Source organism: Pongo abelii, chromosome 16 (genome assembly GCF_028885655.2).
Source record: "Pongo abelii isolate AG06213 chromosome 16, NHGRI_mPonAbe1-v2.0_pri, whole genome shotgun sequence".
NCBI classification, from domain to species: Eukaryota; Metazoa; Chordata; class Mammalia; order Primates; family Hominidae; genus Pongo; species Pongo abelii.
Genome location: NC_072001.2, coordinates 85,732,548 through 85,876,302, shown reverse-complemented (window position 1 = coordinate 85,876,302; position 143,755 = coordinate 85,732,548). Strand labels below are relative to the sequence as shown.

Below are 143,755 nucleotides of genomic sequence, written 5' to 3'. Positions count from 1 at the left end.
TGTGGGTAACCCGACCTTTCTCTCTGGCTGCCCTTAACATTTTTTCCTTCATTTCAAGTTTGGTGAATCTGACAATTGTGTGTCTTGGAGTTGCTCTTTTCGAGGAGTATCTTTGTGGCATCCTCTGTGTTTCCTGAATTTGAATGTTAGCCTGCCTTGCTAGATTGGGGAAGTTCTCCTGGATAATATCCTGCAGAGTGTTTTCCAACTTGGTTCCATTCTCCCTGTCACTTTCAGGTACACCAATCAGATGTAGATTTGATCTTTTCACATAGTCCCATATTTCTTGGAGGCTTTGTTCATTTCTTTTTATTCTTTTTTCTCTAAACTTCTCTTCTCGCTTCATTTCATTCATTTCATCTTCAATCACTGATACCCTTTCTTCCAGTTGATTGAATTGGCTACTGAGGCTTGTGCATTCATCATGTAGTTCTCATGCCATGGTTTTCAGCTCCATCAGGTCCTTTAAGGACTTCTCTGCATTGGTTATTCTAGTTATCCATTCGTCTAATTTTTTTTCAAAGTTTTTAACTTCTTTGCCATTGGTTCGAACTTCCTCCTTTAGCTTGGAGTAGTTTGATCTTCTGAAGCCTTCCTCTCTCAACTCGTCAAAGTCATTCTCCACCCAGCTTTGTTCCATTGCTGGTGAGGAGCTACATTCCTTTGGAGGAGAAGAGGCACTCTGATTTTTGGAGTTTCTGGTTTTTCTGCTCTGTTTTTTCCCCATCTTTGTGGTTTTATCTACCTTTGGTCTTTGATGATGGTGATGTACAGATGGGTTTTTGGTGTGGATGTCCTTTCTGTTTGTTGGTTTTCCTTCTAACAGTCAGGACCCTCAGCTGCAGGTCTGTTGGAGCTGGAGCTCCACTCCAGACCCTGTTTGCCTGGGTGTCAGCAGCGGTGGCTGCATAACAGCGGATATTGGTGAACTGCAAATGCTGCTGCCTGATTGTTCCTCTGGAAGTTTTGTCTCAGAGGAGTACCCGGCCGTGTGAGGTGTCAGTCTGCCCCTACTGGGGGGTGCCTCCCAGTTAGGCCAATCTGAGAACAATAAAACAATTTGAAACAAAAATGTCCCCAGATCTCTTAAAAGGAAGCTGGGGCAGCTTTCTGTAGTGCACTTCCCAAAAATGGGCTGATTTACCTCAAGAGGCAGGGATTCTAGCCTACATGGGATACATACAGGAGAAAAAAATCAGAAAAAGAAAAGAGATTTAAATATAAAAAAAGGAAAATAACAATTCTCCCTCATTATAAAGGAAATCATTCTTTTTGTAATAATTTGGATGACAAATATTAAGAAAAATCTTTAATTTGCCACTCAAAACATTCTGGTTTGTTGCTTTTTATATGTTTTTCTGCACATAAACCTTTTAAAAAGTAGAATTGTAATATGTAGTCTTTTGTCACTTACTATATTTTGGGCATATTTCTGTGGCAGTAAATATATCCTGGCATCATCATTTTTAATAGCTGGATGTATATTAAGTTAATCACTGCCACCCCAGAGGTGAATTTTCTTATACATACATTTTAATAGGCTCGAGCAAACATTTTTGGACTGAATTCATTGAAGTAGAATTTCTGGAGGAAAATAATTTTTAGGGTTTTTAATAGAAATTTTCAAATGATTCTCCGGGAAAAGTGACTCCGGTTATACTCCCACCAATAAGGACAGAGCTCCAGGTTCCCCTTTCCATTTGTCATCTTTCCTGCCTTTATACAGAAAATCTCATTGTTTTCATCACATTGCTTTGATTTCTTGTGCTTTTGAATCTTTGTATATGCCGTTGGCCATTTTATTCTTGTGAGAAGTGCCAGTTTCTCCATTGCTCATTTTCAGTTGAAAATCATTTGTTTTTTTTCTCAGTAATTTTAAAGATTTCTTTATAGGCTGAGGATACAAACCTTTTATCTGTCATTGAGGTTACAAAGCTTTCTCCCAGTAAGTAATTTGTCATTTCATTTTTTCTTCCTTTTCTTTTCTTTTTCGTTTCCTCTCTTTCTTTCTTTCTTTTTCTTTTTTCTTTTTCTTTTCCTAGTTTTTTCTTTCTTCTTCCTTCCTTCCTTGCTTTCCTTTTCTTTCTTGCTTTCCATTCTTACTTTTTCTTTTCCCTCCCTCCCTCTCTCTTTCTCTTTCTTTCTTGTTTCTTTCCTCTTTGTTTCTCTTTTTCTTTCTTTCCCTTTCTTTCTCTTTCTTTGTTCCCTCCCTCCCTCCTTCCTTCCTATTTTATCTTTCTTTCACTAGCCAACTGCAAAGTCACATTTCACTTAATTTTTATCCTGCCAAATTTGAAAGCCTCTTAGTGATTTTAGTGTAAAACAGGAGCAGGAGAAAATGTAATTATCTAAGTCTCGCTCTGTCACCCAGGCTGGTGTGAAGTGCCGTAATCATAGCTACTGCAGCCTTGAACTCCTGGACTCAAGCAATTTTCCCACCTCAGCCTACCAAGTAGCTAGGACTACAGCTGTGTGCCACCACACCCAGCTAATTTTTAAAAATTTTTGTGGAGATGTGAACTGGCTGTGCTGCCCAGGCTAGTCTTGAACTCCTGACTTCAAGTAATCCCCCCACCTTGGCTTGCCAAAGTGCTGGGATTACAGGCGTGAGCTCCTGCTCCTGGCCGAGAGTTTAGTTTTGTTTGCTAGTGGTGTTCTTGGTATCTTTTCATATTTGAGGCTTTGGGCTAGTGCTGAAGTATTACACTCACCATCCGAGGTCTACAGGACTTTTGGTTTAATATTGAACAGATGGAACTGTTTAGTTCTGCATCTTTGCAGGTATACAGAATGTGCCTACCAGGAATCTGCTTTATATCCATTTTAAGCAAGAAATAATACAGTAAAACTTTGCCTGGCTAGAGGCTTTGAAAGAATGGCATATTCTGGTTTAATTCTATTAACTTGGAAGTATGAAGGTTAAAATTCAAAACTTAAATTTCCTGTTGAATGCAATTTGAAAATAGAGCCAACGATTCCACTTTTCTTCTCTAGTAAGGTTGGACATTCTGATCTACTTGATGTTTTATTATAGAACTGCTAGTGTGCCTGAGTCTTACATTGTGAAGATACTTTTTTAAAACTTGAGATGTAAGAGGATGTAAATGGTTTTGTAGGAGATCAGGCTGGATGAGAATGGACACTTGTAAACATACTTTTTAGACTAAATCTCTCATTGCCGCTTGTTTTCTTATGGAACTCATAAAACACATTGGATGGAGAGTGCGAGGAGGAAGGAGATTTATGTCCTTTAATTGCATGTCATTGTTTCATAACAAGGCAGAACATACGGTAACCCTGGCTTTGGACCTACAGAAGGAAATACATTTTACTACTTGCTCTATGCCAGAGGTTCTTGAACACCTGGAGGGATTACTGCAGCACACATTGCTGAACCCTACTTCAGAGTTTCTGATTCACCAGGTCCAGGGTGGGGCCTGAGAATTTGCACTTATAAAAAGGTCTCAGGTGCTGCTGGTGCTGCTAGTCCATAGACTACATTTTGAGAACCACTCTTGTCTATTAAGTGTAAATTGTAGAACTCTAGAAAAAAGCTTAGTTTGGTATGGGATAAGAAGCACAGAGGTTATGGAGAAGATCATGGAAGATTCAACCCTTGATCCCAGCCTAGTGTGGATTTCAGGTAACAAGCAATACACAGTGACATAACACAATTCTTGGTTTTCATGATTGCAAGTCATAGCCAGGTATCAAGTGAGAAATTCAGTTTCATTTGCAAGGCTTAGAGAGGCCAGGTGATTCTAGAAAAATGGGCCTTGTATTTGTTTTAAACCAGTAAAGAGCTTTAAGTGCTTATTAAATTGAAAGCTTTGTGTTCTACTTTTTTGTATTTTATTTTATTTTATTTTATTTTATTTCTTTTGAGATGGAATCTTGCTCTGTCACCCAGGCTGGAGTGCAGTGGCGTGAGCTCGGCTCACTGCAACCTCCGTCTCCTGGGTTCAAGTGATTCTTCTGCCTCAGCCTCTCAAATAGCTGGGATTACAGGCACCCACCACCACACCTGGCTAGTTTTTGTATTTTTAGTAGAGACAGGGTTTCTTCATGTTGGCCAGGCTGGTCTCGAACTCCTGACCTCAGGCGATCCACCCACCTCGGCCTCCCAAAGTGATGGCATTACAGGCGTGAGCCACCGTGCCCGGCCCAAAAGCTTTGTGTTTTTAAAGATATTCGACATGTTTCTTGTTTTAAAAAAAATCTTAACAATAATGTAGGAGGATAAGACAAACATTTTTCCAAAAAAGAGAAATCATTGTGATTATTTTGTCTTCTTGGAATGTTGGATAATATAGTCGGCTTCATTGATCATCAAGCATGCTATGGATTTTCCATTTTTATAGGATCTGTATCTCAAAAGGTAAAACACACCAGGTCATGACCCCCAACCCAGCCACAGATCCCCTCTGATGACAAGACCGGTGCCAGAGTCCATACCACTCCTGAGGCATACCAGACTGGGCCCCCCAACACCAGTGCCTCTGGGCTCCCCCCACCAAAGTCTTGTCAGTCAGCCCCACCGCTTCAGCAAGCAGCTCAGTCCCTGCCCTTGCCAATCACCCCAGGGTGACTTTGGGCGGGTGACTCCTGGGGCTCCTTGCTCCATACTCGGCCCTCACCTTCTGCCGCCCCAAGCCCAACCTCCCTGGGCTCTTTGGGCTTGTGTCTTCCAGGACCTGGGTCCCCCAGCCCCAGGCCCCGCCCTCACCAGTCATCCCTGGGTGACTTTGGGCTGGTGACTCCTGGGGCTCCCTACTGCAGACTCTGCCCTCCCCTCCTGCTGCCACAAGCTCAACCTCCCTGGGCTTCTTGGGCTGGTGTCTCTGAGGACCTGGGTCAAAACCCTGTATTTCCTTCCCCCATCATGGAGCCGCGACTCGGGCATCACGCTGATGTGGTCCCCTCCCCTGGGAGGAGTGGAATGTAGTGATGTCACAGTGCCCCTAGGAACTGTCATTACTGCTGCAAGACCGGCCTTTGATCTTACACCCCAGTCCCCTAAGTTTGCTCACCCCATTTCTGGTTCCTCTGGTTGCAGCACAAATTTCCAGCTGGAAGGGGAGTGGGGACTATGGGGACTATGATATCTGTGGGTGGCAATGGGAGAATGGGTTTAGTTTGGTTTTCTCCCAGGCTTCTACTTTGCAGAGAGACTTTGACATTTTTTTCTGAGTTCTCCACAGTTCTGGGACCAGACTGCCCTTCAGTCAGTGGTCTCTGAGGTGAGATTTGCCCATCTTCTGTGGAATAGATCTTGGGAAACTGAACTTGACAGCTTGAATCTTCCTCATATCATCTCAACCTGGGGTACTTTGAGTGCCACAGGATAAACGTGGGACATCTTTCTGAAGCATCATTTTCCCTTGATTCTCTTAAGAAAAAACATTAATTTTTTTAAATTTTTATTATTATACTTCAAGTTTTAGGATACATGTGCACAATGTTCAGGTTAGTTACATATGTATACGTGTGCCATGCTGGTGTGCTGCACTCATTAACTCGTCATTTAACATTAGGTATATCTCCTAAAGCTATCCCTCCCCCCTCCCCCCACCCCACAACAGTCCCCAGAGTGTGATGTTCCTCTTCCTGTGTCCATGTGTTCTCATTGTTCAATTCCCACCTATGAGTGAGAACATGCAGTGTTTGGTTTTTTGTTCTTGCCATAGTTTACTGAGAATGATGATTTCCAATTTCATCCATGTCCCTACAAAGGACATGAACTCATTATTTTTTTATGGCTGCATAGTATTCCATGGTGTATAATGTGCCACATTTTCTTAATCCAGTCTATCATTGTTGGACATTTGGGTTGGTTCCAAGTCTTTGCTTTTGTGAATAGTGCCACAATAAACATACATGTGCATGTGTCTTTATAGCAGCATGATTTATAGTCCTTTGGGTATATACCCAGTCATGGGATTGCTGGCTCAAATGGTATTTCTAGTTCTAGATCCCTGAGGAATCGCCACACTGACTTCCACAAGGGTTGAACTAGTTTACAGTCCCACCAACAGTGTAAAAGTGTTCCTATTTCTCCACATCCTCTCCAGCACCTGTTGTTTCCTGACTTTTTAATGGTTGTCATTCTAACTGGTGTGAGATGGTATCTCATTGTGGTTTTGATTTGCATTTCTCTGATAGCCAGTGATGGTGAGCATTTTTTCATGTGTTTGGCTGCATAAATGTCTTCTTTTGAGAAGTCTCTGTTCATGTCCTTTGCCCACTTTTTGATGGGGTTCTTTGTTTTTTTCTTGTAAATTTGTTTGAGTTCATTGTAGATTCTGGATATTAGCCCTTTGTCAGATGAGTAGGTTGTGAAAATTTTCTCCCATTGTGTAGGCTGCCTGTTCACTCTAATGGTAGTTTCTTTTGCTGTGCAGAAGCTCTTTAGTTTAATTAGATCCCATTTGTCAATTTTGGCTTTTGTTGCCATTGCTTTTGCCTCATTTCAAAGAGAAGTCTGGTATACGCTTGGAAACCTGTGTCTAGCATCCCTAAGAACATTAATGTTTATTAAACTCTCAATAGACATTAATGTTCTTAGGGATGATAGACACATAAGTTTCCAAGCGTATACCAGATTTCTCTCTGAAATGAGGCTTGGGTTGTCCTCTTTCTGATAAATTTCCAGATTTAACAGAAAAGCTGCCTTCTGCCATGAGGACACATTGATATGAAAGTGTGAGAGGTATGGGTGCACTTCTCTACACTAACAGACGTGCAAGGATGTATGACTCTAAACCACACGGCCTACAGTTCCTGCCTACTTAATGTTTACTTTTCTACCTCTGCCCCTGGTTCTGGTCCCTGGCAGCTGCTGATTCATGGCAAAACCCCAGAGCTTGGAGTCAGAGGACTGAGTTTAAGTTCTAGTATTGCCTTTTTCTTTTTTTTTTTTTCTACCCATGATATCAATCCCTCTCAGTCACTAAATGATTGTGACAACACCTTGTACAGTTGTTGGTGGCATTAAATCAGATGGTGTATAAGAGTATTTTGTCAAAACTGTAAAGGAGGATGTGGCTATAGGGGCTGATCGTTCTCGTATTACTGCTCTTCTTTCCCACAGTTAAAAGAATATTGGCACAGGAAGAGCCCTGGCATTCCAGCAGGAGCTAACAGGAAAGAGAAAATCAATGGCAGTAGCCCTGACACAGCCACTTCTGGTGGTTACCACTCACCTGGGGATGTGAGTCTTGGCTGGCCAGGCTCCTGGGGACAGGGGGCCCAAGGGGCAGTACAGGGTAATTGCTAAGATTGTGGATGGACTGTTGGGTACTGGTTAAGAATTCTGGGTTTGAATCTTGCCTCTCTGTCTGCTAAAGATTGATTAGGGATTGATTAGTTTATGATTTAGGGCAAGTTGCTTGAGGTCTTTGGGTCTCTCTTTTCACATCTGTGTAATAGAGGTGGTATTTTTTGACTTCCATTTGTGAAGTTTAAATGAGATTTCTTATTGTTGCTTTTATGTGAATCCTTAGTACATGGCCTGCTGTAAACACCCAGGACACCCAGGAAATGGTCATTGTTTGATTTTCCTCATCCCCAGTCTCAAGGGGAAGCCAGACCAATGAGAAGAGCCACTTGCCATCAGGCTGTCTCTTTAGGAGTCACTGAAAGGGCCCCATGGTGGGATGGTGGGGAGAGAAGTTGGCACAAAGGAGTTATGGGACAAACCATCCAAGACAGATAGAAAAGAAACTTTTGCCAGTTGATGGGGAAGAAAGGAAGTCAGAGGGCTTAGACAGTGAGGGGGGACAGAACATCTCCATGTGCACTCTCATCTCTGGCAGTGAGCAGCAAGTGTCTACGGGGAGGGCCCTGCATCATCTGCTACCCTGAAGGATCTGGAGGTAAGAGGCCCTGGGCCAAGGTGCAGTGACCCTGCAGGCCAGCCCTCCAACCTCCTCCCACAGCAGGGGCTTGTTGCCCCTCTGCCAGCTGAGACAGCCCACACCCCCCCACCAGCCCTAATGATTGTTCTCTCTACCCCTCCCCACAATCTCCCTCCAACTCCTCCTTTCTGCGTGCACCTCAGAGCCAGTACCAAGAACTAGCAGTAACCCTGGACCCTAGCTCCGCAATAATCAACTCAGTGAAAACATCAATTCACTGGTAAGAGTCCAGTGGGGTCCCCTGATTCCAGCCTGTCAATCCTGGACTCGTTTCCCCTTGGGGCCCTGAAGAAAGGGGCTAGGGGCCCCTGATGCCAAGGGCAAATGGGGAGCTGGGGCACACAGGTCTCACCTGGAGGGACCCCAGAGCACAGAACATGCAGCATGGCTCTTCTGCACTCTTTGCTGACTTTTTTCTCCAGACATTCCTGCTCTAGTTGTTGCCACACATGCCCTGGGGTTGTTGCTTCTCAGGGAAACACTAGCCTGACTGGTTGTCAGGGGCCCATATTTCTGCCCTGCCTCAGTCCCTAATTTGCTTTTTGAATCTGGACAAGCCATCTCTCCTCCTTAGGCTGGTGTTTCTGGAGGAGGTAGAGAGTATCAAAGGTCACTGTTAGCTCTGACAGTCTGAGATTTAAAGGCCCCTAGAGTGGAAACCTCAGGGCCAAGGGCTCCTGTCTGTCCTTTGCTGTCTTATATCTCTACCATGAAGAACTGTACCTGGCCTGTACGTGCTCATTAAATGTTTGTTGGATGAATGCACATTTCTAAATCACAAGCTGGCGGAAGGGGGGTGGGCCTTTCTCAAACTCTGTCTTTAGAGGTTCAACAGCCCCTCTCTCCAGGGCCCTTTCCCCACTGTGCTTTGGGCAGGCTCACACATTGAAGGAGGAGAAGCATGAGATACATCGGGTACAGAAGCTTGGGAGGAGCTTGTTCAAACTCAAAAACCAGAAGGGTAAGATGGGGCTGGCATGACCTGGGAGCAGGACTGGCATCAGAGGGCTGTGGGGGTGACTTAGAATGTCCCAGGGAGGTGGGTGGATGGAAGGGCTTTGAGGCAGAGGGAAAGAGGTCTGTGCCAGGAGATGGCAAATCTTGTCATCTCCATGAGTCTCAGTGTCCCCATCAGTAAAGAGGGAGGAGTGCCCATTGTCAGCCACCCACAGTGCTCTCTATGTGAAAGTGACTTGGAAGATTGGCTACCATCTGGGTGTGAGGAATCATTAGCAGTGAGGCCAAGTTAGGGAAGCCTGAGAGGAGGAGCTGTGCAGCAAAGGGAGGATTTTTTTTTTTTTTTTTTTTTTTGAGAATCCAGAGGCCCTTATTGTCTGCTTCCTTTCTCAGCTGAACCTCTGGCCCCAGAGCCCCCAGCAGGGCCCTCTGAGGTGGAGCAGCTACAAGATGAGACCAACCACCTAAGGAAGGAGCTGGAGAGTGTGGTAAAACAGCTGCAGGCCGAGGTGGAAAACAATCAGATGTTGAGTCTCCTGAACAGGAGACAGGAAGAGAGGCTACATGAACAGGAGAGGCTGCCAGAGCAGGAAAGGCTGCTGGAACAGGAGAGGTGGCAGGAGGAACAGGAGAGGCTGCTGGACGAAGTGGAGGAGCTGCTGGAACAGGAGAGGCTTCGGGAGCAGGATGAGAGGCTGTGGCATCAGGAGACTCTGTGGAAGCTGGAGAGGCTGCCGGAGCTGGAGAGGATGCTGGAGCTGAGGTGGGAAGCCCTCTACGAGCAGCAGGCCAAGCCACACAGTGGCTTTGAGGAGCTGGTGCGTTGCCCCACCTGGGGAGGCTGTCCTCTTCCCTAGCCCTCAAGGCCTTTGTTTCCCCACCTGTAAAACGGGGCTTTGTAGCCTTCACATGAAATGGTACTTCTAAAGGCACCTGTGAGCCAGAGCCCTGCTCTGATGGCTGTGGGAGAGAGGGGATGATTTTTCTAACCTGCCTCCACCCTTCCCAGTTCCATGGGAGGCAGACACCAAGTTCTGGGGTCTCCAGTCTTAGTGGGTGGCCACTGATTGCTTCTCTCTGTCCAGAACAATGAGAACAAGAGCGCACTGCAGTTGGAGCAACAAGTAAAGGAGCTGAAGAAGCTGGATGAGCTGAAAGAGACGGTAACCTCTGACCCATCCAAGGGCTGGGAGGCAGTCACCAGCCTCTGGGGAGGGGAGGTGCCAGGACAGAGGCAGCTGCAGCCTGGGGGCAGGTGACCCCACCACCCTCCAGGGCAGTCCTATGACTGCTTCCTGCCCTCTGACTTTTAGAGGTGGGTAGCCCTGGGCTCCTCCCAGGTCTGGACATCATCCCAGCTAGAGGCATGGAGCCCCCCAATCACAGAGGAACAGACAGTGGTATAAGAGGCTCCTTATGTCGGGTGTGGTGGCTCACGCCTGTAATCCCAGCACTTTGGGAGGCTGAAGCAGGAGAATCACTTGAGGTCAGGAGTTTGGGACCAGCATGGCCAACATGGCGAAACCTCATCTCTACTAAAATTAAAAAAAAAAAAAAAAGCCGGGTCTGGTGGTGCATGCCTGTAGTTCCAGCTACTCAGGAGGCTGAGACACGAGAATCACTTGAGCCCGGGAGGTGAAGGTTGCAGTGAGCTAAGATTGCACCACTGCACTCCAGCCTGGGACACAGAGTGACAGTCTCAAAACAAAACAGAAAAAAAAGACTCCTTAGATTCAAACTGGATTCCAGCCTCGGTTCCACTGGTCACCATTCAACTACTGTTCATCTCTAAGTCTCTGTTTCTTTAACTTCAAAAGGAAGTTAGCCTTTTCGTTGCAGAGGTGCTGAGGATTAAATGAGATGATAGGTGGAAACATTAGGCCTGTAGCACACTTAGCAGATGGTGGTTGGCTCCCCCTGCTTTTCCACCAGTCTGTGGCCTACAGTTTAAATGCTGGGAAAAAGGACGTGAGATTTGAGGCTGGGGAAGGAGGCATGGGATTCTAGGCAAAGGAGGCAGTCTCGTAGGCCTGTAGCAAGGGGCCAGGGGCCTGGGCAGGCCACAGAGCCCCACAGTGCCCTAGCTACCCTATTAATGGGCCAGGAATCTGGAAGCCAGCCACCACATACCCTCATGCCCAGGGTCTTCCAGCAGGTGGAGCTGAAGAGCCAAGAGGCTCCGAGTCTGCCGCAGCAGCAAGACCAGTTCCTGTATCACCTGCAGCAGTACATGGTCGCTTAGTAGCAGGTGGCTGCTTATCAGCAGCTGGCCTCTGAGAAGGAGGCGCTGCACAGGCAGTTACTGCTGCAGACCTGGCTTGGACCAGCTGCAGCAGGAGGAAGCTCGGGGCAAAGCGGTGGCTAAGATGGCCTGCCAAAAGTTGCAGGAGACTCAGGGGAGGGAGTTGTTGAGGACAGGGCCCCAAGAGGGACAACCTGGCAACCTCTGTACCTTCTCACCCTCTTTCCTGGCCCCTTAGGAGAACCTGGAAGCTACCAGCCAGGAGAACCTGGAAGCTACCAGCCAGCAGAAACAGCAGCTAAAGCCCAGTTGAGCCTCATGGCTCTCCCTGGGGAAGGTATGGGAGACCACTCAGAGGAAGAGGAGAGAGCCCCAGGAGGAAAGGGGGACTGTTAGCAGTGTAGGATTGAGGAGTTGGAAGAGACCTTTAAGACAGTTGGTTATTATGCCATCTGGGTGTCCGCACTAAGTTTGGTATCAGTATGGTGACCTCCTGGGAACAGGGGGCCATTGGGTTGCCTAAGGATGGGAGAACTGGCCCAGGTCAGAAAGGGAGCAGGTCAGAATTCCTGCACCAATCGGTAGTGGGAGTGTGCCTGGGCAATATAGCAAGATCTTGGTTCTTAAAAATAAAGAACAGCTCATTCCCCTCTGGGGAGGGGCTGGCTCAAGGTCACATAGTGAGTGTGGGGGCAGAGGTGGGCCCACTGTACCTCCCTTGTTGGGTTGTCTGAGGACCCCTCTGGCCACCCCCCACATGAGATGGAGGAGAACATCTGGACAGTGAGGAGGAGGCGCCTTGGCCCATGCCGAACATCCCAGGGGACCTGGAGAGCCGGGAGGCCATGGTGAGCCTGACTTTCCCTGCGCCTACTTTGCCACCTTCCTCTGTGGTCCCTCCGAAACCCCCTTATGTTCTTGGTTTCCCGCCTTCTGACTTCTGTGGACTCTCACTCCTTCCGGGAGCCAGTGGTCAGACACCATTTCACCTGTGACCAACAGGTGCACTCTGTGAGGCCCCAAAGGAAGGGGCTGTGCTCCACCTCCCTGCCCCGGTTGTTCTGTATATGCCTTTACAAGAATACTCACCTCTTGCCTTCAGGTGGCATTTTTCAACTCTGCTGGAGCCAGTGCCCTGGAGGAGCAAAGGGTGTGCTGCCAGCGCCTGGCTCACCCAGTAGCCTCGTCCCAGAAAAAGCCAGAGGCAGCGGCCCCAGCCCCAGAGACTGGGGGTGAATCTGTGTGTGGGGAGACCCACCGGGCCCTGCAGGGGGGCCATGGAGAAGCTGCAGGTGAGTAGTCCTGGCATGGGCCAACAAGGGTGGGGGCAGGACAATGACTCCTGACATGTGACCCCATTATTTTGGCACCACAGCAACTTTATGGAAGGAGAAGGTGGACCTGAAGGAGGGGGTGGAGAAACCAGAGCTTCCATTCATCCACCTCTCAGGACAGACAGACACCATGAGTGAGCGAGAGGCCAGGGCATGGCTGGGGGAGCTGCAGGGCCATCCGAGGGGCGCCAGCATCTGAGCCGTGTCCTCCTGCAGGAAAGTACATCAGCCAGGGGGCAGTGCCAAAGACGCAGCACTGGGAGAGGAGGACATCGTCAGGCTGGCCCAGGACCAGGAGGAGATGAAGGTAGGGTGTGCAACATCTCTGCAAGGCGCCGGCACCGGCATGGCAGCTAACACCCCTTCCCCCAGGTGAACCTGCTGGAGCTGCAGGGGCAGGTGTTGCAGCTTGTGGGCGACCACAACGAGGGGCATGGCAAATTCTGACCATTGCCCAGAACCCTGCTGATGAGCCTGCTCTAGGAGCCCCAGTAGCCCAGGAGCTTGGGTGTGCGGACAAGCAGGGTGGTGAGTAGAGCCCTCAGCCGGGGTGGGCAGGCAGGAGCAGGGGAGGCTCACACTGTGCTCAGATTCCCACCCCCCTCCCTCTCTCTGAAGATCTTTGTGAGGTGAGCCTCACTGATAGCGTGGAGGCTGCACCAGGAGAGGACAGGGAGGGTTCTCCCCATGACAACCCCACTGCGCAGCAGATCCAGCAGGTGTTTCCTGTAACGCAGGACTCCCCAGGAGCACCCAGGCTTGGGCAGCAACCCCCACATGCCATTCTTTCTGGGCTGCCAAGAACAGGGAGATAAACATCACCATCATCTAAGAGCCGGGGAGGGGAAGGCTTAGGTGTGGGCGTGGCAAGGTTCCTGGTAAAGGGGCTGGAAGGGAAAGGGGAGGAAGATGGAGGGAGAAGCTGTAGTGCTTGGGGGCTGCAGCAGCCCTCCCCACCCCACACACGCTGGCCACTCTCACGGCACCCAGGCAATCCACCCACAGTTCAGACTAACGCTCGACCCCCTCAGGCTTCCCTCTTCTCTGGTCACCCTGTCTTCCAACCCACTGGCCCAGGGCCTCCTCTTGCGTGGGGAGCCCCACCCAACAGCCACCAAGCCTGACAGAAGGAACACTGCTTGAACCAAAATGGTGAAGCTATAAGGGATAGATGACTGGAGTGAGCACCAGAGGCCTCTCTGGGCCGTCAGAAAGCCCAGGGTCCACTGAAGGGACCCTGGGGAAGGCAGGGAGGGCAGGTAGCCGGATGCCACTTGCCACAGACTTCTAAGTCTAAGAGGGGAGCCTCAACTGGTTGGCGGGGGGCTGCAGGTTGCATAGGTGAGGCTGGGCCCTTCCTGCTGGGAAAAGCACAAGAGGGAGACTCCGTGGCAGGAAAGGGAAGTGAGCGCTCTCGGCGGAGCTCAGCTGGGCCAGCATGCACTGTGGTCCCCTTGGCTGAATAGCACAGGCGACCCCTAGGAACAACAGGCCAAGGTGCATGAGCCTGCTGGCCAGCAGTAGTGCTTCAGCAGGGGCCAGGGACCCTGCCTTCAGTCACACGCTAGCAGCTATGATGGTACCTGGGAGGGAGGGAAGGGGGCCGTGTGTCCTTGCATGGCCTATGAAGTGTGTTGTGGGATGACCGTGTGTATGGGACTCTCAGGCTTTTATCCTAGGACACCACTGGATGGCTGACAGATAGAGGACGTGGGACCCTGACTATCACCCCTAATCTGCAGTGGATTTGGCTCTTGGCAATCCCAGGCTGGGAGCTGGATACCCTGCCCTGGCAGTATGACTCAGACTGCACGACAGGTACGGCATGTCCAGGATGATGTTCCTAGGCCTCTGGCTGCCTGAGTGCAGCCCCACACACAACCCCCTCCAAGCTCCCATCCCCTACACCATAAACCATGAACTCTGTGCCCTCTCTGACGGCTCCACATCTGCCAGCTTGGGCATGGAGCCTGTTCTAAGAGCCCCCAGGCTCAGCCATGGAGACCTGGAGCAGTGGCACTGAGTCCTGTGGCTGGCAGGGAGGGAAGCGAGACAGCCAGCAGCACAAGGACAGAAAGAGGAAAGAGCAAGTCTGCAGCTCCAGAAGGGAGGGGCAGGCCTGGGGGTGGGGGACACACGCACATGCCAGAGTGTGCACACACATGCTGTGAGGCCCCACGGCCCACATGCACACTCTAACACATGCCCACAAACAACACGTATACGCAGCCTTCCCTGCCACCTCCCGGTGCCCAGCACCCTCACTGGCCAGCACGTGCCGCATGGATCTGGGGCGTGCAGCCACTCGGCACACTGAAGCACATGCGTGGGCAGAGTCACAACACAGATGCTCACCCGCACACAGAGGCTTTTGCACCAGCTCCCTGCACACTCGTGCCTGGCGTGCTCAGAGGACCACCCATGCTGCTCATGGAGACAGGGCTTGCTCACTAATGTCCAGCCCTCATTTCTCCACCTAAGAGCCTTCCGTGGCTCCCTACTGCCTACAGCATTGAATCCCAACAAGTCATGCTCTTTGGACTTTGAAGGTTCTCCACCCCGTGTCCCACCTTCCCCACAGAGCTCTTCCTCATTCTGTCTCTGTTCCCTGCTTTGGCCAGTGGCTGTCCTCGATGTGACCCACACTACACCTCTGCCCACACTGCAGCTCTTTACCCAGTTACCCTCCAATTCCCGGCCACGTAAGCCTATCTCAGTCATGCCCCGGACTGCATTGAAGCCAGGCTGCCTTGAAGAAGCTCTCCCAGACTGCCCTTTTCCCCAAGGCAGGGTCATGATTTGCCAAAGGTTTCGTGTGTGTTTGGAGTCGGAGCAGGCATCAAACTTTACATCCCATATGTCACACCTCACCATAGACCTGGGTGCCAAATAGCCTGAAGAGTCTGAACTCACGTTGGCAGTTAGCGAAGTGCTCCTACGGCCACATCTGCCGTTAACATAGCATCCCTATGGCCACTGTGTCCCTTGATCCTCACAGCCATCCTAGGAGAAAGGCAGAACGTCATCATTTGATAGAAGGGATGCTGAGGCTCTGGGAGGGAAAGGGACTTGCCTAAAGCCCCAGGGTGAAGCAGCATCTCTGGACTCCTAGTCCAGTGATCTTGCCCAATACTATGCTGCTTGCCTTTACCCATCTAACTTGGTCATCAGCACATCATAGGGCAAGCCCCAATCCCTGCTTCATTTTTGTATATGGGCGCTGGACCTACAGCTCCACTGTCCAGCCATTTGGAAGCAAAACCAGATGCTATTGTTCTTCCTTAGAGAACGTGGCCAGTGGAAACAGGGCACACTGGAAATCAGAGTGAATGTTCCTGAAAGAGGGTCACGGTTCAACAAGGCCAAGCCAAAGGATGCAGTAGAACCATTTTCCTTAGAAATCTTTGGGAGTGAAGTAGTCTTCAGCCACTCCCATCCCTGCCCTTGCAGCTACCACTACCCCATTAGTTTAGACAGGGTCGGGGGTAGAGGGGGAGGGGTCCGGGTGTGGAGAAAAAATCAGCTTGCCTGTGGCCCCCAGGCTCCTTCCCCAGCTGCTTCTGTCCTAGCTCAGGCCTGGGTGCCATTCTTAAACTCTCACAGTCGTGTGCTCGTCCACGCACACATCACACACCTTGCTGGTCACGCAGTCACAGCCTGGCCTCTGCTCCTGTGGTCCAGTGGCCAGACACCCCCTGGGATGGCTCAAAGGAGTCAGGACTTGAAGTGGGGACATCAGGGTAGCTGAAGGAAATCCACACACCCAGACTCTCAGACCTGAGGTAGGCTCCCCAGGGGCTGGGATAGGAGTTGGACGGAATGGAGGATGGAGGACAGCAAGAAGAAGAAAGGAAGAGAAATGCAACGTGTGGGCAGCCGCCAAGAGTGAAAATAGAGGGAAGTGCCATAAAAGTGCTGGACAGAAGGGGGCAGGTGGGACGAGCCCCACAGCCCCCTCCTCAAAAAGACCACCTCCAGGAGTCAGTGCTCCCTGGGTGGCAGGCTCCGCCAGCCCTTGGCCACACGTGGCTCTGGCACCCATGGTCCCAGTGCCTCGGATGGAGGCAGCCACGTCTGATGCTCTGGAATCCAGTCCCATTTCCTTCCCAGCCACGCCCATCTGGCGTCCTCTTTGGCCGCATTCAGCCCCTACTCACCTGGAGACCCCAGGTGGGGCATGAGAGCACCTGGGGGGGTAGGGGCCGAAGGGATCAGGGGAAGCCTCTGGCCTGGAGGGTACGGGGCACGCTTCCCCAAGGGGGAACCTGGCAGGAGGAAGCCCAAGAGCTGGGCCCCGCCACCCAGGCCGGGCTAGGGACATGGCGGGGTCTGGGCATCCTGGGGCTGGACTTGGGCGACCTGCAAGGCACAGGGAGGGGAGAGATGGGTGGCTCTGCCCCCCTGCGGCCCCTCCCCAGCCCAGTGCCAGCCACACCCATGCACAGAAGCTCCTCCCTGCCGTGCCCTGAGGCAGTTGCAGGAGCTAAAGCCCCACCCACAGTGGTGAGAACATCCCAGCTCCACCCCACCCCACAGCCAGTGCTCCTTGGCAAGCTCCACCCCTCACTCCAGGTGGGAGCCACCCTGGTGAGGGGGCACGCCACTGCCCCCTGGGCACTCCTCTGTGCAGCCCAGGCAGGGGGAACTTTGGGGCTGTGGGGGCCGTCCCTGGTACCTGTGTTCGTCAGGGATGCTCTGCACCTGCAGCCAGGTGTCATCCATGGGTGGGGGCATGGGCATGCTGACGGTAGTCCTGTTGATGTCACCGATGACGCTGAGCGCCTCCTTTAGCGTGTGGTGCATGCGCAGCATCTCGTCGCGTTGCTGTGCCTGCTCTGCCAACTCCTCCATCAGTGTGTTCTGGTCCCCGCACGAGTACAGATTGGCCAGCGGCTCCAAGATGATGAACTCCATGGTCTGAGAGTGTATGAACAGGAAAGAAGGTTGGGACCTGATGCCTGTGCCGCCCTGGCTGCCTTGCTGGGACTGTGCGCTGGACTTGGAGCCCCTTGGAGTATGGCTTTTCACACGGGCTTCTATACTGCTTTGACTGGAAGATCCACCTCCCCACTGCCTTTTCTCACTCAGATGGGGACACCGAGATTGAGAGGAAAAGACACCTGTCCAATGTCACAGATCTGGGAGGGGACTTAGGACCTATCACGCCAAGAGGACACCTATCTACTCAGTTTTTTTTTTTGGCAGGGTGGGGGGCGGTGATAGGGTCTCGCTCTGTCACCAGGCTGGAGTACAGTGATCACTGCTCACTGCAGCCTCAACCTCCTGGGCTCAAAGTGACCCTCCAACATCAGCCTCTCGAGTAGCTAGAACTACAGGCACGTGCCACCACCAAGCCCAGCTATTTGTAAAATTTTTGTGTGGAGACAAGGTCTCACTATGTTGCCCAGGCTGGTCTCAAGTGATCCTCCCGCCTCGGCCTCCAGGAGTGGGAGCTGGAGCTGATGCCTGGATACAGGAGCTCTGTGGGTGGGAGTGAGACACAACACAGGGTCTTGAGCTCTGGGGAGCAAGCAGCGTCCTCTGGTGAAAGAAATCCTGGACTTGCCAGCAGAAGTTTTGCCTCTTACTGGCCATGTGCTCTGAATACAGTTACCTGCCCTCCAGGAGCTTCAGTTTCCTTATCTGAAAAATAAGGACACCTGACCCCTTCCCTGCCCAGTTCAGTGTTGTGGGAAAGGGCTGCTGTCAAGACAATACCCAGTCCTGCCCTCCTCCCTGAGTGGGCCAGGTAGCACATGTAGCCTCTTCCCAGCTTTCCTGGGTGGCACTGCCAGCCTGGCCCCCTGGTGCCCATTCAATCTAGTCCTTCATATTGCTGGGGCACGGGGAAGCTCTGAGTAACGTGGGACTATAGAGTGCAAGAGGGTTGCTGATGGTCTGGTCCCGTGCCCTCCTCATTCCTGGGCATTCTTGACAAAGGCTCCCAACAACTGAGGGTACGTAGCAGCTGTAGACACCAGCCTGATGAATATCTCATTGGGGGGAGGGCGCCATAGCAGGAGTGGAGCGCCAGGGAAATACAGAACCCAGGCCTGGGAGGTGCTGATGTGAGAGGCCCAAGAAACCTCAGCTTTGCACTTGTTGAATACCATCTGCACCTCTCAGGAGCGAGAGTGCCAGGCTCAGGAGGTCCTTGCCCAAGCAAGGGAGCTTGAAAAGGGGGCTAGGGGTGTGCTCTGCTATTTTCAAGGGCTGGCAGGGGGACCCCTCTGGAGGTACTTGGGGCAGGGCTGCATGCCGTGGCTCCTGAATGACAGAGTCAGCTCTGTGCCCCACAAGACCACTCCCTATCCAGAACTCACTGTGATCATGTGCTGGGTCCAGATGCTCACGCAGCCTCCTGGGGGGAGCATCAGGTGTGCTGCCTGCCCGGGACGGCCCACTAGAGTCTGCCCCGCTCTGCCCTGCTGTAGAACAACTCCCGTTCTGCCTTTGGAGAGGTGTTCATTTAAACGATAACACTGGGCTGGCCCCCATGGCACAATTACCACGGAGAGTCTGCCGCTACCCAGGGCTGAGAGCTCTAGTTCTTCTCTGAAGCCACCAGGATGGATGAACAGTGGCTTCACCCACTTGGCCGACTCAGCTGCCTTTCTTCAGCTCATCTGCTCCTAGGATCCACTCTGCCTCTGGCTGGCACCTGATCTGAGGCCCAGGCTCACATCTCCACCCACAGGCCCCAGCAGCTGCTTCACCTCCGACTCCATCCCCCACCAAGCACTGCCCCTCACCAGCTACTGGGGTGCCACTAGTGCTCCTACATGGTGCTCCCTCTCCAGACCCTCGGGTCCAGCTGTAGCTTCCTTCTGGAAGCCATACCCCAAGACCCCAGCCCTGCTCTAGGGCCCTGTATCCCCGACTTCCTGCATCCTTCTCCCTCCTTCTGGGAACATGAACTTGCCCTGCCAGCCTGATGACTCCTGGAGGGCAGGACACCAGGGCCCTGGACCATGGCAGGCCCGGGAGTGTCTGCTGCCAGCGATGCTGGAGCTGGTGCCCATGTCCACGTGATGTCCATGGCACAGTGGCCACCTGAGGCTGGGCGCATCTGAGTGGGGCCCTTACCTCTCCCTGAGTGAAGTTCGCCAGGTCCTCCCCTGTGAACTGCCTCCAAACTCACATTCCTGTTCTGTGCCTTTGCCCGGAATGTTCCTTTTGCCTGGAATACCACTCCCCATTCTCTGCTCCCGATGGCCTGTGCTCTTCAGAGCCCAAACACTGCCTCCTCCCGCGAGGCCTTCCTGATGCCAGATCTGCTGGCTCACCGTGGGCCCCAAGCTCCAGACATGCGGACCAGAAGAGTCTCCGAAATGAGCAGTGTGGGAGAGTAAGGCTGAGAGCGGGCAAGGACTGGCCTGAGGTCACAGGACATGTCAGTGAGATCTCTGGAAGGCCCGGGGCTGCTCTGTGGGGTTCCTGGGTGAGCAGAAGCTCTTGACAGACCCTCCTAGTCCTGGTCTGGGCTCTGAGAAGACAGCGGGGTACACAGGGGTCTGAGGGGCAGCGGCCTGTCTCCACGGCCAGCAATCCCAAAAGTTCAGGACCCGTGATGCCCTCCCAGCGAACTGACTGCAATGCAGATTCTCGGGCTCCACTTCAGAGATTCTGTAGGGGTGGGTGGGGTCCAGGAATCTGCATGCTCAGCCATGCCATGGACACGAGTGGACACCACCTCTAGAGGCACACACAACTCCCAGGAGGATGGATGTACAGCAAACTCCCCAGAAACTCTTGGGAGCACATCTGAGGCACGTGCACACATGCAACCTGGGACCACCAAAGGCACAGCCCAAGTCACGTGTTCCCGGCAGGGAAGCTGGGAGGAAGGCCCTCTACCTGGTCCACACCCCCACTCACCACCCCCAGCTCCTCACCTCCAGCTGGTCCCTTCTGATCTCAGCTGCCTCTCCCTGGAAGATGTAGATCTTCTTGTGCCAGGCCAGCTTCAGTGGGGCTAGTGGGCCCTCTAGGGCAATGGTCACTTGTAGGGTGGCATCTGTGTGCACTGGCCCCACATCCATTGAGAAGGCCAGGGTGTTGCGGGAGCTGAGGCTGCCATTGTGGCCATAGAGAATGGCCCCAACCAGCAGGTCCTGCTGGGGGAAGGCTGTGGCTGGTTGAGTGGCCTGGAGCAACTGTCCCCAGCGAGGGCTGTCTGTGACGTGGTAGTGGACCTCATCCCCACTGCGGATGTCGAGGTTGGTGCCCAGGTGGAGCTCGGCCATGTTGATGGTACCCTGGCCTCCTTGAGGGACCATGAGGCCAGAGCCATTGGCCACACAGAGGTAAGGCTCCAAGGCCTGCACCTCCAGCATCGTGATGGCCTGGTGCTGCCTGTCAGACACCTGCAGCAGGATCCAGCCGTGGTCAGCCCGAGTGCGTGAACAGGACTCGCCTCTTCCTGAGGCCCCTCCTGGATGAAGCGGTAGATGGGCTGCATGGGCTCATCCGTGGCCATGATACTGCCAAAGAGGAGGTCCTTGTGGGTCAGCACCAGCTGGGCCTCAGCAAAGCCCAAATCAGCATTGCTGAAGGCCATGTTGTCTGTAGTCAGCAGCCGCCACCTACCCCAGGCCACATGGAAGATGCAGCTGATGGTCTGCATAGGGGCGTGGTCATTCATAGGCTGGATGGCCAGTCAGAAGACACCCCGTACCTCCTCCCAGGCCACATCACCACTGCTCTGGTCCTGGCAGCAGCAGCAAATGGGATATCATCTTCCGTGATCTCGGAGTCATCATGCTGCTAGACCAGTTGGCCACACAAGAGGTCTCCATTGGTGAAGGATGTCACCATAGTGGTCTTGTCCTGTGTCCCACGCCAAGTCAACCTCCCATGGCGGGGCTGCTCCATGACCTCATAGAGGTACCTGGCACTGTTGAGACTCTTGACGAAGAGCTGGTGAGCAGAGAGGACACACCCACCACCCTCAGGCACCACGAGGACATTGGTGAGGACAGGCATGTCTGGGTCACCGCCAGTATGGATGGAGAAGGTACAGAGTGGGGAGAAATATGGTGGAGCTGTGACATGGAAACAGAAGGTGTCCTCCACTGCCACTGAGGCATGTGCCATGGCCCCATAGGTCACCTCTCCAGCCTGTATGTCATCCTGGGTGAAGCCCTGACCATCTGACAGCTTCGTGCCCTGTAGTTGAAAGTTGCCTTTCCTGGGAGCCTGAACCACCTCACAGTGGAAGGTTGGGGGGCTTGGGCCTGCCTCCTCCAGGGTGGCCTCGAGGTGGGCTGTGGTGAGGGCCTCCTGCTGGGTGTTCTGAGTGTGCAGTGGCTCCACCCGCAGCATCCACACGGTGGCTCTCTGGATGGTCACTAGGAAGGACAGATTGCTCAGGATTTCCCAGCTCACCTGCACCCGCAGATCCAGGTTCTCCACAGTGTCCTCGGCATAGTGCTGTGGGTCAGTGCTCAGGTACCTCACGCGGCCCTGCTCCACATCCTGCTGGTGGAACGCCTGTGTGGCCCACCACTCAGCACCCCCCACACCACCAGCCCCCCACTTCTGCAGCTCCCCGAACTGCAGGCCTCCGGTGACACGGAACAGCACGCTCACATCCTGCCCTACGGCGCTGGTCTCCACCGACAGGTTGGTAGGCAAGATGGGCATGGCAGAGCCCTGGGCCAGATGCAGCCCTGTGCTGCGGTGGATCTGTATGGCTGGCTGGACGGCCACCACCTTCAGCATGGCCAGGGGGCTGGCCTGCAGTCCATTGCTGACCCGGAACGTCAAGTCCTGTGCGGGGCCACCGCAGTGGACATAGACTAGGCTGCCATCCTCCAACTCCCAACAGGAGAACTCGGTCACCAGCTCCCCAGGCTGGTCTCGGTGCTCCACACGGAGGCCAGAGGGGGTGCAAGGAGCTGGAAGGTGAGGCCCTCACAGGCAGAGTCCGGGTCATAGGCCTGGAAAACCTCAGGCCCCAGAGTCTTCTGTGTGTGTTCCAGGATCACCATAAGGCTGCCATGTGGGAAGATGATGCGGGGTGAGTCATTGACAAGGTTGACCTGGATGGGCAGGAGGTCAGTTTGGCCCCTCCGCAGGCATGAGGGCGTGGGCACCCAAGCTGTCACTGACACCTCCAGCAGCAGCTGGTCAGAGGTGTCCTCAGGGCCATTGTGGATGAAGCGGGCCTTGCAGTTCACCACGTCCAGGAGGGTGAACATTTTTCATGCCTGGGCACCCAGGATGTCCAGCTCGAGCTCACCGTAGTGTGCCCCTCAGGTCATGCTGAACAGCACCTGGGATTTACGCAGTTCAGCCTCCATCAGTGCCAGCATGGGCTGCACATGCCACCACTCAAGCCAGGCTGTGCCACCCTTGGTCACCATCACTGGGCTGATAGTCAGCAGCTGGGTGAAATTGGCAAAGACAGGAGGCAGCCCTGGTTCAGGCACGCATGGCTCAGCTAGCTCCACGGACAGCCAAGCCTCGGGGGCCAGGGTGGAGAAAGCTTCATAATGGCCATAGGCATTGTCCTCATACTCCTCCACCTCCTCCAGTCTGCAGCCAGCCACCATGTTGTGTGTCAGCAAGGCTTCCCGCAGCCCCCACCTCTGGCCATTGACACTGAGGTCTTCCATGCAGCCAGCCCAGCAGGGAGGCATTGGCGGCCCCTGGTGTCAGGCCTGAGCGGTGTTCCCGGAGGTAACAAGAGGCATCTGCAACCAGCTCCCCAAGAAGGAGACTGTCACGTGGCTCCAGGTAGCTGAGGACTCCTCGGTTCAAAGTACGTGTGGGGTGCTGGTCCATGGAGATTTCTAGCTGGTGAGTGTTGATGTGGATGCTGACCTTGTGGGGCTGCGCGTCGGCCACAGGCACACTGTTGAGGAGCAGTACAGTACCCTGGCCCTTCTCGACCATGGACCACGTGGCCCTCAAATATGTCCACACAGGTGAAGTCCCCACACCAGCCCACTACCTGGAAGGCCAAGGGTGCCTGCCAGCTCTGTGTGGTGAGTGTAAACTCCAGGGTTCCTTCGTCCTGAGTGCCCCAGGCAGGGAAGGCAGCCAGAGAGTGGGGCTCAGAGAAGCCCAGGGCCACATCATCACTTGTGGAAAACTCTTCAGCACAGCCCTCATGCATATTGGGGGTCAGAGGCCGGAGGAGGCTGCGGCCATTGAGAGTGGCTACATGGAGGCAACCCCTCAGGGGATGGCTGGTTCCCCTCAGGTAGAGCAGGCCAAGGCTCCCAGTGCTCCCAACAAAGAGCCCATAGGGGACCTCTAGGGGGGCTCCCAGGACTACAGAGGAGGCATTCAGAAACCCATCGACTGACAATGTGGGCCAGTCCTCTGAGACAGTCAGAACTGTAGTGTGGGGGACGGAATCACTCAGCAGCATTTCTGCTGGGGTCTGCAGCCTCAGCTCCTCCTGGCCCAGGACAAGCCTGATCTGAGGAGAGACAGGGAATGGGAGATGGGGAGCAGCACTTTGAATCCATCATTTCCCTTATAAAAGCACAGTGGGTTCCCCACAGTTGGGGCCCCAGAGCAGAAAACCTAGGACAAGGGCCTCTGGTGCCACTCCTCTTGCCTTCCTGCCATCTCTTTATTTATCCTCCAAACACTCACCAAAGGAAACACTCCGGGCCAGGCCTGGATGGGCTCTGGGGACCCTGATGTGAATCAGATGTGGTCCTTGCCCACAAGGAACTGACATATAGCAAGATGCTCTTCTAGAAACCCAACCTGTATTTTTAAATTCTCCTCCTCTTTCCTTGAGTGAGAAGCACCAGAAATATTGTCTTGGAATCTAGATTTCACCCCTGGAATAATGGGTAACTGAGAATCCCTTGATCAGTCCCCCTAAGTTTGGCAAAGTTTCTTAAGGTCACTGAAGGAAGCCAGGCTAACTGTTCAGGGATAGGGAGCCCAGGCAGATGCTCTGTGTTCTGAAAAAAAAAAAGCTGCCTGACCTGTGGTGGAGGAAGATCTCAAGGAGAGATGAAGGACATAGTTCTGTCACCATGACACTGACACCAGAAATGGCTCTGGTATGGTGCTCCCAGATGCTAGAATAGGTGATGGCAGAGTATGGGAACTGCAGGACCAGAACACTAAGAACCACGATCTTGGAGTCCTGGTATGGTGCATCTCTGTAGGGGTGTGGCATCACTGTACCTGCAGAGCTCAACAGCCATCAGCGCCAGACTGCACCACATAGGTGTTCAACAGTGACACTCGTGGCAGTGAGCAGCAATGACAGCAGCAGACTGACCAAGCCCTAGTCCTCTTCCCACTGGGGTGTGGAAGGAGATGGCTGCCCCAAATTTGTTAATTTTTTTTTTCTTTCTAAAATAGAGATGGGGTCTCATTGTGTGGCTCAGGCCAGTCTTGAACTCCTAGGCTCAAGTGATCTTCCCACCTTGGTCTCCCAAAGTGGTGGGATTATAGGCATGAGCCACTGCACCCAGCCTGCCCCAAATTTGGACCAAGACCCTGGGTTCTTAAACTCTTCATGGTATGGGGGAAGACTCAAGAAGGAGCCACAAGACTCCTTGATAATAAAGCTTGTGGTGTCTTGAAGGATGAAATGGAAAAATGAAGCTGAGGCAGTACTGGTGCTGTTACTGTAGTGGACAGACAGTGGTGCTGCAGAGAAATTGGTGCAGTGCCACCAAGATGCACAGGCCCCCAGGAGGGGGCCTTGCCCAGGAGGAGGGGATGCCCACACTGAAACTTCAAGGAGAGGCTAGAGTTAGGCAGGTGCAGGGAATGGGTGGGGCACACACTTGGCAGAAGGAGTGTGGTGACCAAAGGCCTGGCAGCAAGTGACCATAAGATGGCCAGGAACTGAAAGCAGTTCAGTGCAGTCAGAGCACAAAGGGCCAGCGAGGGCTTGTGGTGGGAAACGTGGTTGGAGGGAGCCGGTGGGCAGAGCCAGTTCATGAAGGATTTACCATTTCTGAGCTGCTGCTGCCCATCCCACAGTGGAGAACTTGAGACCCCAAGAAAAAAGTGACTTACACAAAGTCACACAGCCAGCTGGGGTTCACTCAAAGCTAGACAAGGAATCTCACCCCAATCCCAGGGGAACGTCACTTACCTGCAGGTGTCCAGAGCTGCAGCAGGAGGTGGTCAGCTGGGCCTACTGCCAGGAGAAGGAGGGCTTCGGGCTGGGACGTGGAGAACTGCAGCTGTAGGTCTATGTCAGTCAGAGCCATGGCCACAGGCACCTCCAGGTGGTTATCACCGAAGAAGGAAGCTGTGTGAGAGAGGGAGCTGTGGTCAAGGCGCAGATTCTTGCCTGGAGGAGGTGAGGTGCTGCAGAGAGGGATGGGTGGGTTGCAGAAAGGGGTCCGTGCTGGTGTACCCTCATGGTTCTGCTATATGGTGCTGCCTCTGAGCACTGCCCAGATCGCAGCATTTCCTTGGTCCTGGCACCAGAAGGCACAACCTCACCTTGTGTCCAGCCCAGACCTTGACTTTGCAGGAGGTCAGACCCAGAAATTCCCAGCAACTCAGGTCTCCTCCTTGGAGGTTCCTGGAGCCAGAGGTCTCTTCCAGCTCTGACTCACCTCCCCTGGGCCCCAGAGGAGTCTCCCTCCCAGGTCTGGCTCCCTGACCTGGCCCAAAGGGAAACATCACTGGCCTGATCACCTGGCTTGGTGGTCACAGCCCCGAGGAATGGAGTTTCTGGAGAATCACCCCCAGGCCAGATTGATCCCTGCTCAGATTCCTTCTCCTAAGTGCCCTTGTGCTTGGGCTCCTGTGCAGCACCTGCCGTGCCATGCCTCGCCTCCATGCATTGGCTGGGGCCACAGCTGGGATCTGGGGGTGGTGTCAGTGTGGCCCACCTATCCCCACTTCTCCCTTAGGCCATTCTTCCAGCTGCCATTGAGGGTGGGGGCGGGAGCTTATTGGCCTGAGTTTGCCAAGGAGCAAAGGCTCTGAGGCCAGATGGGGACCATATGCAGTGTCAAACCAAAGTGGGCCCACAATTCCTCCATTACCTCTGCTGTTGCTTCCTGCTGGAGAGCTATTCACAGTCCCCGCTGAGCAGTCAGATCCGGCCCCATTGTTTCCACCGTGGCCAAGGAACCAGGGATGAGAACAGCTGAGCTCCCAACTTCCCCAGGCCACCACTCAGTCTGAGGCTGAAGACAGGGCCTAGGAGGGGCTGAGGGTCTGCTGGGCAGGCCAAAGAGGGCCTCCCCAGGCAGAAGGCCATGTCTGGGCTTGCCTGGGGTTAGTGGTTCTTAGGCAAGGCCCATTCTGTCCCACACTGGGACTCCTCCTCTTTTGAGTTGCTGCTTCCTCCAGGCAGTTTCCCCAAATTAGCCTCCCTGACTTCCAACCCGCTGCCATAATTTCTGGTCCATGCCTTTTGTGGTGACAAGAGCCAAATATAACTTCGAATTGCCTGCAGATGTCCAGGGCTGGGGGGCAGACAAACATAGGTTAAAAACCGTGATTCATCCCTGTTGGGTTTCACTCAAACCCCAAGAACAAGCACAGGCTGATGGCCTTGATGGGGTGATCCAGCACCAGCCTCACATGCACTGGTCCCTGGCCAGCCTGAGCCAGCTGCCATCTGCTTGAGGAAGTAGCTTCAGCCATTGGAGGAGTTGGAGGTTTGTACACCCTAAGGGCAGCCAGCCCCCCCTGGAGGGATATCCAGGAAAGATCCCGTAAGAGCCCCTCGGGTTGATTTAAATCCCCTCTAGTTATCCCCTTCTCCTGCCAGCACTGCTGGCAACACCAGCACCCTGTCTGGGAAGCTAAGGGAATCAAGTAAGCCCCACAGACCATCTGATCTGCGCGGGGGTGGCCCAGCAGGCTCAGCAGGCACAGCACAGCTTGGTGCCAGCAAGAGACAGACCAGGGAACTGCAGGTGGCGGCCTACTGGGGTGCCTTATCTGCAAAGACATTGATTCCCAAGAGCAAACAGCACACTAAAGTGAGGGAGGCCGTGGCACAAGGGGTGGGGGCGCGTGGCCTGCAGGACGGAGCCACCACTGTCACCCGCTGGAACAGCTCACGGCAGCGGCCAGGAGCCAACTGTTGAGAGGCAGGTGATACTGCCCGCAGTGGGAACATTTATACCAGGAAAAGAGGCAAATACTGAAAATCAGGGTTCCCTCTCCCCAAGAAAGCCCACTGCTAAACATTTACCTACCCAGCACCCACGGGGAAGGGGGCACATCTCCCTGTGCCTAATCACCTGTGTTAGTCAGGGTTCCCTAGAGGGACAGAACTAATAGGAGATACAGACAGATATAGATAGATATAGATATAGATATATAAAGGGGAGTTTATCAAGTATTAACTTACACAATCACAAGGTTCCACAATAGGCTGTCTGCAAGTTTGAGGAGCAAGGAGAGCCAATCCGAGTCTCAAAACTGAAGAACTTGGAGTCCGATGCTAGAGAGCAGGAAGCGTCCAGCATGGGAGAAAGATGTAGGCTGGGAGGCTAGGCCAGTCTCGCCTTTTCACGTTTTTCTGCCTGCTTTATATTTGCTAGCAACTGATTAGAAAGATGGTGCCCACCAGTATTAAAGGTGGGTCTGCCTTCCCCAGCCCACTGACTCAAATGTTAATCTCCTTTTACAATGCCCTCACAGACACACCCAGGAGATCAATACTTTGCAGCCTTCAACCGTATCAAGTTGACACTCGGTATTAATCATCACACCACCCTTGCACTAAAGGTATACATACACCCGCTAGGGCATGGTCAACATCAGGGATCCGGGCCAGACAGGAACTGAAGTAGATGGTTGGCCCTGACCACTGAACCACCTGCCTGTGGCCCCCTCCCAGCAGAAGAGAGTAGAGGCTGTTTGGCCAGAGTGGAATGGTGGCAGGAAGCAGAGGTACTTTCTGGAGCGCTGGGGTCTGAATTGGTCCATTGAGGCTGGGCCCTCCTGCTTCCTGTAGGGCTGAGTGGGAGAAGCTCACAGAGGCTGCCTTGTGCTGCTGGAGTGCATAGCCAGGGAGGTCCCCACCCCAACAGAGGCCTCTGAGGCCTTGCTGGCCAGGGCTTTGGAAACTCTGACAGCGCTGCTTCCCCCACCTCCTGATCTCCTTTTTCTGCCCCTCTTACACTCTCTGAGGGGCTGCAGTTGCAAGAACCCAGAATCTCTGTCTTGGAGGTAGTGGGGGGTGGGCAGTTGAAGAGGGGATTTGAGTGGAGAGGGTCTGCACAATAAAGATGTAATAAGCTAGGAGTCAATCCAGAGGACTTCCTGGAGGAGGTGATGGTGGTGTAGAGTCACAGAGAGGGAGGAATAGGCAGTCTCAGAGGACAGCAGCAAGGCCAAGTGAGAGGCTGGCAGAGGTATACAGGTCCCCGTTGGGTGGGGTGACGAGGGTTTCTGCTCTCTCACCCCCCAGAGCCTCTGGCTTATCACAGGATAAGAGCCAGCTAAGCTCCAGGGGCTTTCCAGGAAAAGTTCCCTTGGAAAGGGTGTGACCTTTTCACTGGTCCTGACAGCACCCTAGAAATGGCTTGGCCTTTTCCCTCCCCTGAGCTCCACAGAGAACACAGCCAGCAGAGGACACATTCCCCATCATCCAGAAATGGGTTTGATTCTCAGCTGAGGGACAGCAGGACTGGTGGAGACTGTCAGACCACACAGCTGCCTACACAGCACCCCCATGCTTGGTTGGTGGTGGGAGGGATGGCGGGGGCTGGCTGTCCACAGGCCAGGCATGACAGGAGGCTCACTGAAAGTGGCACACTTTGGAGGGGCAATGTCAGGGGAGAGCTTCCTCTTGTTGGGCCACAAGACTCCACAAGGACAGCATGGTGACTGATTCCCAGTGCTAGAGGTGAGGCAATCAGCCATGTGTAGGTGTATGTGTATGTATGTGTGTGTGTGTGTGTGTGTGTGTCTATATACACACACATATGTATATATATATATGAGAGTGTGTGTATGTGTGTGTATATATAATTTATTTATTTAGATGGAGTCTTGCTCTGTTGCCCAGGCTGGAGTGCAGTGGCACAATCTCGACTCACTGAAACCTCTGCTTCCTGGGTTCAAGCAATTCTCCTGCCTCAGCCTGCCGAGTAGCTGGGACTATAGTCACCTGCCACCACGCCGGGCTAATTTTTGTATTTTTAGTAGAGATGAGGTTTCACCATATTGGCCAGGCTGGTCTCAAACTCCTGACCTTGTGATCTGCCTGCCTCGGCCTCCCAAAGTGCTGGGATTACAGGTGTGAGCCACAGCACCCAGCTATTTATAGATATTTATAGAATATGACCTCAACTATTTAAACATATCTGTAAGGGTATAAGTACTTTGATAACAAAGAAGCAATACATACTGATAGAAACTAGCTATCATGTCAACAGTGGTTATATTAGGTAGAGAAATTATGTGAGATTTTTATTTTTTTATATTTTACTAATCTCAATAATGGTTGCTTATAAGTTTTATAATCAAGCAAAAAGGTTTCTAAAGTTTTTCAAAATGGAAAGTTATGCTTCTTTATATACTAAAGACAAAAACAAAACTTCCTATTTGAATACCTTTGACTTTTACTGCAGACTTAGAGACCCTTGAAAGGAAAGGCAATCCCCTCCCACTAGTTCTGGTGTCATTCTCCCCGTCTCTCCCTTCACTTCCACCTTGGCTAGTGGTCTCCACCCAAAACGCTTGCTTGGCTTAATCGTTAGAATTCAGGGAAAAAGAGACCCTGAATTCCTAATCTAAACTAAGGTTATACATGTGGGAAATAATAAAGAGAATACAGGTAGTAAGTAAGATTTGGAGGACTTAAAATACCCAGACTTTAATTCCTCTAAGATTATAGTTATTAATCATGCTTTTATATAATATTATCACTTAACATTTAATTTCTAAATATAATGTTCATGAGGAAAAGAGAAAATAGCTTGGCTTCTTTCCTCACCGAAATGTTGTCCTTAGTATCTTCTAGACGTTCCAGAACTGATGTCAGATTTGGCTCATCAGAGTCCACAGACCATATCGGTGAAGATGAATAGGATTCCTGTTTAACCCAGAGACAGCTATGTTAAATGTTTACATACAGACTAACCCAAATATGCAATTAAACCACACCACTAAATGGCAAGATGACCATGGATTTAAACAAAATGTATGGGGGAAAAGGCAACACGTTTAAACCCATGTGAGGAGCTGGACTTCTGAGACAGCCATTCTCCTTGCATAGCACTGTCTGCTGCTACAGCTCATAGAAGTCAACAATTTTCTTCAACACTGGTAGGCAGCCTCTAAATGGCCCTGATCACCCTCACCTCCTGCCATTCACACCCTTGTAAAATTCCACCCCTGGACCTAGTGACTCACTTCTAACAAAGAGAATATAGCAAAAGTAACATCACTTCTGAGGTGAGGCTACAAGGAGACTACGATGCCTGCCTTGGTCACCCTTCTCCTGCTCTTTGCATTGCTCCCTCTGATGGAAGCCAGTTGCCATGTGATGAGGTGCCCTATGGAGAGGCCCACATGGCAAGGTATTGTAAAAGGCCTCTGACCAATAGCCATCTAGAAACGGAGGCCCAGTCCAACAGCCTCTGAGATGAATCCTGCCAATGTGAGCTTGGAGACAGATTCTCTCCCTATCCTGCCTTGGGATGATCACAGCCGCCACCAACACCTTCACTGCCTGGTCAGAGGCCAAGCCAGTGAACCCAAGGTAAACTGGACAGAATCCTGACCCACAGAAACTGTGAGATAATGTGTGTTGTTTTAAGCTGCTAAATTTGTTACAGGGCAATAGATAACTAACTCAAACACCATAAAATTCTAATATTTTATTCTATCACACAAACCAAGTAATACCAAGTAAATGCCATTACTATACATATATATTTTTGGAACACAATTACATGTGATTTTTTAAAAAAACTAATGAACTATGCATTATGTGCTTTCACCCACTAACAGACATTCCCCCTGTTACTTTGTACTGTTCTCTATTATAAATTGGGGAAAAAACATTATTATCATATATTAGCTTCAGAATAACTAGGTTCAAGTCACAGAAAACAATTTTGCACAAACAACTTTAGGCAAAACTGCTTTGAAAACTGTAATCTGAATTAAAGCTGAAGCCACAGAAACCAAATATTTACTGAAGGTTCCTTTTTAAGAAAAACAAGATGGGCCGGGCACGGTGGCTTACGCCTGTAATCTCAGCACTTTGAGAGGCCGAGGTGGGTGGATCACGAGGTCAGGAGATTGAGACCGTCCTGGCTAACACGGAGAAACCCCATCTCTACTAAAAAAATACAAAAAAATTAGCTGGGCGCGCTGGCGGGCGCCTGTAGTCCCAGCTACTCAGGAGGCTGAGGCAGGAGAATGATGTGAAGCCGGGAGGCAGAGCTTGCAGTGAGCTGAGATCGTGCCACTGCACTCCAGCCCAGCGACAGAGCAAGACTCCATCTGAAAAAAAAAAAAAAAAAAAAAAAGAAAAACAAGATAGCTGGACATGGTGGCTCATGCCTATAATCCTGACACTTTGGGAGGCCAAGGCAGGTGGACCACGAGGTCAGGAGATGGAGACCGTCCTGGCCAACATGGTGAAACTCTGTATCTACTAAAATTAAAAAACATAATAGCTGTGTGTGGTGGCACAGGCCTGTAGTCCCAGCTACTCGGGAGGCTGAGGCAGGGGAATCACTTGAACCCGGGAGGCAGAGGTTTCAGTGAGCTGAGATGCGCCACTGCACTCCAGCCTGGCGATAGAGCAAGACTCCATCTCAAAAAACAAAAAAAAGAAAAACAAGTTGTATTGAAGGAGGACATCATTAACAGTATATCTCTTCAGTAATGGTTTATTTTACTATTCTCATTCTTCTCATTCCTCTTCTTACTGTGTTGGAAATCTCTTTACAGGCTAAAAGAAACTCTTCAGAATTACTCCTCTTCTTTTTTTTTCTTTTTTTGGTTTTTTTTGAGACCGAGTTTCGCTCTTGTTGCCCAGGCTGGAGTGCAGTGGCACGATCTCAGCTCACCACAACCTCCACCTCCCGGGTTCAAGCAATTCTCCTGCCTCAGCCTTCCTGCGTAGCTGGGATTACAGGCATGTGCCATCATGCCTGGCTAATTTTGTATTTTTAGTAGAGACAGGGTTTCTCCATGTTGGTCAGGCTGGTCTCGAACCCCTAATCTCAGATGATCCGCCCACCTCGGCCTCCCAAAGTGTTGGGATTACAGGTGTGAGCCACCGCGCCCAGCCAATACTATTCTTAAAGAACACCACTTACTGAGTATTGCATTTTCTTCTATAAATTCTTCAGCATACACTGAGAATACACCATATGGACTATTTTTACGCTTTTAATTTTGGGTTTTTTTTCTTTTGGCTAAGGAAATTGCAATTAGATTTAGGACTTCATTCTGTTAGGTTAGTATTTGTCTAGTAAACTTCAGCATAAGCAAAATAAAATACGTGTTGTTGCTCTGGACTGAAACCCCTCAAAACCATATTTTAAAAATTACAAAAAAAAAATAACTGAAATTAAGCTTTTAAAAACCTTGTAGATGAAAAGATATGATATATAGTAGGTCTAAGTGCCTATTTCAATGGTTCCCAAAGTGCGGCCCTCAGACCCCCAAGTCCAAACTATTTTGACAGGAATACTAACATGGTGACATTTGCTGTTAAGTGTGCAAATACAATGGTGGGTAAAAATGCTGGTACTTTAGCACAAATAAAGGCAGTAACACCAAACTAGTAGTAGTCATGGTATTCTTCACTATGCACAGGAAAGGTTTAAAAAGGAAGGGCGGGTGGGGCATGGTGGCCTACACCTGTAAATCCAGTGCTTTGGGAGGCTGAGGTAGACGGGTCACCTGAGGTCAGGAGTTTGAGACCAGCTTGGCCAACATGGTGAAACCCCATCTCTACTAAAAATACAAAAATCAGCTCAGTGTGGTGGTGCATACCTGTAGTTCCAGATACTTAGGAGGCTGAGGCAGGAGAATCACTTGAACCTGGGAGGCAGAGGTTGCCTTGAGCTGAAATTGCACCTATGTAACTCCAGACTGGGCAACAGAGCAAAACTCCGTCTCCAAAAATAAAAATACAAAGGAAGGGCAACAAAAGGTCAGTTTCATTTAAGAATGTCTATGATAAGGTTGGGAATTTTGGCTCATGTCTATAATTCCAGCACTTTGGAAGGCCCAGGCAGGGGGATCACTTGGGCCTGGGAGTTCAAGACCTGCCTGGGCAACCTGGTGAAACCTCATCTCTACAAAAAATACAAAAATTAGCTGAACACAATGGCTGCATGCCTGTAGTCCCAGCTTCTTGGAAGACTGAGGCAGGAGGATTGACTGAACCCAGAAAGTTGAGGCTGCAGTGAGCTGTGATCACGCTACTGCACTCCAGCCTGGGTGACAGAACAAGGCCCTGTCTCAAAAATTAAAAAAAAAAGAACGTCTATGATGAAGCAGTGAATATTTTACTGCATCTAAATCCTTGAATATATCTTTTTAATATTTCAAGTGATGAAATGGGAAGTATACATGAGCATTCCTACAGGCTGCCTGAGAAAAAACCCTTGAGTGACTAAGTCATGAAGTGAATTAACCACTTTAATGGAATACCATTTTTACTTGAAAGGCTGACTGACAAAAAATGTTATTTTAACTTGCATATCTAAAATGAGATTCTGTCATTTCAAGGAAAACAACAGACAGGCCATAATAAAATTCAATAATAAAATTACTAATAAAATTCAAAATTTTGAACAAAAAATTAGAATTTTAGAAAACTTATATCCACCATCGCTTTCCAAAAGTATTCTGATGAGATTGATGGTGGTATTGATGAATGTATTTTGATACGGTACAATCAAATGTATCAACATGTAGAAGATCTTAGTGAACCACTATTTTATAAATGACCAATGCATGATGTTGTAATATCATGCAAGGGTGGAAGATCCAAAGTTCAAGAAAAACCAAGATTTGATGGAGTATCAAAAAAGAAGCCTAGGCAACATGGCAAAACACCGTCTCTACAAAAAATACAAAAAGTCAGCCAAGTGTGATGGTACACACCTGTAGTCCCAACTACTCCGGAGGCTGAGGTGGGAGGATCACCCGAGTCCCCAGAGACTGAGGCTGCAGTGAGCTGTGATCACACCACTGCCTTCCAGCCTGGGCAACAGGGCAAGGCCCCATCTCAAAAATATATATATATCCACAATGATCTAAAATGGTTATCTGTATGAGATTGGCCTTTGTTCACACTTTTTCAAGAAAATATCACACAATAAATTGAATGCAGAAGCAAACTGACATATCAACTTGCTAATGACATATCAAATGACATATCAAACATCATGCAAATGACATATCAAACATCATGCAGATGACATATCAAACATCAAAGAAATTTGCAAAAGATGTAAGATTGTACTACTTTGGGTTTAGAAATTTTCTTTTCATAAAAGCATTTATAACAATATGTGGTGAGCTTTTAAAGAATATTTTACATATTTCTGATTTAATTTCTAGTGATAAATACCAATAGATATACCCTACATAAACCAAAGCTCCTTGGGCCCTCAATATATTTTTAAGAGTGTAAAGGAATCCTGACCCCAAAACTTGGAGAACTGCTGCCTTCCCCTCCACTTTCTTCCTTCCCTAGAATTTCTTCCTTGGAAGAAACATCCCTTTGCCATTCTATTTTAACTTACATAGTTCCATTGAGGCCAGTTTTGCTACCTCCCTCCCATCTTTCCATGTCTCTCTCAACACAAAACCTGACCAAAGGACTCTACCGGCCCACCCCATTTCCAGTGATCAGCTGTCAGGTGGACTAAGCCAAGCAAATCTGGGTTTTCCCTGAGACTGGACCTCTCTTTCTGGGAGAGATGGAATCACAGGGACAAGGCTGGCCACCTTGGGGTAGTAAGAATTCATCCTGCCTAAACAGGGAGAATTCAGACAAGTTTCTAGAAAGCCGAACTACTTTCTAGATAGTCAGAGATAATTATATTTTTTGCCATGACTGTAAGAATGCCCATTTCACTGCACACTTTCTAACATTTTTACCAATCTGATAAATAAAAGCTGATACTAAGATGAAAAAAAGGCTGGGCACAGTGGCTCACACCTGTATTCCCAACACTTTGGGAGGCTGAAGTGGGCAAATCACCTGAGGTCAGGAGTTCAAGACCAGCCTGGCCAACATGGTGAAACTCCGTCTCTACTAAAAATACAAAAATTAGCCAGGCATGGTGGCATGCGCCTGTAATCTCAGCTACTCGGGAGGCTGAGGCAGGAGAATTGCTTGAACCCAGGAGGTGGAGGTTGCAGTGAGATCACGCCACTGCACTCCAGCCTGGGCGACAAGAACAAGACTTCATCTCAAAAAAAAAAAAAGAAAAAAAAAGAAAAAAAAGTTCCCATCCAATATAATTTCTTCCATCTCTAGAAACAAATTCAGCAATGAGAACTGAAAGTCACCACGTGGAAGGTTTCAAGGATTTAGGTCTACCTATTGATGTCTAAAGCATTAGTAAAGTTAGAAAAAAATACGCACACACACATGCACGCACACACACACACCCCTATGTATTCAGTACCAGAAAACATGACTGACTACATGGTACAGTCATCCAACAGAAAGCACACAATAACTGAAGGCAATGTAGAGGAGTAAGTTATAACATGGGTCTACAATACTGTGGAGTGAAAAAGCAGATTACAGACAAGTATCTGATTTTTAAGGGAGAGGAAACCTATGCAAGCACAGGAGAAAAGAGATGAGCAGATGACTGGAAAGATACAAATTTCTCACAGCGACACCTTCTCAGTGGTAGAATTACATAGGTAATGTGTTCTAGTTTTGCCTGAAAGTTTTCTAAATTTCTTAAAATAAGGTTTTGTTTTCCATATTATAAAATATCCATCACCCCAGGAAATTTAACCTTCAGCACAAACTCTATAACATGTTCAAAGTTTGTTCAGTTTAATATTTAAGAGACAATCTATTTTGAAAGACATTTAAAATGACCAATATTTAAACCTATGCATTAATATTTTTCAATCACATGCTTTACATTTTGTAATTTTGATAAGTTTAAGCTTTAGATCCATCTTGAAAAGATAAATTTTCTGTTTGTCTTTAAAATATTACCTACAATATGCCTGTTTTTAAACAGTTAATGGTGCTCAAAAATTGCAATATAAATTCAGGCAGTGTTCCTTACATAGAATGTGTAAGTGCTTCTAATACTGCTCTTTTTCACCAGTTATGAAAACACAGAACAATTACCTAAGCAGCTAATTATTCAGGTCCTTTGTTTCTCCTCCATTCTGTTAGTTTCATACTAATTTCTAGGCCTGTGAGGATGAAGATGTCTGTGACAGATACCACCAAGGTTACTATAGGCGGACAAATTTCCAACAAGTTTATCACCACTACCATCCCCACCATAAAACTGTCTCAATCAAGGGCAACACAATTCAAGGTTAGCCAAGACAACCTCTTTACCTGTCACTGCTTAAGAAAAGGATTTTTTGGTCTTGTTTAGAAAGAACTTTCTGTATCTATTTTTCTCCTTAAATCCACTGAGACCAATGTGTGCCTCTATCTGAAGCACCAGCAAGCAAAACTGCCTGCCAGTATGTTCAGTTTTTGTATCTTTCCAAATGTAGGGCACAGCTATCTTTTGATATCATAATTTTTTGAAAACTGATGCACAAATTTCTTCTTGAAAGTTCAGCCGGGCGCGGTAGCTCACGCCTGTAAGCCCAGCACTTTGGGAGGCTGAGGCAGGCAGATCACGAGGTCAGGAATTCAAGACCAGCCTGGCCAACATGGTGAAACCTGTCTCTACTAAAGCTACAAAAATTAGCCAGGTGCGGTGGCAGGTGCCTGTAATCCCAGCTACTCAGGAGGCTGAGGCAGAAGAATTGCTTGAACCTGGGCAGCAGAGGTTCCAGTGAGCCAAGATTGCACCACTGTACTCCAGCCTGGGTGATAGAGTGAGACTCCATCTCAAAAAAAAAAAAAAAAAAAGAATTTCAGGTATGCAGCAGTTGTAATTCTTCTGAAGGCTGCTTATGGGACACATTACTTTCATACTTTGCTGTTCAATAAATGTGGGGTGGAGAATAAAGTGAATTGACAGAATTACCATATAAAATAAAATTTGAAGTCCTCTGACAACAAAAGAAACTTAAAATACACACACATACACACACACACACAGTTTTCCCTGCTAATCATTTTACAACAACTAAGTAGCTAACCCAGAGCCCACAAAAGCAGAGTAAAAATTCTAACACTTGGTAAAATAAAAATGCACATATATCCCTGTCATCTAAAAAAAAATGCTTAAGTATTCAAAGACAGCAATTATAGCTACTGAGAACATCATTGTAAGCAAACTGAGGCAGAGAAAACAAAGGTGTTACGACGATTTGAACCACCTAAGCTGCAGAAACCCACTGGATGGTTTCCCAGGTTCCGAGTTGGCATTATCTTTCAGAACGATCTTCTAGAAGAGACCACATAACACTGTTACAAAGGATCTGGAGAAAGGGACCCCGGCTTCATCACTCTGGCTCTCCAGTCATGCTTTACATTTTCACTTCTTATACTCTCTTTCGTAGGAAGTCAATTTACAGACTTCCATCAAGCCCTTAGAGACCTTTTTGTACTATCCATAACAAGTTCTTGATGTTATGTCTGCACTTTTGACAAATTCTTAGCAGTTAACTTACAAGGCCTTGTAACTTACAAGGCAGATTTTTGTTCAAGCACAATATAGCTAGAATAGGGTCATACATTCAATAAAACAAATATTTACCAAGCATTTATTGAGTGGAAGATAAAAAGCACAAAGCATAATTATAAAACATTCTCCCCTGCCACCATAAAAATTTTTTTAAAGCCTTACAAAATACAGCATAACATAACCAAAGCAAAAATAATGAGGACTAAAGAGGGGAGGAAGGGGAAATATCAGCATGAACTAAATATGACCCAGAAGAGCCTTGATGGTCAGACACGTAAAGATAAATTGGGTAGGGTTGGGGGTGGCTGTCAGGGGCACATTCTACAGGGGAAAAACAGCTGATACAGAAGCCTGAAAAGAAAGCGGGCAGAGCACCTGGACAGGACTCTTACCTGCTGCATCCAGGGTACAATGCGCCTTTCCAGAACACAGCAGCGGCCCGGGGGGAGGGATCATTCAAACAGCACCAGAGGCTGCATTCCAACTTTTCCTCCATCAACGAGTCCGTTTTCATTGTTAGTTTCTCCTTAAAAACGATTGGCTGAACATGTGGGAACAAGGAAAACCTGACTGAAGAATGAGGCGTTTAAGCTTAAGGGCCTTGGATCAGGGCGCGGTGGCTCAGGCCTGTAATCCCAGAACTTTGGGAGGCAGAGATGGGTCATTTGAGATCAGGAGTTTGAGACCAGCCTGGCCAACATGATGAAACCCCATCTCTACTAAACAACACAAAAGTTAGCCAGGCGTGGTGGCGGGCGCCTGTAATCCCAGCTCGGGAGGCTGAGGCAGGAGAATCGCTTGAACCCATGGACTGTCAAGAGACGGAGGCTGCAGTAAGCCGAGATCGCCCCACTGCACTCCAGCCTGGGCAACACAGTGAGACTCCATCTCAACAAGCACCTGCCACCATGCCCGGCTAATTTTTGTATTTTTAGTAGAGACAGGGTTTTACCATGTTGGCCAGGCTGGTCTAGAACTCCTGACCTCAGGAGATCCGCTGCCTCAGTCTCCCAAACTGCTGGGATTACAGGAATGAGCACTGCGCCCGGCCAAAAACCCGAAAATCTAAAGACCTTTCCCCTTCCCCGCCTGGGCTCAAACAACAGCCGGAGCCGCCCTGCCACGCCTCGTCGCGGTCCCGGGGAGCAGGCTGGCTGACTGAGTGCGACCATGGGCCCCGAAAGGGCTGCGGGCGACACGGGCTCCCACCTCGGGGCGCGGCGACTGGGGCGAGAGGTGCCCGCAGCCCCCAAGCCAGCCCCGCGCAAAAAGCCAGAGAGACGCGCCCTCCCCCTCCTCCCACCCAAGCCTCACGCAGCGGGGCGGGCCAGTCGCGGGAGAAGGGGGCGCGCTTGCCCCGCCAGGGGAACCGGGGCCTCTCCCGGGCAGGCTCCACTTTGTCCCGGGACTCTGGGGGCCTCCTCTCTGCCCTCGCCCTGCCCCGTGAGGCTGCCACTGGGCGCCTCACCGTGATGTTGCAGTGGAGCCTGAGCTGCGGCGGCGGCTCCTGGTTCTTGTGGAAGACAGAGGCCAGCAACTTCAGCTTGGCCTTGAACCCCGACACGGACATTTTACTCTCACCTCTGGCGGGAGGGACGCGGAAGGTGAGCAGGTCGGGAGCCGCTGTCATGGCCGCGACCACCCGCGAGACCTCTCGGCGGCGCTTTCCCAGCTCCGCCTCTCCCCGCTGCCTCGACTCCAGTCGGAGTAGGGCTGGAAAATGGCAAGGGGCACCGAGGCCTCTGCGGGGAGCTGTGTGGCGGCCTGGGCGGCTGCTCCCCTTGTAACAGACTCCACCGACAGGAGGCGCTGCTCCTGTCAAGCCGCAGCTTAAAAGGGCAACAGCACAGCCGTCCCCGCTACCGCCTGGGAAAGGGCTGTCCCTACCCCGCTCCCGTCCCTCTCGCCCCTCACACCCCTCACCCCTCACCCCTCACCCCCGCGCGCCCGGTGCGCACCCGTTTAGGCGAGTGCACGAGTCCAGAGCATGCGCGCGCTTCCGGCTGCCCCTTCCTCGCCTTGACCCAGCAACTGTTGGACCCATCTGGTCCGTTCTTCACACTCGCGGACTGGAGGCTCCGGGCAGCACAACCACCAACTCCTGTGTGTGTTGGGGTGGGGGTGGGGGGCAGAAAACCACCAACTCGTGTGTGTGTGTGTGTCTGTCTGTCTGTCTGTCTGTCTCCCAAGGGAACAGCACTGCTGAGTTCAGGCTATTAGCCCATGGACTGTCAGCAAAATACAGCCACAAGAAGGCTATGTGCTGTTTTGTCTTTTGCAGTGACATCATGTTGCTCATGTTTTATGTTTTCAGAGTTCATTAGTTTCTGTCTGTTCTCAGTTAATATCCAGCTCAATAGATTGTGTAAGTAGAATACCCCCAAACTGAAAGTCACCTACATAAAATATAGCGAAAAATATGTCACCCACTTAAACTATAGTTGAAAATATGTACTCATTAGTTTTGTGTAGCCAACACTGGATAATGGGTAAGGGCACAGGATCCCAGGGCTAGACTGCCTGGGTTCAAGTTCCGATTTCCTGCTGACTGTGAAATACTTGACAGCATTAAGCCTCAGTTTATTTATTTTTCTTTTTTTTTAAACTTAATCCCAAATGTGATAGTAAGTCTCAGATTCTTGATCTGAAAAACAGAAATTATTCAATGAGAGTCTATGTGAAAACTTTAAAGTTTTCAAAGCCACTATCTGGCTCAGGAAAGTCCTCAGCTTTAGGGGTTAAAGTTTTAAAAGCCACTTTAAAGTTTTTAAAGCCACTGCCTGGCTCAGGAAAGCCCTCAGCTTTAGCCATTATTAGCTATGATTATTATTGTGCTGGCTACACATGCATTAATGAGGCAGGAAAATGCTCAAGGATAACAGCCAAGTATCCAGATTATCTCATCAGACCCAGACAGATGCATATGCGTGCATGATCATGTTTTAGCTCAGAGCCATTTGTCTAAAAGGCTCTTGAACTCAGAGGCCCAGGAGTATCAACTTTGCTTTGCAGTGGAGCCATCACTTTTGTTAATCAATGAAATTGACATAACGCTCTTCTTCTTCTTTTTTTTTTTTTCCTTTTTAGCACCAACCATGTCCTAGAGCTAAGTGTGTCAAGAAGAGCATGCTTCAAGTGGCTAGAGTGAGCAATTCAACTTGTGGAGGAATGAGAAATGATAGTGTTGAGACAAGCAACATAAAACCCCAGGGTAAGGTAGGAATCACTGAAAGTCAGGCAAAGGAACTGGCATCCAGTAATGAGTCACACTTTGCCAGCCTCTGGCCCTACAGATGGCTCCTTGGAGAGGAAAAAATTAAGCCAGGCCTGAGGGCACAGATCCTAAGGGGATGCTGGCAGCTCTAGGCTGTCTATGAGAGTCCAGAGATGCTGCTTCACCCTGGGGCTTTAGGCAAGTCCCTTTCCCTCCCAGAACCTCAGCATCCCTTCTATCAAATGATGATGTTCTGCCTTTCTCCTAGGATGGCTGTGGGGATCAAGGGAGACAGTGGCCATAGGGATGCTATGTTAACCGCAGGTGAGGCGGTAGGAGCATTTTGCTAACTGCCAACGTGAGTTCAGACTCTTCAGGCTATTTGGCACCCAGGTCTATGGTGAGGTGTGACATATGGGATGTAAAGTTTGATGCCTGCTCCGACTCCAGTCTTGCTAACACACACGAAACCTTTGGCAAATCATGACCCTGCCTTGGGGAAAAGGGCAGTCTGGGAGAGCTTCTTCAAGGCAGCCTGGCTTCAATGCAGTCCGGGGCATGACTGAGATAGGCTTACGTGGCGGGGAATTGGAGGGTAACTGGGTAAAGAGCTGCAGTGTGGGCAGAGGTGCAGTGTGGGTCACATCGAGGACAGCCACTGGCCAAAGCAGGGAACAGAGACAGAATGAGGAAGAGCTCTGTGGGGAAGGTGGGACACGGGGTGGAGAACCTTCAAAGTCCAAAGAGCATGACTTGTTGGGATTCAATGCTGTAGGCAGTAGGGAGCCACGGAAGGCTCTTAGGTGGAGAAATGAGGGCTGGACATCAGTGAGCAAACCCTGTCTCCATGAGCAGCATGGGTGGTCCTCTGAGCACGCCAGGCACGAGTGTGCAGGGAGCTGGTGCAAAAGCCTCTGTGTGCGGGTGAGCATCTGTGTTGTGACTCTGCCCACGCATGTGCTTCAGTGTGCCGAGTGGCTGCACGCCCCAGATCCATGCGGCACGTGCTGGCAGGTGAGGGTGCTGGGCACCGGGAGGTGGCAGGGAAGGCTGCGTATACGTGTTGTTTGTGGGCATGTGTTAGAGTGTGCATGCGGGCCGGGGGGCCTCACAGCATGTGTGTGCACACTCTGGCATGTGCGTGTGTCCCCCACCCCCAGGCCTGCCCCTCCCTTCTGGAGCTGCAGACTTGCTCTTTCCTCTTTCTGTCCTTGTGCTGCTGGCTGTCTCGCTTCCCTCCCTGCCAGCCACAGGACTCAGTGCCACTGCTCCAGGTCTCCATGGCTGAGCCTGGGGGCTCTTAGAACAGGCTCCATGCCCAAGCTGGCAGATGTGGAGCCGTCAGAGAGGGCACAGAGTTCATGGTTTATGGTGTAGGGGCTGGGAGCTTGGAGGGGCTTGTGTGTGGGGCTGCACTCTGAGGCAGCTAGAGGCCTAGGAACATCATCCTGGACATGCCGTACCTGTCGTGCAGTCTGAGTCATACTGCCAGGGCAGGGTATCCAGCTCCCAGCCTGGGATTGCCAAGAGCCAAATCCACTGCAGATTAGGGGTGATAGTCAGGGTCCCACGTCCTCTATCTGTCAGCCATCCAGTGGTGTTCTAGGATAAAAGCCTGAGAGTCCCATACACACGGTCATCCCACAACACACTTCATAGGCCATGCACGGACACACAGCCCCCTTCCTTCCCTCCCAGGTACCATCATAGCTGCTAGCGTGTGACTGAAGGCAGGGTCCCTGGCCCCTGCTGAAGCACTACTGCTGGCCAGCAGGCTCACGCACCTTGGCCTGTTGTTCCTAGGGGTCGCCTGTGCTATTCAGCCAAGGGGACCACAGTGCATGCTGGCCCAGCTGAGCTCCGCCTAGAGAGCTCACTTCCCTTTCCTGCCACGGAGTCTCCCCCTTGTCCTTTTCCCAGCAGGAAGGGTACAGCCTCACCTATGCAACCTGCAGCCCCCCGCCAACCAGTTGAGGCTCCCCTCTTAGACTTAAAAGTCTATGGCCAGTGGCATCCAGCTACCTGCCCTCCCTGCCTTCCCCAGGGTCCCTTCAGAGGACCCTGGGATTTCGGACCACCCAGAGGGGCCTCTGGCACTCACTCGTCATCTATCCCTTATAGCTCCACCATTTTGGTTCAGGCAGTGTTCCTTCTCTACCAGGTCTGGTGGCTGTTGGATGGGCCTCTCCAAGCAAGAGGTGGCCCTGGGCCAGTGGGTTGGAAGACAGGGTGACCAGTGAAGAGGGAAGCCCGAGGGGGCTGGCATTGGTCTGAACTGTGGGTGGATGGGTGGATTGCCTGGGTGCCATGAGAGAGGCCAGCGTGTGTGGGGTGGGGAGGGCCGCCGCAGCCCCCAGGCACTACCTATGAAGCTCTCTGGCTTCTCCCTCCGACTTCCTCCCCTTTCCCTTCCAGCCCCTCTTTTCCAAGAATCTTGCCATGCTCACAACTATGCCCTCCCCTCCCCGACCCTCCCACAGCTGCTGCAGCGCACCCATCCTCTGCACTTGCCTCACCAGCTCTGGCTTTTCTCTAACCCGTTTTCTCTCTGCTTTCTCTCCAACTGCCAGCTGATCCGGTCAGGCAAGTCCATCCCGTCCTGAGAGCCCCAGGCCTCCCTTCGACCTCTAAACAGATCCCTCCTCTTCTCAGAGACCTCCCTTTCCAAGCCTGCCTGAGCGGGTGTCCTGACTTGACAGTGGCTCCCCCAGCCCCAAAGCCAGCCCCCTTCATCTGTGACTTAAGTCTGTTGTAGCGGTGAGCTGACACGTCCAGGTGTGACAGTTGCTGAAAACTTGTGCCCCCTCCGTGGTATGCCCTTGCCCTGTTCTATAAATAGCTATAAATTCCCATATATATACACATATACACACACACACACACACACACACATATACATATATACACGTGGCCGACTGCCTCGCCTCTAGAACTGGGAATCAGTCCCCATGCTGTGCTTGTGGAGTCTTGTAGCCCAGCAAGAGGAAGCTGTCTCCGGACATCGCCCCTCCAAAGTGCACCACCTCCAGTGAGCTTCCGCGACATGCCTGGCCTGTGGACAGCCAGCCCCCGCCATCCCTCCCGCCCTTCTGGCCAAGCATGGCAGTGCTGTGCAGGCGGCCATGTGGCCTGACAGTCTCTACCAGTCCTGCTGTCCCTCAGCTGAGAAACCCATTTCTGGATGACAGAGAATGTGTCCTCTGCTGGCTGTGTTCTCTATGGAGCTCAGGGGAGGGAAAAGGCCAAGCCATTTTTAGGGTGTGCTGGCAACGGTGAAAAGGTCACACCCTTTTCAAGGGACACTTTTCCTGGGAAGTCCCTGGAGCTTAGCTGGCTCATATCCTATGAAGCCAGCTCTGGCCACTAGGGGACAGGGCCATGAACTCAGCCTCGAGGGAGCCTGCGGGGCAGCTGGCACTCTGGAGGGACAGACAGGCCACCCAGTGCAGACAGGAGAGGGAGGCGGGACAGAACGGAAGACACCTGGGGTGGATGGAAGTCAGTGCCCTTGGGCGCTGGTATCTGTCTTCCCGGCCACCGCTACATCAGGCTTCTCAACTTGTTGGCTGTCAGGGCCAGACTGTACTCCGTAGGCACCATGACAGTCCCCATGAAATCCACCAGGTGTCACCAGGCAGCATACAGGTAACAGGCCTGGAAGATCCCCCACAGCCCAGCTAGACATGCTGAGACACTCTGGGGCTCCTCGTTCAGCGGGACAAACTGCAGGGCCCAGTGAGGGAAACGGGAACATACCAGGCCGAGCAGTATGGCTAAATCCATTTATTCCAAAAGCAAAAGCAAAAAAGAAAAAAAACAAACAAAAACAAAAACAGGAGTCCCATCACCAGGGAGCCATGACCCCATCCCCGCCTCCTTCCTCGCTCCTATGCTAGCAATAAATAAGTTTCCCAGCCGCAAATAATTATAAGAACCTCTTCCTCATATGCCAGCTGCAACCTAGGCCAGATACGATACAGAATGTTACACAGATACAGTATGTACACGGGGGAAGTGGGGCCACCCCCAGCAGTCTGTGCCCTTGCCTGGTCTACAGTTAACTCCACTGTCTCGCCTCAGCTGCCTCTCTGAGTAAGAAGATGGGAGCCCCCCTGGGGGAAAAGTTGCTTTGGTGAGAGTAAGGAGGCCGTCAGACCTCCTCCAAACAAACCAACTCCACCAACCTCTGGCTCTGAAATAACAAACATCATCATCCAGAAATGTAAGGACTCGGCCTTGCTCAAGGTGGTAGAGGGTCTGTTTGTCTCCCTCCATTAGACAGGGGTCTTGTCTTGCTACCCTAATGGTAAAGGGGTGACTGGGAAGGGGTTGTAGGGACATGGTGGGGGTGAAGAATCCAGACCCACTTCTCCAGGCTTATGCTGACAGGGGCCTGCTTTTATTTATTTTTATTTTTATCCCCTGATGTTTTTTTAAATCCCGTAACTTCTTTTTCAGAACTTTTTAAAAAAACTTTTCATAAAACTTTTTCTTTTTACTTGTTTTCCACAATTTTTTTCCCACAACTTTTCCACAGTATTTTTTATCCCGTAACTTTTTCGTCCCACAACTTTTTTTAATTCCTGTCACTTTTTTAGTTTGTGTTCTTTTAATAAACACACATAGTTACAATTCTGTAAGAATAAAAACCGATTCCCTCATGCCAAGCATGCCCAGCATTTGCACAGTCTCAATACCTTTAATACTATAGTTTTGAAGACACACAAAATTTTTAGGCAAAACAGCACCTTGAAACAATTTAATAATTTATTACATTACAGTAGCATCACAGAAGCAGTCAATAATGCCACTTTAGACAAAAATCAATATTTCCATTATACATTCTGTGTATAAGAATTCATAAATCAGTAAAAGTTATTCTAAGAAAACTTGGCAAATAAAACTTTGGACTGGAATTGGCATTTCTTTGTCTACTTTTCCTTCCCCTAGATTCTTTGTTTTAAACTACAGTATTCATATTTTAAAATGTTTTAAATTATTTTAAGTCACTAATATAGCAGTTACATTTTTGAATAGTTATTTGAAAGTGACTGTAAGATAAAGTTTTAGAGAATCTATTATGGATAGGGTTGACTTACATTTTCACATTTTCTAAAAATCAGCTTTGGTTTTAGAACTGTTTTTCATTTCGGGAAAACCTATCAGGTTTAATCAATTACTTTAAAACTAATTATCACATATTGCAGTCTTTAAATAGGTGTTTTGATTCTTTACTCCCTAGAGAAATTCAAATTTATTTAGTTGAAGTCATATTTTAAAATTCTATGTTTCTGCTGAACTCTAACCTTCTAATGTTGCCTTCTAAGCAAACTGAAAGCTGCCTTATGTTAAATGAGGAAGAGAACACATACTTGGCTGAATGAGGTATTGCAAAAGACTGCATGCACTTTGAAGAAAGACTTAAGTTATTGTCATAGGATTTCCATTCTCTTTAGCTTTTTCTTAAACATATGACAAAACACCTACACAAAGAGTGGTATTTGAATTAATATAGTACATTTATTTTTCAGATTGACATGCAGCTGAAATATGCCAGTATGTGATTTAATCCACAGGTACCTGATGAACACATTATTGTCAGATTGATTACAGATGCTAAACGCTATCTGAAGGTCATTCCTAGTCATTTATATGTGTCAGAGTAAAAGTGAAGCGACTTGAACTATAAAAATACCTTTGAAATAATTTATCAATGTATTAGATAAACTCAGTTTCAGAATGATAAAGAAAAACTGTTAGACCAAAAAATGTGGCTAATTAACAGTGGTACGATTTCTAGCCTGAGGGCTTAAAATGGACTTAAAGTAACTGTCTTTACACTGAACTCAAAGAATGCAAAAGCGACAAGTTCAGAAAAGGCAAGAACAGGACCTTTAGTCCATTTTAAGCCATAAATATTACACAAAATATGCCTCTAACTGATACTGAGAGGTATTAAAACATATTTCACTCTTCGTAAAGAACTTTGTGAGGAAATATAACTCTGCGATTGTATAGACACTTTCCTCATGACACATTCACAAACAGTAGATTGCGCTGCAGTTTGTAAACATTTTGAGTTGAATAAACTTCTCCTTGATTTTCAAATGTAGTATAATACTGTCTACTAAAACTCCTTTTTGTTTCAACTAAGTACTCTCACATATATTAGTTTATAATAATGTTTGTTATTATTTTTGAAGTCTTTTCCATTCAAGGAAAAGAAGTAAATTCCTATGTCAGATGCTTGAAGACTAGGTATTAGCCAGAGAGGTCTAGATGGTAAAATCCATCTTCTAGCCTCAAATAAGCTCCATGAACATAGAGGAATGCCGGGTGTGACACAGCTTTCCTTCACTCGAATTCATTCTTGACTAGAGCCTGTATGCCTGTTCCAGGGACATTTAAACTCTTAAAGGATTTCTTCTGATCTTTACTAAATACATTAAGAAGAATGCCAACCAGTGCCCTTTTGTGTGCTGGGACATGTAGTCATGTGATTAAAACAGGGAACATGAACTCTGACTTTAAAATGTATTGTAGATATAAATGCTCTAGCTAGAAAAGGTTTCCCACATCCACAGTCATGATGGGAGCCTTTCATTCCTCAGAAATAATCCCTTTTTAGGTCATCAAACAAGAGTACAACTGCCACAGCTCATGAGGCAATATCTTCATGCACCCAGAGCACATACAAATCCTAAGGGAACTACCATAGTACAGTGCTCATTCTTGGCACCGGAACAAATGAAACATATTCTATCCTGCACACACCTGCCAGAACAGGCCACTTTCCTCTTCTGGGGGATTTAAAAAGCTCCCCAAAATGTTATTACTCCCATCCCCAATACACAGAAAAAGGGGGAAAGGCTGTTTCCAGTGCTCCCCCTTTAAACAACTGTAAATGTCAGTACTCACAGTGGCATATTACAAATTAATAGACTGCGCACTTGAGGGCAAACCACATATTGAGCTAATGAAGAGCTCACTGTGATTAGGATTCGATCAAACATAACAGCAGAACATAAGCAAATTTTATCTCAATTCCGTAATGAATATACATGCTGCACTAACATTAAAAAAGCATGGCAGCCTATCCCAAACCAGCAAGAACAGTTGTGTGCATATAGTCGGTCTTTGTGTCTTTGAACTCCCATGATATAAGGGCAAACTCGATATGCATGCTAACGTCCTATAATTATCAAATTGAAAAAAAATTCTAAAGGATGCCAGAGTGAACATGAGGGAAAGACTCACTCTCCTTTAACTTTTTACAAATAAATTTAAACTATAAATTAGAAACACAAATACATTTAAACTATAAATTAGAAACACAAACAAATTTAAACTATAAATTACAAACACAAATAAATTTAAACTATAAATTAGAAACACAAATAAACATAAGTGGCTCTAACATTCAAATGAAGTAAATGAATTGTGTGGGAGATTAACCCCTTAACTTTTTTTTTTTTTTTTAAATTTCTTGACCAGCTCTTAGATGATGGTGATGTTTATCTCCCTGTTCTCGGCAGCCCGAAAAGAATGTCATGCAGCCTCTCCTGCTCCTCGTGCCGCCTCTCCTGTACCAACAGCTTCTCCACCCAAGCCTGGGTGCTCCTGGGGAGTCCTGCGTTAGAGGAAGCAGCTGCTGGATCTGCTGCGCAGTGGGGTTGTCATGGGAAGAACCCTCCCTGTCCTCTCCTGGTGCAGCCTCCATGCTATCAGTGAGGCTCACCTCACAAAGATCTTCAGAGAGAGGGAGGGGAGGTGTGAATCTGAGCACAGTGCGAGCCTCCCCTGCTCCTGTCTGTCCATCCCGGCTGAGGGCTCTACTCACCACCCTGCTTGTCCGCACACCCAAGCTCCTGTGGGATCGGGGCTCCTAGAGCCCTACACAGGTACTGGTCTGGCTGCTGCTGCAGACTCGGAGCCTCTTGGCTCTTCAGCTCCACCTGCTGAAAGACCCTGGGCATGAGGGCATGTGGTGGCTGGCTTCCAGATTCCTGGCCCATTAATAGGGTAGCTAGGGCACTGTGGGGCTCTGTGGCCTGCCCAGGTCCCTGGCCCCTCGCTCCAGCCCTAAGAGACTCTGCCTCCCTTGCCTAGAATCCCATGCCTCCTTCCCCAGCCTCAAATCTCACATCCTTTTTCCCAGCATTTAAACTGTAGGCCACAGACTGGTGGAAAAGCAGGGGGAGCCAACCACCATCTGCTAAGTGTGCTACATGCCTAATGTTTCCACGTATCATCTAATTTAATCCTCAGCACCTCTGCAAGGAAAAGGCTAACTTCCTTTTGAAGTTAAAGAAACAGAGACTTAGAGATGAACAGTAGTTGAATGGTGACCAGTGGAACCGAGGCTGGAATCCAGTTTGAATCTAAGGAGTCTTTTTTTTCTGTTTTGTTTTGTTTTGAGACAGTGTCACTCTGTGTCCCAGGCTGGAGTGCAGTGGTGCAATCTCAGCTCACTGCAACCTTCACCTCCCGGGCTCAAGTGATTCTCGTGTCTCAGCCTCCTGAGTAGCTGGGACTACAGGCATGCACCACCAGACCCGGCTTATTATTTTTTTTTAATTTTAGTAGATATGAGGTTTTGCCATGTTGGCCACGCTGGTCTCAAACTCCTGACCTCAAGAGATCCTCCTGCTTCAGCCTCCCAAAGTGCTGGGATTACAGGCGTGAGCCACCACACCCGACATAAGGAACCTCTTATACCACTGTCTCTTCCTCTTGTGATTGGGGGGCCTCCATGCCTCTAGCTGGGATGATGATGTCCAGACCTGGGAGGAGCCCAGGGCTACCCACCTCTGAAAGTCAGAGGGCAGGAAGCAAGAGACAGTCATAGGACTGCCCTGGAGGGTGCTGGGGTCACCTGTCCCCAGGCTGCAGCTGCCTCTGGCCTGGCACCTCCCCTCCCCAGAGGCTGGTGTCTGCCTCCCAGATCTTCTTGGATGGGTCGGAGGTTACCGTCTCTTTCAGCTCATCCAGCTTCTTCAGCTCCTTTACTTGTTGCTCCAACTGCAGTGTGCTCTTGTTCTCGTTGTTCTGGACAGAGAGAAGCAATCAGTGACCACCTACTAAAATGGAGACCCCAGAACTTGGTATCTGCCTACCACGGCACCGGAAAGAGTGGAGGCAGGTTAGAAAAATCATCCCCTCTTTCCCACAGCCATCAGAGCAGGGCTCTGGCTCACAGGTGCCTTTAGAAGTACCATTTCATATGAAAGCTACAATGCCCCATTTTACAGGTGGGGAAACAAAGGCCTTGAGGACTAGGGAAGAGGACAGCCTCCCCAGGTGGGGCAACGCACCAACTCCTCAAAGCCACTGCGTGGCTCGGCCTGCTGCTCATAGAGGGCTTCCCACCCCAGCTCCAGCATCCTCTCCAGCTCCCGCAGTCTCCTGCTGCCACAGCCTCTCATCCTGCTCCCGAAGCCTCTCCTGTTCCAGCAGCTCCTCCACCTCGTCCAGCAGCCTCTCCCTCTCCAGTAGCCTCTCCTGCTCCTCCTGCCGCCTCTCCTGTTCTAACAGCTTCTCCACCTCTTCCAGCAGCCTCTCCTGCCCTGGCAGCTTCTCCTGCTCACATAGCCTCTCCTCCTGTTCACGTAGCCTCTCCTCCTGTCTCCTGTTCAGGAGACTCAACATCTGATTTTTTTCCACCTCAGCCTGGAGCTGTCTTCCCACACTCTCCAGCTCCTTCCTTAGGTGGTTGGTCTCATCTTGTAGCTGCTTCACCTCAGAGGGCCCTGCTGGGGGCTCTGGGGCCAGGGGTTCAGCTGAGAAAAGAAGCAGACAATAAGGGCCTCTGGATTCTCAAAAAAAAAAAAAAAAAAAAAAAAAGTCCTCCCTTTGGTGCACAGCTCCTTCTCTCAGGCTTCCCACACTTGGCCTCACTGCTAATGATTCCTTGCACCCGGATGGTAGCCAATCTTCCAAGTCACTTTCACATAGAGAGCACTGTGGGTGGCTGACAATGGGCACTCCTCCCTCTTTACTGATGGGGACACTGAGGCTCATGGAGATGACAAGACTTGCCATCTCCTGGCACAGACCTCTTTCCCTCTGCCTCAAAGCCCTTCCATCCACCCACCTCCCTGGGGCATTCTAAGTCACCCCCACAGCCCTCTGATGCCAGTCCTGCTCCCAGGTCATGCCAGCCCCATCTTACCTTTCTGGTTTTTGAGTTTGAACAAGCTCCTCCCAAGCTTCTGTACCTGATGTATCTCATGCTTCATCTCCTCCTTCAATGTGCGAAGCTGTCCAAAGCACACGGGGTAAAGGGCCCTGGAGAGAGGGGCTGGTGAAACTCTAGAGACAGAGTTTGAGCAAGGCCCACCCCCCTTCTGCCAGCTTGTGATTTAGAAAAGTGCATTCATTCAACAAACATTTACTGAGCATGTACAGGCCAGGTACAGTTCTTCATAGCAGAGATATAAGACAGCAAAGGACAGACAGGAGCCCTTGGCCCTGAGGTTTCCATTCTAGGGGCCTTTAAATCTCAGACTGTCAGAGCTAACAGTGACCTTTGATATTCTCTACCTCCTGCAGAAACACGAGCCTAAGGAGGAGAGATGACTTGTCCAGACTCAAAAAGCAAATTAGGGACTGAGGCAGGGCAGAAATACGGGCCCCTGACAACCAGTCAGGCTAGTGCTTCCCTGAGAGGCCACAACCTCAGGGCATGTGTGGCAAGGACTAGAGCAGGGGTGTCTGGAGAAGAGAGTCAGGAAAGAGGGCAGTGCAGAAGAGCCATGCTGCATGTTCTGTGTTCTGGGGTCCCTCCAGGTGAGACCTGGGTGCCCCAGCTCCCCATTCGCCCTTGGCATCAGGGGCCCCTAGCCCTTTTCTTCAGGGCCCCAAGGGGAAACTGGAGTCCAGGATTGACGGGCTGGAATCAGGGGACCCCACTGGACTCTTACCAGTGAACTGATGTTTTCACTGAGTTGACTGATTATTGCGGAGCTTGAATCCAGGGCTACTGCTAGTTCTTGGTACTGGCTCTGAGATGCATGTAGAGAAGAGGAGTTGGAGGAAGATTGTGGGGAGGAGTAGAGAGAACAATCATTAGGGCTGGTGGGGGGGTGTGGGCTGTCTCAGCTGGCAGAGGGGCAACAAGCCCCTGCTGTGGGAGGAGGCTGGAGGGCTGGCCTGCAGGGTCACTGCACCTCGGCCCAGGGCCTCTTACCTCCAGATCCTTCAGGGTAGCAGATGATGCAGGGCCCTCCCCGTAGATACCTGTTGCTCACTGCCAGAGATGAGAGTGCACATGGAGATGTTCTGTCCCCCCTCACTGTCTAAGCCCTCTGACTTCCTTTCTTCCCCATCAACTGGCAAAAGCTTCTTTTCTGCCTATCTTGGACCCTTTGTCCCATAACTCCTTTGTGCCAACTTCTCTCATGGTTCTTATCTCCCCACCATCCCACCTGGGGCCCTTTCAGTGACTCTAAAGGGACAGCCTGATGGCAAGTGGCTCTTCTCATTGGCCTGGGTTCCCCTTGAGACTGGGGATGAGGAAAATCAAACAGCAATGACCATTTCCTGGGTGTCCTGGGTGTTTGCAGCAGGCCATGTACTAAGGATTCACATAAAAGCAACAATAACAAATCTCGTTTAAACTTCACAAATGGAAGTCAAAAAATACCACCTCTATTATACAGATGTGAAAGAGAGGCCCAAAGACCTCAAGCAACTTGCCCTAAATCATATCCTAATCAATCCTCCTAATCAATCCTTAGCAGACGGAGAGGCAAAATTCAAACCCAGAATTCTTAACCAGTACCCAACAGTCCATCCACAATCTTAACAATTACCCTCTACTGCCCCTTGGGCCCCCTGTCCCCAGGAGCCTGGCCCACCAAGACTCACATCCCCAGGTGAGTGGTAACCACCAGAAGTGGCTGTGTCAGGGCTACTGCCATTGATTTTCTTTTTCCTGTTAGCTCCTGCTGGAATGCCAGGGCTCTTCCTGTGCCAATATTCTTTTAACTGTGGGAAAGAAGAGCAGTAACACTCATGAGAACGGTCAGCCCCTATAGCCACATCCCCCTTTACAGTTTTGACAAAATACTCTTATACACCATCTGGTTTAATGCCACCAACAACTGTACAAGGTGTTGTCATAATCGTTTAGTGATTGAGAGGGATTGATATCATGTATAGAAAAAAAGAAAAAGGCAATACTGGAAGTTAAACTCAGTCCTCTGACTCCAAGCTCTGGAGTTTTGCCATGAATCAGCAGCTGCCAGGGACCAGAACCAGGGGCAGAGGAAGAAAAGTAAACATTAAGCAGGCAGGGACTGTAGGCCGTGTGGTTTAGAGTCACACATCCTCACACGTCTGTTAGTGTGAAGAAGTGCACCAGTACCTCTCACACTTTCATATCAATGTGTCCTCATGGCAGAAGGCAGCTTTTCTGTTAAATCTGGGAATTTATCAGAAAGAGGACAACCCAAGCCTCATTTCAGAGAGAAGTCTGGTATACGCTTGGAAACCTATGTGTCTGTCATCTCTAAGTACATTAATGTTTTTTCTCAAGAGAATCAAGGGAAAATGATGCTTCAGAAAGATGTCCCACATTTATCCTGTGGCACTCAAAGTACCCCAGGTTGAGATGATATGAGGAAGATTCAAGCTGTCAAGTTCAGTTTCCCAAGATCTATTCCACAGAAGATAAGCAAATCTCACTTCAGAGACAACTGACTGAAGGGCAGTCTGGTCCCAGAAGTGTGGAGAACTCAGAAAATATGTTAAAGTCTCTCTGGAAAGTAGAAGCCTGGGAGAAAACCAAACTAAACTCATTCTCCCATTGCCACCCACAGATAGTCAACGTTTTGAGCTCACAGGGGAAGTGTAGGCTTTCCCCACTGTCAATTAGACATTGTTAAGGGAGTAAGGCAGCCTGAAACCTCTTGCTCCTAGGTCCCATAGTCCCCACTCCCCTTCCAGCCGGAAATTTGTGCTGCAACCAGAGGAACCAGAAATGGGGTGAGAAAAGGGACTGGGTTGTAAGATCAAAGGCCGGTCTTGCAGCAGTAATGACAGTTCCTAGTGGGGCTGTGACATCACTACATTCCACTCCTCCCCAGGGTGCGGGACCACATCAGCGTGATGCCCGAGTCACCGCTCCACGATGGGGGAGGGGAAACACAGGGTTTTGACCCAGGTCCTCGGAGATGCCAGTCCAAGAAGCCCAGGGAGGTTGAGCTTAGGGCAGCAGGAGGGGAGGGCAGAGTCTGCAGTAGGGAGCCCCAAGAGTCACTAGCCCAAAGTCACCCAGGGATGACTGGCGAGGGCGGGGCCTGGGGCTGGGGGACCCAGGTCCTGGGAGACACAAGCCCAAAGAGCCCAGGGAGGTTGGGCTTGGGGCGGCAGGAGGTGAGGGCTGAGTATGGAGCAGGGAGCCCCAGGAGTCACCCGCCCAAAGTCACCCTGGGGTGATTGGCAAGGGCAGGGACTGGGCTGCTTGCTGAAGGGGTGGGGCTGACTGACTAGACTTTGGTCGGGGGAGCCCAGAGGCGCTGGTGTTGGGGGCCCCAGTCTGGTATGCCTCAGGAGTGGTATGGACTCTGACACCTGTCTTGTCATCAGAAGGGATCTGTGGCTGGGTTGGGGGCCATGACCTGGTGCGTTTTACCTTTTTCTCGGCTGCGACCAATTTCCCCTGTTGTGTTTTTTCTGACATTGCGGGGTGGGGAGGGAGGCGGGCTTGGGGCCACCATCAGCGAAATCCCAGTGAGCACTGCTGAATGCCTCCAGTCACCTACCAGGCAGCTGTGCGACTCAGCCACAGGAGGCGTAACCAGGGCCCCACTAGAACGCAGAATAGGGGCGTGGCCTTAACGCTCCAAATCCATTGGTCAGTGGGAAAGATGAAAGGGAAAGGAGGCGTGGCCAGGCAGCAGCATGTCCAAAGGGACCTGTGGTGTCATAAGGAAAGCTGCCCATACAACCGCTGTCCCCGCCCACTCAGAGAGAGGGGAGGGGCCGCCCACTCTGGGAGAAGGGAGGGGCTGGCTTTTGCTTTAAAAGCTTTAAAACTGTAAAAAATAAACTTTAAAAAATATATGTGCATCTGTGTGTGTGTATCTATGTGTTCCTCCAGAGCTGTCTTCATTATCCAGCTTCTATGCAAAGTCTATGATTTTGGCCTATATTTTTCATCTTCAAATGGAGCACAAGAATTACCAGTATTACCTTAACTGAGATATAGATCCTATAAAAATGGAAAATCCATAGCATGCTTGATGATTAATGAAGCCGACTATAGTATCCGACATTCCAATAAGACAAAATAATCACAATGATTTCTCTTTTTTGGAAAAATGTTTGTCTTATCCTCCTACATTACTGTTAAGATTTCTTTTAAAAACAAGAAACATGTCTAATATCTTTAAAAACACAAAGCTTTTGGGCCAGGTGCGGTGGCTCACACCTGTAATGCCATCACTTTGGGAGGCCGAGGTGGGTGGATCGCCTGAGGTCAGGAGTTCAAGACCAGCCTGGCCAACATGAAGAAACCCTGTCTCTACTAAAAATACAAAAACTAGCCAGGCATGGTGGTGGGTGCCTGTAATCTCAGCTATTTGGGAGGCTGAGGCAGGACAATCACTTGAACCCAGGAGACGGAGGTTGCAGTGAGCCAAGCTCACGCCACTGCACTCCAGCCTGGGCGACAGAGCAAGATTCCATCTCAAAAGAAATAAAATAAAATAAGATACAAAATAAGTAAGAACACAAAGCTTCCAATTTAATAAGCACTTATGGCTCTTTACTGGTTTAAAACAAATACAAGGCCCATTTTTTCTAGAATCACCTGGCCTCTCTAAGCCTTGCAAATGAAACTGAATTTCTCACTTGATACCTGGCTATGACTTGCAATCATGAAAACCAAGAATTGTGTTATGTCACTGTGTATTGCTTGTTACCTGAAATCCACACTAGGCTGGGATCAAGGGTTGAATCTTCCATGATTTTCTCCATAACCTCTGTGCTTCTTATCCCAGACCAAATTAAGCTTTTTTCTAGAGTTCTACAATTTACACTTGATAGACAAGAGTGGTTCTCAAAATGTAGTCTATGGACTAGCAGCACCAGCAGCACCTGAGACCTTTTTATAAGTGCAAATTCTCAGGCCCCACCCTGGACCTGGTGAATCAGAAACTCTGGAGTAGGGTTCAGCAATGTGTGCTGCAGTAATCCCTCCAGGTGTTCAAGAACCTCTGGCATAAAGCAGGTAGTAAAATGTATTTCCTTCTGTAGGTCCAAAGCCAGGGTTACCATATGTTCTGCCTTGTTATGAAAAATGACATGTAATTAAAAGACATGAACCTCCTTCCTACTCGCACCCTCCATCCAATGTGTTTTATTTTTATGAGTTCCATAAGAAAACAAGTGGCAATCAGAGATTTAGTGTAAAAAGTATGTTTACAAGTGTCCGTTCTCATCCAGCCTGATCTCCTACAAAACCATTTACATCCTCTTACATCTCAAGTTTTAAAAAAGTATCTTCACAATGTAAGACTCAGGCACACTAGCAGTTCTATAACAAAACACCAAGTAGATCAGAATGTCCAACCTTACTAGAGTAGAAAAGTGGAATCATTGGCTATATTTTCAAATTGCATTCAACAGGAAATTTAAGTTTTGAATTTTTTTTCATCTTCATACTTCCAAGTTAATAGACTTAAACCAGACTACGCCATTCTTTCAAAGCCTCTAGCCAGGCAAAGTTTTACTGTATTATTTCTTGCTTTCAATGGATATAAAGCAGATTCCTGGTAGGCACATTCTGTATACCTGCAAAGATATAGAACTAAATAGTTCCATCTGTTCAATATTAAACTAAAAGTCCTGTAAACCTTAGATGGTGAGTGTAATACTTCAGCACTAGTCCAAAGCCTCAAATATGAAAAGATACCAAGAACACCACTAGCAAACGAAACTAAACTCTCGGCCAGGAGCAGGAGCTCACGCCTGTAATCCCAGCACTTTGGCAAGCCAAGGTGGGAGGATTACTTGAAGTCAGGAGTTCAAGACTAGCCTGGGCAGCACAGCCAGTTCACATCTCCACAAAAATTTTTAAAAATTAGCTGGGTGTGGTGGCACACAGCTGTAGTCCTAGCTACTTGGCAGGCTGAGGTGGGAAAATTGCTTGAGGCCAGAAGTTCAAGGCTGCAGTAGCTATGATTACGGCACTGCACTCCAGCCTGGGTGACAGTGCGAAACTTAGATAATTACATTTTCTTCTGCTCCTGTTTACACTAAAATCACTAAGTTAAAAGGCTTTCAAATTTGGCAGGATAAAAATTAAGTGAAATGTGACTTTGGAGCTTGGGTAGTGAAAGAAAGAAAAAAAAAAGGAAGGAAGGAGGGAGGGAGGGTGGGAGGGAACAAAGAAAGAAAGGAAAGGAAGAGAGAGAGGGAAAGAAGAAAAAGAGAGAAAGAAAGAAAAAGAGAAAAAGAGGAAAGAAAAGAAAGAAAGAGAGGGAGGGAGGGAGGTAAAAGAAAAGAAAGTAAGAATGGAAAGCAAGAAAGAAAAGGAAAGCAAGGAAGGAAGGAAGAAGAAGAAAGAAAGAAAAGGAAAAGAAAGAAGAAAGAAAGGAAAAGGAAAGGAAAAAGAAAAGAAGGAAGAAAAAATGAAATGACAAATTACTTACTGGGAGAAAGTTTTTGTAACGTCAATGACAGATAAAAGGCCTGTATCCTTAGTCTATAAAGAAATCTTTAAAATTACTGAGGAAAAAAACAAATGATTTTCAACCGAAAATGGGCAATGGAGAAACTGGCACTTCTCACAAGAATAAAAGTGGCCAATAGCATATACAAAGATTCAAAAGCACAAGAAATCAAAGCAATGTGATGAAAACAATGAGATTTTCTGTATAAAGGCAGGAAAGATGACAAATGGAAAGGGGAACCTGGAGCTCTGTCCTTGGTGGTGGAAGTATAACCTGAGTCACTTTTCCTGGAGAATCATTTGAAAATTTCTATTAAAAACCCTAAAAATTATTTTCCTCTAGAAATTGTACTTCTATGAATTCAGTCCAAAAATGTTTGCTCAAGCCTATTAAAATGTATATATAAGAAAATTCACCTCTGGGGCGGCAGTGATTAACTTAATATATATCCAGCTATTAAAAATGATGCCAGGATATATTTACTGCCACAGAAATATGCCCAAAATATAGTAATTGACAAAAGACTACGTATTACGATTCTACTTTTTAAAAGGTTTATGTGCATAAAAATGTACAAAAAGCAACAAACCAGAATGTTTTGAGTGGCAAATTAAAGATTTTTCTTAATATTTGTCATCCAAATTATTACAAAAAGAATGATTTCCTTTATAATCAGGGAGAATTGTTATTTTTATTTATATTTAAATCTTTTTCTGATTTTTTTTTCTCCTGTATGTATCCCATGTAGGCTAGAATCCCTGCCTCTTGAGGTAAATCAGCCCATTTTTGGGAAGTGCGCTACAGAAAGTTGCCCCAGCTTCCTTTTAAGAGATCTGGAGATATTTTTGTTTCAAATTGTTTTATTGTTCTCAGATTATTTTGTTTAATATATGAAATTGAGGAAAAGCCAAAGGAAAGGCTGACTCCCTACCCTCCTGGGGCTACTCTTCCAATTTTTGCTGCTATTGTTATGTATTAATATTCACTGGGTACTAAAAAGATGGGCAGCCCCTTAGATCATTTGTTCTTATCTCTTTCTCATAATCCTACTTCATTCCTTCATCCACTTATTTTTAAAAGAGTCATGTGTACAAATACATAGTTTAGAAAATTTTTAAATATAACTACCTGTAAAAGTATGTGGCCAAATCCCATTCACAGTCTTATTCTCTTTCCACAGCCAAACACTTTTAATTGGTTTCTTATATTTCAGAATTTATCTTTGCAAATACACATGTATATTCTTATTCTACTCTTCTCTCTCAACACAAAAAGTAGCATACCATACATACTATACCATTCCTTGTTCCTTTTAAAACACACACAATATATGTGAGTTTTTCTACGTGAGTACAGAGGTCTTTCTCATTCTTCTTTACAACTGCACAGTATTCATCATTTGGATGTACCACAGTTTACTTAACCAGTTCCCTGTTGGTGGACACTGAAGTCATCCCGATCATACTATTAAAAACAATAATGCCAAGCATAACCACCCACACATACCAAGTTCATTTCTGAATCTGCCTTTGATGAAGCCTCTGTTTGAATCACCACAAGGTCACAAGGCTGAAAAGTTAGCCAATTTTTTAGTTTTCATTATGTACAGCAGTATGTGGCAAAAGACTCCCTTGGGCAAAGCAAATGTGCTCTTTGGGGATTCACTGCATAACAATAAGTGGATAAACAGAACACCAAGGAGAAATATTTCTATTTAACCACGCACATGTATGTATATACTATATGCATATGCATAGATAGTATACAATAAATCCATCAAAGCATTAAGCATTGTCTCAGTATGGTGGATCTATGGAGTGCTTTGTAGACAGCCCTCCTTGCCTATCAATTCTTTCTAGTTTCTAAACAGTGAATAGGTACTATTTTTGCAATATAAAATTTCAAAAAATGTTAACTCAAATTAAGCTGGATACATTCCTTCAGTCTGTCCTATATTTGTATGGTGCTCCAGAGTGCTCAAATATCATTTCATTTAAAAAATTTATTTATTTTTTTTCAAATATAGAGACAGGCAGGGCCTTGCTCTGTTGACCAGGCTGGTCTTGAACTCCTAGATCCTCCTGGATCCTCCCACTTCCACCTCCCAAAGTGCCGGTATTACAAGTGGGAGCCATCCCGCCCGGCCGGCTTCATTTGAGAAATCGTTCCCCAGAAGTCCATATATTATGAATAATTCCTTTCTTCTTGTTTAGACAGCATCTTAGTCATATCTCTATTATCTCACTTGTCACATGATAATCAGTTGCTCACCCATCCGTCTCCCTTGATTGCTCATGAGCTCCTCGAGAAGAGTCTGATTTTCAGCACCTTGAACAGTGTGCAATACATACATGCTTCATACACAGAGAAGGAAATGATATCACTACGGTGTAATTATTCCCAGAATTCAATGCCCGTATTTGTAAATTGCTCCAGATACTCTGCCAACAACCTGAGAACGTTATGTGTTTTCCCTAAAACTTCCATCCATTACTGAGTGTCTACGGTCATAGTTAACTCAGTTGCGATGTGACCTCTGGCCAAGCCCATTGATAGTTTTTATTTTAGGTGATTTTTAATTTTAATTTTTGATTTTGATAGTTTCCTTTTTGTTTTTTTAATCTAGCAGTGTTTGGTAAACTTCAACATCTCTACATCCCTGTGTCTTTGCACCTACTGGTCTCTGTTTGGAATAATAGCTCAAGGTTTTATTCACCTGGAAAAAATTTCTACTGACCCTTAAAGAATCAGCTTAAATAGGCCGGGCACGGTGGCTCATGCCTGTAATCCCAACACTTTTGGAGGCCAAGGTGGGCGGATCACCTCAGGTCAGTAGTTTGAGACTAGCCTGGCCAACATGGTGAAACCTCGTCTTTACTAAAAATACAAAAAATAGCTGGGCGTGGTGGCGGGTGCCTGCAATCCCAGCTACTCGGGAGACTGAAGCAGAAGAATCACTTGAACCTGTCAAGCAGAGGTTGCAGTGAGCTGAGATCACGCCATTGCACTCCATCTTGGGCGACAGAGCGAGATTTCATCTCAAAAACAAAAACAAAACAAAACAAATCAGCTTAAATAATACCTTCTCTGAGAAGCCTTTATATCTTCCTATTCTTTCAGTAAGATTTGAAAATTCCCCAACTCTTGAAACATTTGTACCTCTATTACTATGTATCAGGCACTGAACTGAGTTCCTAGGATAGAAAGATGAAACTGTAGACCCTGTCCTCATGGAGCTCATGGTCTAGTATGGAAAACAGCCATATGAACAAATAACCACACTGTAGGTCTTCAGAGCTCAAACCCTACCCTAAATACTGCTAAATTAATATTCTGTGAGGTTTTGAAAGTACTAGGGCCAGAGACAATATCGCTGTTTGGATGACTTTCCATCCAAGTTAACATTCGGCCCTCATCACCAAAGGTGATATGTGTGTACCTCTTCCTTGCAACCCACTAGGGCCTAACACATCATATACCCAACTTTTGAAATTAGGAAACAGGCTCAGAAGTCCAAGAGCTTGACCAAAGTAACTCAGCTGGTAGGTGGCAGAACCAGGTCAGTATGATTCTTCTTCAATATCCTGCCAGTTATATGGGCAACTGGCCTCAAAATCAACAAAAGACAAGTAGAGGTTGACATGCATCAATGGAGAGAGGCTCAAAAGGAAGAGTTTATACACAAGAACAGAACAGAAATGTTCTAGAAGTATGTCTGGGGATGTGAAGTAGGAGGGGGCACACCAGGTTTCACCTTGGTCAAGTGAATCTATAATTCCAACTTGGGCCTCACCCCTGAGCTCCAGACTTAGCTATCTGTTTTTCTCACTCTAATATAAAATCCATAGGGCAAGACTTAATCTCTAGGTTGTTCACCACAAATTAAAGCAGAGTCTGGTTTATAGTAAGTACTTAATAAATAAATAAACAAACTATCAAAGAAGCTAAAGAAACATTCTACACTCTTGGGGGAAGGGATTACCATGAAACGCCATCTGTCCTTTTTCTACTTTTCAGTATTTGGGGTGTTCTTCATTGAAAAAGATTAGCTTCTTGAATGTTCCAGATAGGAAGAGAGAGGGAGAGAGAGAAGAATAGAGAGAAGTTTCATATTTTAACTATGGTTCAATTCTAAGCATTCTAAAATTGTACTGAGTTTTTTAAACCATGAATTACAAGGGTGTTTAATTTCCAAATTCATGTAGCTTTTTGTTAATCTCTTCATTATTGCCTTCTAACCTTAATTGCTTCATATTTAAATTATAAATTATATGGTGTGGATGCTACCAATTGTTTTTAAATCTTCTGACTTGCTTTATGAATTAATATATAATTAATGTTTCTCCCACAGTCCACATATGCTTGAGAAGAATATAGAATATGTAATTATTGGGTACAAAGGTCTATATTTGTCCATTACACCACGTCCATTCACTGGTTATCCAAATCTACATATGGGCGTTCTGTGTAACTTACTTAGGGTAAGCAGGGTATGGTGAAATCTCCAAATATGATGGCAGACTTGTCAATTTCTCCCTGTGGTTTTATCAGTTTTTCTTCTGCATTTTGAGGCTATTTTGACAGGTACATAAAATACGAAAATTGCTACATCCTCCTAATTAACAGTCATTTAGCATCAAGTTTCTTACTAATGCTTTCTGTTCCAAAATCCTTTTTTTTTTTTTTTTGATACTGAAGCTCCATCACTTGTTTTTGGTTAATGTATACTGGCATATCTTTATCATTCTCTCTCCTTTATAAAAACTTTCAATCTTCTCATATCCTTATATTTTAAATATAATGGATTAAAACAGCTGGATATTGTTTTATTAGTTCCATCTCTCTAACTGGTAACTTTAGTCCATTTACATTTGTTGTGACTGATTTATGTGGACTTTCTTCTATCACCTTTAGAACTTCTATTTCTCTCACTTTCTAATATAATTTTAATACATCCTCCTGGGATTCCACAAAGACATATTTTAGACCTCATTCTGATCTCCCTCCCGCCACAACCCCACCAACTTCTGCCCTGTCATCTATCCTCATGTCTCTTTGTGTAACATACTGACTTACTTTTGGGAGATAATTGTCTAACCAATTAATTCTTTCTTCTGATGTCTAATCCATCCATGAGTTTTTTATTTCAACAATTACATTTTTTATTTCTTTATTTCATTTTATTCCGAGATGGAGTCTCACTCTGTCACCCAGGCTGGACTGCAGCAGCATGCACGTGCAGCCCTTGCTTCCTGAGCTCAAGTGATCCTCCCTCCTCAGCCTCCTGACTAGCTAGGACTATAGACATGTGCCCCATACCCAGCTATTTTTTTTTTTGGTGGTGTTGGGGTATTTTTTATAGAAACGAGTTCTCACCATGTTGCCCAGGCTTGTCTCCCCAACTCCTGGGCTCATACCATCCTCCCAAACAGTGCTGGGATTACAGGTGTGAGCCACCAGACCCAGCTATATATTTTATTTCTGTAAGTTCTGTTTCATCCATTTTCTTTTCAGGGCCTCCTCATCATTCCTGGTGGTCTTACTGTTGCTCAATTTAATGAGTCCATCTTTCTTTTATATTAGGTTTCACATGTAACTATTTTCTCACAATTCTAATATTTGAAGTCTGTGTTCTGTATCTGATAATTCCAAAACCTAGTCTTTGGGAAACATATTCACTGTTTCTAATAATTCTCAAATATGTTGAGTTGAGACTACTTGAATGCTATGATTTGACTGAATTCATATTTGCCTGCTTTTAATCTTTGGGAATCCTACAGGCTTAAGTTAGAGATGTTTTCCTACAGAAAGTATCTGTGTCTGCTTCTGATGAGAGCTGTGGGTACAACTAACATGAGACCACTTTACCATCATGCATAATCCTGACATTCTCTTGGATTCTCTTGGAGCATCTCAGCATTACACAAGGTTCTTAAATCTGGCTCCCCAACCTTGCTCATTTATACACAGAAGACTAGACTGCTTAGTATAGGTGGTGACTCAGTTCCTGCTACCCTGGAAAAAACAAAACAGATCTCTCATCTGAATGTCATCACAGACTAGGAAATTCTGAAGGTGAATAACTAGAGGATGTAGGCAGCAGGGAAAGATAGGTGTCTTTCCTGACCATAGAAATAGGTCAGAAGCTGCCCTAAAGGCTGTGTGCTACAGCATTTCAGTATTTAGCTCAACTACCATTCCCTCCACAAGTGTGAGTGGAAGTTTCTTAGAGCACCATATTGCCTTTAAACAAAACCAAATTTTTGCTCAAAAGTCATGGTCATGGAAAACAAAACAAAACAAAACAAAAAGCCCTCTGGCTTTGGAAGGCTTTCTCAGTAATGTCCTAGAATTAAGGTTACAGCCTGCATTTCATGTTAACTGAACAGAAAACCAGCCTCCAACATCCTTCTGCTCCATGGCTTGCTCTCAGCTCCTCTTGGTTGGGCCTAGGGCAGCCAGACTGTCTGGTTCCAATCCTTGCTCTGCCACCTGTGACCTTGGAAAAGTTACCTACCTTCAGTTGCCTCATCCATAAAATGCAGATATTAATAATACCTTCTTTTAAAGTTATTAAGAGGATTGAAAGAACTAATAAAAAGTAAAAAATAAAAAGACTTGGTAAGCATAGGCACAGAGGGAAAGAAAAAAAGTAAAAATAAATAAATAAAAAGACTAGTGCCTAGCACATAAAAGTTCATCAGGAATTAATTCTATAACATGAACTCAATTTTGCAAAACTTCAAAGTACCTATAACTTTTACTACGGTATACATAACAATAATAAATGTACAACTGTAGACATGTTTCTCTACAGTAAATATAACAAAGACTAAACAATCAGATACTAAATCATTAAGTGATTATCAGTTAGTAACTTTAATTTTCTTGTACTTCTATATTTTCTATAGATCATCTTTGTAACAAAAAGAAAACAAACCAAATGAAAATGAAATGAATTCTCTCAAAAAGAATTAAGACAGGAAGAAGGCTCACAAAGTAACATAAAATATATCTTATGGTTTATGTAAAATTCTTAATAAAAGTACCTTCTTTGCTCCAAGCTGCACTCTGGCTTTGCCTTTGACTCAGGTGGGTTTTATTTGCATGATGACTGATTCTATCGAGTAGGCACTGCTTCAGCCCTACAGGAAGAACAAAACATCTCTAGAGCACAGCAGCGTTCCTGATTCCCACCTGAGAAGGCCTAACAAATGGCATATAACTTAACAGCAGCAGACCAGTGTTAAAAAGTCTGGAGTCAAAGGGAAAAGGTAAAATTGGAACGTTTCCAGAATCTCACAAAAAAACAACCAACCGATGTTCTAAGTGCCCAACATGAACAAATTAGAACCTTAAATAAAGGTTCTGTTAATGCCTATCCTAGTATAGATTCAGCACCAAGTACGATGTTATTTTACTGGTTTACCTTTATCTTTTTTTTTTTTTTGAGATGGAGTCTCGCTCTGTCACCCAGGCTGGAGTGCGGTGGCGCCATCTCAGCTCACTGCAAGCTCTGCCTCCTGGGTTCACGCCATTCTCCTGCCTCAGCCTCCCAAGTAGCTGGGACTACAGGCGCCCGCCATCACGCCCGGCTATTTTTTTTGTATTTTTTAGTAGAGACGGGGTTTCACCGTGTTAGCCAGGATGGTCTTGATCTCCTGATCTCGTGATCCGCCCGCCTCAGCCTCCCAAACTGCTGGGATACCTTTTTCATTTTTGAAAGTAGGAGCTACAAAAAACAAACAAACAAAAAAAAACACTAAAATGTCTTTAAGAGAACCATCTACTTACAATCTAACTTACATAATCAAAACACTCTATTGAGGGTGAAAATAGAGTATAATAAGAAAATAATCACCTGTTTTGTGAGAGGTTCCATACATAATGCTCCTCCACCCAATACATACCTTAAAAAGAAAAAAGGAAACATACAAAATTATCTTGAGAATTATTCCTGCTTAAACAATTTCCATGTGGCATTATTAAGAAAGTATGCACACAGTAAAGATGATAAGAGAACATGCAAGCATGAACATACTTGTTAGAGATAGAGGACTATGGGTAATTTAAAAATTCTAATGGTATTACTCTTATGTAATTGCTCTGAAATTCTAGTCAATTGTTTGAAATGGCAATCAGAACAGAATACTTTGAAATTTTTATGATGTCAAAAACTAAGAACGTGGCCCTAAATATTCCAAAGAATAGGGGCAGAAGACCCCATTTCCTTAAATGGCATTTGAGTGTTCTTTGCAATGGAAACTCCCTCCCTCCTGTGAGGGCCAAGAGTTTTTCCTCTGACAATGGCACTGACCTTACCCTATCCAAAATATGAACATCTGCATGGTTTCATGGCTCAAACTGTTCTTATCCGTTCTGTTGTGAGACTCAAATGGTTCACACCACGCGGCTCCTCTCTGGGACTCCTCAAGTCCTTTCTAGGTCTGAAGACTGTTCTCTGAACCAAAGACAACTTCTGGGGATGTACCAAATCTCCCATTAGAAAATTATTTAGATCAAGATGTTTTAACCTTTTAACTCTTTCTCAAACAAAATAATTTCATTTCTCCTTTAATGTTATTTTAAATTTCAAAATACACAGATAGCATGCCTAAAGTAAAATCAAGGGAATGACAGTTTTAGAACAAAAACTGTGGTAATTGTGAAAACACAAAAGCTAAGACCACTGATTAGATCTACGTAGACACCAAGTCCACCACAAATGGTTCTGTCCTCCGGGGATCTGCCCACACCTTTCCCTTGCATGAGATTCCTTCTGCTTCCTACCCTTCCAAATGCTGTATTTCCCCCCTCAGAAGACTTGCCAAGACCACTCTAGCTTGCGCATCTTCCATTCCAGCTAACCAAAGGCATCCTTGCATTGACTAAACCGAATTATTTTGCAGAGAAGGCCTCTAAGAACTTCTGCTGTAGACCATTCACCTTAATAATTGTTATCATGACATTATTCAATAATAAAATGAGGGAAAGAAGTCCTCTTTAACTCCCTTGCCCTGGAGAATCCAAGCAAGTGTCTTTCCCACTTGCTTTGCCCAAATCCTGAGAACTTTCAAAGTGAAAGTTTAATGGAAGGAAAAGAAAATCTAAAAGAAAATTAAACTCAGGTAAAGCATCATGGGATTAAAAATTTTTATTCTTTGTGTATTTGATTTCTGAAACATAGAAATCTATCTCTCACTCCTTAAATCTGCCACTGGGCTAAGAGAGTATTGTATATAATGTGCACTCATTGATTTAACAGAATTAGAACATCCAGGCACTCACTCAGATTTTGGTTCCACAACTGCTCGAAGTCTAGTCATTAGTTAATGAGTTAACACCACACTTGATCTTCAAATTTTGGAGATGCTGATGGTAGGACAGGAACTTGTTTTGGGAAAAGGAAGTATATGTTAGACATTGTTACCCATTATCCAACCATCACCACCTTTCCTTTAAAGTACCCCACTCTTCCTTTAAGGTTGCAGAGTCTCAGAAAGTGGGAATAAAGGAAGTTTTTGCATTTTCAGGTGAAAAGACAGTACATTTGTACAACCACATAATACCTATGCAAATGTTTGTCGAAATCTAAACAGAAGACAGAAGTAGTTCTAGTACCTTCACTAGATAAGTAAGATAAGTAAATTCTTCCTTAATATACACTTTCAGCAGCGTTGACACCTAAAAGTGGTTGACTCTACTACTGTATTAAATGACATTCATTTTGTCAATATGTGTTCCAAATTCTTACTGCTCTTTGTCTCCAAAGGGGGGTTCCTACTGAATATTGAGACAGTTCAAGAATACTAGGGAGAAAAATTCTAATAATTGAAGTAAGGGTCATCTAAGGATAATACGCCACATATACAGACACAGCAATATTTTTAACTTAAAAAAAATTCAGTTGTCAAAGCTGTACAGCAAACACTATCCTAAGCTTAGCCTCTTCAGGCATTTGCTGTATAATCACTTCAAAGAAAAGTCAGTCACAAAATGCCACATTTTGTATGATTCTATTTATATGAAATGTCCAGGATAGGCAAATCTACAGAGATAGAAATTAGATCAGAGGTTTCCAGGATCAACGGTGGGGGAGACAGGCATAGGGAGTGACTGCTAATGGGTATGGGGTTTCTTTTTGGGGAGAAGAAAAGGTTCTGAAATTAGGTAGTGGTAATGGCTGCATAACTCTGAATATACTAAAAACCACTGAACTGTACACTTCAAAGGGTGAGGCTTATCATATAACAGCTGTATCACAATAGTTTAAAAAATATTTGGGTATGTCAAGAAATAAAGAATAGGATCATAGCTCAAAGATATGGGATATAAAATAAATGGAACAAAACTGCTCAATAATCTATCTAGAATCACACAACGCTTAAGCTTTACCCTGACTAAAATTGCAAGCCTGGTGTTTTATTGGTATTTCACATTTTTTACTTCTTCCTAAGTCAGTCAGTAATTCCTCCTCCTCACTTAATAGCTGACTATGAAGACCAAGTCACTTTGACTCCTTCTCCAATGAGCTTTCACATTTCATTCCTCCTTTCACTCCCATGACTAGCACAGCAATGCAGGTTCTCCTCACTTCACTCTAAGACAACAGCGGGGCCCTCAACTACCGTCACACTCTTCTAGGCTCTGTGAGCACAATGTGCCTCATATTCTCTTCTGCTGTCACCAGATTTATTCTAAAACAGTTTCTTCACTGTTACTCCCCTGTTTCTCAACCAGTTACATAGAAAGATGAATATCCAGGGGTAACAGTTTACTTACCTGAAAAAAAAAATCTGTCACCAATCCACAGAACTGTTTGAATACAAAATATTACATCCGCAATATTTCCTACAACTCTTCTACATGAATCCTACCCTCCTTGTGTTATAGCTCAAATTGGTTTCGTATACTCTGAATCTCTCATTCTCTTTCCTAGATACCTGATTGTGTTTATTCTTCACCTATGTAAATAATTTTCTTGCAACCTCCACCAGCTGACCAAACCCCACTCACATTTCACTGCCCAGCTGAGATCCCATCTACTTCATGAAGAGCAACTCTTTGCAGCTTTAAACCTCAGAGAAATTAAGTCCATGCTTAGCTTTTCTTTTTCTTTTTTGTTCAGATGGAGTTTATCTTTGTCACCCAGGCTTGAGTGCAGTGGCACAATCTCAGCTCACTGTAACCTCTGCCTCCCGAGTTCAAGGGATTCTCCTGCCTCAGCCTCCTGAGTAGCTGGGATTACCAGTATGCACCACCACATCTGGCAATTTTTTTGTATTTTTGGTACAGATGGGGTTTCACCATCTTGGCCAGGCTGGTCTTGAACTCCTGACCTCAAGTGATCCACCAGCCTCGGCCTCCCAAAGTGCTGGGATTATAGGTATGTGCCACCGTGCCTGGCCCACGGTTAGCATATGATAATCAATGCGGTACTTACAGTTCTTAGTACTTTTAATCTCCTCTTATATAGCTGGCATTTCATATAATGAAAAACACTTTACTAGGAATCAGAAGATTTATTTGGGTAAGTCACAAGCTGACTTATTATTCAAATTACTCATCCAAATAATGAGGACCATAACACACTGTGGCAAAAAAGAATCAATGAAGAAACTATGTAACAGATTTTAAAACTGAAAATGGCATGATTCATAACTTCATGTATTTGTCTTGATTCTAGGTGGTATACTAAGATCATAAACTTACATCCTTGGGATTCTTACAACAAAATGTTGAAAAGCTATACTGGTCTATTTTATAATCACATTTTAAAATGTTTTCATACATTTATCCTGAATTTGCAGATTTTTATCCAAATCTTTTCTTTGATCTTTTTTTTTTCTCAAATAAGATTCTGAACAAAAAATGACCCGTTTTCCTTTCCCTATGCTTATGGGGATATTGAGTCAACATACACAATTTTATAAACCAGCAAATAAAACTAAAGCACAATACTTATGTCCTTTCTCCCCAATCAGTAAGGGCTTCATTAAAAAGACATTTTAACATTCAACTATGAAAAACAAAAGAACTACGGCTTGGCGGCTAGTAAAAGGCTGCTGTAGTGAGCAAGAGACACAAAGGTTAAACATTTACTATTTTTCAGTCTTGTGTTTATTTTGCATACGTAAGTATTTGGCTGGGTTACCTAACACTGAACTTCCAAAACTGACCATTAGGTTTTATGCCAAGAGAAGTACTTTTTATAGCAATTTTACTGCCAAAACCAAAACAGCCTAGAGAAGCTTTAAAGGTAACAAAATAGTACACAATTCTAAACAAGTCTGCTTCACACCCAACCTGGGACTTCCACTCACCGTAATAGTATATTCGTGATCAACTTTGTAACAAGCTGTCAAAGGGAGACCTCTAACATCTGCTCACCAAAGAATCACTTCAGCATGTCCTGCTCTGCAGCAGAAAATGCATGGGGATCACTCAGAACTCCGGATTTCCAACAGAGCAGCATTTCCCAGAGAGTAAGCCAGTGGACACCATCCTCTGAGATGCTGTCAGGAACACTAATAAACAAATTTGGGAAAAATATAAAATGGCATTAAGGCTCCAAGAAACCCTTTGGTAAAAGACATTTTGAAGCTGGCTTCCCTAAAACCTTGCAATCCCCACAAAACAAATATCTATTACCATACCACTATATTAGCACTCACAGAACATTTGGGGAGATATGGCAAAGATTAGGCTGCAGGCGTCAGGTAAGTAAACTCTTAAAACACAATATTGAAAAAAATAGAAATTTAAAAATTAAAACAGAAAAGCAAAAGATAAGTAAATAAATAAAAAATTTTAACAAACAACATTGGGCTGGACAAAGTGGCTCAGACCCATAATCCTAATACTTTGTGAGTCTGAGCGGAGTGGATCGCTTTAGCCTGGGAGTTCGAGACCAACATGAGCAACATGGTGAAACCCTGTCTCTATCAAAAATACAAAAATTAGCTTGGTGTGCTGGCATACGCCTGCAGTCCCAGCTTCTCACGAGGCTGAGGTGGGAGGATGGCTTGAGCTTGGGAGGCAGAGGTTGCAGTGAGCTGTGACTGCACCACTCACTCCAGCCTGGGGCAACAGAGAAAGACCCCGTCTCAATAAAATTAAGTAATTAAATAATAAAACCAATATTCCTTTACTGTGTGGGGAAACTCAAAATGAGCTCAGCACATCCATATGTAATACTAAGGTTTTTTTTTTTTTAAACCCACACATCTTGTTTCTCTGAGCTTTTACACATGGATATCATGTCCAGATAACTATTCCGTAGTATCAACACCACAGTTAATATGTATTCTGATTATGCAGAATGATTCTTAACAGGATCTTAGCCCCCAAAACACATACATAAGTATGTAAAGCAAATACAACTAAAAATAACTGTAGCAACAAAGCTCTTCTGGAGAAAGTTCTGAAGTCTGAAGTAGTCAGTCACTCATATTTTTACCCTAAATGCAACTATTACTATCTCAACCATAGAAATGATCAAAGTAAGGGCTGGAGACATTTAAATTTTAATCACCATAATGTGGATTATGTCACATAATGGAATTAGTCAGCTGAGTGTCTGAAAATCCTCAAGTTACTTTAAATTGCTCACACTTTGAGGGTCTACAGAACATTTCATAACTAACCTAGCAAACTGTGATCTTTTCCCCACTTCTGTAAGACTTCCAATCACAAAAAAGGAGCAATACAAATTTCAGTAAATCTGCATGACAATTACCATTTGATTCTACTACACTGCAACTATCACCTCTAGAAGTAATTAGCCAGCTCCATAGGTCCATGAGATTTCCCATGATTATTCCTAGAAGTACTAATTAGGATCACAGGTATGTGGGGGACCACTCTGTAATCATAACATTCTCTAAACCTTCAATCACAATTTACATTTGAAAAACCTTTGGTTTTTATGATAAAAAAGTATGTATGAATATATATATGTGTGTGTGTATGTGTAAATCTGTGTGTGTTGTGTGTGTATATATATGTATATATATACATACATATAACACTAAAATCTCTACCTATCAACAACATAATGCTTTATAACCAGTGGTTCCAGATATAGGCCCCAGAACAACAGTATCAGTTTCACCTGGGAACTTCTTAAAAATGTAAATGCTCAGGCAACACCACAGACCTACTGAATCAGAAACCCTGGGACTAGCTCTCCAAATGATTCTGGTGCACACTATATTAAAAAAAGAAAAAAAGTAGCCCAGGCACAGCAGCTCATGCCTGTCATCCCAACACCTGGGGAGGACAAGGTGGGAGGATCACTTGAGCCCAGGAGTTCAAGAACAGCCAGAGCAACATAGTGAGACCTCATCTCTACAAAAAAATTTTTTAAACTAAAAAAAAAACAAAACAAAAAAAGTACATTTAAAGTAATCACTTAAACTTATGCTCCTGAGAGAACAGGTAATACCACTCAAACAGATGGAGGATCAAATGGAAAGTTATCCTAAAAAGCAAATAAGCAAGTTTAATTAATTCTAATAACATCGTTAATACTGTATACTATTTAGAAGATTTTAAAAGAATCTATAAAAGACTATGTACATTTATTATCAGATAATGGGTGAGAGTCATAAAGGTAAAATTAGTACAGAAAAAATGAAATGAAAACCAAAGCAAATAAAAGTGAAGTTAAAATCAGGCCCAAACAGAACAGTGTTATGGTAAACTTATGAAACATATGAAGGGGTTCCACTTCAATAGAACTATATAAAGGAACCATTCCAATAATGATAGACTAGGTAACTTAGATCAATCCTCTCACTGAGAACTAGAAAGGTGGACAAAATGTAATGATTACAGGGCTGAGAAAAGGGAATAGCAGAGAACAGGGTCTTCTTTTTTCCCCCTTGGGTTTTCTTCCAATGACAGCAGAGAAGAGGTTAACAAGCTGAGCTAGAACTCACAGCCTCACAGAGCTCACAGGGAGATAAACATTGGAGCTCAGCATCCACCGAGGAGAGGCCCTAAGTCTCCCACTCCTTAGGTTGGGAACCTGAAGAACAAACTGCAAATTGCCCCGACAGGGAATGATGGCCAGCTTTAATCATCTCAATCCCTGATTGTTAATTTCCAAGCCCCTGGCAGGGGAAATGTAAATCCTCTCTGGAGAAAATATCATCCAAGGCTTCAAATTAGCTCTACAATTTTTCATATATAATGTCTATCACTAAAAATAAAAAGCCACGAGACTTAAAGATGACACAACAGAAAACAAGAGAAGCAAACAACAGACACAAAACCACAAGGGATCAAGATAACAGAGTCAGCAGACACACTTTAAAATAACTCTGCTGAACATGAGCAAGGAAAGACAGGACAAGACTGAAAACCTGGCAGAGAAATGCAAATTATAAAATGAATCATATGAAATTCTGCAATTTAGAACTACCAAAACTGAAATTAATAACGTAATGGGTAAGCTTAACCACAGCAGTAACCTAGCAGAAGACAGATTCAGTAAACTGGAAAAAGGTCAGAAAGACAAAAAGGTAGAAAATTGAGAAAATAAAAGACAATATATTGAAAAGTTTATCACATATGTACAGCCTTGGAAGAAAAAAAATGGGACAGATACAAGAGCTGAAGATATAGTTGCGGAGAATTTTCCAAAACTGATCAAAGACTTCACAAGATTTAGCCACCATAAACACTTCAGGAGAAACAATGGAAGCTAGCTTAAAAGAATGATATCTTCAAGGTGCTGAAAGAAGGAAACTGCCAGTCTAGGGACTTAGGCTCAATGAAGATACTCTTCAATAATGAAATAAAAAATAAGGATTTTTTTCTATCTGCAGACTCACACTAAAGGGAATACTAAAGGATATTTTCAGACAGGAGAAAGAGGATCCTACATCAAAACGTGGGGACTCTATTCCATAAGCTCTGTACCCCGGAACTCAGGAATCAAGATTTTACATAAATAAAAAGAGTTCTTCAGGGAGGGGAAAATAAAGGTTGAGGGTGACTGGTAAAATGAAGTTTGAGTTACCTTAGTATATTTTAACTAAGAACGAGACTCTGAGGCTCTACAAGGATCTCATGAAGTTATCTGATTTCCCATTTAACATCTCAGCCTTCTAAGTTATTCTTAAAGATGAAGAACATTCTAGTTTTCAAAGACTACATCACCAGATGGGTCTAAATAGTTACAAGTCACTTCCTTACATTGAGTTGAAAATCACCTCTTTGTAATTTGACTTATTAGTTCTAGTTTTATGCCCTGTCTTCACCAAAAACAAATAAAAGCTAATGCTTCCATATACATACTCCTTCAAATAGTTGAAGACTATCATGAACCAGAACCCCCATGTTTTCCTCTCCAAATCCACAATTTCACCAGCTATCCTAGGACATGGAAAACAATCTCTTCCCCATCCTGGCTATTATTCTCTAAATGAACCTAACCTTATCTAAGTAGACCTTTCTTAAAGTACTACCTCAGAATTCAATTCACTAATTCTGATGTTGCCTGTAACATCAGAAAACGACTTCCTTAAAAGTACAGCAAGTTGGATTTACCAAGTTGCTGGCCAGGGCACATTCCCTCCTGCAGTCACTCTCATCTTTGTGTTATACTTTATCTCAAGTTCCATTTTGCTTATTATTCACAACTCTCAAGTTGTCACTGTGGACATCAGAGGCCATAAACATATTGTTCTGGTTCCTTCCTGTAAATCTTTCTGAGTCATAACTGCTATTCTCCAAAGTCTGTGAATCCCGATACTAATAACTTGGCAATTCAGTTTAAGGTCCTCTTCAGAAGGTCAGTTAGCTCAAGGCAATCACATTCTTCCCAGGCCTCTTAAGAAATACTCTAACCCCAGAAAAGGCCCTTCTTTCTGGTATCAGGAGCCATGGGCCAAAAACACAAATCCAATAGCATTTCAGCCATTTACCTCCCAGATCATCCCCTCCCTGAAGTTCTAACTACAGCAGGAAAAAATAATGAAAACACCACCTGCAGTCACGAATCCTCCAGTTTCCTGGCCAAGATGTCATATTCCCTTCAAGATACCTCCCAAAGAGGACACGACAAGGGAGGGGCACAGAGGGTGCTACAGGTACTGATAAGATTCTATTTCTTTTTTATTTTTATTTTTTGAGATAGAGTTTCACTCTTCTCACCCAGGCTGGAGTGCAATTGTGCAATCTTGGCTCACTGCAACCTCTGCCTCCTAGGTTCAAGTGATTCTCCCACCTCAGCCTTCCAAGTAGCTGGGATTACAGGCACCTGCCACCACACCTGGCTAATTTTTGTATTTTTAATAGAGATGGAGTTTCACCATTTGGCCGGGCTGGTCTCAAACTCCTGTCCTCAGGTGATCCACCCGCCTCGGCCTCCCAAAGTGCTAGGATTACAGGCTTGAGCCACCACGCCCAGCCAAAGGTTCTATTTCTTAAGTTTGGTGTTGCGCATGTGTTCATATGATGTAATGTTTTTTTTAAAAAATGGTATCTTCCTTTTCTTGTGTGTGTGTTTTTTTTGTTGTAGGCCTACGTGCTTCATTCGTTCACCCATATGAATCCGTAAAGAAGTACCCATTAGCAACTTCAGTCAATATATACTGGATTCACACTTCAGGAAGACAACACAGTTGACAACCACAACAGTTTCTATAACAAAATTGAGAGAAAATACTAACATTAGGGTCATTTCAAGAAAGTTCAATCATAAGATATATCCCCAAGGAAAAATATACACATGAAAAAGCTAAGTAAGAAGCTTTTAGAAAACTACTACCATCCTTAGAGTAAGTACAACAAAGTATTCCTTTATGTCTTTGTTTTTCATCAAAATACTTCATATAGCCATAGATTTTAAACCATTACATCTTATCTAGATTCCATATTAGATCATTAACATTTTTTCTAGATTCCATTGTTATTCTTTTGTAACCTTTATTTTTGGTATCTTAAAAGTACTTTATTAAATATAACACATTCAGAAAAGTACACAAAATATACCTTAAGGTAGACCTTAACAAGTTATTCTAAGTTATTTGCCCATGTAACCACCAACCTGGTCCAGAAATATATTCCAGCCAGTATCCAAGAAGCCCACAGATGTACCTTTCAGTTCACACCTCCCTACCTCCCACCTAGATGGACTCCTTACCCTACCCTGTGTGTAATCACCTCTTTTTTCTTGATAGTTTTACTGCCCAAGTATGAATCCATAAAGAAGTGTTTCTCAGTTTTCTTTTCATTTATGTTCTACGGCTGTTTAGGGGGCAGCAGACCATTATAATAGGTCAGATTTTCTTTCACTCTAAGGACCAATTTTCACTCCACTGCAGGCGATATTGCCTCCGCTAAGAATCTATGCCCTAACCAACATTAGTTTTGCCTATTTTTGAACTCTATATAGAGGAAATTGCACAAAATAGGTTTTGAGGGTCTGGTCTCTTTTGCTTAACATAGTGTTCAAGATTTGCCCATCTTGTCCCACATGACTGTAAGCCATTTTATGAACACCACAATTCTCCATTTTATTGGAATGAACATTTGGGTTATTTTCTGTTTGGGGCTATTATAAACGATGCTGCTCTGAACATTCCTCTGTCTCCTGGCACCTGTGCACTCATTTCTTGTGGAGTATATATCCACGAGATTCCTGAACCATAGGGTATGAGTATCTTTCACTTTACCAAACCGTTTTCCAAAACACTTGTACAAATATACACCCCCATTAGAAGGATATAGAGTCTCATAACAATTTTCTTACCTTAAAAGATAACCAAAATGTCTCCTATCCCTTCTTTTTAAGATCTAAAGATCACTGTGCAAAGGACTATCAGGGTCAACCCTGAGAATTACAAAACAAAAAACAATTCAAACAAAAAGATTATTATTATTATTATTATTATTTTAACTAACTCAAAAATGAACCCATCTGAAAGCTAAAATAGGGCACCTAGGATAAGTTCCAGAAAGAGGAGATCTTAAGCTGCTCTATATCCCCAGGAAAAATAGAGGCTACTATAGCTTCCAGCTCCTTTAGAATAAATGTCCCAAAGAGATCATAATAGCCTAAATCTAATCTAATAAGGGGGTTCAGAGTTTGGAGTCATTCTAAAGGAAAACAGTCACATGTATATAATTTTCTCAGGAATTCAAACACAGTTTCATATGCTTTCCTAAACTTGTATTACTAACCAAGGTGTTCAAGGAGAAAAATTTGCCATGGACGGAACTGTCAAAAGTTAAATCACTAAAAAATCGGTATTTTTCTACAACTGTCCTATATATACATATATAATATGTATCCCACCCCCACTCTCCCTTTTGTTTTGTTTTATGATACAGGGTGTCTCACTCTGTCACCCAGGCTGGAATATTAATGGTGAAATCACAGCTCATTGCAGCCTTGACTTCCCCAAGCTCAAAAGATCTTCCTGCCTCAGCCTCGCACCACCTCTAATAGCTGGGACTACAGGTGTACTCCACCTATATATTTTAAAAGTAATAACATTAACTACCTCCACAATAAGAGTTGATTATGTTGCTTTCAAAACTGGGGGAAAAAATCACAAAAATCAACTTGGCAATCATTCTCTGTATAATGAAATGTATTACTCTTATTTACTTATCAAGCAATATTGCTCAAGCTTTTTGCCAGAAGATAAAAATCAGGTAAATGTTCACTCTATCAGGAGGATGACCAAAAAAATTCCAGTGGACCTATAAAAACAATTTCTTTAAATTCAAAAACAAGCAAACTCATCCTATCTTACCCCCTACACCTTTTGGAACTTGATTGCATTTGAGTTTCACAAAATAAAGCTAGTAAACATCTCCATTTCTGTCCAGCTTTAAGAAATGACATTTATAATCTGACAACAGAAAAGAACAAAAGAACAATAAGAAGAGTAGCGATTTAGAGATCCTTACCTGTCTTAAAACTCTGTGATCTGTATATGTCCCTGAGCTCTCCTATAAGTCTATCTGAAGCTTGCAAGCTTGCACTGACCCAGACACTGCAGCCGGAAACACAAAAGCCGCTGTTTACCAGGGTCTACTGAGCCAACTAATTTAAAGACTTATGGTATTTCAACCTGCTCTAAAAGATTACAGTAGCCAGGCACAGTGGCTCACACCTGTAATCCCAGCACTGTGGGAGGCCGAGGCGGGTGGATCACTTGAGGCCAAGAGTTTGAAACCAGCCTGGCCATCAACATGAAACCCCATCTCTAATAAAAAAATACAAAAGTTGGCTGGGCATAGTTGCACGTGCCTGTAGTCCCAGCTACTTAGGAAGTTGAGGCAAGATAATCACTTGAACCTGGGAGGTGGAGGTAGTAGTGAGCTGAGATGGTGCCACTGAACTCTGGCCTGGGCCACAGAGCAAGACTCCACCTCAAAAGAAAAGAAAAGAAAAAAGAAAAAGATTACAATAAAAATGGATCACCACTCAACAATTTAAGAAGTAAAAAAAAAAAAAAAAAAAAAAAGACAATTAAATGAAGCATTATGAAGTTTCAAGAGAATATAAAACTAGACACAAGTCTGGTTCATTTCCTTTTTCTTATCACCTAAAAAACTCTAGCCAACATGTTCAGATCACCATGGACTCCACGATAGCATAGAATTCAGTGAGTCTATTCCAAACCCCAGCAATTTTTGAAAATACTCAAGTGACACAATATTAAGTAAAATAGGCTTCCATTCATAAGACTACAAGCAAGAATATTACACGGATGGTCTAGTTCACACATGAAGACACTGAGAACCATGTGTGCCTACATGCAACTGGTTTCAGTTTTTTAGTGCAGGGACTTCTCTGAAGATGAAAACACATCGATATCTTATTCTAAGACTAAATAGAAATGGAACTACTTTTTGGTCATGTGAAACTAAAGGTTTTAAAGACTGCACTAGACTTTGAAGGGGAAAAAAATCAAGTTGATAAAAATATTACCTCTTAGCTATGTAACCTTGAACTCATTTTATATCTATAAAATATGAGAAGTTTTTCCTATCTCTAAAATATAAACAGCACCTATTTCACACAGTGGCTATGATGACTAAATGAAAAGATCTATAAAGTATTTAGCATAGTATCAGTCATGCAAAATTATTCAATAATTTTTACTTGTTTTGAAGATAAACTGGAATTGATCACAAGACACAGTACAGTAACATTAATTCAAATGCTACAATCTTAGTTTTTTAAATAATCAAGATATGGAGATTAACTAAATTTCTTTGCTGTATGAAAAATTATCAATTAAATTAATATACAAATAAGATTGAAGGCGGGAGAGTTATCTATCTGATTTCAACATTTGGCATCTGCTTGCCTAACAATTCATTCCCTGTTTTGGAGAACCTGTGCCCAAGACAAAGTAACTGGTCCTCGGATATTGTGGAGTTGGTAAATGGCTCTAATACAAGGCAGGAAGCAGTCAGTGTTCAGACAATCATTTGATGTTTCCCTACTCTGTCTAAGCATCTTATGTATATACATGCATCATTTTAATTTATTTTTCATAGCAACCATCCAAAAGATATGTACTGTCTATCCATATTTTAGAGTTGAGCAAAGTGAAACCATAAAAGGTGTGTCTGTCACCAAGCTCAGTGTTCCTTTCCCATCCTGCCGCTTCACATTAAAGAGACGTTAAGTCAAGAGAGAAACATTACTTTTGGTTTGGTCAGAGCAGGATGGATCAAAGTCAGCTTCATGAAGGAGAAATAATTTGAGTTGTGTTTTGTAGGAAAGAATGAACTTGAATTTACAGATGCCACAGAAGGAAGGTAAGCAGAGAACACAGCATAGACAAGCTGGAAAGGGGCATATACAGGGATCAGCAGGTGGTTCCAGGATGTGAAGAGCAGATGAACAGGTAAAAAGTGGCTATTCATAGATGAGAAAGATAACCTTGAGAAACAAAGCATATGAGCGTGGCTAGACCTGGTGGCTCATGTCTGTAATCCCAGCACTTGGGCAGGCCAAGGTAGCAGGACTGCTTGAACTCAGGTGTTCAAGACCAACATGGTCAACATAGTGAGACCTCATCTCTACTAAAAATCAAAAAAATTAGCCTGGTGTGGTGGCACATGACTATAGTCTGAGACTCTTGGGAGGCTGAGGTAGGAGGACCGCTGGAGCCTGGGAGATAAAGGCTACAGAGCACTGTGATTGTGCTACCGCACTCTAGCCCAGGCGACAGAGCAAGACCCTGTCTCAAAACCAATAAACATATGCCTGAATCCACCACTAAGGCAGGAATGGAGGAGGAGAGCAGCTGAGATTGGCATGTTCATGAATTGCCTGGTATTAACTATAATTACTTAACCAAAAAGTCCACTCGATATATTTAGACACTTACACATTTAAATGGCCTTGCCTTTCAGTCTTCCTAATTTTCTCTAACATTGCCCAATTTTCTTTTTCAGTTCCTTCATCCTCCAACTTTTTCCCACTAATAGGCTCTTCTTTCATCTCATAGTGATCTAAGTCTTCTATATCCCGCAAAAAGAAGAAAAATATTAGCTGATTCAACCCACTTTCCTTCAGCAGTTTCTTATGCCAAAACTTAAATTATTCTTCACTCATTGGGGGACAGGAAACAGAATATATCTATCCTATGGGGAGAGAGAAAAAGCCCCCACATTCCATTCAAGAGGCTCCCACCTTTTATGTCCTGTATTTTATTTAAAAGCTAGACTCTGGGGAAAGCAGATTTAAAAGCTTTACAAAGTCACAACTATTATGAAATAAGCCATCATTTATTTATTTACTTTTTAATTTTTATTTTGTAAGATAGTCTCACTCTGTCACTCAGGCACAAGTATAGTGGGGCGATCTTTGCTCACTGCAACCTCTGCCTCCTAGGTTCAAGTGATTCTCATGCCTCAGTCTCCTGAGTAGCTGGGATTACAGACGTACACCACCATGCCCAGCTAATTTCTTTGTATTTTTAGTAGAGACAGGGTTTCAACATGTTGGCCAGGCCGGTCTCAAACTTCTGACATCAAGTGATGTGCCCACCTCAGCCTCCCAAAGTGCTGGGATTACCGGCATGAGACACCACACCCGGCCAAGCCATCTTTTACATATCCTCTTAAGAGGAACCTTTGAAACAGTTTAGCAGCAGGTGTCAAGAACCGTAACTGTTCATAGTTTGTTCCAGAAACTCGACTTCTAGAACTGTATTACAAGAAACTAGTCTAAGATGTAAACACAAATTTAAGCATAAAGATACCTATTTCAACCTTGCAACCACAAAAACAAACACAAAATCTGCATGTGCAAAAATAGCAAAACAGTTAACTCAATTCCATGAACTATTAAGAGGCCACTGAAATACCAACACAGCATAATTTCTCCTGTATCAAAAAACTTTGAAATGAAAAATGGATTACACAAAGGAATAGAAAGAATTTCAATTATGCTGAAATAAGCACAGAAAAAGACCAGAACTTATATTGAAATGTTAATTTCAATTAATTTTAGTTGTTATCTCTGGAGACATTTGGTGCTTTCCCCTAATTTCCAAGTTTATGGTTTTATGTCGTAAGCACCTATTGATGTTAATAACTTAAAAATAAGTTAGAAAAAGAATTTGATCTCAGGTGCTCAGGAGGCTGAAATAGAAGCATTGTTTGGGCCCAGGAGTTTGAGGCTGCAGTAAGCTATGATCATGCCACTGCACTCCACCCTGGGTGACAGTGACCCTATCTCAAAAACTAATAATAATTTCAAAAGAATTTGAATAATACCCTGCAGAACAACATCTTTATACACATCATTCTGCTCCCTCCCTTCCCATACTACCTGTTCTTACACATATACAAATATATGCAGAATTGTTTAAATCCTAACTTTTTTCAATTACCTTATATTTCTACTTCAATTGACAAAATCTCTAACGGGGTAGTTTATATTTATCTCGATTTTTTTTCCCAAGCCGGCTAATTCACCTATTTCTAGACCAGATTACTGACTACCTTCACTCAAACTCTGCCCATGACTCTGTACTTCATGGAGCTCCCTTCTCCCTGTGTGCACCTTTCAGCCCTGATCTTCCACCCACACTTGTTTTCCCCACAATGCTCACAAATGCCTTTGGCCTGTATTTCCACCTGTACCTTCAACCTCAGTCATGTTCCCATCCACAAAACTTCTCCACCTAAGTATTAATCAGCCCGTCCCAAACAGAATTCAACATATCTTTCTAAAACAGTATTCTCAGCACACGATTCCCTGCTTAAGGCCTTCTTATCAACAAACACACCAAATAGAAACATGCCTGTCTCAAATTCAAGACTTCTATCCATCTGCCTTTTCTGGACAATCTTGCTTTCCATGACTTCAACACATCAACCTTTCTTCTCAAAAGAAAAGCATCCAATGTACCCAAACACACCATGTCCAAAGTTGCTCTGGGCCTGTTCCCACATTATTTTAGGAGCCTAGAATATCTGCTTTTCACCTGTCCTAATCTGACAACTCCAAAGTCCAGTCTCCTACCTTTCTAGATTTCCCTCAGAGTTGTGGTCCCTTGTTTTTTATCTTGTGAAGGGAAAATGAAAGGGTTCATGAACTTTAGTACAATGGCTGCCTGACCCACGGAAAAGGTTTAATGTTTTCATGCAGTTTATTCCACCTAAGCTAAACTGCATAAAAACATTAAAACAGACTCTCATTCTAATTGGACAATTTTAAGAAGTATTTTACTCCCAGACTCATAAAACAAGCCTACAGCCAGGCACAGTGGCACACACCTGTAATCCCAGCACTTTGGGAGGCCGAGGTGGTAGATCACTTGAGGCCAGGAGTTCAAGACCAGCCTGGGCAAGAGAGCAAGACTCAAACTCTACAAAAAAAAATTTAAAAAACTAGCTGGATGTGGGGCACTGGCCTGTAGTCCCAGCTACTCAGGAGGATCGCTTGAACCCAGGAGTTCAAGGTTACAGTGAGCCGTGCCGGCGCTACTGCACTCCAGCCTGGGTGACAGTGAAACCCTGTCTCAAAAAACAAACAAAAACAAGCCTACAACACTACTTTTCTAGTTCTGAAGCACTCTAAAGTACATTTTAGATTAATAATTTCCAAACCAAGAAAATGAAAGCCTAAATTAATTATAAGACCCCAAACAGAAAAAACTCTTTTAAAACAGTAGATACCATGGAATTCACATACATTCTACTTCGTCAATGCAGAGACATAGATCTTTGTTCTGAAGTTCAAATTTAAGTGCAAAGCTTCAGAGCCAGGAAACATCTAAAATTATACCCATGACTGACAACTGGCCTAGGCTCAATGTCTTTGGAATTTGCTCTACTAAATTTGCTACTGTTTGAATGTATTCCCTCCAAAATTCAAGTGTTGCCAATGTGATGATATTAAGAGGTAGGACTTTTAAAAGGTGATTAGGCCAAGAGGGCTCCTTTCTCCTTCATGGGATTAAGGCCCTTATGAATGAGGCTTCACACATTGGACTAGCTTGCTCTCCTGCCCTTCTGCCTGCTGCCATGTGAGGATGAAACAAGAAGGTCCTGAGACACCAAATGTTGATATTTTCATCTTGGATTTCCCAGACTCCAGAACTGTCAGAAAATAAATGACTGTCCTTCATAAATTACTCACTCTCTGTTATTCTGTTACAACACTATAAAACAGACTAAGACAAATTTCTTTGATGATTTTTCAGCAAGAGACAATTTCACTACTTCTGGCAAGTAGTCTCTAAAATATTCTGAAATTCTCCTTTTATGCAAACATAACATTTTTTAAACTCAGTAGTTTCTCTTCCAAAAAATAACCAAATACAGGTTAAGTACTGATTAGGATTAAATATAATTTTAGTGCTAAAAGTTAAGAGCTTTTGTTTTCCAGAAAATCAAATCCAAGAATTCAGATAAAACAATTTGCTCAAAGGCATATCATGAGTTAGAGGTAAAGCCAGAATTTATCAATTACATTCCATTCCAAATACGATGTGCTTTCAATTATTCCATATTAATAGTTATTTATAAAGGAGATTAGAGAATTACTCAAATGTCCAAAACTGAAGATATTTATGATTTTTTTCTTTTTTGAGACACAGACTTGCTCGTCACTCAGGCAGGAGTGCAGTGGCATGATCTTGGCTCACTGCAACCTCCACCTCCTGGATTCAAGCAATTCTCCTGCTTCACCCTCCTGAGTAGCTGCGATTACATGTGCCCACCACCACGCCCGGCTAATTTTTGTACTTTTAGTAGAGACAGAGTTTTGCCATGTTGGCCAGGCTGGTCTCAAACTCCTGTCCTCAGGTGATCCACCCGCCATGGCCTCCCATAGTGCTGGGGTTACAGGCATGAGTCACCTCGCCTGGCCAAAATGTTATTCTTATATAAAATACCCACTTCATCCATCTCTTCTTCTTCGTCTTCTTTTGAAGTCACTTCTTCTTTTGTCCCATTCGGAAATACAGAAAGAATCTGCCAGGGCTACACAGAACAAATATGCACATTAGAAGACTGGTGTCATAGCTTTAGGGACAAACTCCCAACCATCTGTCACTGCAGTCCCACTACCAAAGAGCTTATTAAAATTAAAATGTGCATTTTTAAATCCAACTTTGATTTGACAAACAACAGTTCTCAGCTTTTAAAAATGAAACAATTTTGAACAATTCAACTTAATGGATGCCTTAGGAATAAACAAAAGCAATCAGTCAAATATAAAGCAAAACTGAAAAAAAATTTTAAAACATAATCTAATTTAAAATAAGAAAACATTTTACTTGTACGGCTATGTGCATAAGATCAAAGGCTTATTTTGTTTAAAATAAATATTCCAAACTATCAATTCCTCAAAACAGCTACCTTTTTTAACTTTGAAAAGCCTGAATCATTACATAAATTCAATTTCCTTACATTTTAAGTGGTCAGATGTGTTACTTATAATAGACACTTCCCAAAACTAAGAATTATGAAATGATTACCACCTCACTATAAAGCAAATTGTCTTTTTAAAAACATGTAATTTACTATCAAATATCTCTCTACAAGACACAATTTACCAATTAACACAAATTACAATTATCAAGTTCAGAAATGAATCTAAGGAATTTTTAGGAGGGGCCCTCGTACCCAGTTTGGGCAAAGGTCAAAAGACAAGCTTCCTGGCCAGGACACAGTATATAAATACATCTTTAATCATAAAGGCCAGGTCAGGTTAGAACCCAGGATATGTAAAAGATCAAGAAACTAGGATCCCGAAATCAAGACCAACAAAGGTCTCAGCAGTATCTAAGCAGCAGCTTCCAAAATGTAATTCACCCCTTCTTCATTTCCCTAAATTCTTATATTCCAAAGCCAATTATTCTGGGTATCTAAAGAATATATACCTAGCCTTAAAGTCCCAAAGAATTTGGTTGCATCAATGGTTGAAAGAGCATTTTTGAAATGCTAATTTCAAAGCCTACCCAAAGAATCTGTTTTGCAAAAGCTCTCTGAGGTGATTCTCACATGCATCTGGGTCTGTCACCACTAGCCCAGTTACTAGCCTTCATTTTACACCTGAGAAAGCTGAGCCCCTACCCCCTCAAAAAGGGGAAGTAATTTAATCAAAACAAAAAGTGAGTTAGGGCTGTGAAATCCTAAGATTAATTTCATTTCAAGATGTGACCTGGTCCTCTTTCTAAAACCCCACTGAAATGACAGAATTTTATAAAACAGAGTAAGTCGGCTGCAGCAGCAGCAAAACAACAAATACAAAAAGAATACCCTTAGTGAACCAAAACTATTAAGGACATGCTAGAAGATACAAAGCAGATGGAATCAGACTGCTGGGCTCGAGAAAGCCACAAACCCAATCCAAATAATGGAGGGACCACTTTTGTTTGAAGGATCAAACATTCTTCACTGTACTTGTCCCAACTATAGTTGGTAAGGATCACTCTGCTAATAGGAAGCCTGTCTTGATGGTCTCTTACTATCAGTGTCAAAACCAGAGAGAAAAGACAGAATGCTTTTTTTTAATATAACTCAATGCAGCAGCAAAATCTTATAACAGACTCTGCCTCTTCCTTTTAGCTCAAAATCTGGAAAGCTCACTGGCCAGCACCTCCACATCCTCATGCCACAGGAAGAGCACAGGTCTGCAAACCAGGAGGGGGAGGCCACAGCAGAAAAGAGTGACAATTCTGAAGACACTCATAACAGCTCATACTGATCAAAGGTATACCTCATCTATAAATGAACAGATAACCATGTATCATCAGAGAGTTGAAGAAAATTAGCAACCTGAAAGGAAGGTGCCAAGTCAAAGAAGCACAAGTGACCTGAAGCACTGCTAATGAAGGAAATAAGCAGAATTTTAAAACCTAATTGGAATCTTTGGCAGTAATTGAGAAGATACTGTATCCACAAAATACAAAACAGATTACCATGCAAAAGACAATTCTAGGAGGTAAAAATAAGACCCCTCAACCAAAAAAACAAAACAAAACACCAGTTGTAGAAGGGCCAGGACACAATGGACATGACTCAGCAAAACATTAAGGTGGCTCACATGTGTAATCCCAGCACTTTGAGAGATCGAGGTGGGTGGATCACGAGGTCAGCAGATCAAGACCATCCTGGCTAACATGGTGAAACCCTATCTCTACTAATAATACAAAATTTAGCCGGGCATGGTAGTACATGCCTGTAGTCCCAGCTACTCAGGAGGCTGAGGCGGGAGTATCATTTGAACCTGAGAGGTGGAGGCTGCAGTGATCCAAGATCATGCCACTGCACTCCAGCCTGGGTGACGAGCGAGACTCCGTCTCAAAAAAAAAAAAAAAAAAAAAAAAAAAGTAAAACCCCCACACTTTACAGTTACACAGAAAATCATACTAACTATCAGAAAGAACTAAGAATCAGATAGGCATCAGACTTTTCATCTACAACAATAAATGTCAGAACATAAAAGTATAAAGACCTGGAAAGAAACTCAATTATGACCTCAGAATTCTGTATCTAGCTCCCTCGAGACAGGAAGCATATCTGTGTATGTTTGCCTCTGGATTCTCCACACTGATATGGATGGAGTACTTTATACAGAGTCAAATATTTGTTGAACAAATGATAACAGACAGCAAGTTCACAGAACACACTCCATACACATCCCCACAAACCGTTTCTAGGAAAAAAAAAAAAAAACCCAGGATATTATTCAGGGATATACTTGAGGGGCAGGGAGCAGGAGACATAATACAAGAAGTAGCAATAAGCAAAGGCAACAGTAACACCAATAGTGAAGTCTAAATGATTGCTGATAATTTCGCTGAAAGGTCACAGGCCATATTCTCTGACCATACTGATGCACTAAAAATACCCCAAAAGCCACCTGAAAATGCTTTTTAAATGTTTTTTTTCCTAGATAACTCTTGGGTAAAAGAAGAAATTGATCCTCATGCCTCAGTCATCCAACTCCTAAGTATGTGCCCCAGAGAAATGCTGGCACAGGGATACCATGAAATACAGACAAGAATGACCATAGCAGCAATCGCTGTTCCTAATAACACTGGAAACAACCCACATGTCTGTATCTAGTCAAGGGGAAATGGTATGGTGTATTCAAACAATGGAGTAAATACAGCAATGCAAAAGAACTATAGCTACACACAATAGGAACAAATTTCACACACAATGTTGAGCACAACAAAGATATGAAAAAATACATATAGTATGATTTTCAAAAGTTCAAACAATAGGCAACACTACACTGTATTGTTGAAGGATGCATATATGAGTGATAACAGTAGAGAAACATAAGGCAAGATGAGCGTACAGAGGCATGGTGATCAGGAAGCAGCCTGCAGGTTTCTGTAGTGCAAACAATGTGCCTTCTCTTCACCTTGGTGCTGGCTAGGTGTTAGTTCCCAAGTACTCGCTCTAACTATATGTTACACTAAGCTTATGTTTTACATAATTTCAATACATGTCATTTTTTTTTTTTTTTTGAGGTGGAGTTTCGCTCTTGTTGCCCAGGCTGGAGTGCAGTGGCGCGATCTCAGCTCACTGCAACCTCTGTCTCCCGGGTTCAAGCGATTCTCCTGCCGCAGCTTCCCAAGTAGCTGGGATTACAGGCGTGCACCACCAGGCCCAGCTAATTTTTGTACTTTTAGTAGAGACGGGCTCTCTCCATGTTGGTCAGACTGGTCTCTAACTCCCAACCTCAGGTCATCCACCTGCCTTGGCCTCCCAAAGTGCTGGGATTACAGGCATAAGCCACCATGCCGGGCAAATAAAAAGTTTTAATAGTAAGAGCAATGTGAACACAGGATGCAATAAAATGACTTGGAAAATACAAACTATTTAGAAAATAGATTTTAAAACTTGTGCAATAAAGTCAAACAGCACCCAAAGAAAATGTATACCCTTACATGTTTGTTTAAAAAGCAGTTTAAATTACATTGATCCACTAAACTAGAAAAAGCAAAATAAACAAAAAGGGGAAATAATTAAGACATAAGGAAAACGTGAAAACAACCCACTAAATTTAAAAAATAAAACTAAAGGAGGATTCTTTCAAAAGACTAAGATAATAAAACAGTCACGCCTCTGATAAGTGATCAAGATAAAGAAAACTTTGAAAAGGGCATATAGCCACATGTGAATATGATGCAAAAAGTGAAAACTTTACACATCTTTACAACACCTTAGAAGTATGGGTGAAGTGTTCATTTCTTTTAAGAATCTACAGTTACGAAAACTAACTGAAGAAATGGAAAATCTGGAGACCAATACGCAGAAGAAGGAAAAAGACAAAGACTCATCCTCCAAATTGGACATTTATTTAAACCAGGGTTTGTCAGCCTCAGCAATATTGATATCTTGGGCCAGACAATTCTTTGTGAGGGTTCTCCTGGTGTGTTGTGGGATATTTTGTGACATCCCCTCTACCCACGGAATGCCAATAAGACCTCCCAACCGTCACCAGTTGTGACCACAAAAATGTCTCCAGATATTTCCAAATGTCCCATGGGAGGCAAAATATTCCTGCAGTTGAAAATTACTGTGTAAACTAGATCTACATCCTAGGTCTTAGAAAAAAGATGTAAAGCTTCCTGAGTTAGCCCTGCATACCCTTGATACTGAAATGAAATAAGAGCCTTAAAGGAAACAAACAAAACTATAATCTTATTTAATACAGAAGTAAAAATGCAAAAATAAAATATTACCATAGCCATTCTAACAGTGTTTATTATAGGAATGCAAGGATGATTCAAAATTAGGAAAATTTCATCAGGTAATTAACAAATTATATTTCTCCATAGAACTGTAGGCACAATCATGAAAAACAAGGCAGCTCTGTATGCATTAAGTCCACGTGATATTCAGTGAAAAACACAAGTTGCAGATGTCTTACAGAAAAAATCTGAACACTGAACACGTATTTCCACCATCTGCTCTTTGTCCTGAGGCTCCACTAGAAATACAGTGAAGAATAAACATTATATAAACACACAATTACAAAAAAAGAAATGGGGTTACCCACAGAAGAGAATTCACCTCCATTAGACAATGACAGTAAACGGAAAATGGTTAATTAATGGAGCAAGCAAACCAAAGTGGAGGTTGGGGGATACCAATAACAAGGAAGCTAATTTGTCCCACAGCAACCTGGAAAGGTTCTAGACTCAGACACCAGGTACCCCTGAGAGTGGGACTGATAGGCAAGACTGAAAACAGAGATTAACAAAAAGCATATATAGAGAACACATTTTCCAGGCCCTGAAACACACTGCTCTCCCCCATCTCCTTAAGCAGAACCCAAGCAAACATATCTACCTCAGGCAAGAGAATGTAGATTTCACCTCCAGAGGAATGGAGTAGTTCCAGCCATCATTTATGATTGCACCGGGAGATAAGATAGAGGGGTAGAGGATAACAATTAGGAATCAGCATACATTCCCCCTAAAAGCTATCAGTTGCCAAGTCTTGTCCATAAAGAACTCCCAATTTTTTATTTTTATTTTTTATTTGTATTTTATGTATGTATGTATGTATGTATGTATGTATGTATGTATGTATGTATTTATTTATTTATTTATTTAAGAAAGGATCTTGCTCTTTCACCCAGGCTGGAATGCAGGAATGCAGCAGCATGATCACAACTCACTTTAGCCTCAACATCCTGGGCTCAAGTGATCCTCCTGCCTCAGCCTCCCAAGTAGCTGGGACTACAGGTGGGTGTCACCACACCTGGCTTTTTTTTTTTTTAATTTATTTTTTGAAAAGATGGGGTCTCACAATATTGCCCAAACTAGTCTTGAGCTCCTGTGCTCAAGTGATCCTCCCACATCAGTCTCCCAAAGCACTGAGACTGTAGGTGTGAGCCACCACACCCAGCCTCCTAGTCTTTTAGTACCTCTCTCAAATATGAATGAACAAAAAAGGGAATTTAAAAAAAAAAAAAGAATACAGGCCGGGCACGGTGCCTCACGCCTTTAATCCCAGCACTTTGGGAGGCCGAGGTGGGCAGATCACCTGAGATCAGGAATTCGAAACCAGCCTGACCAACATGGAGAAACCCCTTCTCTACTAAAAATACAAAAATTAGCCAGGCGTGGTGGCACATGCCTGTAATCCCAGCTACTCAGAAGGCTGAGGCAGGAGAATCGCTTGAACCTAGGAGGCAAAGGTTGCAGTGAGCCGAGATCACGCCATTGCACTCCATCCTGGGCAACAAGAGTGAAACTCCGTCTCAAAAAAAAAGACTACAAATGATAAGCAACATAGAATAGATATTTAAGGAAAGGTTTTAAAAAGAAAAATAAGACCAAAATAAACTAAGAAAAAAATTTATTAAAGAACAAAGAGACGCTAGGGAGAAGACAAGAGAGTATCAAAATCACTTCATAAAGACACTTGTGAATATATTACCTGAATAAAACAAAAATAGAATATGAATAAGGAATAATCAGAAAAGAAAAAGTTCTTAGAACTCAGGGTTCATCTTGAGAGCTGGTCCCCAATGAGCCATACCTCCTGTTATCATGTCCTTGGACAGGCCCATCCCACAGTGAATCTGGGTTGGCCTCAAGACTCACTTTAACCTATAGAATTTGTTAGAAATGACACTGGACCTGTTCCAGGTCTAAGCCTTAAGAACACCTGGCAGCTCCACTTCTGTGCTTCTAGTAGCCAAAGTAAGTACTGACTATCCTCTTGGAGAAAGAGAAACCACATGAAGAGACCTGAGAGGATGAGATGCTATGCAGAGAGGAAGGCCACATGAAGAAACACCAAAGCAGCAGACCTGTGGGTGAAGTAGCCGTCTCAGACATTCCACTGCAGCTGAGCATCCAGATGACCAGTCCCTGACACCGTCTAACCGCACAGTGAGAGATGCCAAATGAGACCAGCAGAAAAACTGTCCAGCTATCCCCAGTTAACCCATACAGTAGTGACAGATACAAATGTGTAGTTTTATGCCATTATGTTTTGGGAAAATTGGTTAAGCAACAATAAATAATCAAAACAAAACTTAAAGTTATGACTGTCCAAATAAAATTTCCTAAAAGTCAAAAAATAAGAAAAATATTCCAGAACTTAAAATAAAAATAAAAATTAGAAATGACGTGAGATACAAGACTCAAATAAGAGGACTAAAATCCAATTAACAGACACTTCAAAATGAACAAATAAAATGGAAAGGAAAAAGTTAACAAAAGTATGACAAGATTCAAGATCCCAACTTTGAAAGAGCCTATCCATAGGCCTATCCATTCAGTATACCCAGCACAGTGTATGAAAAAAGACACACACTAAGTACAATGTTGTACTATTTCAGCTCACCAAGGAAAAGACAAACTCCTAAAAGCTTCCAGAGAGAAAGTCATGCATAAATGAGTGAAACTCAGGGTGACATGAGGCTTCACCACCACGACTGGTTAGAAGACAACAGCACAGACTTTGAAATTCTAAGGCAAAATTATCCTCAACCTAGAAATACATAATCAACCAAACTATCAATCAAGTGTGAGGGTAGACTATGACAAAAGTGAATAGTGATGGGGATGTGCTATGCACCAGGCACTGTTTAAATGGTTTACATTACCAACTCATTTAATCCTCACAGCTCCCTAGAAACATAGGTACTAATACTATTACTGGTTCCCCCATTTTGCAAATGGAAGTTGATGCATAGAGCAATTATGGAATCAGCCCAAGGGCATACAGCTAATAAGTAGTAGAACCAAGATTCAAATCTATCTCAGACTGGCTCCAAAACCTAAACACTGCATTGTACTTTTTCAGAAGCCAGAGATCAGAAAATATACCACTCCATGCTTTCTTAGGGTTTTACTTGAGGACACAGTCAGGTAAAATGACAAAGGGAAAGCCAAAGAAGATGACATGGGATCCAGGAAACAATGGATTTACTCTAGGAGAGCAGATGAGAAAAACCTCAAGATGACATCTGCACAGCCAACCTGAAGAACAACCTGCCAAAATGGGCACAGAGGAGCCAAAGGCTTTGGAAGAGAAGGAGATCTCACAGAAAGGGCTACAACAGAATTTTTTAAATTAAAAATTACTATTATGAGGAAGACACTGCAAAACAAAAAGCAACACCAAGAAAAGAAAATCCTATCCTAAATATTCTACAAAGATTGGCTTTACAAAGTCCTAATGATAATCAGTGATTACTTATATGACTAAAGATAATATTTAAGGAAGGGAAAGTGGGTGGTATTAGAGCTAAATTCTCATGTATTATACTAAAAAGTCAATAGCTGATGCCTAAATAGGTAAATCCAGGAAGAAGTTAGGGGTGTGGTGAGCTAGTGGAGATTTCTGTTGCTTGCAGGAGACAACATTTGGGCGAGTCCTTAAGAAGCACAGACAGACTTAAGGAGATGGCATTTCTAGGTAAAGGCAAGTCAATGAGCAAAGACAAGCAATGAAAGAAGCAAGAGCATTTATGGACACCAGGAATATTCACAACAAAAAGCTGGTGTTAGGGAAAAGGGCAATTGTTTGCCTGCCATACTAAATACCAGCAGCTCCAAAGAATGAAGAGGTTAGTTTTAGTATCTAAAACAGAACAAACAATTCAATAGGAACAGAAAAACTAACTTCTAAATAAGTTGAATAATTAAAAAAAATCATCCTAGTTTGACTTTTGTTTGAGACAATTTATTTTAGCTCTTCAACACTAGAGAATTTTTACTTTACCTGACCCATGGGTAGTGGTTGATCTGGCATCTCAACATCCAGGTGCTTAGGAAGGTTATATAATCTGCAGAGTCCACATATCTACCAATTCAATTGCTGATGAAGCTACGAAACACATTTCAGTAAATAAGCATTATGTTAAAGAGCCCTTAGAAGACATCAATAATGCCATGACTACTGCAATCAATCCAGTAGGAAATAAAAAAGTTTGTTACTGCTCAACTGCAGCTTACAGATTTAAAAAAAAAAACTCTTTGAAATATTTTCAGGAGCCTCTAGTTTAAGAAAGTTACTATGGCTTAGGGTATAATCACTACAACCGATACCTAATGGAATGACAACAATAAAGGCAGAGGAAGGAAGTTCCAGACATTGTCCCATTTCTCATTGCTACCTTGTTTTCTTGGAAACTTACAACTTCAAACAAGAGAACACTACTGCATTAATGAGGTGACCCAAAAAAAAAAAAAGAAAAAAAAAAACCACACACAGGCAGTGTTGTTACACATGGATTATAAAATTATATGTTCCAGTCATAGTTAAAAGTACAAAAGCAAATGTGATCCCGCAGACAGAGCCTGGAAATCTAGATGACCTTGGATATCGTATCTAATTCCCTGAGTTGGAGTCTACTCATCTGTAAAACAAAGAAATGAAAACTTTCCCGGAAGAGTAAAGATTAAATGAAACCTGTAAAACACTTGATACTTAGTAAGCTCTTAAGTGTCTGTCTAAAAAATAATAATTCACTAGGAAACTGCAAAGAATAACTGTAAATTTCCATGTTTAAGTCCAAATTGTATTGTAAGCATGTTTACTTTAAGGAAATAAGCAAGGTAAACTATGTGTACAAGTGTGGTTTTCATTGTTTAAAATGTTTTTGAACGTATAAGGTGACTCATATGGGATCTAATAAGGCAACTCACTTCACTTGGTCAGGAACAATTTTCTGGGTGTCTCTGACCAAGAAAAGAGATGAAGAGAAAGAAGCAGGTTTACAAAGGACAAAGAAAGAAGACACAGGATTAGAATGGGTTAACGAAGCAAAGAATAAGCATTCCCAAAGTGAACAATGAAGCAAGTGGAAACAGGAAGGTTGAACCATAAATTAGGATCCACCAAAAATCCTCATGCTTAAAAGGAAGCCAAGCCCCAGTGTGGATTTCGTTATGCACCCAATGTGCTCTTTTTTGTGCTAAGTACATAATGAAGATGAGGCAGGGTGATCTGGACACAGACCTGGACACTCTGACCACTGGCACAGAAGGGGCTACAGGAGTGCTGGGGTGAAACAGGAATTAAAAGAAATTAAAGAATGTGAAACTACCATCAGAGTGAACAGGCAACCTACAGAATGGGAGAAAATTTTTGCAACCTACCCCTCTGACAAAGGGCTAATATCCAGAATCTACAAAGAACTTAAAACAAATTTACAAGAAAAAATCAAACAACCCCATCAAGAAGTGGGTAAAGGATATGAACAGACACTTCTCAAAAGAAGACATTTATGCAGCCAACGGACACATGAAAAAACACTCATCATCAATGGCCATCAGAGAAATGCAAATCAAAACCACAATGAGATACCATCTCACACCAGTTAGAATGGCAACCATTAAAAAGTCAGGAAACAACAGGTGCTGGAGAGGATGTGGAGAAATAGGAACAGTTCCACACTGTTGGTGGGGCTGTAAACTAGCTCAACCATTGTGGAAGACAGTGTGGCGATTCCTCAAGGATCTAAAACTAGAAATACCATTTGACCCAGCCATGGCATTACTGGGTATATACCCAGAGGATTATATATCATGCTGCTATAAAGACACATGCACACGTATGTTTATTGCGGCACTATTCACAAAAGCAAAGACTTGGAACCAACCCAAATGTCCAACAATGATAGACTGGATTAAGAAAATGTGACACATATACACCATGGAATACCATGCAGCCATAAAAAAGATGAGTTCATATCCTTTGTAGGGACATGGATGAAGCTGGAAACCATCATTCTGAGCAAACTATCGCAAGGACAGAAAACCAAACACCGCATGTTCTCACTCATAGGTGGGAACTGAACAATGAAAACACTTGGACACAGGACAGGGAACATCACACACTGGGGCCTGTTGTGGGGTAGGGGGAGGGGGGAGGTATACCTAATGTAAATGATGAGTTAATGGGTGCAGCACACCAACATGGCACATGTATACATATGTAACAAACCTGCACGTTATGCACATGTACCCTAGAACTTAAAGTACAATAATAATAATAATAAAGAATGTGTAAGGAAAAACTTAGTTGTATGTAAAAAAAAAAAAAACCCAATTCCTCCTAAGAAAGAACAAGAGGTGGAGTCCTTTAAAAATTAACTGTCTGTCTTTCTGAGGCTAATGAACCTTATCTCTCCTCCTCTCCCAGGCATTGTGAAGACCCTGTTTCTCTAGCTGTGCAGCTGCAAGGTCACTAGACAGATTTCAAGTTGTAAAACATGTTTTTCCTTGAAAAGTAAGAAATAATGTAATGCATGTCTCAACTGAATAACTGTCTTTGTTTCTTGCTTCTGTAATATGCTTCCTCCTGCACAGATCTCCCCCCACCCCACAAAATGCTTAAAAGGTAACCTGACTCTTTGTTCAGGGCTCAGTCCTTTAGATGTTAATTTGACTGGGCCGGTGCACCTAAATAATAATATATATCCTCCTCAACCCCTCAGTCTCTCTGATTCCTAAATTATCCCACTGCAGGGGGAGAGAGGCAGCAGGGTAGTGGTGTCATACCAAACAACAAGAAAGACAGGGTAGTGGCCAGGCACAGTGGCTCACACCTGTAATCTCAGCAATTTGGGAGGCCGAGGCAGGCGGATCACCTGAGGTCAGGCGTTCGAGACCAGCCTGGCCAACATGATGAAACCTCATCTCTACTAAAAATAAAAAAACTAGCTGGGCATGGTGGCAAGTGCCTGTAATCCCAGCTACTCAGGAGGTTGAGGCAGGAGAATCACTTGAACCCAGGAGGTGGAGGTTGCAGTGAGCCAAGATTATGCCATTGTACTCCAGCCTGGGTGACAAGAGCAAGACTTCATTGAAAGAAAGAAAGAGAGAGAGAGAGAAAGAGAGAAAGAAAGAAAGGAAGAAAGACAGGGTAGTACATTTTCCATGGATTTCAATTTTACTCTCTTCCCCCACCACACACACACAAAAAGCATTTGAGGGATGGGAAGAAGAAACTGAGATCACAGGGAAAATAGTAAGAGACGTTCAGGACAGGTCTTAGAAATTTACTAGTTTGGGGGAGGTCAGAGAACAGTAGCATATAAAAGAATGCCAAGACAGTTCCCAGGTTTAGGCATGGGTGACTAGTTTGATTATTTCATTTTGTCCCACTCACAATGACAAGGAGAATTATTGATGGAATACATGATGGGGCGGATAGAGTGCTAGGAGGTGAATACATGAAAATTTAAATATCATTTTGAACACCCCTGTCATGCCAAGTGAGATTCCCTAACGTATATGATATACAGACAGATATATGGGTTTGAAACTCTGGAGATGAATACGGATTTAGGAATCCCTGGAACACAGGTCATGACTTAAGTAATGGGAGTCAAAGATTACTCAGAGAAAGCACAGAATGAGAAGAGAAGAAAGAAGTAGGACAACGAAGAAGAGATCGGAGGAGACCAAGGCAGGGTGATAAGATCAAAACAGGAGAAAAGAATCCGATAAAAGTCCCATTCAATTATCATGTCCCTTCCCAGAGGACAGGGACATGCCTTTTTTGTCTTTTATACCCAATTATCACAGGTCCTGGCATAGAAGCCACACAGTTTTTTTTTAATTGTGTTCTACTATTCACAGTTTCCTGTATCCACCAGGGGAGAAAAAAGCAAGTATAAACTAGCACAGACATAGATTTTTTTACACTGTATACTAAAGGGGTCAGATTATATACAATATTTTATGCCTTACTTTTTTACTTAATACATCTTAGAAGTTTGCACATGCTCTTATGGAAAGACTGGCTGCATTCTTTTTGGTCTACAACAGAATATTCTGTTATAAAACTGTACACTATAATTTTTATTTAACCAACTCTTTATTGGTGGACATTAAGAATGGAGGAATGCTTCAACAAGGGAACAATCAACAGAATCAAAATACTGCAGAGGGGTCAATTTGGGGACTAAGAGGGGAGCCACTGGATTTGGCAACTAAGATAAATTTTAGCGCAACGATGAAGGCAGAATCCAGATTATAATGAGCTCAGTGAAAAAAGGTGAAGACATGTAGCTTATTCTCTCAAGAAACTAGGCTATGATAAACTGGCAGAGGCTGTAAGAGTGGGAGGTGAGTTGTTTTCTCCTTCATGTAAATATATTTACTTTTTTAAACACTACGCCCAATTTTATATCCTACTTCATTTAACTTTTGAACATGTTTATGTATGTATGTATGTATGTCATGTGATGTTTTAGACACTGAAAAATAACTCATTTCTGCTATTATAAAACTGTTATCTTTAGATGTTCAGAAGCAACTTCCTAAAAGGAGGTAGCAGTAATGGAGCTATGTCTATCATTCTTTCCATCAACCCCCTTGCTGGAGATGTAAACATGTGTCCATCAAGCCTTTAATTTTTACCTCTTATCTTCATTGCTCTCCATACAAAACTTAACTCTTTTTTTATATCTGTATATGTGTATTTATATGTATATCTATATCGAGAGAGAGAGAGAGAGAGAGTCTTGCTGTGTTTCCCAGGCTGATCTCAAACTCCTGGGCTCAAGTAATCCTCCCACCTTGGCCTTGAAAGTGCTGGGATTACAGCGGGATCCACTGTGCCCAGCCTCAGCCTTAACTCGTAGAATATCTTCAAACTGATGTTCTTCTGTTCTGCTTTTTAAGAATAGATGTGTTTAAACCAACTCAACTTATTTTGACAAAAATTGGAGTTGACTCAAACTTCCTCAAATGGCCAGTTCTCCTAAAACTATTTACAGAATAATCTGTCTTATCACTATTAAGTTAAAATACCACCTTTTCCTTATACTAAATTCTCATTTGCATGACTCTGGTTTTAAACTTCCATTGCCTTTATCTGTCTGGCCCAGGGCTAGTCCACAATATTTTATTTAATATCTGGTTGAAAGAGTCTATACTTTATTATTTTTTATTATTTACTCTTCTAAACAAATTTTAGAGTCATTTTGTCAAGTGCCAAAAATAAATCTGCTGGAATTTCTACTGAAATTTGTATATATACATATACATACACAATTTATATATATAAATATATATATGAAATATAAAATGTATATATATACACACCCTTTTGTTTATTTATTTTATTTTATTTTTTTTAGACAGGGTCTTACTCTGTCACCTAGGCTGGAGTTCAGAGGCATGATCTCGGCTCACTGCAACCTCTGCCTCCCAGGCTCAAGTGATCCTCCCACCTCAGCCTCAGAAGTAGTTGGAACTACAAGTGTGTGCCACAGACACTCAGCTAATTGTCATCTACCCGCCTCAGCTTCCCAAACTGTTCGGATTACAGGTATGAGCTACTGTGCCCAGCAGAAATTATACTTATAAATTAATATGAAGACATGGTGATAACATATTTATAACATGAAATCTGCTCATTCAGGAACACAGAATGCAAATCTTTCATTCCTCTCAGCAAAATTTTGTCATGTCCTTGATAAAAGTCCTGCACATCTAAGTTTATTCCCAGGTATTTAATTTTTGCTGAAATACCTGAAAAAATACTTCATCACTATATCTTCTATGTGATTATAGCTAACATTGGGGAAGGCTATTGATTTTTATATAAAAGAACTTGTTTAACCAGTAATCTTAAAAATTGGTTTTTTTCAGTTGGTTCCTTTGGATATTTTTAGGTAAACAATCATGTCAACTGAAAATAATGATTGTTATTTTTCTATAAAGACTATGACATCATGGGAAAATACAGTAAATACTTTTTAAAAGAATATAAAAGGGCTGGGCGCAGTGGCTCACACCTGTAATCCCAGCACTTTGGGAGGCCAAGGTGGGCAGATCACGAGGTCAGGAGATCCAGACCATCCTGGCTAACACGGTGAAACCCCATCTCTACTAAAAAATACAAAAAATTAGCCAGGAATGGTGGCAGGCGCCTGTAGTCTCAGCTACTGGGGAGGCTGAGGCAGGAGAATGGTGTGAACCCAGGAGGTGGAGCTTCCAGTGAGCTGAGATCACGCCACTGCACTCGAGCCTGAGCGACAGAGCGAGACTTTGTTTAAAAAAAAAAAAAAAAAAAAAAAAAAGAATATAAAACTATAGAGAATACGACCTCAACTATTTAAACATATGTATAAAGGTTATGTATTTCACCAGCAAAGAAAAAACATATACTGGTAGAAAATAGCCATCACGTCAACTGTCAACAGTGGTTATATTAGGTAAAGAAATTATGGGAGACTTTAATTTTTTTCTTTTTTCTGTACTTTACTAATTTTCTCAACAATGGTTGCTTATGAGTTTTATAATTAAAAAAAGTTTTTAAAATTTTTCCAACATGGAAAGTTATATTTCTTTACATACTAAAACAAAAACAAAACTTTCTATTTGAATACCTATGGCAAAACCCTGTCTCTACAAAAAATACAAAAAATTAGCTAGGTAGAGTAGTACACACCTGTAGTCCCAGCTACTCTGGAGGCTGAGGTGGGAGGATCACCTGAATCCCCAGAGAATGAGGCTCCAGTGAGCCGTGATCATAGCACTGCATTCCAGCCTGGGAGACAGAGAAAGACCCCATCTCAAAAAAAAAAAAAAGAAATATCCATAATGATCTAAAATGCCTATCTGTATGAGATTGTCCTTTGTTCACATTTTTTCAAGCAAATATCACACAATAAATTGAATGCAGGTGCAAATGACATATCAAACATCAAAGAAATTTGCAAAAGATGTTAAGATTGTATTACTTTGGGTTTAGAAATTTTCTTTTCATAAAAGCATTTATAACAATATTTTGTGAGCTTTTAAGGAATATTTTAAGTATTTCTGATTTAATTTCTAGTGATAAATACCAATAGATATAACCTATATACAGAAAAGCTCCTTGGGCCCTCAATATACTTTTAAGAGTGTAAAGGAATCCTGACCCCAAAACTTGGAGAACTGCTGCCTTCCCCTCCACTTTCTTCCTTCCCTAGAATTTCTTCCTTGGAAGAAACATTCCTTTGCCATTCTATGTTAACTTACATAGTTCCACTGAGGCCAGTTTTGCTACCTCCCTCCCATCTTTCCACATCCCTCTCTTGACACAAAACCTGACCAAAGGACTCTACCGGCCCACCCCATTTCCAGTGATCAGCTGTCAGGTGGGCTAAGCCAAGAAAATCTGGGTTTTCCCTGAGACTAGACCTCTCTTTCTGGGAAAGATGGAATCACAGGGACAAGATTGGCCACCTAGAGGTAGTCAGAATTCATCTTGCCTAAATGGGAAGAGGTTAGGCAAGTTTCTAGAATGCCAGACTGCTTTCTAGAAAGTCAAAGATAATTATACTTTCTGCCATGACTGTGAGAATGCCCAGTTCATTGCACACTTTCTAACATTTTTACCAATCTGATAAATAAAAGCTGGTACCTAGAAGAAAAAAAGGCTGGGTATGGTGGCTCATGCCTGTAATCCCAGTATTTTGGGAGGCCAAGGTGAGTGGATCACCTGAGGTCAGGAGTTCGAGACAAGCCTGGCCAACATTATGAAACCCCATCTCTAGTAAAAACACAAAAATTAGCCGGGCATGGTGGCAGGCACCTGTAATCCCAACTACTCAGGAGGCTGAGGCAAGAGAATCACTTGAACCTGGGAGGCGGAGGTTGTAATGAGCCAAGATCATGCCATTGCCCTCCAGCCTAGGCGACAAGGTGAGACTTTGTCTCAAAAAAAAGAAAAGTTTCCATACAATATAATTTGTTTCATCTCTAAAAACCAATTCAGCAATAACTGAAAGCCACCACTTGGAAGGTTTCAAGGATTTAGCTCTACCTGTTGATGTCCAAAGCATTAGTTAAGGTAGAAAAAAAATACACACACACACACACTCACCCCTACGTAGTCAGTACCAGGAAACACGAAAGACTAGATGGTATAGTCATCCAACACAAAGCACACAATAACTGAAGGCACTGTAGAGGAGTAACTTATGACACAGATCTACAATATTGTTGAGTGAAAATGCAGATTACAAAAAAAAATCTGATTTTTTAAGGGAGAGGGAACACATACAAGCAAAGGAGAAAAGAGATGAGCAGATGACTGAAAGATACAAAATTCTGATAGTGGTACATTCTGAGTGGTAGAATTATCGGTATTATTTTCTAGTTTTGCCTAAAAATTTTCTAAATTTCTTAAAATAAGAACTTTTTGTTATCCATATTATAAAATATCCATCACCCCAGGAAACTTAACCTTGAGCACAAACTCTATAACATGTTCCCTCTACCTCGGGAGAATTAGCTCCACCTCTCTTCCCCTTAAGAGAGGTGCCCCTAGGAAGAGGAGGTATTCGCTTTGTAAACGCTCCTTTAACCAGCTCAGAGGTCCAAAACCTAAAAACAGAGTTCAAGCCACACTATTAGACGACTCCTGTGGAATAGCAGATCAAATTAACCAATTTCCAGGACCACAGTTACATATACTTGGGCTGAGTTAATGTCCATCCTAGGCATCCTTTTCTCAGGGGAAGAAAGAAGCATGATCCGTAGAGCTGCTGTGGTAGCCTGGGAACATGAACAACTGTCCTGGCCAAAACATTCATGCAGCAGACCAAAATTCCCCAACCAAGACCCCCAGTGGGACAATAATAATGCAGCCCACTGAAGAGGATATGCGAGAACTTAGGGAAATGATAATAAAAGGGATTCGGGAGTCAGTACTCCAAACCCAAAATCTTACTCGAGCATTCGACATACAACAAAGGAAAGATGAAGGGTCTATGGAACTTTTAGACAGGTTGAAAGAACAAATGAGAAAATATGCTGGCCTAGATTTAGAAGATCCTCTTAGGCAGTGAATGTTAAAGCTTCATTTTGTTACTAACAGCCAGATATCACATGGAAATTACAAAAGATAGAAAATTGGAAGGACCGTCCCATGAACGAACTTCTTAGAGAAGCTCAGAAAGTGTGTGTAAGGAGGGATGAGGAGAAGCAAAAAGAAAAAATGAAAATTATGTTACCCACCTTCCAACAGGGGGCCCCAAAGGATAAAACACACCAGTATTACTCTCTGTTACCTGGAGACCCACATACTCCCAAAGCCTCCCAAGAGCCAAAACCTATAAAGATCCTAGGCCCCCACTTCCTAAGCCATATAAAGAACATAAGGAGGCAAAGCCGAGAAATCCAAAAATAGAGAGAAGAGACAGAATCAATGCTTCAATTGTGAGAAAGTAGGCCACTTCAAGAGGTATTGTCCCGAATTAAAATCAGAAAGAGAAGTCGTCCCATTTACAACCTTTGAGGAGGAATAGGGGGGTTAGGAGCTCTGTCTCTTTTACCTTGAATCCCACCAAGAGCCCTTGATAAATTTAGAAGTGGGACCCAAATCTGAGGTTATGACCTTTTTAGTAGACTCAGGAGCAGCCTGCTCCTCTGTTACCTTCCCCCACAATTTAACCTGGTCCTCAGAGGAACTTGTAGTCTCAGAGGTAAAAGGAGAGGGAATCAAACTAAAAATTTTAGAAGAAACAGAAATCAGATGTAAAAACTGCTCAGCTAATGTTGAATTTTTGTTAATTCCAGAGGCAGGAACTAATCTATTAGGAAGAGACTTAATGTTAAAATTAGGTATAGGTTTACGTATTGGCTCTGAAGGATTCTACACTTCATTAAAGCTGCTCACCACTGCAGAAGAAACATACATTCATCCTGATGTTTGGGCAAGGGAAGAAAATTGGGGAAAACTCCAAATTCCCCCTATAAAGTTAAAAACCCCTGGAGAAATAGTAAGAAGAAAGCAATATCCTATTCCTTTAGAAGGCAGAACAGGCCTGAAACCTGTAATTGAAAGCCTCATCAAGGATGGGCTCCTTGAACGCTGTATGTCCCCTTATAACACCCCAATACTGCCTGTGAAGAAACCAGATAGGTCATGTCGACTAGCATAAGACCTCTGGGCCATCAACCAGACAGTCTAGACTACTCATCCTGTTGTCCCTAATCCTTAAACCATTCTCAGTAAAATTCCATATGAACATCAATGCTTTACAGTAATAGGTTTAAAAGATGCCTTTTGAGCATGCTCCTTGGCTGAGGACAGCCGAGACGTTTTTGCTTTCAAATGGGAAGATCCCCATTCTGGATGATAGCAACAGTATCAACAGACAATTCTACCCCAAGGCTTCACAGATTCCCCTAATCTCTTTGGTCAAATTCTAGAACAAGTGTTAGAACAAGTTTATACCCCAAAATGTATATGTCTGCTCCAGTATGTAGATGACTTATTAATATCTGGTTAGGCTATAGAAAACGTATCCGCTTTTTCCATCATATCCTTAACCATTTGTAAGGAGAGGGGCTATGGATTTCAAAGAGAAAGCTTCAATTCATAGAGCCTGAAGTTAAATACCTAGGACACTTAATAAGTAACAGCAAACAAAGGATAGGGCCTGAGAGGGTTGAAGGGATTGTATCCATACCTTTGCCTAAGACTAAACAAGAACTCAGAAAATTCCTAGGGATAGCCGGATATTGCCGCTTATGGATTGACTCATATACCCTAGTCACAAAGCTTCTCTACCTAAAACTCACCCAAGAAAAGCCTGACCCTCTCCTGTGGACTTCTGAAGAACTCCACCAGGTTGAGGAGCTAAAACATCTGCTTATAACTGCCTCTGTTTTAGCTTTGCCTTCCCTAGAAAAGCCATTTCACCTTTCTGTTAACATAAATAAGGGGGTAGCTTTAGGGGTCCTTACCCAAGAACACAGAGGTCATCAGCAACCCATGGATCTCCTATCAAAAGTTTTAGATCCAGTAACCTGCGGATGGCCTGAATGTTTCAATCCATTGCAGCTACCGCCTTGTTAACTAAAGAAAGCAGAAAACTAACCTTTGGGGGTAAGTTAGTTGTAAGCACACCCCATCAGGTTAGAGCCATCTTAAATTAAAAGGCAGGAAGGTGGCTTACTGACTTGAGAATTTTAAAGTATAAAGCTATCCTGTTAGAAAGAGATGATTTAACACTAACCACTGATAATTCACTTAACCCAGAGGTTTCCTGACTGGAGATCTAAATCTAAAGAGACCTGAGCATGAGTGTTTAGATTTAATTATCATACAAAAGTTAGGCCTGATTTAAGAGAGACCCCTTACACAACGGGGCAGGACTTATTTATAGATGGCTCTTCCCAAGTAATTGAAGGAAAAAGGCATAATAGGTACTCAGTAGTAGATGGGGAGGCACTTGAAGAAGTAGAGTCAGGAAGACTGCCGAATAATTGGTCTACCCAAACATGTGAATTGTTTGCATTAAATCAAGCCTTAAAGCACTTGCAAAACCAAGAAGGGACTATTTATACTGATTCCAAGTGCACCTTTGGGGTAGCTCACACCTTTGGAAAAATTTGGACTGAACAAGGTCTTATTAATAGCAAAGGCCAAGACCTGGGCCACAAAGAATTAATCATCCAAGTATTAGATAACCTGCAGCTGCCAGAATAGCTATTGTCCATGTTCCAGGACATCAGAAAAGTATTTCTTTTCAAAGCGGAAGGAATAACCTAGCAGATCAAATAGCCACACACACTGCCGTTTCCTCTGAAAATGCCTGTTTTTCACTTAGCCCCTTGCCTTCCTCCCCCGACTGCAGTCCCCATCTTTTCTCCTACTGAAAAGGAAAAATTAATAAAAATAGGAGCCAAAGAAAATTTAGAAGGGAAATGGGTGTCACCAGACCAAAGAGAAATGTTATCCAAACCCCTCATGAGGGAAATTCTCTCTCATCTGCATCAAGGGACTCATTAGGGACCTCAAGCTATGTGTGATGCAGTCCTCGGGGTCTACAGATCTATAGGAATTTATATTTTGGCAAGACAAGTTACAGATAGTTGCCTAGGATGTAAAAAGACTAATAAGCAGATCCTCAGAAAACCACCTGTTGGAGGGAGAAATCCAGGATTAAGGCTGTTCCAAAGTGTCCAAATTGATTACACCGAAATGCCCCCAATTGGTCACTTAAAATATTTATTAGTGATAGATCACCTTACTCATTGGGTAGAAGCTATTCCCTTTTCAAGTGCAGCTGCTAATAATGTAGTCAAGGCATTAGTTGAAAATATTATGCCCAGGTTTGGATTAATCGAAAATGTTGATTCAGACAATAGGACTCATTTCACTGCACATGTCATTAAGAAACTAGCCCAAGTACTAGATATAACATGGGACTACCATAACCCTTGGCACCCACCTTCATCAGGAAGAGTAGAAAGAATGAATCAGACTCCGAAAAACCACCTAACCAAATTAGTCCTAGAAACTCGGTTGCCATGGACTAAATGCCTCCCCATGGCCTTGTGAAGATTCCGAACTGCCCCTAGGAAAGTGTCAGCTTACCTCCTTATGAAATGCTGTATGAGTTGCCTTATCTACACTCCACTGCTGACATTCCTCGTTCGAAACAAAAGATCTGTTTCTCAAGAACTATATACTTGGTCTATCCTCCACTTTCTCTTTCCTTAGGACTAAAGGCCTCTTGGCACACACACCACCCCTTGAATTTCCAGTTCACCACCACCAGCCCAGAGAGAGACCACATTCTCATCAAAGGTTAGAAAGAAGGGAAGCTCAAGCCCACCTGGGAGGGACCTTATCTAGTGTTTCTAATGACTGAGACAGCCGTCCACACCACCGAAAAAGAATGGACTCATCATACCTGAGTCAAAAGAGCACTACCCACTCCACAATCATGGACAGCTATTTCAGGGCCAACTCCAACCAAGTTAGAGCTAAAACAGGTTTGATCCTCTTATGCTGTATTTCTTTTCCCCTTCTATTGCTAGTCCTCTCGTTATTCATGTAACTAGGTCGAGCTCACCCCAAACTATTACCTTTGATGCTTGCCTTGTTATACCCTGTGGAGATCTCCAAAGTCATAAGCAACTCTCAGCCTCAGAGAAGTATCTCTGTCCCTTTCAGACAAAAGACTCCCCCATTACAACTCTTGTTCCTTACGAAATGTAGGGAAACAGGCCTGCCACAGCTGGAATGATATTATGTGGACAACTGAACATCAGGGCTGGACCTTGTCAACAGGCAGTTGTAAGTCCCTAAAACCATATTTGCTTTGTTAAAGGAAACATCCCCCGCCCCCCGACTGCCAGTATAACCAATGTAATCCAGTGCAAATTTCTATTCTTATCCCCACTTCTGCCAACCCTAAACCTACTTTAAGTTGCTTATACGGCATGGGAGCCAAAATAGCAGGGACACATCTTATAGAATCCTTTGAAATGCGTTTCATTACTTTCTCACCTCCTCCACCTCCTTCTACACTCTCTCCCAACGAAACCACTGTTCTTCCTTCAACCAAGGATAAAATCAAGGTAGCCATTGTAGAAGTTAAAAATTTGAAACAAACCATAGCAATTGAGACAGGGTACCAAGATGCGAATGCTTGGTTAGAAGGGATTAAATATTCTGTCCACACTCTAAACAAAAACAATTGTTACGCCTGTGCGCATGGCAGGCCAGAGGCCCAGGCTGTCCCCTTTCCACTCGGATGGTCTTCCAGCCAACTGGGCATGAGCTGTATGGTAGCTCTTCTCCAAGACCCCACAGCCTGGGGTAATGAATCCTGCCAAGCTCTCTCTGCTATTCCCTAAAGTCCAACACCCTGACGGTCAGCCCCTGAGGGCCATCCAGCCTCCAGCTACTGACACCAATTTTACCTCGGGTCTCTCACAACAAGGGGAAAACTTGGCATTTCATGGAGACCTAAAGGGATGTGGTGAACTTAAACTCTCCCAAGAGCTTACCAGTCAGTCTGCCCTTGTTCATCCTTGAGCATATGTATGGTGGTATTGTGGTGGACCCTTACTGGACACTCTGCCAAGTAACTGGAGCGGTACTTGTGCTCTAGTCCAACTGGCCATCCCTTTCACCCTAGCATTCCATTAACGTAATAGAAGAGAAAATCATAAGAGAAGAAGTGCCCTTCATGGGTCCTTTGACTCCCACATTTATATAGATGCTATTGGAGTTCCACGAGGGGTACCAGATAAATTTAAGGCCCGAAATCAAACAGCCGCAGGATTTGAATCTGTGCTGTTTTGGTGGTCAACTGTAAACAAAAATGTAGATTGGATAAACTACATTTATTACAACCAACAAAGGTTTGTTAACTACACAAGAGATGCCATTAAGGGAATAGCCGACCAATTAGGTCCCACTAACCAAATAGTCTGGGAAAATAGGATAGCCCTAGATATGATGCTAGCACAAAAAGGTGGTGTCTGTATCATGATTGGAGTCCAATGACGTACTTTTATTCCTAATAACACAGCCCCTGACAGAACAGTAACAAAAGCTTTGCAGGGCCTAACCTCCTTATCCAATGAGTTAGCAAGCAATTCTGGAATAAATGATCCCTTTACAAGTTTAATGGAGAAATGGTCTGGAAAATGGAAAGGATTAATGTCCTCAATATTTACTTCTCTTGCAATTGTTATAGATGTGCTTATTCTTGTTGGATGCTGTATCATACCATACATTCGTGGACTACTGCAAAGACTCATAGAGACAAAACTTACCAAAACCTCTCTTAGCTCTCCTCCACCCTATTCAGATAAGCTTTTCCTTCTAGAAAACCAAGCAGAACAGCAAAGCAAAGACATGCTAAAAAAAGTTTGAAGAGGAAGAATTATAAAAATTAAGAGGGGGGAATTGTTAGGTACAGTAAGTTCCTCTTCAAAGGTTTAACTTGTTCAACTTCCCTGTTCTTTGTTCCTAAGAACAATTTCCCTGTACCTTCTCGACCCTACTTACCAGCTTAGTTACCTGCTTAGTAACCTGCCTTGTAAACAACTCTTCCCACCAGTCCCAACCTGTAACTCACATTCTCCCTCCCTTCCTTATTAGAGAAAATATTCACAATAGCCAACTGGGCCAGCAAAGATTGTGCAGTCCTACCCCAGCCCATGTTGGAATGACACAGATATAGGGACTGCATTAGGGATAAGAACCCCTGCTCCACCCCATTTGGTGTGTGCTCTTGCAATCATGACTAATGCAAGCAGCATACTTGCAGAAGCAAATTGTCTTGCTGAGAAAACTTTTTTGCCTGAGTGCTGGTTCTTCCTCACAGCACCATTCACTTGTTTCTAACAATCTCGCTAAAAGCAGCCACTTATGCAGAAAGAGTAAAAATTTATGCTCTACAAGTCATATAAAAAATGAAGTTTCATTTGTTTACCGGCTAATTTACTTCCTGGAAGACATTTTTCATTCTGAAACAGTGATTCCCTACCAAGAGTTCACAGATGCCAAGAAGTCCATAAAAGGAGTAATGGAATTGCCAAATTATGTTAAATACTTCAAAAGGACTCAAAGCCATATACTAGCTCCCAATAAGCCTGCACAAGTTATTAGAACAAGCTGCTTTGCATTTTGGTGTGATCGGAACCAGTAACTAGATGGCAATCAGGTCTGTTACTGAAGTTGGAAAAACTATACTTAAGTTTGTATAAGAATCTTTCATAACACGGCTTCACAGAAAATAAATATAAAAAGGATTCCTTGAGGTTGAAAAAGAGTGCTCTTTTCCCTTCATTATTTAAGATTAGGACAAATTTATAAAACAGGAAAAAAAATAGCACAAGTCCCTCGGCAAACAGAGTAAAACATCTACTGTTTTGCTTTTTTTCACTTCTTACACTCTCTTTCACAGGAAGTCAATTTACAGACTTCCATCAAGCCCTTAGAGACCTTTTTGTACTATCCATGACAAGTTCTTGATGTTATCTCTGCACTTTTGACAAATTCTTGGCAGTTAACTTATGAGGCAGTTAAATTTTTTGTTCAAGCACAATATAGCTAGAATAGTGTCATATACTCAATAAAACAAACATTTACCAAGCATTTATTGAGTGGAAGATTAAAAGCACAAAGCATAATTATAAAATATTTTCCCCTGCCACCATAAAAAAATTAAACAGGCTTACAGAATACAGCATAAGAAAACAGGACCAAAGCAAAAATAGTAAGGACTAAAGAGGGGAGGAAGGAGAAATAGCAACATGGACTGAATATGACCCAGAAGAGCCTTCATGGATGGTCAGACATGTAAAGGCAAATTGGGTAGGGTTAAGGGATGGAGGTCAGGGCACATTCTATAGGGAAACAGCAGCTGATACAGAAGCCTGAAAGGAAAAGCGGGCAGAGCACCTGGACAGGACTCTTCAGGAACTAGCATGCACGTGTGTGAAAAACAACTCAGTGAGGTACCGTTCACCCACACATTAGAGAAACCGCATAAAAATGCTTCTTGGTAAGCATGAAGAAGGTAGGGCCTGGCTTGTAGAAGAACTCAATAAACATTTGAACTGCCTAAAGAGGAAAAGTTAATGAACAGGCCAAACTCACTCCTTTCTTTGCTTTAACAGCTACAACTTTAGAGAATAACAAATCACAAACCCAGTAGACAGGTCCTGGCATTTGAAATCCAATCCCATTTTTCCCTTAATCTTTCCCCTCTGAGCAAACGGTATCGACATGAACAAGCCATGTTGATTTGTTCAAAACACTCACCCATGGTTAAGAGTCTTTACCTTCAAGAGATACAAACAGAAATATTTAGAGATGAAGTGATCTGTCTGGAATCTGCTTCAAAATAATCCAAAGTGGAGTAAAAATGAAATAAGATTAGCCAAAAGTTTATCATTGTTGAGGCTGGCTACAGTACATAGTTCAACTTTTGCTGAGGCCAGGCATGGTGGCTCACACCTGTAATCCCAACACTTTGTGAAGTGGAGGCAGAAGGATCATTTAGCCCAGGAGTTCGAGACCAGCCTGGGAAACATAGGGAGACACCGTCTCTCCAAAAAAAAAAAAAAAAAAAAAATTAGCCACCATGATGGTGAGTGCTACTTGTGAGGCTGAGGTAGAAGGATCACTTGAGCCTGGGAGGTCAAGGCTACACTAAGCTGTGATTGTGCCACTGCACTTCAGCCTGGACAAAAGAGTGAGACTCTGTCTCAAAACAAAACAAAAAAAAGAAAGATGTAACATATTACAACTGTCAGACCATTGGTTGCAACCTGGGCTGCAATTTTTTTCTTTAAACCCAAAAGAACTTCTGACCAGGTAAATGTAGTCTTTTTTCTTTTTTAATGACAAATCTACTCTATAAAGTACCTTCCCTTATCAGTGAGAAAGAAAAGGAAAATATAAAAGAGCTGAGTCAAATCTGGAGTCAATAAAGGTTTGTAGTTCTTCAAACAAGAACCCTTGCTGTGAATTCTAAAAGTAAATAACAGACATGCTGAAAAAAGATTTCATTTTATGAAAGATTCTGCACCAAAGCCTTTTACGAAAATAGCATACAAAACCCACTAAACATCCTGTTCCATCTTCCACTCTGAAATCACCGCTTGGTCTAAATTCACAGTTTCTTTAATAAAAATGAACACAATAAAACAGTACTCTATGCCCCCATCCCACCCCAACAATATCTTCAAAGGATGTCCAGATTTCTGTACACTATTTGCCAATCCTACCTACGTCCTAAAAAAACAAATCTTAGCTTTAGAGGAAAATCACTGGTTAATTAAAATGTCATTTAGGGTTGTATTTGTCTTCTATGAAGGGATAATAATGGGATATTTTATTTTCATTTATTACTAAAGCAACACCTTTCATTATTAGAAATATATTTCCATTTCAAGCTACGTTTCAAAGCAAATTATATTCTTCAACTAGCTACTTTCATAGGTGTTTTCAATGCAATATTTTATTATAAAGCCTTGGCTGGCCTCCAGTGTTAATTAGCACAAAGATGGGCTTATTTTCAAAAGACAGGACATTCTTTTCAGTCTTCAAAATGTTTTCATCAAAAATACTATGTATCATACAAATAACATCCTCACTGTAAACATTTAAGTGATTCAAAGATAGATAAAGTAGAAAGTCAAAGTCTCCACCTACCTGCCCTCTAAGATGTTAATACTTAGGCTTAACATATTTTATTTTTTAAAAGGAGGGGAAATCACATCATAACTACTTTAAAAGGCCTTTACAACTTCTTTGTAATTACACACACACACACACACACACACAGAGTGTGGAAGGAGAGGGCGGGGGTGGGGGAAGGAGGGAGGGACAGACAGACACATACACTTCAATGTAAGACTTATTATAAAACATACAAAAAAGGTGAGAAAACAGAGATGGGTGGGAGATGGGCCTGCAATTTCAATATCCGAAGTCAAAACAACTTATTAGGAGATTATTTAGAATGCTTCTTGTCAACCCTATTTGGGGAAAATATTGATTTGATAACAGGTTACAGACTAACATCAAAAAGTAGCTGCCTTTTGAAGGTCAATCAATCCTTTGGTTTTAGGAAAAACTAAAATGTTACAAAACACACACAGTGAAAAATACAGAGAACTCAAACTGATCTAACTGCATTTCTCCTCTCCTTCCCAATTATCCTTTATCACTAATTTCCCCAAACTACTACTCTATTATTTCCTATTGCTGTTAACAACAAGTTATCACAAAGTCAGTGGCTTAAAACAACACAAATTTATTATCATATTATCATTTCTGGAAGTCAGAAGTCCAAAATGACTTTCACTTGTTTAAAAATCAACGTGCCAGCAGGGCTGTGCTCCTTCTAGAGTCCCTACGTGGAGAAAGTGTTCTGTTGCTATTTCCAGCTTCTAGAGTTGCATTCTGAGGCTCATGGGCTCCTTCCTCCACATTCTAAGCCAGCAGTGCAGCATCTTCAAATCTCTGACCACTGACTCTCCTGATACTCCCTCTCACTCATGAGAACCCCTGTAATTACACTGGGACACTCAGATATTTCAGAATAACCTCTCATCTTAAGATCCTTAACTTAATCAAGTATGAAAAGTTCCTTTTGCCATGTAAGGTAAATATTCATAGGTTCTAGGGATTAAAAAGTGAATAAATTTGGGGGAGCCATCCTTCTGCATAACACAACTACTTGTTTACAACAGTTCCCTAATCAAAAACCTTTAATAACCAAAACCAGACAAAGACATCACAAGAAAACTATAGAACATATCTCTATGTATAGACATAAAAGTCCTCAAAATACTTTCAAAACACATCCAACAACATATAAAAAAAGATTGTGCAGCATTATCAAATGATACTCATCTCAGGAATGCCAGCTTGGCTTAACATTAAAAATTCAACCAAGGTAGCCAGGCAACACAGCAAGACCTTATCTCTAAAAATAAAAACAGGCTGGGCAGATGGCTCGCACTGTAATCCCAGCACTTTGGGAGGCAAAGGTGGAAGGATCACTTGAGCCCAGCCTGGGCAGCATAGTCAGATCTCGTCTCTACAAAAAATAAAAAAAAATAGCTGGGCATGGGTGCACATACCTGTGGTTCCAACCACTCAGGAGGCTGAGGTGGGAAGATCATTTGAGCCTGATTGCAGCTACAATGAGTCATGGTCATGCCACTGCACTCCAGCCTGGGTGACAGAGCAAGACATTGTCCCAATAAATACATAAATGAATAGTCAGGCATGGTGGTGCACACCTGTAGTCCTAGCTACTCAGGAGGCTGAGGTGGGATGATCCCTTGATCCCAGGAGTTCCACGATGCTGTGAGCTATGATCATGTCACTGCACTCCAGCCTGGGTGACAGAGCAAGGCCCCATCTCTTTAAATAAATAGTAACTATTTAATTCAGTCAATGTAATATATCACATTAATGAAAGGAAAAAAACCCACATGGCCATCTCAACATGACAAAATCCAACATGTTTTCATCATAAAAATAGTGAAACTAGGAATAGAAGGGAACGTCCTCATCTAACAAAAGGTTCCTGTGAAAAATCTACACCTAACAACATCATACTTAATGGTGAAAGCTTGGATGCTTTCTCTTTAAGATCAGTAGCAAGACAAAGATGTTTGCGCTCACCACTTCTATTCAATGTTGTACCAGAGATGCTTCTCAGGGCGATTAGACAAGAAAAAGAGATAAAAGGCATCCAGATAGGAAAGGAAGAAAACGATCTCCAATTACTTCATCCTGTACATAGAAAATTCTAAGGCATCCACTTAAGAGCTGTTGCCAGACAAGCCAGATTATTGTCTATAATTGACCTCTGAAACAAGGCTACAGTTTCAGAGACCAGTATGCAAAAATCAATAGTATTTCTATATATAATCAATGAACAATCAAAAACTGAACAATTAAGATAACAAAATTAACAATCGCATCAAAATGAATAAAATCATAAGCAACAAATTTCTTTTTTATTTATTTATTTATTATTATTATTATTATACTTTAGGTTTTAGGGTACATGTGCGCAATGTGCAGGTTAGTTACATATGTATACATGTGCCATGCTGGTGCGCCGCACCCACTAACTCGTCATCTAGCATTAGGTATATCTCCCAATGCTATCCCTCCCCCCTCCCCCCACCCCACAACGGTCCCCAGAGTGTGATGTTCCCCTTCCTGTGTCCATGTGTTCTCACTGTTCAATTCCCACCTATGAGTGAGAATATGTGGTGTTTGTTTTTTTGTTCTTGCGATAGTTTACTGAGAATGATGATTTCCAATTTCATCCATGTCCCTACAAAGGACATGAACTCATCATTTTTTATGGCTGCATAGTATTCCATGGTGTATATGTGCCACATTTTCTTAATCCAGTCTATCGTTGTTGGACATTTGGGTTGGTTCCAAGTCTTTGCTATTGTGAATAATGCCGCAATAAACATACGTGTGCATGTGTCTTTATAGCAGCATGATTTATAGTCCTTTGGGTATATACCCAGTAATGGGATGGCTGGGTCAAATGGTATTTCTAGTTCTAGATCCCTGAGGAATCGCCACACTGACTTCCACAATGGTTGAACTAGTTTACAGTCCCACCAACAGTGTAAAAGTGTTCCTATTTCTCCACATCCTCTCCAGCACCTGTTGTTTCCTGACTTTTTAATGATTGCCATTCTAACTGGTGTGAGATGGTATCTCATTGTGGTTTTGATTTGCATTTCTCTGATGGCCAGTGATGGTGAGCATTTTTTCATGTCTTTTTTGGCTGCATAAATGTCTTCTTTTGAGAAGTGTCTGTTCATGTCCTTCGCCCACTTTTTGATGGGGTTGTTTGTTTTTTTCTTGTAAATTTGTTGGAGTTCATTGTAGATTCTGGATATTAGCCCTTTGTCAGATGAGTAGGTCATAAGCAACAAATCTCAAGAAAGTACCAAGTTTATACAATGAACACTACAAAACACTGTTGAAAGAAATCAAAGACAACCTAAATGAAAGGAATCAAATTCAGAGTCCAGAAAAAAACCCTCACATTTATGATCAATTTCAACAAGGATGCCCAAGACAACTCAATTGGGGAAAGAATAGTCTTTTCAACAAATGCTTCTGGAACAACTAGAGATCCACATGCAAAAGAAAAAAGTTGGACTCTTCCCTTACAAAATACACAAAAATGAACTCTCACATTACATACCTAAATGTAAGAGTTAACCTATAAAATTCCTAGATGAAAACAGGAGTAAATCTCTGTGACTTTGGGTTAGGCAAAGAATTGTTCTTAGATATGATGCCAAAAAAAAAAATCAACAACAGAACATTATTAAAACTGAAAATTTTGCTTGAAAGGATACCATCAAGAAAGTGAAATGACAACCCACGGAATGAGAGATAATTTTTGCAAATCATCTATCTGATAAAGGATCTGTAGTCAGAATATACAAAGAACCCTTACAATTCAATAAGACAACCCAATTTAAAAATGGGCAAAGGATGTGAATAGGCATTTCTCCAAAGATACAGAAAAACGGCCAATAAGCACATAAAAAGATGCTCAAAATCATTTGCCATTTGGGAAATGCAATCAAAACCACAATGAGGTATCACTTCACGCCCATTAGGGTGGCTATAGATCAGAAAGTCAGATAACGTGTGTTAGCAAGCACATGGAAACACTGAAGTCCTTATACATTGCTGGTAGGAATGTAAAACGGTGCAGCCACTGTGGAAAACAGTTTTCCAATTTCTCAAAATGTTAAACACAGCTATCATACACCCAAGCAATTCTACTCTTAGGTATATACTCAAGAGAAATGAAAACATATGTCTTCACCAGAACTTGCTGTTCACAGCAGCATTATGCATAATAGACCAAAAGTGGAAACAACTCAATTGCCCATCAACTGGTGAATGGATAAGTAAAATGTGATGTATCCAGTCATTGGACTGTCATTCATTAATAAAAAGAACAAGGTACTGATCGATGTTCTAACATGAGTGAATCTTGAAAACATTATGCTAAATTAAAGAAGCCAGTCACAAAAGGCCATGTATTGCATGATTTTATATATACACGAACTTTTATATATATATCATATATAATCATATATATATCATAATCATATATATATATATATACGAACTTTCCAGAATAGGTATATCAATAAAGACAGGAAGCATATAAGTGGTTGCCACAGGCTGAGAGGAGCAGAGAATGGTGAGTGACTGCTAATGGATATGGCACTTTTTTTGGAGGGTGATGAAAATGTTCTGGTCAGACAATGGCAATTACAAAACTATATACACACGAAAAACCAAAGAATCACACACTTTAAAAGGGAGAATTTAGCTCGGCATGGTGGCATGCGCCTGTACTCCCAGTTACTCGGGAGGCTGAAGCAGGACTGCTTGAGCCCAGAACGTCAAGGCTGCAGCGAGCTATGATCGCTCCACCGCACTCCAACAAGGATGACAGCGCGAGACCCGTTTTCAAAAAAAAATAATAATAATAATAAATAACCCAAGGTACTCAGTTCACATGCAAAACCACTGGTAAACATAAATTATCTCCAAGTAATCTAGAAAGAAAATGAGCACATAAGACATCTTCTAAAAACACACATATTTATTTACATGTTACATTTAACATAAAAATCAGCTATGCAGAAGTTACGTGAACATTTTATGTGGGAAAGGTAAATGACTATTATTAATACAGAAAGGTTAAGTACATTTATGTATTTATGTATAAATGCATAAAAGGAAAAGCATCCTTAAAATAAACACCATCAATGGCTCCTTGGTGGTCACAAAACAAAATCCTCACACCTTTGTCTTCCTTCACAATTGAGCTTTATCCACCTTTTCAGGCTTATCTCACATTATTACCTGACACAAACTTGGGTGGGCCAGAGTTTCCACTCACCATCCCCCCACTATTCATCCAACACTATGTTCACTGCCTCCCATTCCTGACCATTTGCCTTTTGTCTTCAACTAATTCTGGGGACGTTTTGTCCAAATAAATGATCCATATTCTTCAAGGCTAGAATCAAGTCCTATTACAAATATATTTTCTCACCCTCTCCAGAGCATAGCAACCCAGAATCTACTGGCCTCTCATAGCTCTAACCATCCACAACCCTAAGCTGGCTTCTCATCAAACAGGCACTTTTCACCACCCAAATTCAATTAATTCACTCTTACAATAATAAAGAATAGTCGCCTACAGCCTACCTTTTCCAGCCTTGATGCAATCATTTATCAGTTGTTATCTTCAAAGTCCCTCACTTTAGGGAGATGATATATCAGCTTTCACCCAGAGTCCTAAAGAAAACAGCATTCTTGCCAATGACATAGTGCCACCTAGTGGCAACATGAGGTAAATCACAGTGGCAGTAGGAGGATCTCCACACTACTTTTACAGGAATGCACTGCAGGTAAAAATAAGAAGCTACAGTACTGTTTGGCGGGACAATTTGTTTCATACGTGCATACTATCGTCCTGACTAAATTAACTCTCAAGTCTTACAGGTATTATTTGTTTTCAGTTCCATGCACAGATTAGCCATTTAGTATTTACTAAATCAAACTCAATTTCTGAAGTGTCTTACACCAATATATTCATGCATATATGCTTAAAATTTTCCTTGAGAATCATGTGAGAGTGTGGCTTATTATAACAAGTAAACAGAACAAATAAATACAAATGAAAAGAAATCGCATGATTTACTCACATATAAGGGAGCTTGTTGTGGATTAAGTTTCATGACCCAGGACACTGAAACAGAAATGGAATAAATGAGAATAAAATTAAAAGTTGTCATCAAAAATATATAAGCCATCTAAAGTCCTAGGTGTCAAGCATAGCTCTGTGAGTACAAACCCATCCCCGAGATTACTATATGCCCAGCTGTATACTATACACTAAGAGATTTAGGAAGGAAGCAGGGTCAGGGATTGACCCCAGACTCAATCTTTTCAAGCGGGGAAGAAAGATCTTTCGATTGAAAAATAAAGACAAAAAAGGCTTCACTGTCACAGAAGTTTCAACAACCAACAGGATATTTAAAACAGTTATCAAAGCAAAACCATTGTATGTTCACTTACATTTTTACATAGTCCCTCAAACTCACAAAATGCTGTTTACTCAGGGACTTCTTCCAGTCTTACTAGGGAGTGTGGAAAGTGAGGGGAGGATTGCAAGGGACCTCTAGAACTTTCTTCCTCAATTCCCCTTCTCTGAGAAGGGAGGCTACAGCTTGCCTCTCTAACCACTAAAAGGCATGACCCTCCTTCAAAGTTAATAGCTGGATTCCTTGATAGATATTTTCACTAAATGAATTCTCATAAAAATCTCATTAAGATTTAGAGAAGGCTTCCAGGGTTGAATTCCTGAACATTAAGAACAGCATGTTTTAAAAGTTTAACTTGGTGATTGGACCAGGACTTCATCTAGGCTATGAATGCTCAGAATGGTAGGTCCTTTACCAAACAGCTTGAGTTTGAGTATAAAGTGACCTCATCCTCTTAAGAGTCAGAGAAACAGAACCAAGACTTCACTGTAATTTGATCTGAGGAAGTTTCTTATTCACAATAGGTAAATGAAGGCACATATTAACCAGCAATATAAACAACAATATAAAGTGTCATTCATACATGCAAAAAACAGACAAAATCCCAAACTCTGTGTTCTAACAAATCACAAAAACCTCACTAATAATAAATTGAAATGACCAAATGTTTGGACTGAAAAGCAATGCCTTGGTAGCCTAGCCATGCCTAACTCAAATAACAGAACCATCTCGATGTTAAAATCCTCACAGATCAAGCTGTGTATGTCTCGGATCAAGACTTCGCCAAAAAGCAGTTAGCACACACTTAAAAGGGAAAAATCTACATCAGCCTCCTAAATGCAATCATCTCCACACCAGTTGCAGGCCCCAAGCTTCAATGTGTTCTGCTGGACAACGCAGTAGAAAGCTGAGAAGCAGGTGGCTTTCCCACACTGACTGAACCACCTCCATGTCGATGCCCATTCATTCTCTGGTCCACCCCATGCGCTAAACAGACCTCCTGGCTCAGGGCACTCTTTCCTTCTGGACTGTCTTCACTTAATGACTTTGTACTTTTAGGTGCAAAAATTATCTGCAGAAATCCACACTGAAAACCAAGCTTGAGAAAGGCAGCAATAACCAACATTTTTACAAGAAGAACAAGGTCAATTTCAAGCCCATCAGATTCAAACAGCAAGCATGGATGAAAATGAAAGATTGAAAGGCTTGAGTGCCTTCTCAATGTATTAAATATCCATTTAATTTACAATTAAGCTCACTGTGCTCACTGGCCTTTTAATCAGCTTTCCAGGTCCTGCTCAGACTTGCCCAGGACATGGGAATGAAAGAACCTATAAATTTATGGACCAATCTACCTTAACTAACTTGTCAAGTGTTCCTGCATCAAGCAGAAGAAATATCAGTGAAACTGATACAGGAATTAACACCTTGTTAATCCATAAAAATTAAAGGAGCAGTATCCAATCTTCTGGCTTCCCTGGGCCACACTGGAAGAAGAAGTGTGTTGCGCCACACATAAAATACATTAACACTAATAATAGCTGCTAAGCTTTAAAAAAAATCGCAAAAAAAGAAAAGCTCATAATTTTTTGTTTGTTTTGAGATGGAGTCTCACTCTGTCACCCAGGCTGGAGTGCAGTGGCACCATCTTGGCTCACTGCAACCTCTGCCTCCTGGGTTCAAGCAATTCTCCTGCCTCAGCCTCCCGAGTAGCTGGGATGACAGGTGCATGCCACCACAGCCAGCTAATTTTTGTATTTTTAGTAGATACGGGGTTTCACCATGTTGGCCAGGCTAGTCTCAAACTCCTGACCTCAGGTGATCCACCCACCTCGGCCTCCCAAAATGCTGGGATTACAGGTGTGAGCCACCATGCCCAGCCAATGTTTTAAGAAAGTTTACGAATTTGTATTGGGCTACATTCAAAGCCTTCACAGGCTGCATGCAGCCTGCAGGCCGCGGTTAGACAAGCTTGGATTAGAGCAATCTACAGAGACAAACTAGTGACTTAGCAGCCCTCTGATCTCTCGTGATTTGCAAGAAACTTAGGATGACTATGTGTAAAGACCACAAACATCAATTTAACTGAATGGTTCCCGCCACACTGGAATGAGGAAGCTGAGCAAACTCAGAGGACTCTAAGAAAGGGCTGATGTCATCTGAACTGTTTGCAGTTATAAACTCCTCTAAACATGTTTCAAAGCCAGAACTCATAAGAGTCGTTCTGATACACGGATTAAAAGAGGGATGACAAAGTGTCTGTCTCCCACACTGGTCAAAGGGACAGGTCATTCTTAAGCTGGCAACGCAGGCTGCTGAAAAGAATGTATCTGTCAAAAGTAATCAAAGTAATGACCCCAGAAGGCTCCAGAAACAGATTGGTAAATTCAGGTTGCTTTCAGACGTCCACAATGCTGGCACACAAGGGGAAAGACAAAACTAACATTTACAGAGCATTATATTTGATATTGCATTTAATCCCCATTAAAAAGATACTATTTCCCCTATTTCACTAGTGAAAAAATTGACCTTTCAAATGTTAAATCATTTAACACCAAGGTCAAAGGGTAAGTTGGAGAGACCAGATTCAAACCCAGTCTGACGTTAAAACATGTGTTTTTTCCCCCAACATCATGAGAGGATTTCCTGCTAATGACCTCAAATCTAAAAACTGACTTGCCCTACACCTCGAGCCCCATCCTACAAACTCTCCCTGACGTTGTTAATTCAGCTGTCACTGTGCACCTACAACGTGCCAGACACCATACTCCTCAAGACTCTGTAGGCACAGAAGGAACAGACAAAAATCCCTACCTCCATAGATATTATTCTAGGGGTAACACAGGTAAATAAAACATTAAAATAAATAGTTTTCACATAGTAACAAATTCCATAGAGAAAAATAAAACAGAAGAAGGAACAGCAAATGAGGGAGATGCCCTTTTAAACACGGTGCTGAGGGAAGGCCTCCCTGAGAAAGATAACATTTACCCCAAAAATAAAAAAGCAAGTAACAGAAAAAACAGGTAAAAGGTGTTCTAGACACTTAAACCTGCCACAACATTGACAACTCAAGGTTCTGATGCAAAACCTCGCTGCATATAATGCATTAACTTATTTTATACATTTAAACAAACAAACTCTACTTAAGAACTGTGTTCTAAAGGAAGGAGCATATTACAGGAAGGCAGTTTTTGGTCAGAGTAAACACACTTAAAAACTAAACCTATTGAAAGACCAAGACCAACTGAAAGTCTTTGCTTTGTCAGATTTTTGACCAAAAGGAAAATTAAAGAAACACACCATGCCCATCCAATGATTTCACCGAGGAATTTTAAGAGAGAAAATCCTACTTCTTCCTCACCCAGTAGCCAGTGAAATGACTGACCAAATTCACAAGTTCACTGGGGCTGCTTTCATGTAACACAGGGACAACACCTGACAGACACAGTGGAACCCTACAGGTTGCCTAGTATTTGAAAGACTGTGAAGAGGAGGAAATGTCAAAATTCAAAGTCTTAAATGATGTGGTTTTAAGTATGTTCAGCAATTTCACCACTCAGTAGTAAAGCCAGCTACAGTTGAAAGGAATCAGAAATTTGAGGGGTGTGAAATAAGCAGAAGCACAGAAGTTAAGGATTTGTATTCTTCCCACATTTTCCACTTTATTTTATACTGCTGAGAAAAAACAAATTTCATAGTTTTCTGCTGTATAAAAGAGACACATTCACTTTATGTCACAATAAGAGTCACTCAATTTTAATACAACTATCTCAATTTATAAATTAACACTCTCCCCCATTGCCCACACATAGTAAGTCTCTTACGGTGTTGTTGATTAGAGAAGCAAAAGTTGCCGCTACAATTCTCTTCCTGCATTTTAATATAAACAATCATCATTCTTTTCTTCATAGAGTGCAGTGTGGACACCATCATCAGAATGTATCAGCACTGGGTGTGCAAAGTTTACAAAGATTAGCAATAGCAAAAGTTTTGAGATTTTTGAAATTCATGCTGCCTGCAAAGAACTATGTAAAAACTCAATCACTATAGAGGACCACAGAGAAACTCAGGCATGAAGTTATATGGCTGTGTGATTGGTTTGGGAGAAGGAACAGAAAGCACTTCCACCAACCTATATGCCTGAGCAAATTAATGCAAAACCTCAGAAGCTACAAAAAAGTTTATGTACCTAAATTAAAATTGGTGTCCACAGCAGTAGTCAGCAAAGTGCCTGTGAAGCACAAAGTGGTAAATATTTTAGGCTCTGCAGGTCATAGGGTCTCTGTTAAACAATATGTAAATGAATGGGTGTGGCTGTGTTCCAATAAAACTTTATTTATAAAAAGAGGCAGCATGTTACATCCAGTCAGCAAGCTATAATGTACCAACCCCTGGTCTAACACTAACCAAATACCGCTTAATAAGCCAAAGAAACTGTGTCCTCTTAGGCCGGAAGCGGTGGCTCACGCCTATAATCCCAGCATTTTGGGAGGCCGAGGCAGGGAGATCACCTGAGGTCAGGAGTTTGAGGCCATCCTGGCCAACATGGTGAAACCCTATTTCTACTAAAAATACAAAAATTAGCCACGCATGGTGGCGGGCGCCTGTAATCCCAGGTACTGGGGAGGCTGAAGCACGAGAATCACTCGAACCCAGGAGGCAGAGGTTGCAGTGAGCCGAGATCACGCCATTGCACTCCAGCCTGGGCAACAAGAGAGAAACTCCGTCTCAAAAAAAAAAAAGGAAATAAAAGTATGCAAAGTGAAAATGAAGAAATTAAACTGCCCTTATTTGCCAGTGACATTACTGTCTATGCACAAAATTCCAAAAATCTACAAAAAAGCTTCTAGTAGTAAAAATGAGTTTAGCAAGGTTGTAGAATCCAAGGTCAGCATATAACATAAAATCATCTTCATATATACTAGCAATGACCAACTGGAAATTGAGAAGTATCATTCACAACAGTACCACAACACATGAAATAAATGTGTAAGATTACAAAATACAAGCAAGATCCAATTGCTAAAAACTACAAAACACTGACGAAAAATCTAAGAAGGTCTAACTAAATAGATATACCATGTTCATGGCTCATTATTAAAATGTCAGTTGCCTCCTAACTGATTTCCAGCTTCAATGCAATGCCAATCAAAAACCCCAGCAGGCTGGGCATGGTGGCTCACGCCTGTAAGCTCTACGCTTTGGGAGACCATGGTGGGAGGACTGCTTCATCCCAGGAGTTTGAGACCAGCCTGGACAACACAGAGAGACCCTGTCTCTACAAAAATAAAAAAATTAGCCAGGCAGGGTGGTGCATGCATGTGATCCCAGCTACTTGGGAGGCTGAGGTGGGATAATCACTTGGTTCAAGGCTGCAGTGAGCAGTGATCCTGCCACTGTGTTTCAGCCTGGGCAACTGAGTGGGACCCTATCTTTTTTTTTTTTTTTTTTTTTGAGACGAGGTCTCGCTCTGTCGACCAGGCTGGAGTGAAGTGGTGCAATCTCGGCTCACTGCAACCTCCATCTCCTGAGTTCAAGCGATTCTCCTGCCTCAGCCTCCCAAGTAGCTGGGATTACAGGTGCCCGCCACCATGCCCAGCTAATTTTTCTGTTTTTAGTAGAGACGGGGTTTTGCCATGTTGGCCAGGCTGGTCTTGAACTCCTGAACTCAAGTGATCCACCCGCCTCGGCCACTCAAAGTGCTGGGATTACAGGCATGAACCACCATGCCAGGCCATGAAACACTTTCTTCTACCCACGGCTTTCTCTTCTCTCCCCATTTACAGCAGTAAGACAGCCTAACCTGGGAAAGAGAGAGAGAGAGGGAAGCTACTTCCAAATGGACGCCTGTCCCTATCAGTAATAACCAAGTCTATTCAAGTGCTAGATGTTAACTTTAAAAGAAGGGAACATCAAAAGTCCAAGTTTCGGCCGGGCGCGGTGGCTCACGCCTGTAATCCCAGCACTTTAGGAGGCTGAGGCGGGTGGATCATGAGGTCAGGAGTTCAAGACCAGTCTGGCCAATATGGTGAAACCCCGTCTCTACTAAAAATACAAAAATTAGTCAGGCATGGTGGCGCGTGCCTGTAGTCCCAGCTACTCAGGAGAGGCAGAAGATTCGCTTCAACCGGGGAAGCAGAGGTTGCAGTGAGCCAAGATTGTGCCACTGCACTCCAGCCTGGGTGACAGAGAGAGACTCCGTCTCGAAAAAAAAAAGTCCAAGTGTCTTCGCCTAGCTTTGTCAGGAATGTTTTTACCCTCAATCTGTAAGTGTGACCAAATATAATCTGTAAAGGTTTACCCTCAATCTGTAAGTTTAAAGGTTTACTATAATCTCTTCATAAGAAAACTATTGGAAAGATGGAATAAAATACACGGAAATGTCCTTAACAGGTAAATATTTATTTTTCTTTCTTATTATTATACTTTAAGTTCTGGGGTATATGTGCAGAACGTGCAGGTTTGTTGCATAGGTACACACGTGCCATGGTGGTTTGCTGCACCCATCAACTCGTCATCTACATTAGGTATTTCTCCTAATGCTATCCTTCCCCTAGCCCCCCAACCCCCAACAGGCCCCAGTGTATGATGTTCCCCCCTTCCCTGTGTCCGTGTGTTCTCACTGTTCAACTCCCACTACAGGTAAATATTTCTAGAATGTATCTACTCCATTGGGTAATGTAAGTATTCTAAACTGTGCTAGTATAGCTGCTTTAAATCACTGCTTTCTTCTGCAAATGGTGGCACCTTTAAAGTGTTATCTTGAAGGGGAAGTGAGTGATTTGCTCATGTCTCTACTGAACTAACACTGTTAACACCCAGTCCAGTTCTACCTTAAACAAGTCTGAGAAATACAGACATAATCCATACTTGTTATTTGTCAAGACTAAGGTAAAATAAGGAAAGTTGGAACTAACTCATATCCTCTTATGACTGATGTACTGAAAACAATCCATCTCTCACCATTTCCTAAATAGCATAGTCACAAAGAGCTCTACCCTACCAAGCCACTCTGCCAAGTCCCACTCTCAAAGGAAGACTCACAGGTGACTGAGAAGATAAATTCGCTATTGTTTCCATTATCCTTCAGTTCATCTGACATCCTTTGAAGAAATGCATTTGGATAAGACTCACAAGTCTCAGGGCCCCTTCTTTATGAAAGAAATAGCTAAGCCTCCATACTCAGAAGCATCAGACTTTTAAGAATGCTTAAGTCATGTAAAAACATATCAAAATTATTATCATTACAGCTACCAGGAAATAGCTACCTACTCCATGTTAGATACTGCAGTTAAGTATCTCACACAGTTTCACTGATTCCTAACAACACTGCAAAGTATGTTACTAACCCTTATGGAGTAGGAAGCTGAAGCTCTGAGAGGCTATGCAACTACTCAATGGAAATGTGGGGATCTGAACTCTACCTAGCTCCAAAGGGCGTACTTTTTTCTAAAATTTCTAATTTTTTTCCAATTTCACAATGGAGGGAGAGTTTTCACTACAATTTTAATAATTTCACCAGCTGGGTGGGGTGGCTCACGCCTGTAATTCCAACACTGTGGGAGGCTGAGGTGGGAGGACGGCTTGGGTCCCGGGGAGACAACTGGGAAACAGTGAAGATTCCGACTCTAAAAAAATAATAATTTCACCAAAAGGGGGGGACGGATTTCTAACTCGGAATCTCTTGTTAAAATCCCTAGAGCACTAGTTAAGCCCCACTTCTTTTCCAAAAATAACCGACAGATTAAAAAAAAGGGTTAGAAATCCTTTTAAAGTAAATTTCATCAGAGATCTGCAAGTGAATTGTCATTTGGACATTCTGGACAGTCCCCAGAGTTGGTGGCTCTCTCCTGTATACGCTAGCTACCACTAGGCAGTAAAAATAATTTACCCAATTCAAACACATACCGTGCCTGCACTATGTTAAGACCACTGGCAAAGAGGGTACAAAGTTAAATAAGGTCTATCACAGCCCTCAACGAGTTAAAGGACTAGAAGAGGAGTCCATTTATAGTATAGTATGTGTGCAGATACCATTTAGTCAAGGCAAACGAACTGTGAGAAATCCTAAAACAATAGTACCTACAGTATAACATGCCATCACCGCCCAGAGAAGGAAAGCAACTGGTGCACTCGTCACACTATGTTGTAAGTAGTACTTGCTTACATTATGTCCCTCCCTGACAATCCCTTCCAACCTCTGTCAACCTCCTTCCCCACAATCACACACACACACACACAAAACCACACAACCAGGAAGGGAAGCCATCGAGTGAGTACTGTGAATCCTAAAAGTGGCTCTGTAGTTTAAAAGGGCAATGTCTGTGCCTGAAGAAAATTTGTCTTTAGCTTCATCAGGTGAAGAAAATTGGTTTTATAACACAAGGCCCACCAAACCAGAAAAGCCCAGGAACGCTTCTCCACAGGACTCACTTAGCATGAGAAATCACTCAGAGCAAACTGACACACACAGTATTTGTCAAATTTTTATTTTTCATTTAGCAGAAGGTAAGGTAAAGGAATACAACTGAAGTTAATAAATGACACTGGCCATTTTGTTCATTTGTCACTATGAATGATAGACGTTTAAGCTAGTTCCATCTGGGGAATTGAAACAGAATCATGTTCATATAATAAGCCAGACGAACCAAATTCAGTGGAATACGTGCACCCAAAACAGGACCAGACTTGTACTTAATGCAACCTGCAAATCCCCAAGAGTCCACCACAGAATACAAGAACAGTAACACTGGTTTATCTCAACTGATCTTAGCTCCCTCACAAACTTGCCAATAATGACCTTTCAAGAACTGCACCGTTTGTCCTCATCTGGGCAATCCAATGGCTTAGAAAAACTGAATAAATTGTTTCTTCGAAAAATAAAACAATGCGGGGAGGGGGGAGTAGGAACAAAAAAAAAGGCACACTGGTTTTTACTGTACTGAAGCAACAAACGCTCCAACTAACTTCATTAATGAGTATTAGCAAAGAATGAACACCAAAATACCGCTCAATCCAACTTTCATCGTGAATTCTTGAGTTCACAGTAGGATCATTAAATGTGACGGTATCACTCTGCTATAAGAACTATTTCCAAAACAAAACAAACCTATCTACCCCCTTTCTTGATTAAAAAAAAAAAAAAAAAAGAAAATTTCAGGGTTTTTGCTTTTTTCAACTCCACATACCGGTTTGCCTTTGCAAAAAAAAAAGTGTTTAGTCTCAAAGTATAGCTGCAAGTTGGACCGGCTGCACGTGTCCCAGAGGGCCGCTCGCCTCCGACGGGCGCAGTTTCAGCCGGGCCGCGCCCCCGAGAAGCACCGGAGAGGTCCCAGCAGGCAGGCGCCGCCCGACAGGTTTACCGTCCGCGTCGGCCCCGGGGAGCCGCTCCCTCGCGCCCGCAGCACTTATTCGCGGCGCGGACTCCACACCGCGGCCGCCCGCCCCAGGGGAGGAGTGAGTCCGCCCCAGCGGCGTCAACCCGGGGACCCGGGGCAAGGGGTTCGGGGCCATCCGCGGCCGGGCGCGCCCCCCACCCGGAAAGCGGGGACGGCCCCAAAGTTGGGCTGCGGAGTGGGAGGCGCGCCGAGCCCCAAGCAGACAATGCGGGAGAAGGGTGATGCGCAGGGAGGAGGGGTCCACAGAGCTGAGGTCCCCGCGCCGCCCAGCTACCCGTCCGTTCCGCCCGCCCCCGAAGCCCCGCGCAGCCCCCGACTCTCCTCTGGGGCCCGCCCCACCGAGCAGCCGCAGGGGACGGGCCGCGCTCCGCACCCCGACCCCTCCTCAAATCACAAAACTTACCCCAACTCCGCCAACTAAGTTGCGCTCTCACCGTGCGGTTCCCGGGGCTCCCCCGCGGGCCAAGCCGAGACAGCTCCTTACCTTCGCCGCGGAGAAAGATAATAGGCGGCCGCTCCCCCGGCGGCGGCAGCAGCGGCTGCGGCTAAAGCGGCGGCAACCTAGGCGAGCAATGGGCACGGCGGTCTCGGCCGAGCCCAGGAGCTTCACCGCTGCTGCTCCGGCTCCGCGCCACCCCTGCACGTAGCCCCAATCAGCCCGCGCATCTGCTACAAGCTGCCCGGGGGTGGGCGGGGCACGCAAGAGGGCGGTAACGCCTGCGAGTCCTCCCGTGAGTACACGCGGAGCAAGGGCTGCGAGCTGGGATTGCACGGCAGAGCTGCCCATCCCGCTCCACGAGACCAATAGTACGGCACCTGGGCGGGGCGCTCAGGTTGCTAAGGGAGGCTGAGGTTGACCGCCGCTGCTGCTCTGTGGCTAAGTGATCATAGTAGGGTGGCTGGCAGAGGCTGCTCTGGGAAATGCCCACCCACGGTCTCCTCTCCGCCCTGTCTCTAGAAACCGCCCTTTTTCTGTGTGCTGGTGGTTACCTGAGCTGTAGCACTTAATCACACATCGTGAAATGATGTACTCCTCTATTTCCCCCACTTCAACTCAGGAAGTGGGGTTTAGTCTTCTGTGTCCACAGCCTAGGACAGTCTGAGGTATTAGGTATTAAATATAGGTATTAAACAAGTGTTGGATGGATGCACGGCGCTATGGCGGAATCACAATTGTGACAGTGCATTCCGTGAACTTTTGGCTACTCGATCACCGCAAAGTCATTCCGTGTTCGAGCTGCAAAGGACCTCAGAAATCATCGGATTGCTTTGACAAACAAAATGTGGTCCATGTATCAATGGCGGCCAGGAGAATATATTAGTTGGTACACGAAGAAACTTCTTTTTTCAAATAGTTAAGTGTTTTTGTGCGCATTAGGAGGGAAATGGCTATCACGTCAAACCATTGTTTCACTAATGTTATTTCTTAGGTCAAATAAAAAGTGGCAAAAAACAAGTGTATTTCAAGAAAAGTGTTAAGTAAAAATTGAGACCCTTTATATGCAGTTCAAGAACGTAAAATACTAGTTGACAGTGATTGAAGTAAGAACAGTTGGTTAGGTAGGAGGAGAAGATTATTGGCTGGGAAGGAGGAGGAGGGAACCCTCTGTGGTGCTGGTTCTGTATTTTGACCTGGGTGATGGATAACAAAAGTATGTATATGAATAAAAAATACATCCAGTGCGCTTTAGATTAGTGCACTTTACACATTTTATACATGTATTTTTAATGTCAATTTTTAAAAAATCTGGTGTGGGATATATACCCACAACCCCCCCCAAAAAAAATGCAAAGATGCAAATGACTGCCATTTGGGAAACTGATCCAGGCAGGCTCACTAGCAGTGACCAAACACCTGAGAAAGGGTATTGTGAATACCTGATGTGTGTGCCAGGAACTTCCATTGTTGAATAGCTCCAAATCTCAGAAATGCTCCTAACCTAGTGTTGAGCTCTGGTGCATAGATATATTTTCTTTTCTTTCTTTCTTTCTTTTTTTTTTTTTTTTTTTTTTGAGGCAGAGTTTCACTCTCGTTGCCCAGGCTGGAGTGCAATGGCACGATATCAGCTCACTACAACCTCTGCCTCCCAGGTTCAAGCGATTCTCCTGCCTCAGCTACCCGAGTAGCTGGAATTACAGGCACACGCCACCACACCCGGCTAATTTTTTTTATTTTTAGTAGAGACGGGGTTTCACCATGTTGGCCAGGCTGGTCTCGAACTCCTGACTTCAGGTGATCCGCCCACCTCGGCCTCCCAAAGTGCTGGGATTACAGGCTTACAGGCGTGAGCCCTAGCACCCAACCCAGAATGGCTTAAAAAAAAAAAAAAAAAAAAAAGGGCTAAGCATGCCCAGTTCTTCATGTGAAATTATTTCTGTATCACCTCATCATGCTGCTCACCCTCTTCCACTGGTCTCTAATCTGTCCTTGTTGATATTTAAAAGCTGGCACAAGGCCGGGCGCAGTGGCTCACACCTGTAATCCCAGCACTTTGGGAGGCTGAGGAGGGTAGCTCACTAGAGCCCAGGAGTTCGAGACCAGCCTGGGCTACAGGTGAAACCCCACCTGTACTAAAAGATACAAAAATTAGCCAAACTTGGTAGCCCAAATCCCAGCTACTTGGGAGGCCGAGGTAGAAGGATCGCTTGAGCCCGGGAGGAGAGGTTGCATGAGCCAAATCAGCAGGGCAGCTGCAGAGTGGGGTGCAAGGTCCTCAACGCAGAGTCTCCCTAGGCCCCACTTGCCCCAGCTCATGAGAGCCTGGTTCTGAGCTCTGCCAGGACTGGGGCTTAGCACTGCCCATGAAAACAGGCGTGGCAGGGAAGAAAATCATAACCAAATATTTGTAGTCACCTCTCTCCTCCCTTCTGGAAAGGGAGGTTCCCAGGTTTGTGGGCTCTTTGCCTCCTGGACATTATTGTGTAGTGAAGGGAGAAAGGTTGAGATGCAGAGTTGGAGAAACTAAGAGAGGCCAAACTGGTCCATCTGAGGAAAGATGAGTGATCCCAGAAGGGGAGGAGGGGACACCCCGGGGGAGCGGGGGCTTCCCAGGTGGTCCAAGAAGGGGAGGGCGGGATATAGAAAGTCAGAGCATGGTTTTGAGTTTTGGAGACAAAAAGAGAAAAGAGGGAGGGATTTGGACAACTATGGAGAGGACTGGGCTGTGGAGAGAAATGTTTAGAGATTTGGAAGATAGTGTGTCATGCGATGTATTGTGAAAACCCCTTCTTCATATTCCTAAAAAACCACCACTGATGGTGATTCATGGTACAATTGATGATTGTATCATGATACAATTCAGTGCTTTTGCAGAGGGATTGGTGCCTTTTTAAAACAATAATGATGCGTTGGCTTGGCTCCATCTGAATTAGTAGAGACAAACATCTTGAGCAGGTTTTATCAGAGTTCCATTAGCTAAATATTGGGTTTCCCATTTTGTGGCTTGCTTTAAACCGCTTTGTAGGCCCTTCCGCACTGAAAGCCACTTCAGAAATCACCTCTTTGGCCTGCAGCTCCATGTCCCCAAGCTCTGGGCTTTCCTGAATGAGTGGCCTCATTCAGAAGATAATACAGCATCCCTCATCCGAAAATCCAAAATCTGAAATGCTTCAAAATCCAAAACTGTTTGAGTGCCGACATGATGTTCGAAGGCCAGGTTCAAAGGAAATGCTCATTGGAGCATTTTGGATTTCAGATTTTCAAATTCCAAAATCTGAAAAAAATCCAAAATCTGAAATACTTCTGTAATTTAACCTGTAATAGACATTGGGTCCTGACCTTCCAGCTGAGGCAGCGAGCAGTCAACAGAGGCTCACCAGGCACCCCTCCTGCCCCTCACCCTCCCAAGGGCTTGTGCCTCACCCCCCAGCCTCCCTTGCACCTGCTGGGAAGGGGAAACGATGCTCCTGCCCTGCCTTCTTGGATCTCGGGCTACTGTGACAACTGCATGATTCCAGCCAGGGAAAGCGCTACAGGTAGGAGTACTTGGTACTCTCCATAGAGAAGGTTCCAGCAATGGCACAGCAGCCCCGGGAAGAGTGCTGCCACACCCAGCTAATTTTTAAAACTTTTTGTAGAGATGTGAATTCACTATGCTGCTGAGGCTGGTCTTGAACTCCTGACTTCAAGTAATCCTCCCACCTTGGCTTGCCAAAGTGCTGGGGTTACGGCATGAACTAGAGCTCCTGGCCGAGAGTTTAGTTTTGTTTGCTAGTGGTGTTCTTGGTATCTTTTCATATTTGAGGCTTTGGTGCTAGTGCTGAAGTATTACACTCACCATCCGAGGTTTGCAGGACTGTTGTTTCAGTATTGAACAGATGGAACTGTTTAGTTCTTCATCTTTGCAGGTATACCAAATGTGCCTACCAGGAGTCTGTTTTATAGCCATTGAAAAGCAAGAAGTAATATAGTAAAATTTTGCCTCGCTAGAGGCTTCGGAAGACTGGAGTATTTTGGCTTACTTCTATTAACTTGGAAGGATGAAGGTGAAAAAAAATTCAAAACTTTAATTTCCTGTTTAATGCAATTTGAAAATATAACCAATGACTCTACTTTTCTTCTCCAGTAAGTTTGGACATTCCGATCTACTTGGTGTTTTATTATAGAACTCCTAGTGTGCCTGAGTCTTACATTGTGACGATCCTTCTCTAAAACTTCACATGTAAGAGAATATAAATGATATTGGATGAGATCAGGCTGGATGAGAACTGATACCTGTAAATATGGGTTTTAGATGAAATCTCTGCCACTTGTTTTCTTATTTAACTCATAAAAATAAGACACATTGGCTGGAGGGTGGGAGCAGGAAGGAGATTTATGTCTTTTAATTGCATGTCATTGTTTCATATTGAGACAGAGCATATAGTATCCCTGGTTTTGGACCTACAGAAGGAAACAATTTTACTACCTGCTGTATGCCAGAGGTTCTTGAACACCTGGAGGGATTACTGCAGCACAGATTGCTGAGCCCTACTCCAGAGTTTCTGATTCATCAGGTCTAGGGTGGGGCCTGAGAATTTGTATTTATAAGAAGTTCCCAGGTGCTGCTGGAGCTGCTAGTCCAGAGACTACATTTTTGAGAACCACTCTCATATACTAACTGTAAATTGCAGAGCTCTAGAAAGAAAGCTTAGTTTGGTGTGGGATAAGAAGCAGACAGGTTATGGAGAAAATCATGAAAAATTCAACCCTTGATCCCAGCCTAGTGTGGATTTCAGGTAACAAGCAACACACAGTGGCATAACACAATTCTTGGTTTTCATGATTGCAAGGCATAGCCAGGTATCAAGTGAGAAATTCAGTTTCATTTGCAAGGCTTAGAGAGGCCAGGTGATTCTGTTAAAATGGGCCTTGTATTTCTCTTAAACCAGTAAAGAGCTTTAAGTGCTTATTAAATTGAAAGCTTTGTGTTCTTACTTATTTTGTATTTTATTTTATTTTATTTCTTTTGAGATGGAGTCTTGCTCTGTCGCCCAGGCTGGAGTGCAGTGGCGTGAGCTTGGCTCACTGCAACCTCCGTCTTCTGGGTTCAAGTGATTGTCCTGCCTCAGCCTCCCAAATAGCTAGGATTACAGGCACCTACCACCACGCCTGGCTAGTTTTTGTATTTTTAGTAGAGACAGGGTTTCTTCATGTTGGCCAGGCTGGTCTCGAACTCCTGACCTCAGGTGATCCACCCACCTCGGCCTCCCAAAATGATGGCATTACAGGCATGAGCCACCGTGCCCGGCCCAAAAGCTTTGTGTTTTTAAAGATATTAGACATGCTTCTTGTTTTTAAAAGAAATCTTATGTAGGAGAATAAGACAAATATTTTTCCAAAAAAGAGAAATCATTGTGATTATTTTGTCTTATTGGAATGTCGGATACTATAGTCAGCTTCATTAATCATCAAGCATGCTATGGATTTTCCATTTTTATAGGATCTATATCTCAGTTAAGGTAATACTGGTAATTCTTGTGCTCCATTTGAAGATGAAAAATATAGGCCAAAATCATAGACTTTGCATAGAAGCTGGGTAATGAAGACAGCTCTGGAGGAACACATAGATACACACACACAGACACACATATATATAAAGTATACACACACATATTTTTTAAAGTTTATTTTTTACAGTTTTAAAGCTTTTAAAGCAAAAGCCAGCCCCTCCCCTCTCCCAGAGTGGGTGGCCCCTCCCCTCTCTCTGAGTGGGCGGGGACAGCCCTTGTATGGGCAGCTTTCCTTATGACACCACAGGTCCCTTTGGACATGCGGCTGCCTGGCCACGCCTCCTTTCCCTTTCATCTTTCTCACTGACCAATGGGCTTGGAGCATTAAGGCCACGCCCCTATTCTGCATTCTAGTGGGGCCCTGGTTACGCCTCCTGTGGTTCAGTCACACCGCTGCCTGGTAGGTGACTGGAGGCATTCAGCAGTGCTCACTGGGATTTTGCTGATGTGGCCCCAACCCCGCCTCCCTCCCCACCCCGCGATGTCAGAAAAAACACAACAGGGGAAATTGGCCGCAGCCAAGAAAAAGGTAAAACGCACCAGGTCATGGCCCCCAACCCAGCCATAGATCCCCTCCGATGACAAGACCAGTGTCAGAGTCCATACCACTCCTGAGGCATACCAGACTGGGGCCCCCAACACCAGTGCCTCTGGGCTCCCCTGACCAAAGTCTAGTCAGTCAGCCCCACCCCTTCAGCAAGCAGCCCAGTCCCTGCCCTTGCCAATCACCCCAGGGTGACTTTGGGTGGGTGACTCCTGGGGCTCCCTGCTCCATACTCAGCCCTCACCTCCTGCTGCCCCAAGCCCAACCTCCCTGGGCTCTTTGGGCTTGTGTCTCCCAGGACCTGGGTCCCCCAGCCCCAGGCCCCGCCCTCGCCAGTCATCCCTTGGTGACTTTGGGCTGGTGACTCCTGGGGCTCCCTACTGCAGACTCTGCCCTCCCCTCCTGCTGCCCTAAGCTCAACCTCCCTGGGCTTCTTGGACTGGCATCTCCGAGGACCTGGATCAAAACCCTGTGTTTCCCTCCCCCATCATGGAGCGGTGACTCGGACATCGCGCTGATGTGGTCCCGCACCCTGGGGAGGAGTGGAATGTAGTGATGTCACAGCCCCACTAGGAACTGTCATTACTGCTGCAAGACCGGCCTTTGATCTTACAACCCAGTCCCCTAAGTTTTCTCACCCCATTTCTGGTTCCTCTGGTTGCAGCACAAATTTCCAGCTGGAAGGGGAGTGGGGACTATGGGACCTAGGAGCAAGAGGTTTCAGGCTGCCTTACTCCCTTAACAATGTCTAATTGACAGTGGGAAAAGCCTACACTTCCCCTGTGAGCTCAAAACGTTGACAGTATCTCTGGGTGGCAATGGGAGAATGGGTTTAGTTTGGTTTTCTCCCAGGCTTCTTCTTTCCAGAGAGACTTTAACATATTTTCTGAGTTCTCCACGGTTATGGGACCAGACTGCCCTTCAGTCAGTGGTCTCTGAAGTGAGATTTGCTCATCTTCTGTGGAATAGATCTTGGGAAACTGAACTTGACAGCTTGAATCTTCCTCATATCATCTCAACCTGGGGTACGTTGAATGCCACAGGATAAACGTGGGACATCTTTCTGAACCATCATTTTCCCTTGATTCTCTTGAGAAAAAGCATTAATGTACTTACAGATGACAGACACGTAGGTTTCCAAGCGTATACCAGACTTCTCTCTGAAATGAGGCTTGGGTTGTCCTCTTTCCGATAAACTCTCAGATTTAACAGAAAAGCTGCCTTCTGCCATGAGGATACATTGATATGAAAGTGTGAGAGGTACTGGTGCACTTCTTCACACTAACAGACGTGTGAGGATGTGTGACTCTAAACCACACGGCCTACAGTTTCTGCCTGCTTAATGTTTACTTTTCTTCTTCTGCCCCTGGTTCTGGTCCCTGGCAGCTGCTGATTCATGGCAAAACCCCAGAGCTTGGAGTCAGAGGACTGAGTTTAAGTTCCAGTATTGCCTTTTTTGTTCTTTCTTTTTTTTTCTATCCATGATATCAACTCCTCTCAATCACTAAATGATTGTGACAACACCTTGTACAGTTGTTGGTGGCATTAAATCAGATGGTGTATAAGAGTATTTTGTCAGAACTGTAAAGGAGGATGTGGTGATAGGGGCTGATTGTTCTCATGAGTGTTACTGCTCTTCTTTCCCACAGTTAAAAGAATATTGGCACAGGAAGAGCCCTGGCATTCCAGCAGGAGCTAACAGGAGAAAGAAAATCAATGGCAGTAGCCCTGACACAGCCACTTCTGGTAGTTACCACTCACCTGGGGATGTGAGTCTTGGTGGGCCAGGCTCCTGGGGACAGGGGGCCCAAGGGGCAGTAGAGGGTAATTGTTAAGATTGTGGATGGACTGTTGGGTACTGGTTAAGAATTCTGGGTTTGAATCCTGCCTCTCCGTCTGCTAAGGATTGATTAGGGACGGATTAGAATATGATTTAGGGCAAGTTGCTTGAGGTCTTTGGGCCTCTCTTTCACATCTGTATAATAGAGGTGGTATTTTTTGACTTCCATTTGTGAAGTTTAAATGAGATTTGTTATTGTTGCTTTTATGTGAATCCTTAGTACATGGCCTGCTGCAAACCCCAGGACACCTAGGAAATGGTCATTCTTTGATTTTCCTCATCCCCAGTCTCAAGGGGAACCCAGGCCAATGAGAAGAGCCACTTGCCATCAGGCTGTCCCTTTAGAGTCACTGAAAGGGCCCCAGGTGGGATGGTGGGGAGATAAGAACCATGAGAGAAATTGGCACAAAGGAGTTATGGGACAAAGGGTCCAAGATAGGCAGAAAAGAAGCTTTTGCCAGTTGATGGGGAAGAAAGGAAGTCAGAGGGCTTAGACAGTGAGGGGGGACAGAACATCTCCATGTGCACTCTCATCTCTGGCAGTGAGCAACAGGTATCTACGGGGAGGGCCCTGCATCATCTGCTACCCTGAAGGATCTGGAGGTAAGAGGCCCTGGGCTGAGGTGCAGTGACCCTGCAGGCCAGCCCTCCAACCTCCTCCCACAGCAGGAGCTTGTTGCCCTTCTGCCAGCTGAGACAGCCCACACCCCCACCAGCCCTAATGATTGTTCTCTCTACTCCTCCCCACAATCTTCCTCCAACTCCTCCTTTCTGCATGCACCTCAGAGCCAGTACCAAGAACTAGCAGTGGCCCTGGATTCAAGCTCCGCAATAATCAGTCAACTCAGTGAAAACATCAATTCACTGGTAAGAGTCCAGTGGGGTCCCCTGATTCCAGCCTGTCAATCCTGGACTCCAGTTTCCCCTTGGGGCCCTGAAGAAAGGGGCTAGGGGCCCCTGATGCCAAGGGCGAATGGGGAGCTGGGGCACCCAGGTCTCACCTGGAGGGACCCCAGAGCACAGAACATGCAGCATGGCTCTTCTGCACTGCTTTCTTTGCTGACTCTCTCTTCTCCAGACACCCCTGCTCTAGTCCTTGCCACACATGCCCTGGGGTTGTCACCTCTCAGGGAAGCACTAGCCTGACTGGTTGTCAGGGGCCCATATTTCTGCCCTGCCTCTGTCCCTAATTTGCTTTTTGAGTCTGGACAAGCCATCTCTCCTCCTTAGGCTCATGTTTCTGGAGGAGGTAGAGAGTATCAAAGGTCTAGCTCTGACAGTCTGAGATTTAAAGGCCCCTAGAATGGAAACCTCAGGGCCAAGGGCTCCTGTCTGTCCTTTGCTGTCTTATATCTCTGCTATGAAGAACTCTACCTGGCCTGTACATGCTCAGTAAATGTTTGTTGAATGAATGCACATTTCTAAATCACAAGCTGGCAGAAGGGGGGTGGGACTTTCTCAAACTCTGTCTCTAGAGGTTCACCAGCCCCTCTCTCCAGGGCCCTTTCCCCACCGTGCTTTGGGCAGGTTCACACATTGAAGGAGGAGAAGCATGAGATACATTGGGTACAGAAGCTTGGGAGGAGCTCGTTCAAACTCAAAAACCAGATGGGTAAGATGGGGCTGGCATGACCTGGGAGCAGGACTGGCATCAGAGAGCTGTGGGGGTGACTTAGAATATCCCAGGGAGGTAGGTGGATGGAAGGGCTTTGAGGCAGAGGGAAAGAGGTGTGTGCCAGGAGACGGCAAGTCTTGTCATCTCCATGAGCCTCAGTGTCCCCATCAGTAAAGAGGGAGGAGTGCCCGTTGTCAGCCACCCACAGTGCTCTCTATCTGAAAGTGACTTGGAAGATTGGCTACCATCTGGGTGTGAGGAATCATTAGCAATGGGGCCAAGTTAGGGAAGCCTGAGAGCAGGAGCTGTGCACCAAAGGGAGGATTTTTTTTTTTTTTTGAGATTCCAGAGGCCCTTATTTTCTGCTTCCTTTCTCAGGTGAACCCCTGGCCCCAGAGCCCCCAGCAGGGCCCTCTGAGGTGGAACAGCTACAAGATGAGACCAACCACCTAAGGAAGGAGCTGGAGAGTGTGGTAAGACAGCTGCAGGCCGAGGTGGAAAACAATCAGATGTTGAGTCTCCTGAACAAGAGACAGGAGGAGAGGCTACGTGAACAGGAGAAGAGGCTACGTGAACAGGAGGAGAGGCTTCGTGAACAGGAGGAGAGGCTACGTGAACAGGAGGAGAGGCTGTGTGAACAGGAGAAGCTGCCAGGGCAGGAGAGGCTGCTGGAAGAGGTGGAGAAGCTGTTAGAACAGGAGAGGTGGCAGGAGGAGCAGGAGAGGCTACTGGAGAGGGAGAGGCTGCTGGACGAGGTGGTGGAGCTGCTGGAACGGGAGAGGCTTCGGGAGCAGGATGAGAGGCTGTGGCAGCAGGAGACCCTGCGGGAGCTGGAGAGGCTGCCGGAGCTGGAGAAGATGCTGGAGCTGGGGTGGGAAGCCCTCTACGAGCAGCAGGCCGAGCCATGCAGTGGTTTTGAGGAGTTGGTGCGTTGCCCCACCTGGGGAGGCTGCCCTCTTCCCTAGCCCTCAAGGCCTTTTGTTTCCCCACCTGTAAAATGGGGCATTGTAGCCTTCACATGAAATGGTACCTCTAAAGGCACCTGTGAGCCAGAGCCCTGCTCTGATGGCTGTGGGAGAGAGGGGATGATTTTTCTAACCTGCCTCCACCCTTCCCAGTTCCATGGGAGGCAGACACCAAGTTCTGGGGTCTCCAGTTTTAGTGGGTGGCCACTGATTACTTCTCTCTGTCCAGAACAACGAGAACAAGAGCACACTGCAGTTGGAGCAGCAAGTAAAGGAGCTGAAGAAGCCGGGTGAGCTGAAAGAGACGGTAACCTCTGACCCATCCAAGAAGATCTGGGAGGCAGTCACCAGCCTCTGGGGAGGGGAGGTGCCAGGACAGAGGCAGCTGCAGCCTGGGGGCAGATGACCACAGCACCCTCCAGGGCAGTCCCATGACTGTTTCTTGCTTCCTGCCCTCTGACTTTTAGAGGTGGGTAGCCCTGGGCTCCTCCCAGGTCTGGACATCATCATCCCAGCTAGAGGCATGGAGCCCCCCAATCACAGAGGAAGAGACAGTGATATAAGAGGCTCCTTGTGTCGGGTGTGGTGGCTCACGCCTGTAATCCCAGCACTTTGGGAGGCTGAAGCAGGAGAATCACTTGAGGTCAGGAGTTTGAGACCAGTGTGGCCAACATCTCTACTAAAATTAAAAAAAAAAAAATAAGCCAGGTCTGGTGGTGCATGCCTGTAGTCCCAGCTACTCAGGAGGCTGAGACACGAGAATCACTTGAGCCCGGGAGGTGAACGTTGCAGTGGGCTGAGATCGCACCACTGCACTCCAGCCTGGGACAGAGTGACACTGTCTCAAAACAAAACAAAACAAAACAGAAAAACAAAAAAGACTCCTTAGATTGAAACTGGATTCTGGCCTCGGTTCCACTGGTCATAATTCAACTACTTTGCATCTCTAAGTCTCTGTTTCTTTAACTTCAAAAGGAAGTTAGCCTCTTCCTTGCAGAGGTGCTGAGGATTAAATGAGATAATACGTGGAAACATTAGGCATGTAGCACACTTAGCAGATGGTGATTGGCTCCCCCTGCTTTTCCACCAGTCTGTGGCCTACAGTTTAAATGCTGGGAAAAAGGACGTGAGATTTGAGGCTGGGGAAGGAGGCATGGGCTTCTAGGCAAGGGAGGCAGAGTCTCTTAGGGCTGGAGCGAGGGGCCAGGGACCTGGGCAGGCCACAGAGCCCCACAGTGCCCTAGCTACCCTATTAATGGGCCAGGAATCTGGAAGCCAGCCACCACATACCCTCATGCCCAGGGTCTTCCGGCAGGTGGAGCTGAAGAGCCAAGAGGCTCCGAGTCTGCAGCAGCAGTCAGACCAGTACCTGTGTACCGCTCTAAGAGCCCTAATCTCACAGGAGCTTGGGTGTGCGGACAAGCAGGGTGGTGAGTAGAGCCCTCAGCCAGGGTGGACAGGCAGGAGCAGGGGAGGCTCACACTGTGCTCAGATTCCCACCCCCCTCCCTCTCTCTGAAGATCTTTGTGAGGTGAGCCTCACTGATAGCATGGAGGCTGCACCAGGAGAGGACAGGGAGGGTTCTCCCCATGACAACCCCACTGCACAGCAGATCCAGCAGCTGCTTCCTCTAACGCAGGACTCCCCAGGAGCACCCAGGCTTGGGTGGAGAAGCTGTTGGTACAGGAGAGGCGGCAGGAGGAGCAGGAGAGGCTGCATGACATTCTTTTCGGGCTGCCGAGAACAGGGAGATAAACATCACCATCATCTAAGAGCTAAACATCACCATCATCTAAGAGCTGGTCAAGAAATTAAAAAAAAAAAAAGTTAAGAGGTTAATCTCCCACACAATTCATTTACTTCATTTGAAAGTTAGAGCCACTTATGTTTATTTGTGTTTCTAATTTATAGTTTACATTTATTTGTGTTTCTAATTTATAGTTTATTTGTGTTTCTAATTTATAGTTTAAATTTATTTGTGTTTCTAATTCATAGTTTAAATTTATTTGTAAAAAGTTAAAGGAGAGTGGGTCTTTCCCTCATGTTCACTCTGGCATCCTTTAGCATTTTTTTAATTTGATAATTATAGGACGTTAGCATGCATATCGAGTTTGCCCTTATATCATGGGAGTTCAAAGACACAAAGACCGACTATATGCACACAACTGTTCTTGCTGGTTTGGGATAGGCTGCCATGCTTTTTTAATGTTAGTGCAGCATGTATATTCATTATGGAATTGAGATAAAATTTGCTTATGTTCTGCTGTTATGTTTGATCGAATCCTAATCACAGTGAGCTCTTCATTAGCTCAATATGTGGTGTGCCCTCAAGTGCGCAGTCTATTACTTTGTAATATGCCACTGTGAGTACTGACATTTACAGTTGCTTAAAGGCGGAGCACTGGAAACAGCCTTTCTCCCTTTTTCTGTGTATTGGGGATGGGAGTAATAACATTTTGGGGAGTTTTAAAATCCCCCAGAAGAGGAAAGTGGCCTGCTCTGGCAGGTGTGTGCAGGATAGAATATGTTTCATTTGTTCCGGTGCCAAGAATGAGCACTGTACTATGGTAGTTCCCTTAGGATTTGTATGTGCTCTGGGTGCATGAAGATATTGCCTCATGAGCTATGGCAGTTGTACTCTTCTTTGACGACCTAAAAAGGGATTATTTCTGAGGAATGAAAGGCTCCCATCATGACTGTGGATGTGGGAAACCTTTTCTAGCTAGAGCATTTATATCTACAATACATTTTAAAGTCAGAGTTCATGTTCCCTGTTTTAATCACATGACAACATGTCCCAGCACACAAAAGGGCACTGGTTGGCATTCTTCTTAATGTATTTAGTAAAGATCAGAAGAAATCCTTTAAGAGTTTAAATGTCCCTCGAACAGGCATATACAGGCTCTAGTCAAGAATGAATTCGAGTGAAGGAAAGCTGTGTCACACCCGGCATTCCTCTGTGTTCATGGAGCTTATTTGAGGCTGGAAGATGGATTTTACCATCTAGACCTCTCTGGCTAATACCTAGTCTTCAAGCATCTGACATAGGAATTTACTTCTTTTCCTTGAATGGAAAAGACTTTAAAAATAATAACAAACATTATTATAAACTAATATATGTGAGAGTACTTAGTTGAAACAAAAAGGAGTTTTAGTAGACAGTGTTATACTACATTTGAAAATCAAGGAGAAGTTTATTCAACTTAAAATGTTTACAAACTGCAGCGCAATCTACTGTTTGTGAATGTCAAAGTGTCATGAGGAAAGTGTCTATACAATCACTTGATTATATTTATATATATAAATAATAAGAGTTATATTTCCTCACAAAGTTCTTTCCGAAGAGTGAAATATGTTTTTATACCTCTCAGTTTCAGTTAGAGGCATATTTTGTGTAATATTTATGGCTTAAAATGGACTAAAGGTCCTGTTCTTGTGTTTTCTGAACTTGCCACTTTTGAATTCTTTGAGCTCAGTTTAAAGACAGTTACTTTAAGTCCATTTTAAGCCCTCAGGCTAGAAATCGTACCACTGTTAATTAGCCACATTATTTGGTCTAACAGTTTTTCTTTATCATTCTGAAACTGAGTTTATCTAATACAGTGATAAATTATTTCAAAGGTATTTTTATAGTTCAAATCACTTCACTTTTACCCTGACACATATAAATGACTAGGAATGACCTTCACATAGCATTTAGCATCTGTAACCAATCTGACAATAATGTGTTCATCAGGCACCTATGGATTAAATCACATACTGGCATATTTAAGCTGAATGTAAGTCTGAAAAATAAATGTACTATATTAACTCAAATACCACTCTTTGTGTAGGTATTTTGTCATATGTTTAAGAAAAAGCTAAAGAGAATGGAAATCCTATGACAATAACTTAAGTCTTTCTTCAAAGTGCATGCAGTCTTTTGCAGTACCTCATTCAGCCAAGTATTTGTTCTCTTCCTCATTCCGTATAAGGCAGCTTTCAATTTGCTTAGAAGGCAACATTAGAAGGTTAGAGTTCAGCAGAAACATAGAATTTTAAAATGTGACTTCAACTGAATAAATTTGAATTTCTGTAGGAAGTAAAGAATCAAAATACCTATTTAAAGACTGCAATATGTGATAATTATTTTTAAAGTAATTGATTAAACCTGATAGGTTTTCCCAAAATGAAAAACAATCAGTTCTAAAACCAAAGCTGATTTTTAGAAAATGTGAAAATGTAAATCAATGCTATCCATAATAGATTCTCTAAAACTTTATCTTACAGTCACTTTCAAATAACTATTCAAAAATGTAACTGCTATATTAATGTCTTAAAATAATTTAAAACATTTTAAATTACAAATACTGTAGTTTAAAACAAAGAATCTAGGGGAAGGAAAAGTAGACAAAGAAATGCCAATTCCAGTCCAAAGCTGTATTTGCCAAGTTTTCCTAGAATGACTTTTACTGATTTATGAATTCTTATACACAGAATGCATAATGGAAATACTGATTTTTGTCTAAAGTGGCATTATTGACTGCTTCTGTGATGCTACTGTAATGTAATACCTTATTAAATTGTTTCAAGGTGCTGTTTTGCCTAAAAATTTTGTGTGTCTTGAAAACTATAGTATTAAAGGTATTGAGACTGTGCAAATGCTGGGCACGCTTGGCATGAGATAATCGGTTTTTATTCTTACAAAATTGTAACTATGTAAGTGTGTTTATTAAAAGAACACAAACTAAAATAGTTACAGGAATTAAAAAAAGTTGTGGGATGAAAAAGTTACGGGATAAAAAATACTGTGGAAAAGTTGTGGGAAAAAAATTGTGGAAAAAAAGTAAAAAGAAAAAGTTTTATGAAAAGTTTTTTTAAAAAGTTCTGAAAAAGAAGTTACGGGATTTAAAAAAAATCATGGGATAAAAATAAAAATAAATAAAAGCAGGCCCCTGTCAGCATAAGCCTGGAGAAGTGGGTCTGGATTCTTCACCCCCACCATGTCCCTACAACCCTTTCCCAGTCACCCCTTTACCATTAGGGTAGCAAGACAAGACCCCTGTCTAATGGAGGGAGACAAACAGACCCTCTACCACCTTGAGCAAGGCCGAGTCCTTACATTTCTGGATGATGATGTTTGTTATTTTAGAGCCAGAGGTTGGTGGAGTTGGTTTGTTTGGAGGAGGTCTGACGGCCTCCTTACTCTCACCAAAGCAACTTTTCCCTCAGGGGGGCTCCCATCTTCTTACTCAGAGAGGCAGCTGAGGCGGGACAGTGGAGTTAACTGTAGACCAGGCGAGGGCACGGGCTGCTGGGGGTGGTCCCCCTTCCCCCGTGTACATACTGTATCTGTGTAACGTTCTGTATTGTATCTGGCGTAGGTTGCAGCTGGCATATGAGGAAGAGGTTCTTATAATTATTTGCAGCTGGGAAACTTATTCGTTGCTAGCATAGGAGCAAGGAAGGAGGCGGGGATGGGGTCATGGCTCCCTGGTGATGGGA

At 44.2% G+C, this 143,755-nt stretch overlaps 4 protein-coding genes and 2 pseudogenes across 20 annotated transcripts in view; 2 read left to right on the top strand and 4 right to left on the bottom strand.

Annotated features, from left to right (window-relative positions):
- Positions 1 to 15,953, top strand: part of LOC100452275 (golgin subfamily A member 6-like protein 22) — a 122,924-nt gene extending 106,971 nt beyond the window's left edge. The window contains exons 15-20 of the mRNA XM_063716273.1: positions 8,793 to 8,877; positions 9,267 to 9,691; positions 9,959 to 10,036; positions 12,218 to 12,407; positions 12,491 to 12,583; positions 12,666 to 15,953. Of these exons, the coding sequence (XP_063572343.1) occupies positions 8,793 to 8,877; positions 9,267 to 9,691; positions 9,959 to 10,036; positions 12,218 to 12,407; positions 12,491 to 12,583; positions 12,666 to 12,754 (960 nt within the window). The 3' untranslated portion in view covers positions 12,755 to 15,953. The remainder of the gene's footprint in view (positions 1 to 8,792; positions 8,878 to 9,266; positions 9,692 to 9,958; positions 10,037 to 12,217; positions 12,408 to 12,490; positions 12,584 to 12,665) is intronic.
- On the bottom strand, positions 6,902 to 25,651 carry LOC112129033 (chondroitin sulfate proteoglycan 4-like; annotated as a pseudogene).
- On the bottom strand, positions 23,793 to 40,114 carry LOC100935705 (uncharacterized). The gene is made up of 5 exons (XM_054531750.1): positions 39,663 to 40,114; positions 38,587 to 38,735; positions 30,358 to 30,456; positions 25,534 to 25,692; positions 23,793 to 23,880 (listed from the first exon to the last, which is right to left on the bottom strand). Exons 1-3 carry the CDS (start codon positions 39,822 to 39,824, stop codon positions 30,402 to 30,404), a joined length of 366 nt encoding a protein of 121 aa, XP_054387725.1. The 5' UTR covers positions 39,825 to 40,114; the 3' UTR covers positions 23,793 to 23,880; positions 25,534 to 25,692; positions 30,358 to 30,401.
- A 6,043-nt stretch (positions 40,115 to 46,157) lies between these two features.
- LOC100445145 (golgin subfamily A member 6-like protein 9) lies at positions 46,158 to 64,986 on the bottom strand (annotated as a pseudogene).
- A 147-nt stretch (positions 64,987 to 65,133) lies between these two features.
- On the bottom strand, positions 65,134 to 128,018 carry LOC129050174 (ubiquitin-conjugating enzyme E2 Q2-like). 10 transcript variants are annotated; one of them, XM_063716275.1, is made up of 8 exons: positions 127,720 to 128,016; positions 117,577 to 117,620; positions 117,077 to 117,273; positions 112,927 to 113,020; positions 84,482 to 84,565; positions 80,458 to 80,597; positions 65,949 to 65,997; positions 65,518 to 65,819 (listed from the first exon to the last, which is right to left on the bottom strand). In XM_063716275.1, exons 4-8 carry the CDS (start codon positions 113,002 to 113,004, stop codon positions 65,718 to 65,720), a joined length of 453 nt encoding a protein of 150 aa, XP_063572345.1. In that variant the 5' UTR covers positions 113,005 to 113,020; positions 117,077 to 117,273; positions 117,577 to 117,620; positions 127,720 to 128,016; the 3' UTR covers positions 65,518 to 65,717. The 10 variants fall into 10 exon arrangements, with proteins under 10 accessions (XP_054387721.1, XP_063572345.1, XP_063572349.1 ...); XM_054531746.2 differs by lacking the exon at positions 117,077 to 117,273 and having other exon boundaries at positions 65,134 to 65,819; XM_063716279.1 differs by lacking the exon at positions 112,927 to 113,020.
- A 5,630-nt stretch (positions 128,019 to 133,648) lies between these two features.
- On the top strand, positions 133,649 to 142,847 carry LOC100444420 (golgin subfamily A member 6-like protein 9). Of its 8 annotated transcripts, XM_054531737.1 has the most exons (8): positions 133,649 to 133,836; positions 135,501 to 135,620; positions 136,478 to 136,558; positions 137,219 to 137,303; positions 137,685 to 138,232; positions 138,501 to 138,561; positions 139,587 to 139,701; positions 139,911 to 142,847. In XM_054531737.1, exons 1-8 carry the CDS (start codon positions 133,753 to 133,755, stop codon positions 139,990 to 139,992), a joined length of 1,176 nt encoding a protein of 391 aa, XP_054387712.1. In that variant the 5' UTR covers positions 133,649 to 133,752; the 3' UTR covers positions 139,993 to 142,847. The 8 variants fall into 8 exon arrangements, with proteins under 8 accessions (XP_054387712.1, XP_054387716.1, XP_054387713.1 ...); XM_054531741.1 differs by lacking the exons at positions 136,478 to 136,558; positions 137,219 to 137,303 and adding an exon at positions 136,235 to 136,294 and having other exon boundaries at positions 135,501 to 135,597; XM_054531739.2 differs by lacking the exons at positions 136,478 to 136,558; positions 137,219 to 137,303 and adding an exon at positions 136,235 to 136,294 and having other exon boundaries at positions 133,674 to 133,836; positions 135,501 to 135,630.
- The last annotated feature ends 908 nt before the right edge of the window (positions 142,848 to 143,755 follow it).

Excerpts from the sequence above, each read along its gene's own strand:
- LOC100935705 (XM_054531750.1), bottom strand. The coding sequence starts at position 39,824 with ATGACAGCGGCTCCCGACCTGCTCACCTTCCGCGTCCCTCCCGCCAGA. Across the intron at positions 38,736-39,662 it reads GGCTCCACTGCAACATCACG|CCAATCGTTTTTAAGGAGAA; the intron begins GTGAGGCGCCCA and ends CCACATGTTCAG. Across the intron at positions 30,457-38,586 it reads TTGTACCCTGGATGCAGCAG|GAATCCTATTCATCTTCACC; the intron begins GTAAGAGTCCTG and ends TGGGTTAAACAG.
- LOC129050174 (XM_054531746.2), bottom strand. Across the intron at positions 84,566-112,926 it reads CTGAGTGGTTGGAACCACAG|CCCTGGCAGATTCTTTCTGT; the intron begins GTATGTGCACCC and ends TGTTCTGTGTAG. Across the intron at positions 65,998-80,457 it reads AGGCAAGGCCATTTAAATGT|GTATGTATTGGGTGGAGGAG; the intron begins GTAAGTGTCTAA and ends TTTCTTTTTAAG.
- LOC100444420 (XM_054531737.1), top strand. The coding sequence starts at position 133,753 with ATGTGGCCCCAACCCCGCCTCCCTCCCCACCCCGCGATGTCAGAAAAA. Across the intron at positions 133,837-135,500 it reads TGGCCGCAGCCAAGAAAAAG|TTAAAAGAATATTGGCACAG; the intron begins GTAAAACGCACC and ends TCTTTCCCACAG. Across the intron at positions 137,304-137,684 it reads CAAACTCAAAAACCAGATGG|GTGAACCCCTGGCCCCAGAG; the intron begins GTAAGATGGGGC and ends TTCCTTTCTCAG.